Genomic DNA, 140,674 nt, shown 5'->3' on the forward strand with positions numbered 1-140,674 from the left:
ATGGCTTATAATGTAGAATGTAGGGGAACTAGCAATAGAGAGCAATTAAGGAAGGGGGAACAATAATCCAAGAAGAACAGATAAGCTATTTAACGTTCTGGGGATGCCCAGGAATGACTATGGTCTGTTAATTTCTGATGGATATAGTAGGAGCAAGTTCACAGAAATGTTGCTATATTAGGTAACTTTCTTGGGGTAAAGTAGGAACATATTGGAAGTTAAGCAGTTATCTTAGGTTAGTTGTCTTTTTCTTACTCCCTTGTTATGGTCTCTTTAAAATGTTCTTTTATTGTATGTTTGTTTTCTTTTTAACTTTTTTTTCATACAGTTGATTTAAAAAAGAAGGGAAAGTTAAAAAAAAAAAACAAAAAAAAAAAAACAAGGAAAAAAAAAGATGCAGTGCCCCCTTGAGGAGCCTATGGAGAATGCAGGGGTATTCGCCTACCCCACCTCCGTGGTTGCTAACATGACCACAGACATAGGGGACTGGTGGTTTGATGGGTTGAGCCCTCTACCACAGGTTTTACCCTTGGGAAGACGGTTGCTGCAAAGGAGAGGCTAGGCCTCCCTATGGTTGTGCCTAAGAGCCTCCTCCCGAATGCCTCTTTGTTGCTCAGATGTGGCCCTGTCTCTCTAGCTAAGCCAACTTGAAAGGTGAAATCACTGCCCTCCCCCCTATGTGGGATCAGACACCCAGGGGAGTGAATCTCCCTGGCAACGTGGAATATGACTCCCGGGGAGGAATGTAGACCTGGCATCGTGGGACGGAGAACATCTTCTTGACCAAAAGGGGGATGTGAAAGGAAATGAAATAAGCTTCAGTGGCAGAGAGAATCCAAAAGGAGCCGAGAGGTCACTCTGGTGGGCACTCTTACGCACACTTTAGACAACCCTTTTTAGGTTCTAAAGAACTGGGGTAGCTGGTGGTGGATACCTGAAACTATCAAACTACAACCCAGAACCCATGAATCTCGAAGACAGTTGTATAAAAATGTAGCTTATGAGGGGTGACAAGGGGATTGGGAAAGCCATAAGGACCACACTCCACTTTGTCTAGTTTATGGATGGATGAGTAGAAAAATAGGGGAAGGAAACAAACAGACAAAGGTACCCAGTGTTCTTTTTTACTTCAATTGCTCTTTTTCACTCTAATTATTATTCTTGTTATTTGTGTGTGTGTGCTAATGAAGGTGTCAGGGATTGATTTGGGTGATGAATGTACAACTATGTAATGGTACTGTGAACAATCGAAAGTACGATTTGTTTTGTATGACTGCGTGGTATATGAATATATCTCAATAAAATGAAGATTAAAAAAAAAAAAAAAGACATAATGCTGAGCAAAATAAGCCAGGCACAAAAAGAGAGATATTGTATGTTACCACTAATGTGAATTCTGTGAAAAATGTACAATGTTTTATACTGTAGAATGTAGGGGACCTAGAGATACCAATTAGTGGAGGGGGAATGATAATCTAATAAGAACAGATAAACTATGGAGGGTAATCTCAATGTTATGGGAATGCTCAGGAATGATTATGGTTTGTAAACTTTCTTGGATATAGTAAGATCATGTTGGAAGCAATAGAGTTATTTTAGGTTTTTTTTTTCTCTTATTCCTTTGTTTTCTTAGGGGTTGTTAATTTTCTTGGGGTATGGTAGGAACATGTTGGAAGCAATGTAGTTATTTTAGATTATTTGTTTTTCTTACTCCTCTGTTTGGACATGGTTTATTAATTTTCTTGGGGTATGGTAGGAACATATTGGAAGCAAAGTAGTTATTTTAGGTTATTTGTTTTCCTTAATCCATTGCTTTGTTTGAAATGTTGCGGGGTTTTTTTGGTTGTTGTTTGCCTGTTTGTTTTTAATTTTTTGATAAACAAAGTTAAAAAATTGAAAAAAAAATCAGTAGAAAAATGGGAGTAAAAACTAAATGACAAATAGGGTGGGATGGGGGGATGGTTTGGGTATTCTCTTTTCACTTTTATTTTTTATTCTTATTCTGATTCTTTCTGATGTAAGGAAAATGTTCAGAAATAGATTGTGGTGATGAACGCATAACTATATGATCATACTGTGAACAGTTGATTGTATGCCATGGATGACTGTATGGTTTGTGAATATATTTCAGTAAAACTGAATTTAAAAAAAAAAAAAAAAAGAAAAAAGAAAAAGGAGTCAACTCTGTGAGAAAAGATGTATGCCCATAAAAAATAGAGCTGAAAAATATGTGAAGCAAAAACTGATATAAATAAAAGGAGAAATAGATAAATCCAACTATAGCTGGAAATGTCAGCACTTCCTCTTTCAGTCATCAGTAGAACAAGTAGAGAGAAAATCGATAAGGATTAGAACACTCTAAAAGCACTACAAATCAACTTGATTGACACAGCTAGTGCACTCTGTCCAACAACAATTGAACACTCATCCTTTACAAGTGCACATCCACAAAAATAGACCATATTCTGGTCATAAAACAAAACTCAACACATTTTAAAAAGTCAAAATCATACAAAGTATGTTGGCCAAAATGGAATTAAATGAAAAAATCAATAACAGAGAGATGGCTGGGGAATTCACACATAATTGGAAATTAAGCAACATACTTCCAAACAACCCACAGATCAAACAAAAAGCCCCAAGAAAAATTAGGAAATATTTTACATGGAATGAAAATGAAAACAAAATATTAAAAAATTTTTGGAATTTAGTAAAGCATTCCTTAGGTAAACATTTATAGCATTTGATTCTATTAGGAAAAAAAAAAGACCTCAAATCAATGATCTGAGCTTAAGTTATAAGAATCTACTTGAAAAAGGGAGCAAATTAAACCCAAAGTGAACAAAATGAAGCAAATAGAAAAGATGAGAGCATAAATAAATAAAATTCAAAGGAAAACAAGCAAGCAAAAAACAACAAAACAATAGATATAAAAGGTAACAAAACTGAAAGCTGACTCTGAGGAGATAAAAATGATAAACCTTTAGCAAGGATGACCATAAAAAAAGAGAGAAGACATTCAATATCAGCATCAAGATAAAAAACGGACATAACCACAAATTCAACAGTCATTAAAAGGATGATAAGGAAGTACTATGAATAGTTGAACAGTTTTAGGCCAAAAATTGTGATAACTTAGATGAAGTGCACAAATTTCTTGAAAGAAACAAATTAATAAAACTAACCCAAGAAGAAGTATTATTCCTGAGTGCTAACTGTTATCTCTAAATTCTGAGCTGCTGAGCTCTTTGTGTATAACCTGGTAGTTTCCTGGAACTTTGGGTATCTGTGTGACACCTGAGACTCAGAGTTAGAGTTCTGCAGCTCTGGAAATCAGCATTACAGGACCTGCTAAAGAAGCTGAAAAAGAGATCAGACTTCAATCAGAGACATGAATGAAGATTATCTGGTTAGGACTAAGGTAAATCAGAATACAGGGTAAAGGATGATATTGTCTATATTTTAAAACTTCACCTCCTGTGTGAGACAAAAGGAAGAGATGTTTATTTTGTACAAAATTTAAGTTCTCTGTAGCACATAATTTAACTTAACCTGTCTGGCCAGTTCATTTAAGCAATCTAAACACATGGAGCCCGGAATAGAGAATGAGATATTGGAATTCTGTATAGATTAGTGTAGTACCCAGATACATTCCAGAGTATGTTTGTTGGGCACCTAATTGAAAAGCATTTGCAAAGTTCCTTGAGGGACTGAAGAAAAAATATGGAACTATTAAACTTCCCCACCTGGGAAATTCCTGATACTTTCTCAAACATTGGGGACCCCCAATTTAATGAGCTAAGCCCTCTATCTTGAGTTTTGCTCTTATGAAACTTATTTCTCTAAGGGGAAGCTAAGCACACCTATATGCCTAATAGGCACCTCCAGAGAACCTCTTTTGTTGCTCAGATGTGGCCTCTCTTGCTAAACCAAACTCTGAAAATAAATTCATTACCTTCCCTCCTATGTGGGACATGACTCCCAGTGATGAGCTTGGCCCTGGTATTGTGGGATTGACAATGCCTTCTTAACCAAAAGGGGGAAAAGAAAGGTAACAAAGTATGGTTGCAGTGGCTAAGAGATTACAAATAGACTGAAGAAGCTATTCTGGAGGTTACCCTTATGCAAGCTCCATCTAGATATTGCAAATCGCCATGGTATGTCAAGCCCCAACCAACAGTATTCCTGGAAACCCGAAAGAATACCCAGGGCTCTATCTGAGACTCTATAAAAGTTTCACTCACCAAGTTTATCTTTCAGAAACTTAAAATCTCCAGATTGTCCCTATACCAGATAAGCCCAGAAACTCAGGGTACAAGTCTCCCCAAGAACATCAACCAGTTGCATTCCCTTACCCCATAATGTCGACACCCCTTTTCAACACGAAGAAGTTGGAATGGTCACTGGCCAAGTTTCCCTGAAATTTGAGAGAATGATCAAATGAGAGGGAGGAGTTGTAGCAGAGAAGACAGGGTTTAACAATTGATTATGCCTCCTGAATCAAATAGATATTTCTCTTTAGTCTCTAATGTATTGGAACACCTAGAAGGAAACACCTGAAATCATGGATCTGTAACCCACCCATAACACACTTTGAAATTTCCTTTATAGCTATTTGTTAAACTGTACCTTGAGATTTATCTCTTTTCTGCATATATGTTAAATGTCACAATAAAAAAATGTTTAAACTAAAAGCCATTGGCGGTGAGGAGGGTGTGCGTTTTTCTCTGCTCCTGATGTTTCTTTCCATGAGAAGCTCTTTGCATGAGCTTCTGGCCCCTTCTACCTCGTACTCACTCAGGGAGTGCGGGAGGACTTAAATGATTAGTCCAACCCAAAAAGAGAGATAGGGCGCGTGTTTCAGCTCGTTTCTTTCCCTTTCTCTGGGGACAGAGGCAACCTTCCAGAGCACCTGCTCCGCTCTGCCAGCCCCCACCCCGCGGCCGGGATGTGCAATACTGCCAGGGAACAGAAGGGGGAGCCAGAGGTCCTTGGCGAGACCCCGCAGGGCCTGAAGGAGAAAAACCTCACATTTTAGTGGATGCGGAGACAGCAGCTGATAAAAGCAAACCCTTGTCTTGATTTTCAAAGCAAATTAAGACCAGAAGGAAACTTCCTTAACGTGCTAAGCGGTGTCTGTCAAAAACGCAGCACACTTCCGACTCGGGGGGGATTTTCGAATCATTCCCATTAAAATTGGGAAATCTGAGAAAATCTGTGATTACTGCTTTCATTCTACAGGGTTATGGTGGCTTTTGCCAAAGCAATAAAACATGAAAAAGAGCCAATAAATATTGGGATTAAAAAGAAATGAAACCATCCTTATTTAAAGACAGCATGATTTCAAGGTGGAAAATCCAAGCAAATATGTGGCTGTTATTGGAACTCAGCAACTAACTTCAGAGACACTGTTGGGTACAAGGTCAATGGGGAAAAGCTACAATCACACTTACTAACACCAGTGAAAGCCGAGTTGGAAACATAACAGAAACATATCTCATTAACAGCAGCCACAAAAGCTGTACAGATACCTAAGAATAAATCTATCAAAACGTGCCCAATATCTTTACAGAGAAAATTACTCTACAGCGTTAAAGGGCATTAAAAAACAGCCAATTAAATGGAGAGACTGCACGTGCTCAAGAATGATGGTAAGGAACAATTTTGAAAAAGAATTCCCTGCTAACAGTTCTGTACGTCCAAACAAAATGCCTTCACAATCCCAAGGTTTTTCATGGGATGTTACGGGGCCATCGAACCGGGAAAAGCCAAGGAAGTCCAAAGTAGACGAGGCGGGGGGCTTGTCAGCCTCACAGTATGGAGCGCAGCGGGACAGCGAGTGGGGGGCCGGGGGTCCAGTGGGGAGGGCCTCTCTGTGCAACAAGTGGAGCTGGGACCGAGGTTCTCTAAGAGGAAACATCAAAATTCGCCCCCTACTCCACAAAACAAAGACCAAAGACTTTACAAAATAAAAGATCAAGTGGATTAAGTGCCTAGATGCAAGAAGCAAACATTTCAAACTCTTTGCAGAAAATAAAGGCACAAATTCCTGACTGAAAGGCAAGGAAGGATTTTGTAACCAAAGCACTAAAATCACAAACCGTAATGTTAAAGACCAACACATCTCACTACATTGAAATTAAAACATTCTGCTTGATACGAGACTATGACAAAGTAAAAACACAAGTGGGAGAAGATAATTTCTGTGCATATAACAGAAAATGACTAGCATCCAGAAAATAAAAAGACTGTGCACACTTGGACAAGCAGCCCGACGGCAGGAGGGGAGAGGGGTCTGCGAGGCGCGTGGCGGGGGGTGGGGGGCAGATGAGCGGAGAACCAGGAGGAGCCAGGGAAGTGCGAGTCACCCCGACCGAGACACCAAGTCCCCCCTTCAGCTCTGCAACACTCCCCAGCTCCGGGAAGGACACGGAGCGGAGGGCTCCCTACCCCGCCAGGGAGAGAAGGAGTGGGATGTCCAGCTGAGAGCTGCTGGCCACCAGCTGTGCTGAGGACACAGACCCTGTTCCTGGGGCCCCGACGAGCAGCACGTGTGGTCACAGCGGTCAGGGGTGTCCACTGCAGCCTGATGACCAGAGTGAGACATGGGGCAGCCTCGATGCCCATCAGCCAGAAAATGGGCAGCCAATGGCCATGAAAATAAGCCAGAATCACAAGTACCCACGTGGCTGGGTCCGTCCACCCAGGACCCCAGGACGGAACTGTATGTGCCGAGAGCACCGTTGCAGGTGGAATTAATTAAAACGAGGCCAGATGGGGTAGCCCCAAGTCCAATGCCTGGGCTCTAAAGGAGAAAGGAGAGGGCGATTTGGACAGAGACGCAGAGACTGGGCCTGGGAAGGTGGGGGCAAGGCAGCCCCGAGACTGCCAGGAGGGAGGGTGGGGGACGGCCGTGGGGTTTCCCCGGAACCGCTCTCGGCCTCCCCGCCCGGCCAGCAGACCCCACATTGCCCGCTCTCCGAAAGGCCAGGGACAAGCAGCCCTCAGTCTGATTCCCGCTGAGGGGGGCAACATTTTAGTCCCCCGACAGCCTTGGGAAACGTCGACGGCTGCCTTCCGTGGACAGCCAGCAAGACCGTGGCTTAGGGGGTCAGTGACCTGGGGGCCAAGCAGTGGGGCGCACTGCCCCCCGCACCTCTCTGACTCTGCAGCTGCCCGCACCCCGTTCACGTTGCTGCCCCCAGCTGGGTGGTGGGGGGCTCGGGGAAGGGCCAGGGGCTGCCGCCTCCCTGCCCCGGTTCCCCGGGTGGGTCTCGACGGCAACCCCAGGCCCGAAGGTGGGTTCCTGGGGCCTTCCCAGGGCCTCTCCCACGGCCCACCCCCCCTGCTGTTTTGGAGCCGACGAGACACCACACGGCTCCCCACAACCCACGTTTTCTCCTCTCTGCACAGGTAGCCGACGGTTTGGGCATTTTTCTCCGGTCTCTTGTGGGTCAGGGGCCTTTGTGGGGTCCGCCTGGCTGAGGGGCTTCAGTGGACGTTGCTCCAGCACCCCGATTCCTCATTATTGGCTTATTTTACTGTGGACGTACCTCTGGTCGCTCCGGCTCTTGGTTATTAGGGTGCAGTTGCCGTAAATACTTGTGCTCGTGGTTTCTGGTCCCTCCCCCAGCCGGGACGCCCCCCAGTGCTCAGGCTGCCTGCCGGACCCCCATTTGGGGGCAATAGAAGCCAAGCTCTTGGGGGTACCTTCTCAGGTGCTGGGACGGGGGACGGACACTACTGCTGCCCAAGGAGCAAGAGCCCGAGGCCACCTGGGTCAGGCACGTGGGGCCCTGGCCAGGGCGGGGAGCAAGCTGTCTGCGCACATGGGGGGGGGGTGGTTAGGGCTAGTCCCCTTGGCTGAGGTGACACTCTGAGGCCTGAGGGTGACGGGGACACCCTGGGCCCGACCCCTCCCGCTGTCCCGTCCCCGCATTCACGTCCAAGCTCGGGCCCTGTCGGAGGCCTCCGGCCGGCATTGATCTCAGCTTCCTCCTCCAGAACTGCACGCTTGTGGGCTCCGAACCTGCCGGGGCCTGTCTCCGCCGGGGAAGACGGGCTGTGGAAGACGTGAGGATCCGGCAGGAGACGTGGGGGCGCAGGGGTCTGGGGGAGGCCCGAGGAGACACTTGGGCTGCGTTTCTGGCCTCGTGTTTGAATCCAGGGGCACGTCGGGAGCGGCCGCCTCAGGTCCCCGGGGCCGGCTCTGGAACCCCCACCCGCACTGGCTGCTTCAGGTGGGGGTGAGCCCGTGTGGCCGCGCCCCGCCAGCCCCGCCAACGGCGACTGCGTCACTGGATAGGCTTAATTAAAACCCCGTAAATCTCAAAACCAAACAAAGCGGCCAGGCCAGCCCTGTAGGCAAACACGGTGTATCCGTGAGCCTCCGGCTTTTTATTCAGGACAAACGTGACCGGCTGCAGGCGGCGGGAATCCCTCCTCGGGCTTCCGGCGCATTCCCCGCTGCCCGCGGGCCGAGTGTCCGTCCGGAGCGGGCAGCGGTGGGGAGAAGGCCCAGGGCCCGGGGCAGTGTCCAGCCTCCACGTACAACCACGTTTTCCTTTTTAATTAATACTCTATTTTTTATTAAGCACTTTGAGGTTTACAGAAAATTGCTCAGAAAGCACAGAGTCCCCGCACTCCACCCCTTCCCCGCAGGGTGACCCCTGGCTTCCTCTTGATGACCAGCCGGGTCTCTGGCTCCATTTGGGTCCCCCTGTGCTGGGCAGGTCTGTGGATCTGACAAACGCGGGATGTCACGTCACCAGCGTTGCGGTATCACTCAGAACCGACCCGCTGCCCTGAAGACCCTGTGCTGGCCCACTCACGCCCCCTCCCTGGATCCCTGGCCATCTCTGACCTTTTACCATCCCTGTTACACTGTTTTTACCCGTCTATCAAGCCCCCTTGCCAGCCGAGGTCCTGACCCCACCTCCTGAAACAAACCCGTCCCTGGAGCCTGAGCCCATGGCACCCGGGACAGGGCGGCCGGTGGTGGGAGCCTGTCCACTGCTCCGGCCACCCCACACCTCCCTGTGGAGACCCTGATGGCCACATTAGCCCCACACATCCCTCCACCCAGACTCTGCCTGGCCCCCTCCCCTGGGACCACCCAGCACTCTCTCCTTTCCCTCCCAACCCCCACTGCCACCCACCTGGTCACGCCCCCACTTGGCCGTCCCTCTCCGGGGCCACCCTGACCCCCAGGTTGGACTCCTGGTTTCTCGCAGCCCCACCCTCCCTGGCCATGTGCTGGTCACTGTGTGGCTGTCAGTGTTTGCTGCCCCCTCGGGCAAGCTGAGAGGTCCAGGAGGGCAGTGCCCGCCCTGCGCTCCCCACATGTCAGCCCTGGTCAGGCCGTAGTGCAGGGCGACGTATTGCCAGCATCTGTGGGATGTGAGGTCCCGGGGCCCTCAGAGCTGGGAGGGTCACATTGCCCAGTGCTTGTGGCCTCTTCCATCATGGGCCCTTTAGCACCCGCTCGGCCTGGTGCCCCAGCAGCCCCACACCCAGGCACTGCATAAGAAGCAGCCCCACTGTTCTGGAGGCTGCAGGCCAAGGGGGCCCGTATCCCCAGAGGAACGAGAGCCTGGGCCAAGTTGGGCTCTCTTCCAGAGTACCTTGGGAGTGGGGTGTTTGGGGCCCCCAGCTCGGGCTGTCAGCTGCCCTGTGCCCCTCCGGCCTCCTCCCTCACTCTGGGCAGCAGCCGCCCGGTCAGCACAGATGTCCCAGGGCCCAGTGCTCGGCCAGCTGTGAGTCAGAGCTTTCCGCCTTCCTCCGAGGGCTCGACCTCTGAGCTAGAGCATTTTCTCATGGCCAGAAGTAAAGATAAGCCAGGCATTTGTTTTCCCAGGGAGGAAGGGACGCTTTCTCTGCCAGCTGTGCCAAGGTACACGGCTTACGGGTCGATGGACCCTGCTGGGCCGCAGCCCCGATGACTCAGGGCTCCCCAGGGAACCCGGAACCACCAGGGCTGGATTAACCCCAGGTAGGGCACACAGTGGCCCCTGCCCTCTGCGGGGCACTGAGCTCCAGTTACCCCTTTGGGGAAGTGGCCTGCCCAGCAAATCCACACGCAACACGGGCAGTGCCTCCGCGTGGCAGACAAAGGCCTCCCCGTGCCTGGCCGGTCCCGTCTGCCCAGCCGGCAGGCCGCTCCCTGATCCCTGAGCAGGCCCTCGGTCGGCCGGGGAGCGGGGGCTGCACACTTCCCTCAGGCGAGTGGGGCGACACACTCAGCGCTCCGTGGGGTTTGTTGAACGACACAGTGAAGAATGGTCCCGACTCAGCCAATTGGCCGCGTGGCCGCTGGCGCCCACAGAAAGTCCCCGTCCTCTTGGTCTCTCTTGTGGTCAAGTCCTTCCACGCTGGGCGATGTCCTGGGCTGGGCACAGCTTCTGTGTTGGGGAGGACTGGTGGGGTCTCCTCCTCCGTCTATCACCCGCTCCCTCCCCTCCATCCCCCTCCCTCGGACCCCCTCATCCCTCCCCCCTCCCTTTCCCCCTCCACCTACCTCCTTCCTTCCACTCTCCCTTCGCCCTCCGTCCCTCCCTCTCTTCCTCTCTTCTCTCTTCCTTCCTTCCTTCTTCCTTCCTTCCTTCTCTCCCTCCCCCCTTTCTCCCTTCCTTCTTCCTCCCTCCTTCCAGTAGATGGACCCCCGCTGCCCTGTCACCGGGTGCTACATTATGTATGTCACTATGGCTGCCTGGAGGGCACATGGGTGATTTTAGACTCCCTCTTCTTGCTCAGTCCTCCAGCACATTCAGGCTGTAGCATTGTGGTCCACACATGGACCATGAATGTTTAGCATCACCTGTAGCCAAAACCCAGCCTCATTCTCCATTTTGACATGTGGAGGGACAGGGAACCCAAGGCCAGCCAAGCCTAGAGGCCACCCTGCCCTGTGGGCTCAGGTGGGCACGTGACCACAGTTGGCCGGAAGGGGCCCCTCGCCGTCCAGCACAGACCCGGCATGGAGAGGAAGCTGGGGTGGGTGCCAGGTCTCTCCTGTTGAGTGTGGGCATGGGAGCCAAGCTAGAAGCTTTGGGTCAGAGAATGGTGGGGGTGGTGGGTTAGGGGATAATCTGCCAATTCTGAAAATGCCTCATATTATCATCTCGGGCAGCCAGGGGATCCCTGCTAGTCTCAATACCGCAGAGGTCACTGCCTCCTTAAACTACGATGCTAAAGCCCTCTCAGGTGTGCAAGGCTGGGGGTGTGGTGAGGGGCAGCGTCTAGCACCCTTGATGGAAGTAAACAGTGAAGCAGCACAGACCTCATCAACATGGCTAGACATAGGACAGACAGAATTCTGTCAAAAATAAAGCATGGTGTCCCAAAAACTAAAATATGTGTTATTAACTAAAAACCACAAGGGAGGAAAACAGTCTATGGCAAGGAGAATGCACCCAGGTGCCAGAGAACACACAGAAAACCTACCTGGGGGTAGAAAACACACCTGAGGGCACAGAGAACATATGAGGGCCAAGGAAAGCACCTGAGGGGACAGAGAACATACCTGAGTATCAGAGAGCACACACGAGGGCCAAAGAACACACCTGAAGGCCAGAGAACACACCTGACCCAGGGCACAGTGAATGCACCCGAGGGCACAGAACTAGTTGGTGACAGAGCAAGTGGGGTGGCTTGGAGCCTTGTATCCCAGAAAAACATGTTTTTAGTCTTAATCCATTCCTGTAGGTGTGAACCCACTGTAAGCAGGACATTTTCATGAGGCTACTTCAGTTAAGGTATGACCCAGCTCGACTAGGGTGGATCTTAATCCACTTACTGGAGTCCTTTATAAGCAGAATGAAATTCAGAGAAGGGGTGGGTGGAGAGAGGGAGAGAGAGAGAGAGAGAGAGAGAGAGAGAGAGAGAGAGAGAGGGAGAGAGAGAGACTGCCACAGGAAGCAAGAAGCTGAAGGTCAAAGGAACCTGGAAGAGAATGGAGAGGCCAGGAGAGAATGTCATGTGCCTGGCCATGTGACAGAGGAGCCCAGGGCCAAGGACCAGCAGCCCCAGGCCCAGAACTCCCCATCTTCTGGGAGAAAGCATCACCTTGATGATGCCTTGATCTGGACTTTTCCTCAAATCATGAGCAAATAAAATTCCCATTATTTAAGCCAACCCATTGTATGGTTTTGCTTTAGCAACAAAGAAACTAAAACAGATTTTGGTACCAGGAGTGGGGTGCTGCGATTGCAAATACCAAAAATGTGGAAACGGCTTTGGAATTAGGTAGTGAGTAGAAGCTGGAGGAATTGGGAGGTGCTTTTTGGGGAAGGCCTGACAGAAGAGACTGTCAGAAACGTGGATGCTAAAAGTACTTCCGACGAGGACTGAGACGAAAATGATGAATGTGTTATTGGAAGCTGGAGGAAAGGTGAGCCTTGTTTTAAAGTGGCAGAAAATTGGGGAAATTGAGTCTGATGTTGATGCAAGGCAGAACTAGAGAGTGAGTAACTTGGATATTTAGCCGAGGAGATTTCCCAGCCAAGTGCAGAAGCTGCAGCCTGGTTTCTCCTTGCAGCTTCTAGGGAAATGTGAGAGGAAAGAGAGGTGCTGACAACTGAACTCTTAAGCACAAAGGAACAAGGAATTGACTGGAAAATTCTGAGCCTACCAGACAGTGTGTGCTCTGAGACTGGAGATCTCCTGGAGCTGCCCCTGGAAAGTGAATCCCCTTGGAATAGGGCTGCACGTGAGGGTTTAACTGAACATGGAAACAGTCCATCGTTTTCAATGCAAGTCAGGATTGAAAAGGCAGTTCTCCAAGAAGGATCTGTAGGAAGTTCTATTGTCTGATGGCTTGGACCCCTGTGAACTGCATGCAAAGCCTAGAAGGGTTTGTGAATGTGTATGAGCAGAACCACTGCCAGACTCGACTGAAAAGGACAGAAGAGGGACAAATTGAAGGAAGAATGGCTTCCAGAGCAGAACCATGGAAACCGAGGTCTGCACCGAAGACATCTCCTTGGGCCTAGAGAGCGAGCCCACCCGTGTGTGAAAGGGCAGGTGCACCCCTGTGCTTGGAGGGGGTGGGCCTTGCACCCCATTGTTCAGGACGAGTGTTACCACCCATTTTTCCAGATGCCTGGGGGGTTACAGGGAGTCTGGCCATCATCCTGATGCTTGGAGAAGCCGGAGCCCTCATCCCAGTGTTTGGGGAGAGCAGGGCCACTGCACAAGCACTTGAAGAGCAGGGGGCACTGCTCCATCAGGCCCGGAGGACAAAACACCAAGCCACGGATGGCTCTCAGAACTCGGACTCGAGCAGAGTACGCCCTGCTGGGTTTCAGAATTGTGTGGGACGTGTGACCCCGATTCCCTGCCAAGTTCTCCCTTCTGAAATGCGAATGTCTATGCCATGCTTGTCCCTCTCTTGTACATTGGAAGCAGGCAACTTGTTCTCTAGGTCTCCCAGGTCCACAGACTGAGGGGATTTGTGCCAAGGACAGGCCACACCCAGAACCGATTTTGATGAGAGTTTGTACTAAACATTGCTACTGAAATGACTTAAGGCTTTCAGGTTGTTGTGATGGAATGAATGTATTTTGCATGTAGAAGAAACATGCTTTTTGGGGTCCAGAGGGTGGACTGTGGTGGTTTGGAGCTATTGCCTTGCCACGAGACAGAGGAGCCCAGGGCCAGGGATCGCCAGCAGCCGGCCCCCGAACGCCAGTCTTCGGGAAGAAAGCGTTGCCTTCAAGATGACTTGATTTGGGCTTCTCCCAGCCTCAAAACCCCAAGACAGTAAATCCCCACTGTTTAAGCCAACCTGTTCCATGGTATTTGCTTTAGCAAGGAGGAAACTGAAACAGCAGGGGTGTGACCCCCGTTTCCCGCTACCTGAGGCCCAGCTGAATTGGGGAGGGGGCTTTAATTCCAGGGAGGGCCCGCCCTGCCCCTGGGGCTGACCCCATCACTGCCCATTCTTCATTGCTACATAATCACCTGTGAATTGGGGTGAACCTGTGAGTAAAAGGACTGGTTCCGGCACCACAGGGGCCCCCATAAGAATTGTGGAATGACTGAGATGAATTAAGAGTGAAGGAATGAACATGAATGAACGAATGGACACAAAGGCATAGATGATGGAGTGGGCAAATGAGAATAGAGTCGGTGGAGTGAACGACGACAATGAATGAATGAATGAATGATGGTGGAGATGAGTGAATGGACTAAGGCAGGCACACAGCACATAGCTCCTGTAGCATCTTCCAGCTGGAATCCTGCTCCCAGGAAGGCAGAGTGGGCTGCGGAGCCACCCAGGTGCACCCGGCTCTGCCTGCCAGGATTTGTCCTCCTTTGCTGACTCACAGATGGACGCAGGTGGCTCGGCCATGAGGGGCGGCAGGCGTGACGGAGGGTGGCGGCTGCAGAGCTGGGACCCCTGCAAGACCAGATGTCCAGGCCTCCCACCAGCTCTGCCAGGAACCCTCTGCAGGAGGCTGCTCATCCACCCTTCCTGCCCTTCCACCCACCGGTGACACACCAGGCCACTGTCAGGCCAGCCCCTGGAAGAGCCACCTGCCTGTGAGCACCACGTGCTCGTGTGCTCGACGCAGTCTGGGCACAGAACTGCCAGCCCCAGGAGCCCCCCTGCTGCCCTGACCCCACCTGGCTTTTACACGATTGATTGGCTGGGCCTGTTCCTGCATCTTTGATTTGTGGGGTCACACGGTTTGCATGGGGCTTCTTGGCTTGTGATATCTGTGGTGGTGTGTGGTGCGGTTTGTTTCTGTGGCTGTGGAGTCGTCCCCTGTAAGGCACATTTGTCTTGGCCGGGGAGATTCTGCAGTTTTTGGGAAGTGTGGCAGAGAGCCTGCCCACATCTGTCCTCTTGGTGGACACCAGAGCCTCTGTCCAGCTCCTGGGGCCCCAGGTGTCCCCTCGGAGCCCAGCCAGTGGCTGCGTCCCTTGCCTTGCCCCATGTCCTCAGGCCCCTCCTCCTCTGTCCCAACTCCCTGTCCTTTCTCCTAGAGGACATTGTCGTGGCTGTAGGGTCCACCTGGACAACTCCAAGTCAAGCTCCTCATCTCAACATCTTTAACATAATTACATCGCAAAGACCCTTGTTCCAAATAAGGACACAATTGCAGGTTCCAAAGGCCCCGGGAGCCCACAGGACTTGCAGCTCTGAGAGGGCCGACCCCAGGGCAGAGGGACAGCCATCCATCCAGCCTTTGGGCAGGCGGGCAGGGGCTCTGCACGGTGTGGGCCAGCCGAGACCCTTGCAGTGCTCGTGCGTGGACGGGGACAATGAAACAGCCATGAGGGAAGGTCACTCTCACTCCCTGCGAGCCGGCAGGTCCAGTGTCTCACCTGTGCCGGGGCCTGCATCAGTGGATGCTCCCGAGCCAGGGGCTGGGGGCTGCATCCGACTCGCCCAGGCTGGGGGACCTGGGACCCACAAGGCCACCATATGAAGGCACAAAGGCTGTCACGAGCTGGACCCCGAGCAGAGCTTGTCCAAGGAAACCCTCAACATGGGGGTATTCCGGCCCACCCCCCCCAGGAGTGCAGCATCTGGGCATGGCAGGGTGAGGACTGGGTGCTTTGGGTGGAGGGGGAGGTTTGGGGTTGATGGGGAGGTTTGGTGGCTTTGGGGTGGACAGGAAGGTTTGGTGAGATTTGGGGTGGACGGGGAAGTTTGGCAGGCGGATGTGGCAGTGGTGGGAAATGTTCAGAGCCCACTGGGGGCTCATCCTTCAGGTCCACACAGACAGAGGTCCGTCCTCTTCCCCGGCTCATGCTGATCCCCTCCGACCCCAGGGTGCCCAGCGTGCCCCCTCCTGGTCCCGCCCTCTGCCGGGATTCAAGCTTTCCTGGTGGTCCAGCCTCCCACTAGGTTAGAAAGACTTGGGGACTCCCACCCCAGCACTGGCAGTGTGCACAGGGCCCCAGCTGCCAGGCTCCCCGCTTCGGCGCCCCCGAGCGGAGGGTCAGTCCCCAAGGCTCTTCTGGGCCCAGAATAAAAGTAAGAGATGGGGAAGAGCCCGGGGTGGTGCGGCAGTCAGGGAGAGGGACGGGGAGGGGTGTGCTGGCTCCCCGGGAAAGGCTCGGCCAGGGTGGGGAGGGGCAGGGAGCAGACCTGGGTCAAGTGGGGTCCACGGGGAGTGCTGGGGCCGGGAGGGTCTCCCCGAGCTGGGCCTTGAGAGGGGTCACGGAGCCAGGAGCCCCACCCCCCAGGGCTGCTCATGGCAGGGTGTGGACCCCCAGCAGGCAGGGCCCCGGGACAGGCATGCAGAGGGTGGGCCTGCCTCATGCCCGTCCAGTGGACAGCCCACCAGGCCCCAGGGGCCACTGACTCGCGGTCGCGTCCCCCAGGTATCGCTGGGCCCACCTTCTCTGACACTCGGGCCCCCGGGGCTGCAAGCCCTCCGCTCCCTGTTTCTGGGGTCAGCGGTGGGCACCGGGGATGTGGCTTGAGCTGCCTGGGCGGGGCCGTGTGCAGGGCCTGCAGCCCCCCCGCTGCCCCAACTGGGTCAGAGCCGTTAGGAAATGGGCCACTTGTGGCGTGTCTGCTCTATGGCAACTCTAGGGACAAATAAACCTTCCACCTGGGTTGGTAAACAGAGAGCTGCCAAGTTTTGCCCATTATCTCTCACGTCTGCTTCCAGCTCCCTGAGAGGCAAAGCTGGACAGAAAGACACTCTGCAGACAGTGGCCACCACCCTGTGCCTCCTGGGGCCACTCGGGAGTGGGGTGCTAAGCCTCGACCCAGGCTTTGTCCCCCGCACCACCCTGGATCCCCAGGTTCTCCAGCCCCCGTGCTTGTCCCCTGCAGACTCACGCTCTTGGCACGTCCCAGGCCTGTCCCACGTCAGAGGACACGCTCTGCAGCTGGGCAGCGGGGCACCCCCAGACCCTGCGGCCAGACGGCTCAGTGCCCGGACAAGGGGCCTACACGGCCAGACCCCAGCCCAGCTGCACCCTTCAGGGGACCCCTTGTCGGCTGGGCTGGACATGGCGACCCCCCAGGCTGGCCCCTGCGTCCACGACACTTTCAGTGGGCCCAGCACCCCACCTCTGAGTGGCCGTACCCCCACACCCCCTTCTCCACTCCAGCCATGCCCCCTCTCTGGCTGCTGCCCAGCACCCGTCCCCAGCTGTCCCTGTGCGTCGGCTCACGTTCTGTCCGACACCGTGATGCGGGGCAAACTGTGTCCCCCAAAATATACATTGGGTCCTGACCCCAAGGCCTCCAAAAGTGACCGTGTGTGGAAACAGGCTCCTTTGGGGGGCATGTTTGGGAGGTTAGTCCAGTTAAAATGAAGCGTTGTCTGGTGGGGAGGGGGGTGTTTAATCCAGTATGATGGGGATCCTGTAAGAAGAGGGAACTTGGACCCAGACAGACAGACAGACAGACAGATGACAGGCAGGCAGGCAGGCACAGGGAGACGGCCATGAGACTATTGCCGGCCACCGCCGAGAGCCACCCTCGGGCCCCCAGAACCGGGACAGAGTGAGCGTCCCCCGCTCAAGCTGCCCCGGCTGTGTGCTGGTTGCGGCAGCCCCGGGCCCCCCTGCCCTGGTGCCCCTGATGAAGGCGGTGAGCATGGGGTCCTGGGCACCCCTGAGGGGGAATAGCTGGTGGTGTGGCGGCCGGGGGGCTCCATTCAGCCCTGACCACACAGGAGCAGCTCCAGCATCTGGGTACACGCTCACCGAGCTCCCGCCCGGCCACCCAGGGCAGCGCTGCCCCGCTGTCCCCGAGGGACGCCTCTCTGTCCCCACCCTCCGTGGGTGGACCAGCCGGGACCTGGCCCCTGACCCCTGACCCCAGCCTCTGTGCCTGCCAAGATCTCGGGAGACAGCAGAGGCAGCTGGGGCGATCCAGCTCAGATGAAACTCAGGGGGCCGCGAGGACTCCTGGTCTGGGGGTGACCTGAGCCAGCTGCTTGACCTTCCCCCCTCCTGGAGCGGAGGGTTCAGTGGGTCTCCTGGGCTGTCTCTGCGTCCTGCAGCCCACAAAGCTCCAGGGACGCCTGCAGGCACTGCCAACCGGTGCCATCACCACTGGAGCACCCCATCTTGCAGGCAGCAGTAGGGGGACAGACTGTCCGTCCCTCCCTGAATCTGGGGTGCCCCCGATCATAAGGGGAGACCTATTCCCACTGGCCATCGAGGAGGGAGCCTCGGCCCCTGCCCTGGGGGGCCTGCTGGGAGGGGCCGACCCGAGGGAGGACGGGAGGGGCGGAGGCATGCGTGGGGCCTTGGGGGGCCGAGCAGGGGCAGGGCCGCGTCCTGACCTGAATTCAGGGGAGCCTCCGAGAAAGTGGGGCCGTTCTCCCCAGGCCCCGCCTGTTACCGGGCCTCAAGGCTCTTCCACTCTACTCTGTCCTTGTCTCCTCGGGTTGAGTCATGCTCCCCAAAAGAGACAATTCAAGGCCAACCCCTGGCCCCGAGACTGGGACCTTATTTGGCAACGGTCATTGCGGGTGTGATGGGCTAAGACGAGGCCCTGGTCCCACGTGACGTTGTCCTGTACAAACAGGGACAAGTGGACGCAGACGTGGGAAGAGAACAGCCACGTGGGACAGAGGCAGGAGGTGCCACCCCAGAAGCCAGGAGAAGCGTGGAGCAGGGTCTGTCTCCTAGGTATCGGAGGGAGTGTGGCCCCAGCAACACCTCGATGCCAGGATTCTGGCCTCCAGAAACGTGAGGCAAAAATTTCTGTTCTGAGCTCCCTCCCTCCCCCTCCCTCCCCTCCCTCCCTTCTTCAGTATTTAATTAGGTATTTTACAGACACTCTCTACCCACCAAACAAAACCTCCCATCCCCTCCTCCCCACCCCATTGGCTTTCTATCTCTGCAGATTTGCTATTTCCAGGCATCTCCTATAAGTGTCATCACACAGTATTTGTCATCTGATCCTTGCTTCTTTCACTTGACGTGTCTTCTTCATGCTGCAGCGTGTCTCAGAACTTCCCTCCTTATGGCTGAATAACTTTTCATTGTGTGCATTTACCACAGTTTATTGATCCCCTCATTTGTTGATGGAAACTTGGGCTGTTTCCACCTTTTGGCTACAGTGATAATGCTGCCGTGAACACCGACGTACAAGGATCTGTTCTAGATCCTGTTTTCTCTTTCTTTGGGTATAAACCAAAGAGTGGGATTGCTGGGTTTATGGTCGTTCTCTATTTAACTTTTAGAGGAACCACCTAATTTTAGTTACTTGGGTCTTCCTTCTCTTTTTCTTTGTCAGAGTGGAACCACCATATTGCTTTTCACATTGGCTGCATTTTACTTTTCCATCCACAATGAGCTAGAGTTCTAATTCCTCTGCATCCTCTCTCAAAATTGTTATTTTCCATTTTTAAAGTAATGTTCATCCTTGTGAGTGTGAACTGGTATCTCATTGTGGTTTTGATTTGCATTTCCCCAATGGCTAATGATATAAAGCATTTTCCATATGCTTATTGGCCATTTGTATATCCTCTTTGGAAAAAATGGCCATTCAAGTCCTTCGCTCATTTTAAAATTATATTGTTTATCTTTTTGTTGTTGTGCTGTATAAGTTCTTTACATATACTGGATATTAAGTTCTTATCTGATATATGGTTTCCAATTATTTTCTTCCATTCTGTATGTTCTACTTTCACTTTCTTGATAATGTCCTTTGATGCACAGATATTTTAATTCTGATAAAGTTAAATGTATCTATCATTTCTTTTGTTGCTTGTGCTTTTGGTGTCATATCAAAGAAACAATTGCCTAACACAAGGTCCTGAAGATATTCCCCTATGTTATTGTCTAAAAGTTAAATGAAAAAAAAAAGTTAAATGGTTTTTGCTCTTATATTTAGGCCTTTGATCCATTTTGAGTCATTTTTGTTCATGGTATGAGGTTGGGGTCCAATATCATTCTTTTGCTGGTGGATATCCAGTTGAAGAGACTATTCTTTCTGCATGGAGTGGACTGGCACCCTTGTTGAAAATCAGCTGGTCATGGATGTGTGGCTCTATTTCTGGGATCTTATTCCATTGGTCTATTTGTCTATCCTTATGCCAATACCACATTGTTTTGATAACTGCAGATTTATAGTATATTCTGAAATCGGAAATTGTGAATCTTCCTGCTTTGTTCTTTTTCCAATTGTTTTGGCTATTTGGGTCCCCTTGCAGTCCCATATGAATCTGAGGATTGGTTTTTCCATTACTGTCAAAAAAAAAAAAAAAAAAAGCTTCTGGAATTTTGATAGGGATCACATTGAATTTTTAGAACACTTTGGAAAATATTGACATCTTAACAATATTAAGTCTTCTAATCCATGAATGTGGGATGACTTTCCATTTATTTAGGTGTTCTTTAGTTTCTTTCAGCAGTGCTTTGTAGTTTTCACTGTACGAGTTTTTCATCTCCTTAGTTTAATTTATTCCTAGGTATTTTATCCTTTTAGGTGCTATTGTAAATGGAATTGTCTTCTTAATTTCCTGTACAGATTATTCAATATTGGTGTATAGGAACACAACAGATGTATGCATGTTTTTCTTGCATCCTGAAACTTTTCTGAATTCATTTATTAGTTCCATTAGCTCTCTCGAGTATTCTTTGGGATTTTCTATATGTAGGATTATGTCAGCTGCAAATAGGGATAATTTGACTTCTTCCTTTCCAATTCATATGCCTTTTATTTCTTTCTCTTGCCTGATTACTCTGGTGAGAACTTCCAACTCAATGTTGAATAACAGTGGTGACAGTGGGCAGCCTTGTCTCGTTCCTGAGCTCAGGGGGAAGGCTTTTGGTCTTTCACCATTAAGAATGATATGGCTGTAGGTTTTTCATAAATGCCCTTTACCTTGCTGATAAAGTTTCCTTCTATTGCTAGTTTACTGAGTATTTTTATCATGAAAGGATGTTGGTTTTGTTTTCTAATTTGTTGGCATATAATTGTTCATAGTACTCTCTTATAATCCTTTTTATTTCTATAAGACTAGTACTAATGTCCCCCCTTCCATTCCTAATTTTAGTTATTTGTGTCTTCTCTCTCTTTTTCTTTGTCAGTGTGGGTAAAAGTTTGTTAATTTTATTGATCTTTTCCAAAAAACAACTTTTAGTTTTGTTGATTCTATTATTTTTCTATTCCCATTTTCATTTATCTTATTTCCTTCCTTGTGCTAAATCTGTTTACTTTGGTCTTCTTTTTCAAGTTTTTCAAGATGTGAAGTCAGGTTACTGATTTGAGATCATTCTCTTTTTTTAACACAGGCATTCATAGTTATAAGTTTCCTTCTGAGCACTGCCTTTGCTGTATCTGATAAGTTTTGGTATGTTGTGTTTTTGTTTTCATTCATCTCTAAGTAGTTTCCAATTTCCCTTGTGCTTTCTTCTTAACCTTTTGTTTGTTTAAGTGTGTGCTGTTTAATTAAAACAAAGTTCTGATTCATGTAACAACATGGATGAATCTTGAAGACGTCATGCTGATTGAAATAAGCCAGACACAAAAGGACAAATATTGTATGATCTCACTGATATGAGATAATTAGGAAAAGCAAACTCATAGTCAGAATCTAGAATATAGGTTACCGTGGGCTGGGTTGGGGATAGGGAATGAGGAGTTGATGCTTAAATTTTACAGAGTTTCTATCTGAGCCGATTGTAAAGTGGCAATGGATGCTGCGATGGTAGCACAACATTGTAAATGTAATTAACAGCACCGAATTATATGTGTGAATGTGGTTAAAAGGGGAACTTTCAGGTTGTATATATGTTACTAGAATAAAATTTAAAAAAGACCACAGGACTGTACAACACAATGAACCCTATTATAAATGATGAACTATAGTTAAATTGCACTATTATAAAAATGTTTTCATGAATTATAACAAATGTACCACAACAATGCAAAGAGTTAATAGGGTGGTATATGGGAACTGCATATTTTATGTATTTTGTGCATGATATTTCTGTAAACCTACAACTTCTCTAACAGAAAAACTAATTAAAAAAAGAATGTGCTGTTTAATTTCCACATATTTGTAGATTTTCCATCTGCTACTGATTTCTAACTTCATTTCATTATTTGGAGAAGTTATTTTGTATGACTTCAATATTTTTAAATTTATTGAGACACGTGGTCTAACCTAGAAACTGATCCATGTGAACTTGAGAAGAATACGTGTTCTTCCATTGTTGGGTGAAGTGTTGTATATATGCCTGTCAGGTCTAATGGTTTTAGCATTATTCAAGACCTCTATTTCCGTGTTGATCTATTGTCTAGAAGTTCTATCCAATATTGAAAGTGGTGTATTGAATTTCCAACTGTTACTGTAGATCTGTCTGGTTCCTTCATCCAATTCTGTCAACATTTGCTTCATATGTTTTGGGTTCTGCTATTAGGTGCATACATGTTTTTATTTGTTACATCTTCTTGTTGAACTGACCCTTTTATAGTACATAATGTCCTTGTGTCTTATAACAGTTTTTGACTTAAATTCTATTTTGCTTGACATTAGCATAAACATCCCAGTTCTCTTTTGGTTACTAATTGCATGGAATATTTTTTTCCCATCCTTTCACGTTGTGCCTGTTCGTGTCCTTGGATCTAAGACGAGGTTCTTGTAAACAGCATATAGTCAGGTCTCGCTTCTTTAACCAATCTCCGTCTTTGACTGGAGAGTTTAATGCATTTACATTTAAGGTAATTGCTGATCAGGCAAGACTCACTGTGGCCATTTTGCTGTTTTTTGTACGCTGTATCTTTTTTCTGTCTCTCCTTTCCTCCATTGCTGCCTTCCTTTTTGTTTAGATGATTTTTGTAACGAGCCACTTTGAATCACTGCTCTTGTCCTTTGTATAAATTTTTTAGATATTTTCTTTGTGGTCACTGAGGGGGTTGCTTTTAACACCCCAAAGTCTGATAACACTTAGTTTGCATGGATGTCAACTTGCCTTGTGTCACCTACTCATGCTCGGCTCCCGTACCCTCCACGCTTCCCCTGTATGTTGTTCTTGTCACATATTACATCTTTATACACTTTGTGCCCAGTAACAAGTATTTGTGCTTTTGAATTTCAAGCTATATAAGAAGAAAATGACAGCATTACAAATTGGAAATGCAATTGCACCAGCATTTATGTGTACCCGCCTAGTTGTGTATAACAGGGGTCTTTGTTTCAGGGGCCCTTGTGGGCAGGGAGGGCTTCTCCCTGCCAGTGCCTGGCCCCAAGGAGGGGCTCAGGGGACACACTGCACCTGCCCCAACTCTCTCGTTTTTGGCCAGGGAAACTGAGGCCCACAATCACCCAGTAAGTCACAACAGAAGGTCTCAAACCTGCAGCCCGGCTACTGGGCCCACAGCTGTCACTGAGGAGCCACTGGCCGACCCTCCAGAGAGCTCTGCCAGGGAGCTTTCCAGCAGGAGAGGGAGGGAGCCGGCCTAGCTGGGAACTGGGCACCCTCCAGCTGCTCCGTGAGGGTGGGTTGGACACCGGGCACCTCCGCCCCTACAGATGGGCCTTCCGGCCTGGGCATGGCCACTGCTGTGGATGGCGATCCCTCCTGCTGCAGCCAGCGATGGCTGTCAGATGGCCTCGCAGGTGGGGGCTCTGGGGGTGGCTGCCCCCTGTCTGGGGTTGGGACCCTTGGTGTCAGCCCTGCCCTCGATGCACAGCCCGAGCTGGGGTGGCAGCAGTGAGCCCGTCACCTGTCCTACTGCCTCTGCCCCGTGTGGGCTCCCCTCGGGCGGGCCTGCTGACAGGCGGGGAAGCAATTGGTGCCAGTGTCCCCCGTATGCGTTAACAGGTGTTATCAGAGCCAGGGTGTTGTTTCAGGTGGAGCTGGGCAGGCCCAGGTGAGGAGGGTGTTCCAGGCCACCAAGAGACAGCACAGCTCTGCCCCCACCCCACGGCTTGGCCTCCACCTCACGGCTAGGCCCCCATCCCAGCTCCCACCTGAAGGCTCAGCCCCCATCCACACTGGTTGGAAGCTGAGGAGGGTGAGTGTGGAGCTGAGCCAAGGGTTGGCAGCTTCCTGCCCCTGCCGTGCCCTGTGAGGGTCCCCGCCCCCCCCCACACTGTGCCTCACTGCCCCACTCACACGTGGGCCTCTCCTGAGCTTCTGCCTGGGTGCTACGGAGAAGGAACGAGCCTGAGGGGGCAACTGGGCCTGCTCACGCCGTCCCCGGGATGGTAAGGCCGTGCTCCCCCAGAGGCGTCACCAGGCCAGGTCCCCGCGAGGGGCCCGTTCACAGCCCCAGTGCTGCAGGAGGGAGCTGCGTCCCTGGGGAGTCCACGCCCTTCCCCAGAGCCCACCTCAAGCCAAGCCAGGCCCTCCGGAGTGGCACCCGGGACCAAAACAAAATGAAATGCACAAGGAAGTGGGTGAGAGAGAAATGGACGATGGTGAATCAGGTAATATGGGGTCCGGGGTGGGGGACACGGTCTGTGCCTGCTCAGAGCAGTGTCACAGGCATGGGGAGGGGTGGGAGCACCGAGGGGGCAGGGACGGGGCAGGGGCTCAGGGATTCTGACTGGCTGGGCCCAACGGTGAGGGCAGGGGAGCAGGGCTGGCTCCTTGGGGTTGGGCTTGACAGCCAGGGAGGTGGGCCGAGCACTGGGGGACGAGGGGAAGTGCAGACGGCCAGCTGGCCCCCGTTCCGCCAGGCTGTGGGCACCCACGGCCCCTTTGCCTCCACCCCCCTTGTGACCTGTCACTCCCACCCACTGCCCCCTCCCCTGGCACGCCCTGTCCTGAGCTCCGCTCAAGCCGCCCCCTGCCCTGCCATGCCCTCCCACCCCCGGCTAGACGTGAAGCCCCTGGTCTGCCCATGCCCCCTCCCACCTGGGCCATCCGCAGCCCTCCAGGCTCCTGAGCCGAGCCCCGAGAGATTGCTCCTTTGTGCCCCTAGGGGGGCCATGGGTGGGTGGGCCTGGCCCGAAGCCAGAGCCCTAGCAGGGAGCTGGGGCAAAGGAAGGCAAACACCCCTTTGTCTGAAGCCTCTTCTGCTTGAGGGGCTCTGGGAACAAAAGCTGGGTTGGCTGAGGGGCGCCAGCAGTCTAGACAGCCCCTGCCCCAGCCGGTGGGTGGTGGGGGGGGCACCCTGGGCAAGGAAACAGAAGATGTCTATGTCTAAGCACACGCCAGGAGTCCCCGATTCCGCTGTACCTGGGGCCAAGGTGGGAAGGACCGTGGGGTCCCGAAGTGGCACCTGGCTGCCCAGCTGAGCTCCACCCCTCCCTCGGCAGCCCTGGCCAGGGGTCCAGTCTCTCCGGACCCCGGAGGTCCTGGGGAAGCTGCTGATGGGCCAGGGGAGGGACAGCCGAGGCCGTGGCCCTGTGTCCAATGTTGGGAGCCCAGCACTGCTGCCCCAGGTGCCCAGGAGGCCTCTAGAGCCCGTGCCTCGGTGGGGCCAGGCCAGCCCCTGCTGCCTCCACGAAGCCAGCCTTACGTGACCCCCTCTCACCCCCTCTCTGCCTTTGCCAATTCTTCTCCACCATCAGCCTCAGAGCTCCTCCAGTCGGGGGACCCCAGGCCGGGACCCATCTGCAGCCTTGGTTAAGCAGGTAAGGGGGCGTGGGGTAATATGGCAGTTCCCAAGATGAGGACAGAGTCGGGGGTAGGATGCAGAGCTCACTTCCAGCCAGGTGGCCCCACCAGGTCCCTCTGTCATGTTTGGTTGTTGCCAAGTGTCTGCCAGGTGCCGGTCCGTGGCCCCACAGGAGCCACCATCCACATCACACATGTTCTGGGCCTTGCTTCCCTCCTCCTTCAGCTTTATTCACTTTTCCTCTGCATCCCAGCTTTGGCTTGTCACCATCTCCCGCCATTGCCCAAGGGTGCCCTTCCAGCCCTTTCCACCCAACCAAGATGTGCACACACCTGGTGAGAATTCCGCCAGCCCCCAGGCCAGGCCCACCCTCTCTCTCTGAGATGTTCTGTCCTCGTCCACCGTCTCATCCCTCTTCTGTCTCTACCCTGTTGCCTGCATGTCTCAAAGACTTTTCTGTCCTGTGTCACGGTCACCCACATTTTCACTCCATCCACCCCTCCTTGATCCTGTCCTGGGCCCAGCACCCTGGCATTCCAGCGTTACCCCCACGCACCCAGCTCTCAATGTATTTAGGGACTTTTGGGGAATAAAGAGAGGGGAAAATGAACATCTTTGGCAATATGCTTGCACTGCTCTCAGAATCACATTTGCATTTGCCCTCTGCCACAGCACCTGGGAGAGCTCCTGCTGGGCGCTGCTCCACCTGCACAGGTGATGCTGAAAGCCCCAGACAGCCTCCCGCACACTCCACACGCCTGGAGGAAACTGCTGCTAATCTGAGCTGCAGACTTCGAAGACACACTGACCAATATACAACCAGCTGGTACACCAGGGAAACGTAGAACCCACTGCTCCCATCTACCGGAAAGTACCGAGGCTTGGAGAGACCACTGCGAAGCAAGTGAACAACAAGCAAGCAAAAGGAACTGAGGCTGGGCCTGTGAAAAGGTTCATTGGGAGTTAAAAAGAAACAGTTCCCCTGAGTAACAAAAGGAGCATGTAGTTTTGTAAAAATAAATTTACTATGGGGATGTGAAATGTATTTAGAAAGTATCATTTTATATCATCTATTAATTCAAGAAAACACTGACTCAGTGAGACAAGAAATGAAAGATGAGATGAAAATGCAACCAAATGGGATGAAAAAGGGTGGACCAACACCAGGCAGAGATGAGAAGGGAACTAGACAGATAAGGAAGTTTCTATAAGACAGTTAATATCTGCATTAAAAGTAGGAAAGAGTTGAAATAGAATAAATAATATGGAAGACATCAAATGTTCTTGGGGAATAAGGAGGAAAAGGCCAAGCAGCTTGAACAGGTGTGAGGCTCCTTCAGTGTTTGTGGGATGGCTCGTATCGGATTAATGAGCCATTCACAGATATAAACTTTTGTCAAAGTAAAAAAAGACTGGAGAGCAATGAAAGTAGACATCAGAGAGAATGGAGGGAGGATGGTGGAGCAGGAAGCTCCAGGAACCGGTCCCTCCACCCAAACAACTCCTGAACCGGGATGGTATGGACCAGCTGTTCTGGAACCCTGAGTCTAGGGGATCACTGCGCAGCCTCCCGGGGGGAGTGGGAGGAAGAAGCTGGTGAGCCATGGTAAATACCAGTGAATTTCACCCTCTGTGCAGTGGCCACCCCCCCCACCCCCTACCCCCATGGCCAGGCAGTGGGGGCTGCAGCCTGGCTCCTTGTGCAGCTTGCTGGGGCCAGGGTGGGATGCAAGGACCTGGGCCCCCAAAATCCAGGGGAATGTTGTCTGACTGCTGATCACAGCTTTGGAGCAGCCACTTCAGATCACTGGAGGCACAATTCCTCCAAGCCCCCCTCAGGCAAAGGCAGCAAAGGAGACTTAAAGACACACAGCCTGTTTTTTTCTCTCATTTTTTCTTTCCATTCCTCATTTGGGAGCAAAAATAGTTTGCAAAAGTCACAAATTGACAGCTCCAGCCCTCAACAACAACAAACCAGCAACCCCAGAGGAGTAGAGAACTAGATTTCTGGAGTTATACCAACAGTGCACTCAGAATCTCCTGTTTTCAACAAAAAATAACAAAACACACCAAGAAACAGGAATGTATGGCTCATTCACAGGAACAAAAGAAAAATTTGCCAGAAATCATCCCTGAGGAAGCTCATACATAGAAACTATTTGTCTAAGATTTAAAATCAACTGTCTTAAATATGTTTAATGAGCCAAAGGAAACAGTATACAAAGAACAAAAGGTTATTAGGAAAATGTTGTCAGAACAAAATAGAGAGATAGATATAAAAAAGAACCAGACAGAAATTTTGGAGCTACAAAGAACAGTCATTGAAATGAAAAAACTCATGAGATGGACTCAGGAGCAGATTCAAGCAGGCAGGAGAAAGGATCAATGAAGTTGAAGACACGACAATTAAAATTATTCCATGTGAGGCATAGAAAGAAAAAATAATGAAGAAAAATGAGCAGAGCCTGAGGGATGTGGGAGACCCCATCATGGGCACCAACATCGGCATCACTGGGGTCCTGGAAGGACAGAGAGAGGGTAAAGGGCAGAGAAAGTGTTTGAAGAAATAATGGCCAGAAGCTTCCCCAGTCTGATGGAAGTCAGGAATGTGCACACCCAGGAAGCTCAGAGAGCTCCAGGCAGGACAGACTCTGATGGCTCCACACCAATACACACCATAGCGAAACTGACAAAATCCAGACAAGAGAGGACAGTGAAAGCAGCAAGAGAGAAGCAACTTGTCACATACGAGGGGTCCCGATGAGATTCACAGTGGGTTTCTCACAGATCGTGGAGGCAGAGGACAGTGGGCCGGCATCTTTAAAGCCCTTAGAGAAAAAACTGTCAACCAAGAATTCTCTATCCAGCAAAATTGTCTTTCAAAAATTAAGGAGAATTTAAGACTTTTACAGATAAATGAAGCTGAAAAAGTGCATTGCCAAAAGACCTGCCCTACAAGAATCCCTAAAGGGAGTCCTTTGGGCTAGAATAAAAGGGCACCAGACAGAAACTCAAAGCCATAAGAAGAAATAAAGAGCACTGGAAAAGAAACCTACATGGGAAAATATAAAATCCTGTACTATTGTCCTTTTGGCTTGTAACTGCTTCCCCCCATACAACTTAGAAGGCAAATGTATAAAATGACATTTTCAATCTGTGTTAATGGGCAGGCAACATATGAAGATGTATCTGTGACAATAACAATATAATGGGGGAGGATGGAGATGTGTAGGAGTAAAGAGTGTGTATGCTACTGAAACTCGGTTTGTTTCAGTAATTAGTAACAATCTAACAACTAGGTTGTTACTAGTTTAAGATGTTCATTGTTTTTACAAAGGTAACCACTGACAAAATAACTAAAAAATGCAGAGAAAAAGAAAGAAGGGAATAAAAATAGTACACTGCAAAAAAGCAACTAAATACAAAAAAGCAATGTGGTAATAGAAAAACAAAAACATACAAGACATGAAGAAAAAGAAATAACTAAATGGCAGAAGTAAATCCTTTTCAGTTATTACCTTAAATATCGGTGGGTTAAACTCTCCTCTTAGAATGGCAGGTTTGTTGGAAAGCGTGATCCATCTCTACGCCATCTACAAGGGACTCACTTTAGGTGCAAAAATACAGAGAGGTTGAAAATAACAAGGTGAAAAAAGATATTCCCTGCAAACTGTAATCAAAAGAGAGCCAGAGTGGTTATATTATTGTCAGACAAAATAGACATTAAGTCAAAAAAGATTACAAGAGACAAAGAAGGATACTGTATATTGATAAAAGTTTCAACCTGGCAATAATATATAATGATCATCAACATATATGCACCTCACAACAGAGGCCCAAACTATATGATGGAAAAACTGACAGAATTGAAGGGAGAATTAGACAGCTATACAATAATAGTTGGAGACTTCAACACACCACTTTCGATAACTGTTAGAACATCTGAACAGAAGATTAAGAAGGAAATAGAGGACTTGGATATTCAGAATATGTAAATAACTCCTACAAATCAACAACAAAAAGACAAAAACCCAATTAAGAAATGGGCTGTGGATTTGAATAGACATTTCTCCAAAAAGGTATTCAAATGGCCAAGAAGTATATGAAAATATGCTTAACATTATTATCCATTAGAGAAATGCAAATTAAAACCATAATGAGATACCACCTCGCAATGGCAATTATTAAAGAAAGTTAAAATAACAAGTGTTGGCAAGGATGCAGAGAAATAGGAACCCTCATACGTTGCTGGTGGGAATGTAAAATGGTGCAACCACTGTGGAAAACAGTTTGGAGGTTTCTCAGAAAGTTAAACAGGATTACCATATGACCTGGCAATTCCAATCCTAATCATATATCCAAAAGGACAGAAAACAGGGACTCAGACAGATGCTTGTAAACCAATGTTCATTGTGGCATTTTTCACAAGCACCAAAACGTGGAAGCAACCCAAGGGTCCATCAAGTGACGAATGGATAAACAAATGTGGTCCATCCACGCAGTGGAATATGATTTAGCTGTAAGAAGTAGTGAAGTGCTGGCACATGCTACACCGTGGATGAACCTTGAAGACATAATGTTGAGCAAACTAAGCCAGACAAAAAAGGACACATAGTTCATGATTTATTTTATATGAAATACTTAGAAGAAGCAAATTCATAAAGCAGAATAGTGATCACCAGGGGTGGAGGATGGGAGGGATGGGGAGTTATTGCTAAATGAAGATGAGTTGTGGTTTGGGATGATGAAAATAGTCTGGAAGTAGACAGTGATTCAAGTTACATAACATTGTCAATGTACTCAATATTAGATAATTTTCCACTTAAAATGGCTAAAATTATTTTAATGTTATGATATTTAGCACAAAGATAAATTATTTTAAAAAGAAATTATATTGGCCATGGCATCTGACAAAAATATGCCTAAATATTTATAACAACACATCAACCAAACTGAAATGCAGACGTGTCTAGAGGTCTACCCTGGTTTTTCCTGTGATTTGCCCCCAGCCTCCCCCGCTTCCCGTCCCCCAGCCTGGGTCTGTGAAACAGGACAATGGGGACTTCTCAGTGAACACCAATTTGCAGCAACAGTGTTTTAGGGTTCAATATCCCTTAAAAGATAATGCTTTGCACAAGGTGCCTGGCACTTAGACTTTCTCTAAGGGATGCTAAATGTTTACATGGCATCTTAGGACTTCTCATAGGCAACTGTGCTCATCTCAATGAGATGCAGAAAAAATCACGTAATGAAATCTAATACCTACTAATGACAAAAATTCACAGCAAACTAGGACTAGATGGGAACTAGCTCCATCCAATAAACAACACTTAGAAAAAAATCCTATGGTGTACACCATACTTAACGGTGGAGCTTTGAATGCTGCTTCCTAAGGTTGAAAACAAGAAAAGGATATCCGCACTCCCCACTGCTATTCAACATTGTACTGGAAGATTTATCCCAAGCAATAGGACAATAAAAGTCATAACCACTGAAAAAGAAAAACTAAACTATATTCATTTGCTGAGGTTGTGGCTGTATTCATAGAAAAGCAAAATCAATCTACAAACAAATTATTAGAAATAGTAATTAAATTTAGCAGAGTTGGTAGATACAAAGTCAATGTATTAATTTCCTATTGGTGCTGTAAAAAGTTACCACAAACTTAGTGGCTTTAGACAGAAATTTATTCTCTTACATTTCTGGAGGTCAGACGTCCTAAATCAGAGCTAAAATCAAGGTGTCAAAATGGCTGAGTCCTTCTGGGGTTTCTAGGGGGTTCTTGTCCTTTCCAGCATCTAGAGGACACCTGTGTTCCTTGGCTTGTGGCCCCTTCCCCCAGCTTCAGACCCAGCGTGGAGCACCCTCAAGTCTCTCGGCTGACCCGAACTCCTAGCCCCTCTTAAATGGCCCTTGTGCTTACAGGGTACTCTTCCCCACCCCAAAATCCTGAACTTAATCACATCTGCAAAGCCCCTTTTGCCCCAGGAGGTAACACATCAGAAGTCCTGGGGATTACATGTGGACATGATGCAGCCCCACAGTCAGCATGAAAAGTGCATTTCCATATTCATCAAGAAACAACTGGAAAATAGCATTAAAAACTTTCAAGCACGTATGAACAAATTCGACAAAAAAAGATGTGCTTGACCTCTCTACAGAAAATGGCAAGGAAGTGCTGAGAAAAATTAGAGATCAAAATAAGTGGAGACATCTGTGCTCTATCAGATTCGTAGATGAACAGACTCAATACTGTTACGGCGTCACTTTTCCTCCAAAGGTCTGTAGACCCAATGCAGTCCCCACCAAAAGCCCTGGGATTTTCTTTTTCAGACACTGACAAGCTCATTCTGAAATATGTACAGCCATGCGGGAGACCCAGAATGGCCAAGGTGAAGGGCTTCACCCCATTTTCATGACTTGGTAGCGAGCCTCGTCGACCCAGGCAGCGTGGCACTGGTTGAAACAAAGATGGAGGTCAGTGGAGCAGACCAGGGAGCTCAGAAATAGGCCCACACACCTAGGACACTTGATTCATGACAAACACGCCAACGAAAACCAGTGGTGCTAGGAGGACTGGATATCAGAATGGAAACAAGATGAAGCTCACCCCCTACTTTACAACCTACACAAAAACTCATACTAGTTGGACCATGGTCTTCAAGTGAAATGTGAAACAATAAACCTTCTAGAAGAAAATAGGGGAGCATGGCTTCATGAGCTTGAGGTAGGAAACGACTACTTAGACGGGACTAACCATAAAAGAAAAAAGTGATAAATTGGGCTCTTCTATTGAAATTAAAAGAGTCATTAAATACCCTGTTAAAAAAGATATTCACAGTGCAAACATCTGACAACAAACTTTTAAGGAGTACATATAAAGAACTCTCAAAAGTCAATACGAGAAAGAAAGGCAACCCGATTCTTAAGACGTGGGCTAACGGCTTGAGCAATCACTGCTTCACTCCCACTGGCGAAAAAGCCGCCTTGGGTCATTGAGGAAGGGCACATTGGGGTCACACTCCCACGCGATGGCCCAGAGGAAAAGGACGGGCGACAACAGAACCCCCACCCCCTTTGTCTGCAGCAGGATGCCTTCCTGCCTGACACGGGTGAGGAGCCCCACTTCTGTCAGCTCCACAGGATCCCAGCAGCCAAGCTGGTGGCCCCAGGAGTCCTGGGGGTGCTGGGGTCTGACCCGGAGTGGGCCCCAGCCACCTGCCGATGGGGAGCACCCTGACACTGAGGTGGGGCAGGGACCCTGGAGAACCCCAGGAGAGAGCCTCCTTCCCAGGAGAGACCTGCCCTGGGGGCCCCTCCAGCCCTGGAGCCAAGGTCCCTCATCATCCCACCGGATCTACTGCTTAGGAAGTTGGGGATGGGGGGCAGTGGGTGGAGAAGGGGTCCTCGGGGACCCTGGTGTCTGGGAGCCCCAGCCCAGGCTGAGCATCAGGTGTGGGGCGAGGTGCGCCCGCGCCAGCGGAGCCCCTGTTTGCAGAGGGATTTCAGCGGCACGAGCCAGAGGCGCCAGGGCCATCCAAGTGGCCCCTTTGTGCTTTCTCGCTGACCCTCCCTGCTCCCAGCACACGGTCCTGCCTGCCTGCACAGCCCGTGCACCCAGTCACCGGCCGGCGCCCCACCCTGGGGTCTCTGCCGTCCCTCACTGGCGGGCTGAGGCTGTGGAGAGCCACAGGAGAGGGTCACGGGCTGTGCACGGCTGAGGTCCCCACTCTTGGGTTCTGTGGACCCAGTACCCAGCCCCCCATGCTCCGCCGACCCAGGACCCTGGATCCTGCCTCTGGTTCAGCCCAGGGGTGCAGAGGGCAGAGCCCGTGGCCTGTGGCCCGTGCTTTCCTTTGTGCTCCCAAGTGGGGGGTGCATGTGCACACTTGGGTGCGCTTGTGCGGTTCCCTGGCTCCTCTGGTGCTCTGGCCCATCGCTCTTAGAGACGCCCCTCCCCAACCCCAGTCCTGGGAGCTCTCGGCCACCCAGAGAGTTCCCACCCCAGCGGCCTTCAGAGGAGGAGTTGGGTGGCTGATCAGCTCCAGGGCCTGTGAACCACACCCCACAAATCATTTGTGGGGTGCAGGGTGCTCGGCCTGGGCCTGTGGCCTCCCTCAGATTCTGCAAAGGCGCCTGGGGCCCCGGGGCTGGGGGTGAGCTGGAGGTGGAAGGGGCGGCCTGCGGGGGGGTGGGAGGGTGGCAAGGAGGCCTGTGGGGGGAGACGCGGGGTCTCCCGGGAGCCGAGAAGGGGCCCTGCCCCCTCCCCGCGAGCCCCGCGGCCTCCCCCGCAGCCCCAGGCCGGCGGGGTGACAGAAGGGGTGCTGAGAGGGGCTCGGCTGTGGGGGAGCCCATGGGGCACCTCGGCCCCCGTCAGCCGTGGGCGGTGCCTGGCGAGGGGGGACGCCGGCTCTCGGGGTTCAGGGCTCCCGCAGCCAGATCACGGCAGGAATTCTGTTTGCCCAGTGATTCAGAGAAAGGAAATCTGCGCAGGAAGGCGTTTCAAATCAGTGCAGCCCCGCCGTAAAATCAAATTTACTCTCCCCTCCCGGCTTCCCGCGCTCAGGAGGACGCTCCCCGCCCGCGAGTCCAGGGGTCCCCCTCGGCCCCGCCCCCTGCAGGGAGCCGCGCCCACCCAGGGCACGGCCCCGGACGGCAACCCGGGAGAACCTGAAGACGCCCCCCTTGTCAAGGAAGTCCCCGCGGTGAGATCCCGCAGCCTGCCCCTTCTGTCAACAGCGCCGATCACTCCGGGAAGGCATCGGTTCCGCCGCGCCCGCCGCGCCCCGTCCTCCGGCCCCGCTGAGCGACTCCCTCGGCCTTGTGCCTTCGCTCCTCCTCTGTTCTCCACAGAAGGTGGGCGCTGGGGACGCCCCGACTCGGTCCCTTCCATGAGGCCCCTGCTGTGTACATCGGGGCAGGGGGCCCTGTGGTCCCCAGCCCCGACGCCCCCTTTGAGCACAGCCCCTGCTGTCCAGGATGTGGGAGCCTGTCCCGCCAGAGGGTCTGTGCCCAGGGCAGGGCTGGGGGCCCGGGGAGCCCCGCCACTCAATTCACCCTGAACCCCAAAAGGGAGGCAGAGTCTCCAAGACAGAGCAGCTTGTCTCCACGGGCCAGGGGTGGGGGTTCGGTCAGGGGCTCCCCACCCACTTTGCAGTGCTGGGGAGGGGCTTCAGAACCGAGTAGACCCCCGGCCTTGGACCCTCCTTCTTACCCTGGAGAAAGGGGGGACAGCCGGTCTGTGGGGACTGCCACCTGTTCCGAGTCAGATGTCCACTCCTCGGCCGCCCGTAGATTTTGTTTTTTCCTTCCCTGTCCCCAGGGGCTTTGTGGGGGCGTCTGTGTCTATTTACACACAATGTGGAGGCCTCACGGGCAGACACCACCACAGCGAGCACGGCAGCCCCCGGCCCGTCTCTGTTCATCCCTAAATCAGGGACAGACAGAACAGCTCCTGCCACTCGGAGATGGGTTTTTATTTCAGAACTAAGTGAGGGAAGACGCTGAGGACGGTGCCCAGCCCCCCCCCCCCCGCACCCACCCCCATGTGCCCATCCCCCATCCTGAATGCCTTGGACCCTGACTCCAGGTCCCCTTCCGCAAACCCAGGCACGTTGGTTTCTGCCTCAGGGTGGGCTGGGCCGGTGGCCCCCCACCCGGGGAAGCAGCAGAGGGGTTTGTGTGCGAAGTGGGGACTGGGAGGGGGGATGTGAGTAGAGAGCTAATGGCTGGAGCCCTGCGGGGGGGTCCTTGGGAGCCGAGGAGGCTGGGTGAGCTGGGCTCTGACCCCCAGGGTGGCTCGGCCAGGCTGCTTCTGCACCCCTGGCTCCAGGACCCCTTCTGCACTCCGAGTCCCCCCCTGAGAGGCCCGGGGGCTGCCTGTGCCCCTGGAGAACTTCGGTGACCCCTGAGGCACACGGAGCCACCTGAGGGCTCAGAAACGAGGCGGGCCATGTCGGGCCAGGGGGAGAGTCGGGGGCAGCCAGCCCTGCTGCAGCAGCAGGCCCTGTTTCTCCTCTGGGGCTTCTCTGACCTGCCTGGCTCATGGCTGCTTCTGGGGGCCCTGGAGAGCCTGAAAACCGCGGATGCCAACGGTGCCAGGCCTGGGGCCTCCACGGCATCCGGCCTGGGTTGGATTTTGGCGGGACCAGGTAGTCGGCCCAGTGGGCTGTGCACAGTGGTTCAGGTGCCCACAGTGGGGGCCCCCTGGAGGAAGCCCTGCCCACATGGGAGATCGCTCATGCACCCGGACCCAGCAGCAGCCCTGGCAGCATCTTACAGGGGGGGGCGACATCATTGGGATTTGGCCCTGGTGACAAGCCAGGGACCCGATGGAACCTCGTTAAGGCCGGGGGTTCAGAGGGGTCGGGGTCATGGGGGTATCAGCTGATGACCCAGGCTGTGTCCTCGGGCCCCAGGAGCATGGAAACTGGCTGACACGCAGCCGTCACCTCCCTGCCCTGGCCCGGCTGCCCCTGCATGGCCTCGGGCTCCTGATGGGTCCCACTATCCAAACCACAAACCCTGCATGGCCCTCCCAGGCCAGACTCGTCCACTGGCCTGCCCCAGAGGCTGCCCCTGGCCGGGCACTGGGTGCCCTGGGGTCCAGCCAAGCTGGCAGGGTGGTCCCCAGCGCTGCCCAGAGGAGGTCAGGGCGTCTGAGGCCCCAGACTGCTCGGGGTCTCCCTACTTACCACCCCTTGTGAGCATTTACTCTGCCATAGGATCGCTCATGTATCACTCATTCACTCACTCATTCACTCATTGATTCGCTCATTCACCACTCATTCATCCATTCACTCATTCACTCACTCATCGATTCACTCATTCAACACTCATTCATCCATTCACTCACTCACTCACTCATTTACTCATTCACTCATTGATTTACCCATTCAACACTCATTCATTCACTCATTTACTCATTCATTCATTGATTCACTCAGTTACCACTCATTCATTCATGCATTCATTCACTCACTCATTTACTCATTCACTCATTGATTCACTCATTCAACACTCATTCATCCATTCACTTATTCACTCACTCATTTACTCACTCATTCATTCTCTCATTCCCCTCCCCTCTCTCCACCGGTTCAACACGTGGGACCTGAGCAGTTATAATGGCTGAGGCACCCTCGCTGCCAGGCGCTGGGGCCAAGATGGGGCACAAAGTGGGGACAGAGCAAGAGACAGGCAGCTCTGATTGACCACGAGGGCTTGGAATGCCCCAGAGAGCCCAAGGCCAATGCCCAGAAAATCCATGAGGCCATTCCAGACCCGCCCTGCCCCCGGCCCACCCTTGGCTGTGGCGTGGGGTCCCCAGCAGGTGAGCCTGACCCACCCTGGACTCCCCAGCCCAGCCCCATGCTGTCCTCTGGGGCTAGCTGTCCTTGCTCTGTGTCACCTTCCCAGAACAAGTCCCTGAGGGCAAAGGCTCCCGGGCTTGTTCCTGTGGGCGGCCTGGGAGGTGACACCGGCCACTCGGGCTGCACCCAGGGCATGTGGGTGCTGAACCCCCAGAGGGACCCTGGCTCCCAGCAGCCGCAGGGCTCGTGTGGACCAAGCCGGGCCCACCACCTGCCCGGGGCTGGGGGCTGGGCTGAGGGGGAGGGGCCCCGGCCCTGGGGACTGCTGCCCCCCACCCCTCTCTGGCCGAGGGAGGGGCTGCCAGGCTGAACCGGCCGGAACCACCCAGAGGCAGCGTCTCGTGGGCAGCAAGGATGCTGAGAGGGTCTCCGGGCACCAGGGCTCAGATCTGGCTGCCAGCAGGAAGGGGGCCAGGGCAGGTGGGGGCCCGGGACAAGGATGCCTCCGGCCAGGACTTTGGGGAGCCCTTGGAACACTGGGCCCCACCCCAGCAGGCACACCCATCTGCTGCCTGCCCAAAGCGAGTGCCGGCTGTTTACCTGGGCGAGGGGGAGCACAGGCCCCGCCCCGCCCCACCTGGTGTCACCTGGGGCCCCGCCAGCTCTGCAGCTACAAAAGGCCCCTGCCGCCTCAGGTCCCTCCTCAGAGGCCGGCCTTGGGGACCGCTGCACGATGGGTGCCCGCCGCAGGGAGCTGGTCCTGCTCTGGGCCTTGGCTCTCACCCTGGCCTGTGCCCAGCATGTAGGTAAGAGGCCCAGTACCCAGACCAGCTGGGACATGAACAGTGGGCCCGGGTTCCAGCAACCTGAGGGTGCCCCCGAGCGGCAACTGGCAGCTCGGCCCCGGCCCAGGGCTCCGGCCAGTCCTCGGCCAGCTCACGGGGGTGGGGTGGGGGCTCCCGGGCCGCGGGTGTCTGGAGCGGTGGCAGGGGCCTCGGAGCCTCCAGGGCCAGTAGCTCCCTGTCCCCATCAGCAGCCCCTGTGCCCGGCAGGGTCTCGTCTGTGTGGGTCTCATGGCTCGCTGCCCCCTCCCAGGCCTGGTCTGAGCCGGCTCTCAGCCACCTGGGCCCCCTGCCTCTCGGACCACCCCTCACTCACCTCCATGGGGCCTCCTGGAGGGGTCTCAGCCTCAGGGGTGGGTGTGAGGGGCGGCCCACAGGAAGACTGCGAGGGTGATGGAGGGAGGCCACAGGGCCCCACGGGGGCTTTACTCTGGGCCTGGGGCACCCCGCACGCCAGGCTTCACCCCCATGCACCCTGAAAGCAGGTTCCCTGCAGGGCCTGCTCTGGGGAGCCCCATCTTCAGGCAGCCCCCTGCCCTACTCCTGACCCCGGGCCCAGCTTCCTGGGCATCCCTGAGAGCCTGGTCACCTCTGACAAGCCGCTCCTGGCTTGAGCCGTAACGTCTGGCCCCTCTGCGGTCACTGACAGGGCAGGCGGCTGCCAGTCTGGTGCCTGCATTTCCCAAACACACAGCAAACATCCGGTGGGCGCAAATGAACAAATGAATGAACAAACGAATAGCAAACGAATGAATCAATGAACAAATGAATGACTGAATGAACAAACAGATGAGTGAACAAATGAATGAATGAACGAACAAATGAATAAAGGAGTGGCTGCCCCTTGAGCCGTGGCCCCTGGAGACACGTGGTCAGGCTGGAGGGGACCCCGGATGCCAAGCTGCGGGCACTGGCGAGGGTCTCTGCCGGTGCTCAGCCCTGGGGACAGGCCCCTCGGGGCACGTGGACGGCCAGCAGCACTGCAGCCCTGGCCAGGACCCTCACTGCAGCCACCGCACGGGTTCTGGGCCTTTCTGTCCCCCTCTGCCCTCCCCCAGCTGGCCTGGCTCAGACACGTGTCCTCTCCCAGGCCAGGCCCACGACGCCTCTCCAAAGCACGGCTATGAGGACCACCCGGACGTGCCCCCTGGCCAGCAGCAAGCAGGTGGGTCTCGTGTCCTACCCACACGCCTGTCCTGTCTGTGCAGCCCCACCCGGCACCACGTGTGGTCCCCCGGTCATGTATCTTGAGGCACCCCACCTTGCCATCCCTGGGGAGACAAGCCAGGGGGCTCTGTCATCAGCAGGCTCCGTCCACACAGCAGGTCTCTGTCCACACGGCCGTCAGTCCCTGGTCTTCACCTCGGCACACAGCCTGCTTCGCTCAGCAGCACGGTTGTCTGCTCGGCTGTGGCCTGAGGGGCTGGCGGGCGGCCTCTCTGGCCGGGTCTGTGCCCGCTGCTGCCCAGCCTGGATGGCGAGGGCCTGGGCCCTGCAGACGCCATCTGGGTTCGCTCGGTCTCAGCACCCCGGGGGCCACCCTGAGCTGCTGCTCTGATCTGGGCGTTTGAGGGATTCCAGGTGCAGGGAAAGCCCCGCGTGCACCCAGCTTTCCGGGGCTGTGGGCTGGGAGCTGGAGGGACTGGAGAGGCCCGGGTGTGGTGCAGGGAGAGGGGGCCACGGCCTCAGGACGGCCTCTGCGTCCTCTGCCCCGGGCAGCAGAGGTGTCTGTGCGTCACTGCACCCCTCTTTCCGCAGGTGGCCCCCTCTTGGGGGTGACCACTGTCCCGCCCCTGAGGACAATCCCCGTGGTTCGAGGTGAGTGAAACTGCACAGTCCCGGGCCCCTCCGTCCTGGGGGGCCTGGCTTTCGGGGTGGGCATTGTAAACACACTGGAAAGGGCCCCCCAGTGCTCTGCGAGCACGTTGCCACGACCGCTCAGCACTCGCCCCGGGGGCCTGAGGAGCCGCGGTGCTGAGGGGCTCGGGGCAGGCGGCCGGTGAGGGTGTCTCCGCCCTCAGGAAGGCGCCCCTTGAACCCCACAGCCCTGAACCCCGCGCACAACGGCCGGGTCTGCAGCACGTGGGGCGACTTCCACTACAAGACCTTCGATGGCGCCATGTTCCGCTTCCCCGGGCTCTGCAACTACGTGTTCTCCTCGCACTGCCGCGCCGCCTACGAGGACTTCAACGTGCAGATCCGCCGCAGCCCGGAGCCTGGTGCCCACACGCTCACCCACGTCACCATGAAGCTCGACGGCCTCGTGGTGGAGCTGACCAACGGCTCCGTCCTGGTCAACAGCCACCGGTGAGCGTGGGCCCTGGCATGGGGCGGGGCACGGCCGGGGGGACGCACACACTGGCGTGCATGCACACGAGCATGCACACACAAGTATGCACACGCAGGGCTTATGGGCCGGCCCCCTGGGGAGCCAGCATGGGCCCTCCCTGGGCCTCCGCCAGCCCCCCCACCCCTCCAGGGCCCAGGGCTCCCCAGTCTGCCCCGGAAGGGCCCCTTGGTCCTTCCCTGGTGACGTCAGAACCCTGGGTGGTGCCCGCGCCCCACCACTCAGCCGCACGCCCTCCACAGGGTCCGGCTGCCCTTCAGCCAGGCCGGGGTCCTCATCGAGCGGAGCAGTGTTCACCTGAAGGTAGTGGCCAAGCTGGGCTTGCTGCTCATGTGGAACCAGGACGGCAGCCTCCTGGTGAGCCGGGTGCCGGTGGGGGCCGGGTGGGGGCCGGGTGGCACCAAAAGCCACTCTTGGCGTGGAGGGCAGCCACCCCCCTCCCCAACCATGGGCTAGGATGGGCCCCGGGGTCTGCAGCAGCCCAGATGGGGGCCCTGCCCTGTGTGGCGACTCCTTCAGCATGGTGTGGCGCGTGCCCTGGCCCATCCGGCCTGTGGGAGCCGGGGAGAGGGTCCCCCTCAGCTCCCCCAGCACCCCCGTCAGGGATCTCGGACTCCCAGACCCCCTCTGGGTGACCCTGGAGGGACCGGCGACTCATATCTCCCTCCGTTCCAGCTGGAGCTGGATGACAAGTTCACCAATCAGACCTGCGGGCTCTGCGGGGACTTCAACAGCCTCCCGGATGTGGACGAGCTCCTCACCCACGGTACAGCCCACGCCGCCCACGGGGCCCGGCTGGGCTCAGCCTTCCACAGCCGGGCCCCAGGCTGTGTGCACACCTGCACACTCACACACAGCCCAGCACACACACCTGCACACTGACGCACAGCCCCAGCACACACACGTGCACACTCACGCACCCCCCAGCACAACAGTGCACACTCATGCACGGCCCAGCACACACACCTGCACACTCACACACAGCCCAGCACACACACCTGCACACTGACACACAGCCCCAGCACACACACGTGCACACTGACGCACAGCCCAGCACACACAAGTGCACAATCACGCACCCCCCCAGCACAACAGTGCACATTCATGCACGGCCCAGCACACACACCTGCACACTCACACACAGCCCAGCACACACACCTGCACACTCACACACAGCCCCAGCACACACGTGGAAACTCACGCATGGCCCCAGCACACACACACCTGCACACACCTGCCCACACACCCTGGCACACAGGCGTGCCCTTGGGGTGCAGGTGGAGCCGCATCGCCCCTTGCTGCCCTAGTTCTCTTTGTGGGAGCCTGGACGGGGACCCCAGCAGGCTGTGAACCCACACCTGGGTTAGGGCCCACCTCTAACACCCATCCCCGATGGGTGGCCCTGTGAGAGCACCCCCGGCAGCAGGGGCTCCGACCCCCCTCCCCTCCACCAGGCAGGTTAAACCACACTGGAAGCCCACGAGGGGCTTTTGGAAGGGGAAAGTGTCCTGGCCGCGCTCCACAAATACCTGACGTAGACATTGCTTACAGGGGGGTGGGGGACAGGCCGGTGCCATGCAGGACAGAGCATAAACGACCCCTCGAGTCCCCCTGGGCTTCACTGGGAGGAGGGGGCACCCAAGCCCGCGTGGCAGAGCCTGGCCATTCCCTGCAGATGTCAAGCTGACCCCCACGGAGTTCGGGAACCTGCAGAAGCTGGACGGGCCCACGGAGCAGTGCCCGGACGCCAAACCGGTGCCCTTGAGCAACTGCTTGACTCCCTCCGTAAGCCCCACACGAACCCCAGGGGTCCAGGCTGAGCCGGTGGGGGGGGAGGGTCTCTGTTCCCTGGGCCCAGGCTCATCGCCACCTCCCGGCCTCGCCTGCAGACCCTGTGCGAGGAGGCCTTCGGTGGCGCGCTCTTCTCGGGCTGCAGAGCCCTGCTGGACGCCGGCCGCTACCTGGAGGCCTGTAGGCAGGACCTGTGCCTGTGCCAGCACACGGACCCCGCCCGCTGCCTCTGCCACACCCTGGCTGAGTACTCCCGGCAGTGTGCCCACGCCGGGGGGCTGCCACCAGACTGGAGGACCCCCGACCTGTGCCGTGAGTGCTGCCCGCCAGGCTCCCGCCGCAGCTCTGGGGTGGGGGGGGTGCCCCAAGACGGGGGCAGCGCATGATGCACCCCATCTCCCGGCCCCTGCAGCCCAGACGTGCCCGCTCAACATGCAGTTCCGGGAGTGCGGCTCGCCCTGCACTGACACCTGCTCCAACCTGGAGCACTCCCAGCTCTGCGAGGAGCACTGCGTCGCCGGCTGCTTCTGCCCTGAGGGTGAGGCGGCCCACCCCCCCGCTCACTGGCAGGCCCGAGACCCCCGCCCCGGCTGCCCCGGGCCCTGGAAGTTTGGGGACCCTGCTCTCATGGCTGCCTGCACCCCGCAGGGACGGTGCTGGACGATGTTGGCCTGGGAGGCTGTGTCCCCGTGTCCCAGTGTCCGTGCGTCTATAAAGGGGCCACCTACGCACCCGGGGACGCCTACACCACAGACTGCGCCAACTGGTGGGTCCCGGCCTCCGGGGGCTGTGGGTGCGGGCAGGGGTCTCCTCTCCCACTTGGGCCTCACCGGGGTGGGTGCCGGCGGCTCTTCCGGGTGCTTCCAGGGCCCGAGCCCACACACAGCCCCTCCCGCCCTCAGCACCTGCTCCGGCGGCCGCTGGAGCTGCCAGGAGGCCCCGTGTCCCGGCACCTGCTCGGTGCTGGGCGGCTCCCACGTCTCCACCTTCGACGAGAAGCAGTACACGGTGCACGGCGACTGCAGCTACGTGCTGGCCAAGGTGGGGGCGCCCAGGGCGCGGTGCGGGGGGTCCGGCCCTCGGGGTGGGGGGCCGCCGGGCGGGGCCTGAGGACCTGTGTCTCCAGCCCTGCGACAGCGGCTCCTTCACCGTGCTGGGCGAGCTGCGCAGGTGTGGGCTCACGGACAGCGAGACGTGCCTCAAGAGCGTGACGCTCAGCCTCGGCGGGGGGCAGACCGTGAGTGCCCGGGGCCCTGGTGGGGGGGACAGGCTGGGGCAGGCCTGGTGGGGGACAGACTGTGACCGCCCAGGGGTGGGTGGGAGCCGGATTGGGGGGTGTTTGTGATTGGGCCCCTCTCTCTGGCAACCCCTTTGATCCTGCATGATCTGCGGCATCCCGGCCTTCCCACCCCATTCGCCACGTCCCTCCTGGGCCTTCTGAGGGACCCTCCACAATCTGAGCAGCTCGGTGGGTGGGGGGCTCCAGGCACTGCACTCCTGCCCCAGCCGGCCCCAGAAGGAAGGACTCGGGGCGTCTCCTGGTGGTACTGCTTCTCCACCCAAGCCGATGGCTCCAGCCTATGAAACAACTTTGGCTTTTACACTCCTAAGGAAGGAAATCCGTGCAGGGAATTTAGCAAAGCAGGATGAGCAGGGGGAGGAGGGCATGGGCTTCTCCCCCTGCAGGAAGCCTGGCCCCCCCACCCCCCAGCACCAGGTCACAGCCCCTTTGGGCCCTGCTCACCCCCCACCCCGGCCCCTGTGCCTGCAGGTCATCGTGATCAAGGCCAGTGGAGAAGCGTTCGTGAACCAGATCTACACCCAGCTGCCCATCTCGGCAGGTGGGGAACCCCTGACCCCCAAGATGCCCCAGAACCCCTCAGGACCCCCTCCCATGCTGCCTGTGGTTCCCACCCCTTGCATCGTGGTGAGGCCTTGTCCTCTGCTCTGCAGCCAACGTGACCATCTTCAGACCCTCGACCTTCTTTGTCATCGCCCACACTAACCTGGGCCTGCAGCTGGAGGTGCAGCTCGTGCCCACGATGCAGGCCTTCGTGCGGCTGGAGCCCGAGCTCCGGGGGCTCACGTGCGGTAAGAGGTGCTGCCGGCCCTGCACGCCCACCCCCTCCGGCCGCGCACGGGGCCTTCACCCTGGCCCTGCCCTCCCCAGGCCTCTGCGGGAACTTCAACCAGAACCAGGCCGACGACTTCCGGACCATCAGCGGGCTGGTGGAGGGCACGGGCACCGCCTTCGCCAACACCTGGAAGACCCAGGCCGCCTGCCCCAACGTCAAGAACAGCTTCGAGGACCCCTGCTCCCTCAGCGTGGAGAACGGTACAGCCCCTCCGCGGGCCCTCCCGGGGCCGAGCGTGCACCTGCCCCCCGCCCCCACGCATCGGGTCACGTGTCTCTGCCTAGTCCACCCCCTGGACTCAGGGTGCAGCCCGTCCTGGGCTTCTGCCCCTCCCTCCATGGCCAGGAAGCAGGGCCCCATGTGGCAGAAGGGACCCCGCTCCTGGGCCGGAGTGGTGGGCTCAATGGGAGCACTGCAGAGCTGCTCTGGGGGAGGCAGGAAAACTGGAGGCACAAAGCCCCCAGACCTGGTGAGACCTCGTATTGCAGTGCGTGGGTGTTTTCTTGAGGGGGACGTGCTGGTGCCATTTGTCCAGGGTTGGAGTCTGAGGCTGCAAACCCAGACAGGGGAGCAAGCGTGTGGGGTGGGGTGAGGGTGCAGGCTGCGTGCCCAGCCTCGGGCAGCCCCCAATGCCTGTCCGTCTCCGTCCACAGAGAAGTACGCTCAGCACTGGTGCTCCCGGCTGGCAGACCCGAAGGGCCCCTTTGCCCAGTGCCATGATGCTGTGAACCCTGACACTTACTACTCGGTAACGTCCGCTGCCAGCCTTGGGCTGTCGGGCCACGCGGCCACCCCCAGGGAGCAGGGAGGGCAGGGCAGGCTGCTGGGGAGCCCACCCCTCACCCTCCCCTCCCACCCCTCACCTGCCTTCTGCGAACTGGGACAGTGGGGTCTGGGGCCAGGCCTGCCCCTCTGCTCCTCGCCCCTTGCCCCATTCATTCATTCACTGCCTGTTGATGGCCTTGTGCCCCCGGCCCTCCCAGGCACAGGGTTGGACCCCACGGTCCACAGGCAGCCGGGCCCTGGGGGCCAAGTGAGAACTCACAATGGCCGACACGCATGGTGGAGCATGTCCAAGGCCGAGCAGGGGGTGCTGGGCCTCTTGGGTGCCCCCAGGCTCCCAGCCCCACACAGGGCTCCGAGCGTGGGCAGGGGCTCTGGCGGGATCCGGGAGGGCTCCTGGAAGGGAATGTGCGGGGATGGAGGGGCCCCGGTGGAGGGCAGGGGTGGGTGGGCAGCATGGGATGGGGTCGTCCACCGGGCCGGGGTCCCTGACGGCCCCCTGCGCCCCCAGAACTGCCTGTTCGACACCTGCAACTGCGAGAGGAGCGAGGACTGCCTGTGCGCCACGCTCTCCGCTTACGTGCGCGCCTGCGCCGCCAGGGGCGTCCTGCTCAGCGGCTGGAGGGACGGCGTCTGCAGTGAGTGCCCGCAGGCGGGGTCCCGGTGACCCCTGGTGGCTCCAGCAGACGCTGCCTGAGCCCCCACGCTGGGCTCCTGGAGGCGGTGGCTGGGGGTGGACCCTGGAGGGGAGGGGAGGGAAGCCAGATGGGTTCTGGTGTCTCCCAAGCTGCCAGCTCCCCACTGGTGATGGAGCTGCAGGGCCCCCCTTGCCTCCAGCCCCTCCCCCTCCTAGCAATAAGAGGTTTGGGGTCCCTCAGGCCTCCAGCTGTGGGGCGAGCCTCGTGGGCCCCTGGTACTGCCCACTGGGCTCCTGCCCACGAGTCCTGAGCCTCACGTCCTCTTCCTGGTCTTGGCTGCAGCGAATTCCACGCTCAGCTGCCCCAAGACGCTGACCTACCAGGAGCACATCGACACCTGCCAGCCCACCTGCCGCTCGCTGAGCGAGGAGGACGTCACCTGCAGCATCGGCTTCATCCCCGTGGACGGCTGCACCTGCGCCAAGGGCACCTACCTGGACGAGTCGGGCAAGTGTGTGCCGGCCTCCAGCTGCCCCTGCTACTATCATGGCTCGGTGGTCCTCAATGGAGAGACCCTGCACAACAGTGGGGCCATCTGGTAAGGGACCCTGCCGGGCCGGGAGCACGTTGCTCCCAGTGCTGGGCAGCCCCTGACCCCGCTCTCCACTCCCGGTGCCAGGGTGACCCCTGACCCCGCTCTCCTCTCCCGGTGCCGGGGTGACCCCTGACCCCACACTCTGCCCCGCAGCACCTGCACCCGTGGTGAGCTGACCTGCATCGGAGGTGAAGAGACCGACCCAGGTGAGCTGGCATGAGGCTGCGTGGGAAGGCGGCCATGTGGGCCTCGTGTTTCCACACAAAATTGGCTGGGAGCTGAGAGAACCCCGAAGCCGTCCTGGCCCAGGGCTGGGGGTCGGCCCCGGTGGGTCTGTGCCCTCTGGGGCTCGGCGAGGGGGAGGGGAGAGCATGTGTGGCACACACGTGTGCATGTAGGCTCTAACGGAGCGCACTGCGGGCCCCAGAGGAGCCCCAGGATGGGTGGGCATCTTGGGGTGCGAGGTGAGCTCTGGGGGTGAAGGCCTCACCAGCTTTAGCCTGCTCATCTGCCCGGGGCCGCTTGCCCTAGGTCACTCACGGGTTAGAGGTCAGGCCTGATGCAGTGGACGGGGAGGCCAGGGCTCGGCTGGGAGGGGACAGGTGGGCGAGGGGGTGGCTCGGGGTCCCCTGAATGGGCCGCTTCCCCCCAGTTTGTGCTGACCCCATGGTCTACTTCGACTGCCGGAACGCCACGGCTGGGGCCACTGGGGCCGGCTGCCAGAAGAGCTGCCACACCCTGGACATGGCCTGCGTGAGTGCCCTTCCGCCCAGGACACCCCCTGCTGAGGGCCCCCCAGCCCCCAGGAGCTCCCTGCCCACCCTCCCAGGCCTGCTTGGCCCTCTGGGCGCCTGTGGAGATAGCCTCCAGGAGCAGAGGCAGGGCTGGCCAATGGTGTTGGCCCACAGGGACCCCCCTCGTGGCCTCCTGGGGGCCAGGTGAGCTCAACAACATGCAGGAGCCTTGGGGTGAGCGTCCTGGGGGGCCCACGGGGCTTGTGTGCTGGGGCCACTGCTCCCACAGCCCAGAACGACCCCCGGGCCAGGTCCCAAGGGGACCCACAGGCTCCTGTGGCTGGTCAATCTCAGCGCTCGGGAGGACACGGTGCGTTCTCTCCTGCCCCCGCCGCCGCTCAGCCCCGCGCCCGCCTGGCTCTTACAGTACAGCCCCCAGTGTGTCCCTGGCTGCGTGTGTCCTGATGAGCTGGTGTCGGATGGCAAGGGTGGCTGCATCGCTGCGGCCGACTGTCCCTGCGTGCACAACGAGGCCAGCTACGAGGCTGGACAGACCATCCAGGTCGACTGTAACACCTGGTAGGTGTGGTCAGGAGCCGGCAAGCCCCTGGCACAGGGGCCCCTGCAGCCTGCACTCGGCGCAGGTTTTCAGGGCTGGACGCTGGCGACACCTGTTCGGCGGCTCCCTCGGGGTCTGAGGGCTGCACCTAGTCCAGCAGAAGCAACGTCCCCACGGGAGGACGAGCCCAGCCCCCGCCACATCTGCCTGACCTGTGGCCTGTCCCTTCACCCCCACCCAGCACCTGTAAGAACAGGATGTGGCACTGCACGGACGAGCCCTGCCTGGCCACGTGCACTGTGTACGGGGACGGCCACTACCTCACCTTCGATGGGCAGCGCTACAGCTTCAGCGGGGACTGCGAGTACACCTTGGTGCAGGTACACCAGCCCTTCCCTGGCCCTCGCACCGGCCACCTTGCTCCCCCACCCCCATCTCGCTGGTCACATCTGCTGCCCCAGCTGCATGCTGGCCAGTCCCCCTGCCCTTGGGAGGGTGGGTGGGTCGGGCCTCACCCTGACGACAACCTCCTGCATCCCCAGGACCACTGTGGTGGCAGCGGCAGCCCCCAGGACTCCTTCCATGTCGTCACAGAGAACGTTCCTTGTGGTACCACAGGGACCACCTGCTCCAAGGCCATCAAGATCTTCCTGGGGGTGAGTGGGGGCGGGGGGCTAGGACAGGGCTGGGGGCAATGGAGGGGACCTGCCTGGGGGCTGGCCCAGGTGGCCCTCCCAGAGGCTGAGTCACCGGCTCCTCCTTGCCAAGCAGAGCTACGAGCTGAAGCTGAGCGACGGGCAGGTCGAGGTGGTCGAGAAGGGGGCTGGGCAGCAGGCGCCCTACAGCCTCCGCCAGATGGGCATCTACCTGGTGGTGGACACTGACGCTGGCCTGGTGCTCCTGTGGGACAAGAAGACCAGCATCTTCATCAAGCTCAGCCCCGCGTTCAAGGTGAGTCCCAAGGATGGCGTCTCCGTGTCCTCGCCCCTCCAGGAGGCGTCTGCCCTGTGCAGAGGGCTGGGCTGGGGAGACCCAGGCAGTGTGGGGGTCAGGGAGCAGAGGGGAGAGGAGATGGGGCGAAGAGTCAAGGGGAGGGAGAGGGAGGGAGCCCCAGGAGGACGGCCAGTTGGGAGACCGTGTGCCACGTCCTGGTGACACTGTTCCCTCCAGGAGAGACCCTCTCCAGACACACTCTGCAGGGTCACCACGGTCTCTGGTCCAGGTCTCGTCAGAGGAAAGGAAAGGAGCGGGCAGCCTTAACCCAGCTTGGGGAAAGAGGGAGAGGAAAAGCCAAAATTTGTTCTTAGCCTGGGAGCTTGTGATTTTCTCAGGGAAGGAGGTGCCAGCAGGGCTTGGCCTGGGGACCCGGGGCCTCCCGTCCCTCTGAGTGAGGGCAGCGCTGGGCCACTGATGCCCTGGGTTTCTGCACCAGGGGCCGCCTCCAAACCCCAGACTCCTCAGCGCTCCCTGGGGACCCCTTGGTGCCGCTTTGTGCATTAGGGAGCCTGGTTCCACAGGGGGCACTGGGGTGGGGGAAGCCCGGGAGAGAAGGGTCTTGGTCCCAGGCCCACGGCCTTCTGCGTGTCTGCAGGGCAAGGTCTGCGGGCTGTGCGGGAACTTCGACGACAACGCCGCCAATGACTTCACCACGCGGAGCCGGTCCGTGGTGGGGGACGTGCTGGAGTTCGGCAACAGCTGGAAGTTCTCCCCGACCTGCCCCGACGCGCTTGCCCCCAGAGACCCCTGCAGTGCCAATCCCTACCGCAAGTCCTGGGCCCAGAAGCAGTGCAGCATCATCAACAGCAGCCCCTTCGCCGCCTGCCGGGCCCAGGTGGGGTGCCGGGCAGGGTGGGGGCTCATCCTTCTGGGCCTGGGTGAGGGTGGGGGGTTCCCTCTGGGCCTGAGGCTTGTTTGGGGCTCCAGGAGGTGCCAGCCGGGTGGGAACATGAGATGGGGTTCTGGGGCTCACCATGGGACACCTCACAGACTAAGGCCCCTGGGGCCAGGGACATGGACGTCTGCACCCTCAGATCTGGGCTGCAGGTGGGACTGTTGGTTCTGCCCACAGGCTGCATCCTGGAGTGAGCCCCAGGAAGCCGGGGGTCCTGCTGGATCGTATCACAGGGCTGGGGTGGGGGTGGGCACACTGCTCAGCACCATCTGTCTGTCTGTCTGACAGCACCCATTAGGCCTGGTGTGCACAGGTTGGCCATCCCTGGGGATCATTTGGGGTCCCGTGTTGCCCCCCTGAGCTCCTTGGGGATTGTTTGGGGTCCCATGCTTCTTCCCACTGAGCTCCACAGGGAACCCACCAGGCCAACATGCAAGTCAAGTCGTGGGCCTAACCCCAGGAGCGCTGGGAGAAGTGGGGGCCCCTGGCTTGCACCCCACACAGAGTACCGGACCCTGGGATCGCTCTCATGCAGGTGGAGCCCACCAAGTACTACGAGGCCTGCGTGAGCGACGCGTGTGCGTGCGACTCCGGGGGCGACTGCGAGTGCTTCTGCACGGCCGTGGCCGCCTACGCCCAGGCCTGTCGCGACGTGGGCGTGTGCGTCACCTGGAGGACCCCGGACATCTGCCGTGAGTCGGGCTCTGTCCGTGGTGCTGAAGGCCGCGGGCTCAGGGGGCGGGGAAGGGGCGGGGCCGCGGAAAGGGGCGGGGCCGCGGCGTGGGCGTGGGCGTCTCCTGGAGGACCGCCCCCGACGTCCGCCGCGAGTCGGGCTCTGTCCGTGGTGCTGAAGGCCGCGGGATCAGGGGGCGGGGAAGGGGCGGGGCCGCAAGGCGGGGAAGGGGGCTGCGATGTGGGCGTGGGCGTCTCCTGGAGGACCCCCGACCCGACATCTGCCGTGAGAGCCCAAACACGTCCTTTGGGGCCGAGGAAGCCGGGGGGCGAGGCGGAAGCTGGCACCGTGCACTGCGCAGCAAACATCTGCCACTGAGGGTGGAAATGACTGAGGAAAGTGACGGAGAGAGAAGGGGTCATGCAACCGAAGGGGCGACCACCGGCTGGCAGAACATTCTGGAGCTGGGTGTCTCAGCAGAGACACCACCCCTGCCAAGGGAACCGTACCTGAAGCCAGCTCCAAGGAAGCCTTATTCAGAGTGGGGTGTAGCTGGGAGGGGCTTGGATGGGCCCCCCCCCCACCCTGATGGTGGCCCCTGAGGAGCCAGGGAGAAGACCCTAGCCCTCATTTCATGGATGGGCACCTGAGACCTATGCTTCCAGGGCCTCGTCTGGGGCACTAGGGAGGGAAGCAGCTTTAGAATGGCCCCCGGAACTTCCTCAGAGACATGGTGCAGGAGGGACCCCCAGGAGCCAGCTGCAGCTCCCAAACTCCATGCATAGATGCCCCATGGGCATCCTTCCCAGGGTCCCCCAGGGCACACACAGACCCTCTCCCTGGAGAGAGGGAGCCCTGAGAGCTGGCAGCCCTGCTGAGTGCCCTCCCCCCACCCCGCCCGCAGCCCTGTTCTGTGACTTCTACAATCCCAAAGGAATTTGTGAGTGGCACTACCAGCCCTGCGGGACGCCCTGCCTGAAAACCTGCCGGAACCCCAGCGGGAAGTGTCTCCATGAGGTCCACAGCCTGGAAGGTCTGTCTTGGGTTCCCACAGGGCCTGGGAGGCTCTGCCTTGTGCTTCTTGTCCTCTGGGCTGGGGTCTGTCCTGGAGTCCCTGGGTCCTCAGCTGCACTGGGCCACTCCTAACCCTGGGGGGAACCTTCACGGGGGGCAGGTTCTCTCTGCCCATAGCATCTGCCATGCAGCCCCAGGCCGGGTAGGACAAGACAGGGACCCTGTGGGGTGAAGCCGGCTGGCAACCCAAATGTGGGACTCAGGCCTCTCGTCCTGCAGGGTGCTACCCCAAGTGCCCACCTGAGGCTCCCATCTTTGATGAGGACACAATGCAATGTGTGGCTGAATGCCCAACCGTGCCTCCACACTGCCTCGTCCACGGAAAAGAATACCAGCCAGGTGCCCCTGTGCCCTCTGCTGAGAACTGCCAGTCCTGGTGAGTTGCTTGGGCTCAGCAGCAGGCAGGTGCCTGGGGTGCATAGAGAGGGTGGGGCCCCTCTCGGTGGGACGGACTCCCAGCCTGCCCACCACCCTGGCCTTCCACTGGGCCTTATGCCCGGGAGGGACTGTGCTTGGTACCCCCGCCTTGATCTGGCATTCGTTAGAAGCAGGTGTCCAGAGGTTCTCTGAGCTGGAAGCCATCTCTGAGAGCGCCTCCAACTGGCAGCGGGGTTTGGGTGGTTGCCCCTGCCCACTAATCAGGTCCAGACACCCTCAGGGCCTCCATGCACCCTCACAGCCCCACTTCCTGTTCACAGCGTCTGCACTGAGAACGGAGTGCGGTGCGTCCATGACACCAAGGGTAAGCAGTGGGGTGTCTGGCCTCTGGATTTGGGGCCTGGGTCCCCACCACATGCCCTGGCTTCCTAATACCTGTCCTGTCCACTCTCCCTGGCAGCCTGCAACTGCACCTACGACGGGCAGCAGTTCCATCCCGGGGACGTCATCTATGACACCACAGACGGCATGGGGGGCTGCATCTCTGCCCGCTGTGGGACCAACGGCACCATCGAGAGGAGGGTCTCGGCCTGTGACCTCACCACACCTGCACCCCCAACCACCTTTGTCTTCTCCACAACTCCAGTTGGTAAGGCAGATCGCATGGCCTGATGCAAGTGGATAGCTCTGCTGGGAGAGCAGCCCTGGACAACTGGGGCTGGGGTCTGCCCTGGGGTCCCTGAGATCCAGGCTGGGGTCTGTCCTGGTGCTCCCCAAGGCTTTAGCAGAGCCTCCTCCATGAAGCTCTGGTTTCTGGGGCACAAACATGCAGACTCTGCAGCTAGCGTCACCTTGGAAGGGCCTCCTGGCAGCGAGAACAGCTCACTTGCTTGTTCAGACTGCACATGCTTCACACCCGCCCTCCCCAAGCTGCAGTGCTGGTGGAGTCCAGAGTGCATGTGGGCCCAGGGCGCAGGCTGCAACGGGGGTGGTAGAGCAGGTAACAGGGCTTCTGATGGGGATGGCGGGGACAGGACCCTGACACTCAGCCCCCCTCTCTTCGCCCACAGTTCTGAGTTCGACGAGCCCACCTGCCACAGGCCCCAGCCTCCCAGAGAGCACACTACATACACGCCTTCCCAGCACGACTCCCTCGGTACCTCCGGGCACACCCCCGACAGCCTCATCCCCACCTACCACAACTAGCCCGGGCTGTGGGCAGGTGTGCCGATGGTCCCCATGGCTGGATGTTAGCCATCCAGGACAGGGACCTGACAGTGGGGATTTTGACACACTGGAGAACCTACGAGCCCACGGGTACCGAGTGTGCAAAGCCCCCAGGGCGGTAGAGTGTCGAGCTGAGGACACCCCTGACATGCCACTTCGAGCCTTGAAGCAGCGAGTCAAGTGCAGCACAGCCGTGGGGCTCATCTGCTACAACAGGGACCAGATGTCTGGGCTCTGTGACAACTACCAAATCCGGATTCAGTGTTGCACCCCAGAGTCCTGCTCCACTTCCAGTGGTCCATCCCAGACCACCCCTTCCACAACCTCTGGGACAATCAAAACTGGGGCCACACCAGGGACCAAAAGCACCACACCTGGGCTGACAGGGAGCACAGCCTCACGGGGACCATTCACAGCACCCCCTATCACAACTGGTCTGACTAGTCTTTCTACAGGTAGCTCAACATCTGTGTCTAGACCTGTCCCAGGTACCTTGATACCTCTCCCAAGTACCCCAACACCTATTCCAGGCACCTTGACACCTGTCCCAGGTACCTCAACACCTGTCCCAGGTACGCAGACACCTGTCCCAGGTACCTCAACATCAGTTTCAGGAACCATGACACCTGTCCCAGGTACCTTGACACCTATCTCAGGTACCCAGACACCTGTCCCAGGTACCCCAACACCTGTCAAAACAACTCTCTCAACCCCCAGTCCATCGCCAGTGCTGACAACACTTATGCCATCTTCTTCTGGGTCCACCACAGCACGAGGAACCTGGACACACACAGGTGAGCTGTCCACATCTGAACCCACCACAATGCCTTGCTTCCAAGAAATATGCACGTGGACAAAGTGGATTGATGGCAGCTACCCTGAACCTGGGATAGACAATGGGGATTTTGACACTTTCCATAATTTGAGATCCAAAGGATACAAATTCTGTGACAGCCCTAAAAATGTGGAGTGCAGAGCAGTGCGCTTCCCAGACACACCACTGGCAGAGCTGGAGCAACATGTCATCTGCAGCAAAACAGAGGGACTGCTCTGCTTGAACAAAGACCAGCTACCCCCCATCTGCTACAACTATGAAATCCGTATTCTCTGCTGTGAGATGGTGGACACGTGTAGGGTGCCGAACATGACAACTGCTTCACCCAAGACAAAGCACTCAACCAAACACACACCTAAGCCTGCAACACAGACCACCAGGACCACAGGAATCTCCTCAGTGACAACAAAACGTACCAGCCCCAACATACCACCTAGGCAAACCGCAACAACATCCACACCCAGCACACATGTGACCAGGCCATCTGGGCATACAACCACGACAACCCATGTCCCAACAATTACTGACATTCCTGTGACCACAACCCCAATTTCTGCTTCCACAAACAAAACCCCTGTCCCCATGACCACCACCACCACCCATCTTCTAACAAGCACAACCTTGACTCCTTCAACAACTTCTCCAACAACCACAACCTCAGGTCCCGCAACCACCACCACTGTTCCTTCAACCATTACCACCAGTCCTTCAACCACTACCACTGGTTCTTCAACCATTACCACTAGTCCTTCAACCACCACTGCTGGTCCTTCAACCATTACCACCAGTCCTTCAACCATCACCACTGGTCCTTCAGCCACCACCACTGGTCCTTCAACCATTACCACCAGTCCTTCAACCACCACCACTGGTCCTTCAACCACCACCACTGGTCCTTCAACCATTACCACCAGTCCTTCAACCACCACCACTGGTCCTTCAACCATTATCACCAGTCCTTCAACCACCACCACTGGTCCTTCAGCCACCACCACTGGTCCTTCAACCATTACCACCAGTCCTTCAACCGCCACCACTGGTCCTTCAACCACCACCACTGGTCCTTCAACCATTACCACCAGTCCTTCAGCCACCACCACCGGTCCTTCAACCATTACCACCAGTCCTTCAACCACCACCACTGGTCCTTCAACCACCACCACCGGTCCTTCAACCATTACCACCGGTACTTCAACCACCACCACCGGTCCTTCAACCATTACCACCGGTCCTTCAACCACCACCACCGGTCCTTCAACCACCACCCTTGGCCCTTCTAGCACCCCAACCCCTGTTCCTCTAACTACGACCACCTCTGTGTCTCTATCCACACGTTCTCCACCTGAAACCACAGTCAGTGTCCCAGGACCCAGCATCTCTGTTCCTGCACCTGGGACAACACCCTGCCAGCCACGGTGTTCATGGACCAAGTGGTTCGATGTGGACTTCCCATCCCCCGGGCCGCATGGTGGAGACCTGGAAACCTACAGCAACATCATCAGGAGAGGGGAGAAGATATGCCGCCAACCCGAGGTGATCACGCGGCTGGAATGCCGGGCTGAGAACCACCCCGAGGTCAGCATCCGTCAGCTGGGGCAGGTGGTGGAGTGCAACCGGGACGTGGGTCTGGTGTGCCGGAACCAAGACCAGGTGGGCAAATTCAAGATGTGCCTCAACTACAAGGTCCGGGTGCTGTGCTGCGAGCCCCAGGAAGGCTGTCCGGTGACCGGTGTGACAATCCTGCCCATCTCAACTGAGACTGTCACCAGCCAGACTACATCTACCAAGTCTGAGACCACAACCTCCAACTCTGGTCCTTCAACCACCACCACTGGTCCTTCAGCCATTACCACCAGTCCTTCAACCACCACCACTGGTCCTTCAACCACCACCACTGGTCCTTCAACCATTACCACCAGTCCTTCAACCACCACCACTGGTCCTTCAGCCATTACCACCAGTCCTTCAACCACCACCACTGGTCCTTCAACCACCACCCTTGGCCCTTCTAGCACCCCAACCCCTGTTCCTCTAACTACGACCACCTCTGTGTCTCTATCCACACGTTCTCCACCTGAAACCACAGTCAGTGTCCCAGGACCCAGCATCTCTGTTCCTGCACCTGGGACAACACCCTGCCAGCCACGGTGTTCATGGACCAGGTGGTTCGATGTGGACTTCCCATCCCCTGGGCCGCATGGTGGAGACCTGGAAACCTACAGCAACATCATCAGGAGAGGGGAGAAGATATGCCGCCAACCCGAGGTGATCACGCAGCTGGAATGCCAGGCTGAGAACCACCCCGAGGTCAGCATCCGTCAGCTTGGGCAGGTGGTGGAGTGCAACCGGGACGTGGGTCTGGTGTGCCGGAACCAAGACCAGGTGGGCAAATTCAAGATGTGCCTCAACTACAAGGTCCGGGTGCTGTGCTGCGAGCCCCAGGAAGGCTGTCCGGTGACCGGTGTGACAATCCTGCCCATCTCAACTGAGACTGTTACCAGCCAGACTACATCTACCAAGTCTGAGACCACAACCTCCACCTCTGGTCCTTCAACCACCACCACTGGTCCTTCAGCCATTACCACCAGTCCTTCAACCACCACCACTGGTCCTTCAACCACCACCACTGGTCCTTCAACCATTACCACCAGTCCTTCAACCACCACCACTGGTCCTTCAGCCATTACCACCAGTCCTTCAACCACCACCACTGGTCCTTCAACCACCACCCTTGGCCCTTCTAGCACCCCAACCCCTGTTCCTCTAACTACGACCACCTCTGTGTCTCTATCCACACGTTCTCCACCTGAAACCACAGTCAGTGTCCCAGGACCCAGCATCTCTGTTCCTGCACCTGGGACAACACCCTGCCAGCCACGGTGTTCATGGACCAAGTGGTTCGATGTGGACTTCCCATCCCCTGGGCCGCACGGTGGAGACCTGGAAACCTACAGCAACATCATCAGGAGAGGTGAGAAGATATGCCGCCAACCCGAGGTGATCACGCAGCTGGAATGCCAGGCTGAGAACCACCCCGAGGTCAGCATCCGTCAGCTTGGGCAGGTGGTGGAGTGCAACCGGGACGTGGGTCTGGTGTGCCGGAACCAAGACCAGGTGGGCAAATTCAAGATGTGCCTCAACTACAAGGTCCGGGTGCTGTGCTGCGAGCCCCAGGAAGGCTGTCCGGTGACCGGTGTGACAATCCCGCCCATCTCAACTGAGACTGTCACCAGCCAGACTACATCTACCAAGTCTGAGACCACAACCTCCACCTCTGGTCCTTCAACCACCACCACTGGTCCTTCAGCCATTACCACCACCACTGGTCCTTCAACCACCACCACTGGTCCTTCAACCACCACCACTGGTCCTTCAACCATTACCACCAGTCCTTCAACCACCACCACTGGTCCTTCAACCACCACCCTTGGCCCTTCTAGCACCCCAACCCCTGTTCCTCTAACTACGACCACCTCTGTGTCTCTATCCACACGTTCTCCACCTGAAACCACAGCCAGTGTCCCAGGACCCAGCATCTCTGTTCCTGCACCTGGGACAACACCCTGCCAGCCACGGTGTTCATGGACCAAGTGGTTCGATGTGGACTTCCCATCCCCCGGGCCGCATGGTGGAGACCTGGAAACCTACAGCAACATTATCAGGAGAGGGGAGAAGATATGCCACCAACCCGAGGTGATCACGCGGCTGGAATGCCGGGCTGAGAACCACCCCGAGGTCAGCATCCGTCAGCTGGGGCAGGTGGTGGAGTGCAACCGGGACGTGGGTCTGGTGTGCCGGAACCAAGACCAGGTGGGCAAATTCAAGATGTGCCTCAACTACAAGGTCCGGGTGCTGTGCTGCGAGCCCCAGGAAGGCTGTCCGGTGACCGGTGTGACAATCCTGCCCATCTCAACTGAGACTGTCACCAGCCAGACTACATCTACCAAGTCTGAGACCACAACCTCCACCTCTGGTCCTTCAACCACCACCACTGGTCCTTCAGCCATTACCACCACCACTGGTCCTTCAACCACCACCACTGGTCCTTCAACCATTACCACCAGTCCTTCAACCACCACCACTGGTCCTTCAACCACCACCCTTGGCCCTTCTAGCACCCCAACCCCTGTTCCTCTAACTACGACCACCTCTGTGTCTCTATCCACACGTTCTCCACCTGAAACCACAGCCAGTGTCCCAGGACCCAGCATCTCTGTTCCTGCACCTGGGACAACACCCTGCCAGCCACGGTGTTCATGGACCAAGTGGTTCGATGTGGACTTCCCATCCCCCGGGCCGCATGGTGGAGACCTGGAAACCTACAGCAACATCATCAGGAGAGGGGAGAAGATATGCCGCCAACCCGAGGTGATCACGCGGCTGGAATGCCGGGCTGAGAACCACCCCGAGGTCAGCATCCGTCAGCTGGGGCAGGTGGTGGAGTGCAACCGGGACGTGGGTCTGGTGTGCCGGAACCAAGACCAGGTGGGCAAATTCAAGATGTGCCTCAACTACAAGGTCCGGGTGCTGTGCTGCGAGCCCCAGGAAGGCTGTCCGGTGACCGGTGTGACAATCCTGCCCATCTCAACTGAGACTGTCACCAGCCAGACTACATCTACCAAGTCTGAGACCACAACCTCCACCTCTGGTCCTTCAACCACCACCACTGGTCCTTCAGCCATTACCACCAGTCCTTCAACCACCACCACTGGTCCTTCAACCACCACCACTGGTCCTTCAACCATTACCACCAGTCCTTCAACCACCACCACTGGTCCTTCAGCCATTACCACCAGTCCTTCAACCACCACCACTGGTCCTTCAACCACCACCCTTGGCCCTTCTAGCACCCCAACCCCTGTTCCTCTAACTACGACCACCTCTGTGTCTCTATCCACACGTTCTCCACCTGAAACCACGGTCAGTGTCCCAGGACCCAGCATCTCTGTTCCTGCACCTGGGACAACACCCTGCCAGCCACGGTGTTCATGGACCAAGTGGTTCGATGTGGACTTCCCATCCCCTGGGCCGCACGGTGGAGACCTGGAAACCTACAGCAACATCATCAGGAGAGGTGAGAAGATATGCCGCCAACCCGAGGTGATCACGCAGCTGGAATGCCAGGCTGAGAACCACCCCGAGGTCAGCATCCGTCAGCTTGGGCAGGTGGTGGAGTGCAACCGGGACGTGGGTCTGGTGTGCCGGAACCAAGACCAGGTGGGCAAATTCAAGATGTGCCTCAACTACAAGGTCCGGGTGCTGTGCTGCGAGCCCCAGGAAGGCTGTCCGGTGACCGGTGTGACAATCCCGCCCATCTCAACTGAGACTGTCACCAGCCAGACTACATCTACCAAGTCTGAGACCACAACCTCCACCTCTGGTCCTTCAACCACCACCACTGGTCCTTCAGCCATTACCACCACCACTGGTCCTTCAACCACCACCACTGGTCCTTCAACCACCACCACTGGTCCTTCAACCATTACCACCAGTCCTTCAACCACCACCACTGGTCCTTCAACCACCACCCTTGGCCCTTCTAGCACCCCAACCCCTGTTCCTCTAACTACGACCACCTCTGTGTCTCTATCCACACGTTCTCCACCTGAAACCACAGCCAGTGTCCCAGGACCCAGCATCTCTGTTCCTGCACCTGGGACAACACCCTGCCAGCCACGGTGTTCATGGACCAAGTGGTTCAATGTGGACTTCCCATCCCCCGGGCCGCATGGTGGAGACTTGGAAACCTACAGCAACATCATCAGGAGAGGGGAGAAGATATGCCGCCAACCCGAGGTGATCACGCGGCTGGAATGCCGGGCTGAGAACCACCCCGAGGTCAGCATCCGTCAGCTGGGGCAGGTGGTGGAGTGCAACCGGGACGTGGGTCTGGTGTGCCGGAACCAAGACCAGGTGGGCAAATTCAAGATGTGCCTCAACTACAAGGTCCGGGTGCTGTGCTGCGAGCCCCAGGAAGGCTGTCCGGTGACCGGTGTGACAATCCTGCCCATCTCAACTGAGACTGTCACCAGCCAGACTACATCTACCAAGTCTGAGACCACAACCTCCACCTCTGGTCCTTCAACCACCACCACTGGTCCTTCAGCCATTACCACCACCACTGGTCCTTCAACCACCACCACTGGTCCTTCAACCACCACCACTGGTCCTTCAACCATTACCACCAGTCCTTCAACCACCACCACTGGTCCTTCAACCACCACCCTTGGCCCTTCTAGCACCCCAACCCCTGTTCCTCTAACTACGACCACCTCTGTGTCTCTATCCACACGTTCTCCACCTGAAACCACAGCCAGTGTCCCAGGACCCAGCATCTCTGTTCCTGCACCTGGGACAACACCCTGCCAGCCACGGTGTTCATGGACCAAGTGGTTCGATGTGGACTTCCCATCCCCCGGGCCGCATGGTGGAGACCTGGAAACCTACAGCAACATCATCAGGAGAGGGGAGAGGATATGCCGCCAAAGCGAGGTGATCACGCGGCTGGAATGCCGGGCTGAGAACCACCCCGAGGTCAACATCCGTCAGCTGGGGCAGGTGGTGGAGTGCAACCGGGACGTGGGTCTGGTGTGCCGGAACCAAGACCAGGTGGGCAAATTCAAGATGTGCCTCAACTACGAGGTCCGCGTGCTGTGCTGCGAGCCCCAGGAAGGCTGTCCGGTGACCGGTGTGACAATCCTGCCCATCTCAACTGAGACTGTCACCAGCCAGACTACATCTATCAAGTCTGAGACCACAATCTCTACCACCGGTCCTTCAACCATTACCACCAGTTCTTCAACCACCACCATTGGTCCTTCAGCCACCACCCTTGGCCCTTCTAGCACCCCAACCCCTGCTCCTGTAACTACGACCTCCTCTTTGTCTCTATCCACAAGTTCTCCACCTGAAACCACAGTCAGTGTCCCAGGAACCAGCACCTCTGTTCCTGCACCTGGGACGACCCACTCCCCACCTGTGACTCCTGACTGCCAGCTACAGTGTTCATGGACCAAGTGGTTCGATGTGGACTTCCCATCTCCTGGGCCCCATGGTGGAGATGTGGAAACCTATAGCAACATCGTCAGGAGAGGGGAGAAGGTATGCCGCCAACCCGAGGCGATCACGCGGCTGGAATGCCGGGCTGAGAACCATCCTGAGGTCAGCATCGATCAGCTGGGGCAGGTGGTGGAATGCAACCCGGACATGGGTCTGGTGTGCCGGAACCAAGACCAAGTGGACAGATTCAAGATGTGCCTCAACTATGAGGTCCGGGTGCTGTGCTGCGAGCCCCGGGAAGGCTGTCCGCCGCCTTCTTTGACCCCTGTGACTCTTCCCTCATTCGTATCCCCTCAAGAACCCACCCCCGTTTCTACTATCAAATCCACCTCGGTCTGCTACTGCCTCGTGTCTGACCATCTCTACCCTGCCGGTATGTTCCAAGTCCTCCTGTGGTGTTGGGTGTGTTCTGAGTGAGCTTGGGTGTCCGTTCCCAATCCACAAAATGTCCCAGTCTTAAGGTGAGGATGGGAGTCCCTTGCTCTGTTGATGGCTGCGCCTTAATTTTATTCAAGAGTAGCAGCAATGAACTGTCATTGGCCTGCTTCCCTCTTTTGGGTATTCTGTCCCATCATCTTCAGAAGGAAGGCAAAGACCATCCATCAGGTTGATTCTCCTTGGTGGGGGGTGGATTCTGCTACTTTGAGGTCTGTGGATGTGTCCCTCCTTTGCACTGGGCTCTGAGCGTGGCTCTGCTAACCATCACCTGCCGCCTGGCCTTGCAGGAGCCATCATATACAGCCAGATGGACCGCAGCAGCCACTGCTATTATGCCATATGCAGTCACAACTGTCAAGTGATCAGGCACGCTGACAAGGACTGCCCCCTCACCAGTCCACCGCCCACCTCAGTCACAACCCCTCCAGCCACGTCTGTGTCCTACTCTCACACCTCAGTGCCCCGTGGATGCCCAGACGCGGCTCCCCCCAGAACGGTAATCTCCTCCTCCCCTCTCTTCTCCTCAGGGAGCAGCAGCCCATGGAGCCCCAAGGGGCTAGTGCAGAACCCCTAGAATCTTTCCTCTTATGCTGAGGCCTCCACTTGGCATGAAAGCTAGTGCATGAGGCCATGCCAACTGGTTATGAGAAGACGGTCCTGTTGTAGGCATGGCGGGGTCTGGTTCCTTGGGGAGTTCTGGGCGGAAGATCCCGTTGGGCAGTGGAGAATGTGTGGCTAGAAGTTAAGTCTTTGCTGGGAATCGGAGGACAGGGCGCCCAGGGGAGGTCCTTGAGGCTCTGGCTGTAGGGAGTTGGGGCAGAGGCACAAGATCAAAGACCAAGGAAGCCCATGTTTGGGAGACAGTCATGGGAATGGGAGATGGAGGGGCTGGCAACTGTCTACACACCCGGGCACCCTCCGGACAAGCACGGTGCCTGAACAGAGTGCCTGGGAGCTTTGCCCGGGGCCACAAGGAGCTGAGTGGCAAGGGTCGGGTGTGTGGGGGTGGAGATGGAGTTGAATGGTGGGACAGAGGCTCAGTCACCATCCATTTTCCCTGCTCCCGTCTCTCCCAGAGAAGCCTGTGGGGATTGGTAAGCCCCAAGATCTGAGATCTCAACCACCATAGCAGCCTCACTCCACACCCTGGGGAGGCCCCTCTGAGGCCCGGAGAGTCTTCCTGCCTCGGTAGGGCTGAGACCCTGTCTTTGCTTCCACAGAAGGGTGAAACGTGGACCATGCACAACTGCACACAGGCCACCTGTCAGGGTGACAACGTCATCACCCTGAGCCCGCAGAAGTGCCCACAAGTGGAGAAGCCGACCTGTGCCAATGGCTACCCAGCTGTGCAGGTGGATGATGAGGATGGCTGCTGCACCCAGTACAAGTGCCAATGTGAGCCAGTGAGGCAGGACAGTGGGCAGTGTGGGGAGGAGCCTCTCTCTGCAGACAGGAGGGTGGGGTGGGTACGGGAGCTACCCTGCCCATGGAACGAGAGCTCAAGTCGGCCGTGAGCAGGCACTGGTCTCTCTGCTGGGGAAAACAGGGGGCCCAGCACAGGGAGATCCACTGAGGCAGGAAAGAATTGGTTTGAGTACCAGGATTGAACTCCAAACAGCCAAAGCAGGGCTGGGTAGAGCCCCCACAGGCTGGTGTGGAGCCTCCACTCAGTAGTGGCACCTGGAATCCTGCCCAAGCCCCCAGATCCCTGACCCTTGCCAGGTGTGGGAAGGGGCCAAGACCTGCTGGGTGGAAAGGGCGGAGGGCAGTCTGTCCAGCTCCTCTGGGGCCTTATCAAGCCTTATGGACAGAGTTCTGTGCAGGTACCTGGTGTGTGTGCTCCAATGAAGCAATGGGTCAGACCCCTCTGGCCACACCTGCTGCGCACCTGGTGAGGTGGATGGGAGGGAGGGGGACCAGGCTGTCTCCCAACATGACCTGCCAGGCTGCAGAGTGGGCAGAGGGAGCTGAAGCCCCTCGGACCAGCCCTACCCCTTTGTAAGGCCACCCCTCCCACCTGGCAGGTGTCTGCAGCGGTTGGGGCGACCCTCACTACATCACTTTTGACGGCACGTACTACACCTTCCTGGACAACTGCACCTACGTGCTGGTGCAGCAGATTGTCCCAGTGTACGGACATTTTCGCGTGCTTATTGACAATTACTTCTGTGACTCTGAAGATGGGCTATCTTGCCCGCAGTCCATCATCATCGAGTACCAGCAGGATCGGGTCGTGCTGACCCGCAGGCCAGTCGATGGGGTGATGACCAATGAGGTAGGAAGGCTCCTCGGGCCTGGGCACCCCTGTGTGCTGAGGCAGGTTGGGGAGTGCAGCCCGGCCTTCCCGGGAGGGGAGCTGGGTGTGCCGAGTGTGTGGCTGATCTCCTGCCTCCCCATTTCCCACTGGCCATGCCGCTGTGTCCAGATCATCTTCGACAACAAGGTGGTCAGTCCTGGCTTCACTAAAAACGGCATCATCACCTCCAAGCTTGGCATCAACATGTATGTGACCATTCCCAAGATCGGCGTCCAGGTCATGTTCAGTGGCCTCATCTTCTCGGTGAAGGTGCCTTTCAGCAAATTCAATAACAACACCGAGGGGCAGTGCGGTAAGCCCACCCCCAGCCCCGTCCCCAGCCCCAGCCCCAGCCTCTGTCCTGGCCTTCAGGAGAGCAGGCCCTTTCCCTGGGCATTAAAATAGTGTCAAAGTTGTCCTAGCATTAGAAAAGGGCCTTGCCTCAGAATGGGGTCAGCATTCTCAGCTGGGGAGAGGCCATCCCTGTGGCCCAAAGGACATGCCCAGCTGACACGGGCACCAGCTTTACCGCCATGTGCCTTGCCTGCGAGGCACACAGAGCACACACCTATTCGCAGCATCTCTATGGCAAGAACTGCCCCGGGGTCCTGCTCCTTAGGGGAAAGGAAGCCCAGAGAGGTTTAGGACCCGGGCAGCCCCATCAGGAGCTGCATCAGGGCTCAGAATCCCAACTGGGGGGCCCTGTGCCTCACGGGGAGGGCAGGGGGCAGCTCTGCAGTGCCCTGACTCTCACCATGCCCACCTCCAGGCACCTGCAGCAATGACCAGAAGGATGATTGTCGCCTGCCCGGGGGCAAGGTGGCTGCCTCCTGCTCCGACATGTCTGGCCACTGGAAGGTGCACATCCCCGGCCAGCCGTTCTGCTATGGGCCGCCTCCACCCCCTAGCACAGTTGGGCCTACAAGCCCACCCACCCAATGCCCACCTTCGCCAATCTGCCAGCTGATTCTGAGCAAGTAAGATGCCAAGTGGGAGGAGAAGGGGGTGGGCGCTGGGCCTTCAGGCAGCTTCTGAGGGAGAAGGGGACTAGCGGGCAGGACTGAAGATCTTGGAGGGCACCGGGGGAGGTGGGCATGAGTGACCGTTGGCCTGCCCGCAGCTCCAGGCGGAGCAGGTGGCGAGAGCTACTGGGCTGTCACATGCAGGGCTTGGGCCAGGGCTGCCCAGGCGGCTCTCTGCCTGCTCACAAGCTGTCACCCTCGGCACAGGCCCCAAAGCACAGCCAGGCAGGTTTGCGGGGTCGTGGAGAAGTTTGCAGAAGGAAACGGACTGTGGCCACAGCCAGGTGCCTTCCCTGGCGCTTGCTGAATCTGTAGACGTTTCCTTGTCTCAGGAAGACAGGCTGACTTGGCCCACGGGTTTGGCCAAGGGCCCTTCTGCTTGGGGCTCTGCGGCCCTCACAAAAAGAGGCATCCCCCGGAGTTAGCACCCCCCACTGCAGAGCTGGCTGGAGGTGAGCGGCCGCGCCCACCCGCCCTGTGTCTGCAGGGTCTTCGAGGCGTGCCACGACGTGATCCCCCCGCGGCCCTACTATGAGGGCTGCCTCTTCGACCAGTGCCACATGATGGACCCACAGGTGGTGTGCTCTGCTCTGGAGCTGTACGCGTCCCTCTGCCTGTCCGAGGGTGTCTGCATCGACTGGAGGGGCCGGACCAACAACACCTGCCGTGAGTGTCCCCAGCCCGGCCACCAGCTCGTCCTTGGCCCTGCCCTGTCCAGGTGGGCCGTGGACACCTCCGGGGAAGGGGCGGCGCCCACGGTGTGTGTAGGAGGACAAGTGGCCTGGGCAGTCAGTCCTGGGAGGGCAGGTGGTCAGGGCAGCCTTCCTGGAGGAGGAGGATGGCTGACACCAGGGCCCAGTGTACCTGCTTCCGTGGAGAGAACTCGAGGGGCAGGGAGGTGGTCATGGGCAGGCCGCCCCTGCACCCCCTGAGCAGGTTCAGGAAGCCCACGTGCGGCTGGGCCCAAAGGAACCCTCCGGGCAACCCGGCCCCGGCCGAGGCTCAGAGACACCATCTCTGGTTTCTTGACCGGGGCCTCTCAAGGTGTGGCCTTCCCCCCTCACAGCCTTCACCTGCCCTGCCGGCAAGGAGTACCTGCCCTGCGGCCCGGTGGACCCCCCCCTACTGCTACGGGAGCGACAACACCAGCCTCCTGTATGTACACCCTCCCTGAGCTTCCTGGACGTACCCCCCAGCCTCGTGGGTTCCCCCACACCACATTCTTCTTGGGACCCAGCGGTGGCCCCTACACACAGCAGATCACCCCTTAGGCTGGCGTTGCTCAGAGGGTGGGGGCCCCTGCTCTAGAAGTGGGGACCCGCCAACCCCTCGCCCCCCATACCCCAGGGTCCTCCAGAAGGCCGGCACCACCACAGAAGGCTGCTTCTGCCCAGATGGCATGATGCTGTTCAGCTCCAGCGTGGAAGTCTGTGTACCTGCCAGCTGCCCGAGTGCGTGGGGCTGGGCCTGGGGGCCAGGGGGCTGGGGGGCCCGGGTAGGCTGGGGATTGCTGGCGGGGGTCAGCAGCCTCATGCTTTGGCCAAGGGCACGTCTCTGACCCGCACCTCCTCACTCGGGGCCTGCTGTTGCCAGTCCCCTGGGTTTTCTGCTGGAACCTGGGCAGGGGGCTGCAGCCACCTGGCCAAGACCCTCACTCCCCTGTCTCCCTCCAGACTGCCTGGGCCCCAATGGAGAGCTGGTGGAGGTAAGGGGGCCTGAGCAAGCAGCCTGGGGGGGCAGGTCCCAGAAACAGCCACCGCGGGGTCGGGGGCTCAGGGGAGGCATGGGGGGGACAAGGCTTCCCCCAAAAGGCTCAGAGCGGCTTCCCCCACGATGCCCACCCTGCTAGCCTCTGGGACTGCACGGTGATCCAGGGTTTTCCCGGAGAGTCCTCTGTCCCTGGGGGGCGAAGGGGCATTGATCCCACCTCTTGCCACGGCCTGTCCTTCAAGCCAGGGACCTCCATCTGCTCTGCTCAGCCACTGTGCAGGTGTCACCCCTGCCCTCCCCTGCCAGGTGCCTGGGGAGCCCCCATACTCGTGAGGGCTGCTCCCCAGCATCTTCCACGGGCCCCTCTGCTCTGGGCTTCCAGGCCCCCCAGGCCGGCCTTTCCCAGCGGTCAGGGTGGCCTGGCTCCTGCGGCTCCCGTGGCTCCCCCGGCTCCTGGACGGGCCCGGGGCCCACGCATGCCTCCTTTGCAGCCGGGCCACACCGTCAGCTCCCAGTGTCAGAAGTGCACCTGCGACAGGGACACACGGACGATGACCTGCTGGACGCCAGCCTGCCCGCTGCCCCCCGCCTGCTCTGGGCAGGGCCTTATACTCCAGTTCACACCCCTACAGCCGGGCGAGTGCTGTCCCCAGCACAGCTGCGGTGAGCCTCTGGGCGAGCCTGGGGTGGGGGGGGGTGGAGGTCTGCAGACACCCCCTCCCCAGCCTGCATGTGCCCTGGGCTGAGTGCTCTGGGCCCCACCTGGGAGGGTCCCACATGCTCCACTCCCGGAAACCTGGCAACCACAACGGGTGCTCCCAGTGCTCTGGGTATACGAGGGCAGCAGCACTCCTGGAGACCCTGGGGAGGGGTCCACCGGCCAGGGCAGGGTGCAGACCCCTGAGCACCTCCTTCCTACCCCCACAGTCTGCAACACCAGCTACTGCCCCCAGCTCAAGGATGCCTGCCCCAAAGGCTCCCACCTGGTCGTCACCCACAAGGAGGGCAGCTGCTGCCCCAGCTACACATGCAGTGAGTGTCCCCTGGGTGCTGCAGCTCAGCCCAGGGCTGGTGGGAGGCTCAGGCCTGTACCCAGACCCTACGGCTTGTCCTCCATGGGCCTGGTCCTGGCCCTGATAAGGCCTGAGGAGCTCCAGGAATGAGCATCAGAACTTGCTGGGGAGTTCTGAAGGCTGGAGGTGGCAGGAGTAGAGGGGTGCAGGGCAGTGCAAGGGGTGAGGGGCAGGGGGTTAGCTCAAGGGTGACGGGGGCAGCTGAGGGGACCCCATGAGGCCAGGTCTGGACACCTGCTCCTCCCCCTTGAACAGGCCCTGGCTGCAGCATCAACAGCACTTTCTACCAGGTAAGAAGCAGCTGAGCCTCAGGCCGCCCACCCACACCCCAGTAGCCCAGCAGGAAATCCTCACTTTCCTGCAGCTCCCTTGGGACTCTGAGCTCTCCAGCAGTGCTGAGGTTGCTGGACTCAGGGGGACTCATCCTGTAACCCCTGAGGTGTCTCTGAGCAGCTGGGGGGCTCTGAGCCCCACAGACCCCCCGTGCTGGCCTCCCACCAGGGCCAGGGAGCTGAGCCTCTGGTGTGGTGTGGCCGAGGCTGGGGAAGCTGGGGCAGGGACTCCCCACCTCAGTCCTCAGGGTGATGAGGCCCCCAGCCTCAAATTCTCCGAGGCCCAGGCCCTCAAGGGCGCATCCTCCCTGGGCCCCCCACACCTTGGTGTGTTCTTGGTGGGGTTGGGGTCTGGCTGAAGATGCCTGGAAGGCAGAGCTCAGGTCAGGCCAGCTTCGAAGGCAGGGCTGACCCCAACCCCAGGCTCCGCTGAGCTCATGAGGCCACTTCCTGGTCCCTCCCCAGCCTGGTGCTGTGGTCTCCTCGGATCCGTGCAGAACATGCTGGTGTGAGGCAGACGGCAGCCCTCTGTCAGACATCTACATGGTGAAGTGTGAGGAGCAGATCTGTGACCACCAATGCCCTGCCGTGAGTGCCCCTGACCCCTGGCTCCCAACCCCTGGCCCTGGGTGGCCCCTGGCAGAGGCTCAAGCAGCATGTGGGTTGCATCTGCAGGGCTCTGAGTACCAGGTGCAGAGTGGGCAGTGCTGCGGCAGGTGTGTGCAGGTGGCCTGCATCCTCAAGACTGGCAACAGCTCCATCCAGCTCCTCTACGTGAGTCACCAGCTACCACAGGCCAGGGCAGGGCTGGGTGGGGGCGAAGGAGACACATGCATCCCCATGTTTGCAGGGCTGGGGTGGGTGCCATTCCCAGGGATGAGGCCCAGCTCCTGCCTGCCCTGCCCAGCTGAAGGTCTCACCTCTGTGGGCCTCCTTGCAGCCCGGTGAGTCCTGGTCAGGGGACCGCTGTGTGACCCATGAGTGTGAGAAGTACGGGGACAGACTCTCAGTGGTGACTATCAAGAAAGCGTGTCCCACCCTCCGCTGCCCTCAGGTGAGTCCCAGGGCCAACATCAGCTTGCCAAGAGTGGGCCCGTGGCCCGGGAATCCCTGTTCCCCCATTTCTGGGTGGGCTGCCGAGCGGCTCCCCAACATTGATGTCACCTACCCCATTGTCGGCACAGGACCAGGCCAAGCTGAGCAAGGATGGCTGCTGCCTGTTCTGTCCCCATCAAAACCGTAAGTGGGGCTCGTCTGCCGGGTGGGTCCTGACCCCTGCCCAGGGCGGTCACATGGTAGCCCAGCTGGGCCTCACCTCTCTCCCCTGGGTCCCCCCAGAATCAACCTGTGCCGTACACCACAAGCATGAGGTTATCCGGCAGCATGACTGCAGCTCCCTGGAGCCTGTGCGCCTCACCTACTGTGGGGGCAACTGCGGAGACACAGCCTCCAAGTGAGACCCGCCCCGGCCGGGGATTCTGGGCAGCCGGGGGGCCCCCGAGAGGGGAGTGGGGGTGCTGGGGCCCCAGAGGGGTCAGGCAGGGCTCAGGGGCTGGGGGCTGGTGGTTAAGAGGCTCAGGGCCCCCAGCCCGATGTGGGATCTTGCCCTCTGTGTATGATGCACACGGGCTCTGACCGCATGTCCCCTAACCCTGAGATCGGCCCCATGGAAATCTACACGGTGGCAGTGGGCAAATGCCACGAGTCGAGGGCACATCTGTGGGTTCTGTTTCCCTGGAGAGCCTGGGCTTCCATGTCTACCACATGCCTACCCCAACTGCTGGCTGTGCCTTTGCTGGCAGGAGACTGTGCCAGTGCCTGGTGTTTGCCAGGCATCCCCAGGCAGGCTCAGGCAGTGCCCGGTGCTGAGTGGCCTCTGCCTGCAGGTTCTCCTTTGAGGCCAACACGATGAAGCACCAGTGCCGGTGCTGCCAGGAGCTGCGGACATCAGAGAGGAACGTGACCCTGCACTGCCCAGACGGCTCTAGCCGGGCCCTCAGCTACCCCCTGGTGGAGGAGTGCAGCTGCGTGGACCTGCGGTGCAGCCCCGAGGCCCCGCCTCCCCAGCAACTGACCGGCTCCGGGCCCCAGGACTCTCGGCAGCCTCACTCCGGGACACATGGACCAGAACGTCTGTCCACTTTCTCCCAGCCCCGGCACTAGACCAGCGGATGTGGGGCCTGTCCTCCCCACCCATGCTGCCCTCTCGGGGCGGGGGGCTGCCCTGTGCTGGCCGGAGCCCTGCCCGGCCCCTCGGCAAGGGCTCCCATAGGGGACCCTGGAGGTGCCTGGCTGCTCGCCAGCTGCCAGGAGGCAGCGGCTCACCCCACCATGGCCCCGTCGAGCCCCGATCACCTGGTTTCATAAATACACCTGGAGCATTTTGCAACCCCTGGACTCTGTGTGTTTTTGGGCTCGTCCGTGAAACCCAGGAATGCGGAGGGCGGGGCAGATCTGGGCCTGTGTGTCCCACCCCAGCTTGGCCATGGGACTACGGGGGCTTTGGAGACGGCCCAGGACTGTGCTTCCCTCCACAAGGCTTTCAGCTCTGCCTGTTACCCCGAGCCAGCAAAGGGGTCTCGGGGAGGGGAGGCTGAGCCTGGGGCTGGGCCCTCACGGCCTGTACACAGGCAGGGCAGGGAGCCAGGGGTGGCCAAGCCTGCGGTCAGCCCGGGCCAGCCCCGTGTCCGCGGAGACGCCCAGGGAGGGGCCCAGACCGCAGCAGGGCGGGCAGGGAAGGCGCCGCCAGCTGGACCCTGGCCAGGGGCTTTGGCCAGACCAGGCTGGGGCAGTGCCAGCAACCGGGAACATCCCGGGCTCAGGGGTCCTGCCTGGGCCTCCCGCAGGGGTGGCTACCCAGTCCTGATGCCAAGCCCCTCACCTACAAGGGGAAACCGAGGCCCAGAGAGGTCAGCAGGGTGGGCACGGGCAGCCTGCCTCCTGTTCCCTGGGTCGGGTGGACAGTTTCCCCACCCAGGCCCTGGGAGGGAGGTGCCCACTGCCTAAACCCCACACTGCCTCAGTTACAAGGACCTGGAGCTGGGCTGGGTCTGGGGGCCAGGGCAGCGGGGCGAGGGTGGGGGACCCCCACTCTCCTTCCAGGACCACACTGCGCTCCCTGTGGCTGCCACCAGGTGGCACCGGTGGCTCCTTGGTCCATTCGCAGAGTCCCCAGGTCCCCGAGGCCCATCCACCCACCAGCCCAGGAGGGCTGAGGCTGCAGAGGGGAAGGGGCCGCCCAGGGTCTCGGGGACATGGTGCCCCCAAGAGGAGGGTGAGGCCCCCCTTGTCAGTTACAAAGCGCAGCTGCCTGGACGCACCGTTCACTGTCAGGGGCGGGGGCAGCCCTGGACCCCAGCCCCTCCCCTGCCTGCCTCCGTCCTCCCCAAGTGCCACCTACGGCCCTCCCTGCCCAATGGGCACACAGTGCTCCTCGCCCCACGTCCCCTGCTCCCACTGGGGCCCCTGGTTCAGAGGGACCAGCCCAATGGCAGCTTCACGGATTTGTGACCCCCAAAGTCCAAGGTTGGGGGTGCACGCTGGCCAGTGGAGCTCTGGGGCTGTGGGGCCTTCCTGGGGTCTGACACATGTCAGTGGAAACTGGGGGGGCCTGACCCTGGGACCCCTGGGACCACTCATGGCTGGGCAGAGGCAGGGCTCGGAGCTCCCGGGCCAGATGGGAAGGACCCCCGGGTGTGGGGTGGACAGGGGGACCCGCTGCCCCCCGGAGAGCAGGAAGTGCCGGCCGGCGGGCAGGCCCCGTCCCGCCCCTCCTGGGCCGCGCTCTCCCGACGCTGCTGACCCGGCCAGCGGGCGGACTCTGAGCAGCCCCCCCAGCGGATCGGGTGTCCGGCGGCTGCCTCTTCCTCTGGTGACTAATCCGCACCCCCCGGGGAGAGGGTCAACGTCCACGTCTCTGCCTGGAATCGGGGTGGGGAGCAGGAAGTAACCGGATCGGGGTCCCCAGGGGGGCCACCCGCCCCCCAGCAGCCCTGGCCAGGTTATGCAAGCCGCAGTTTCCGGAAAGAGCCAGAAAGCTGGGTGTGGCCCTCCAGCCTCTTGGCACCCGTCGGGCCACTGGGCCCACAGGGAGGTGCGCTGGGGTCCCCTGCTCCCCACTCCCGGACCCCAGGAGGGTGTCCTGGGGGGCCTGGCAGCCGGCACCCCTCTTCCCCACCTCCGTGGGGTCCCCCCAGAGCCTGGCCTGGGCGAAGGTCCCACTTCTGAGGCCCTGCATGGGGGAGCCACAAACTTGCCCTGGTCTGATGGGGAGGGGGTGCCCAGCCTCATGCTTGGGGGCCCCAAGTCTGAGGACAGCTTCTCCCCAGACAGGGAGCACAGAGACTCCAGGAAGGGGAGCGAGATGGACGGAGATGAGGCGTCTGGGGAGTGCAACTCAGTAGGCAGCGAGGGGTCCCAGCCCCTCCTGAACTCTCCAGGCCTGGCCCCCCACCCCGGCTCCAGCCCGGGGAGAAGGCTCCGTGTGTGCGCTCAGAGCCAGGGACCGGGGTCCAGGCTGGTCTTGGAGCACACAGGGGCCTCAGCTCTGAGCCCACGGGCGCAGGGAGCTCTGCAGGCAGAGGGCTGGACACAGCGTCCTCGGGGCCTCCGGCCAGGAGTGGAGCCCGGAGCAGGTGACCAAGGAGGCTGCGTGTCCAGCCAGGCCTCGGGGATGGCTCAGGACACTGGGCTTGGGTCGGGGCAGCGGGAAAGCAGTGGGATTGGATGCCAGAGACGCGGCCCCTGCCCTGGGGGATGCCTGGTGGCCAGGGTGGCTTGTGGGGCAGGCGAGAGAATAGCGGGCACAGCTTGGCCGGGGCCACCGGACATGGAAACCCCAACAGAACCAGTGGACACCTCAACAGGGGCTTCTCCAGCCCCTCCCATGGCACCAGAGACTGTGGCTCGGGGTTACCCATCTGGGGGAGCATGCATGCCCTTGATGGGGTCCTCGGGGCACCGCGTTCGAGAGGCAAACCACAATGGGCAGGCCCTGCCCGTGCCGCAGCTGGCCAGCCCTGGCAGTGAGGGGTTTCCGGGGACAGGGCAGGGCCCCCAGGCCTCGGGTCAGGGGCAAAGGGCAGAGGGCCTGCAGCTGGGGCTGGGGGCTTCCCACCCACTCGCACAAGAGGACAACGAGCAAGACTCAGCAAGGAGACGACTTGCTCGTGCTGGGGGGCAGAGGACAGAGAGGGGCCCGTTGAACATTCGGTGGGGGTGGGGTTCGGGGCCCAGGGCCTGAGTGGCAGGACGGGTCCCTGGAGCCCAGGCAGAGGCCCAGCTGGGCGAGGGTCTCAGGGCCGAGCAGGTGGGCCTGAGGGAGGGTGGGAGGGTAGAGCCAGGCCTTTGCTCTGAGGGGGTCCAAGCAGCAGTGGGTCAAGGCTGATCCCGTCCCTCAGCAGGTGGCTCTGGAAGGAGAGGACAGAGGGGGTGGCGGGGGGGGGGTGCAGGGCAGAGAAGAGGGGACACTGCAGGGGCCCCAGACAGCCAAGGACGGAGCTGCCCTCCTCGAGACGTGGAGGCTGGGGAGGAGCTGGGTGGGCAGCATGTGTGACCATTAGACGTCCCAGGGAGCTGCGGGGGGGGATCAGGAGGTGGCGCCTAGGACCCCGCAAGGGCGGGGGTGGGGGTTGGGGGGCGGGAGAGCTGCTGAGTCGGGGCCCAGGGCGAGGACCTGAGGGTCCTGTCCAGGACACCCTCCCAGCTACCTGGACGTCGCTGCAGGTGAGGGGTCCAAGGTGGGGGCAGCAGGGGCTTGGCAGACTGCTGGGAGGGGGTCCGAGAGGGCTCCTGGCACAGGACACCCCCTTGCCTTCAACCAGGGGCCTCAGTGTGTGTCCCCCTCCCACCACCTCTGTCTCACACACGCTGTCCTCTCGTCATCTATCACCAGGAATGATTCGGTTTACCTCGCAAAACAGCCCCTGGCCCAGGGGTCCCCCAGCCTCAGCTCGAGCATGAGTGGGGGTCCCGCCCGGCCCACAGACACTTGGCTGAGCCCGTCCTCCCCTGATGAGGGCCAGGCCTGGACCCTGCCACCTCCCTGGCACCCCCTACTCACCAGCCCCCCGTCCCCAGTGCCTCCCTCAGTCTCAGACCCAATGAAGTCAGAGACTGTCAAGCAAGATGGGGATGAGCAGAAGGCACCGCATCCCCAAACATGAGCAGCCGCCTGGGGGCCGGCCGCTGCTTCCCCTGGGGCCCGTGGCCACTGCCCAGTCTTCACATTGATCCCACCTGCCAGCACCCCACCCGGCCCCCACCAGGCCTCGGGGAGCCGTGGAAGCCCAGGACGGGGCGCCCCTTCTGGGGTGGGGTCCACGTTCCAGCCACTGACACCCGCCTGTCCTCAGCCAGCAGCTCCACGGAAAGGCCGTCCGGTGTTTGGTGCAAAACCGACACCGCGTCCTGCCGAGAGCTCAGGTCATCTGGCGTGGTGGGCCCGCGTCCTCGCTGCAGCGTCCAGTCCCCAACTCTGGGCCTGGGGACACCAAGTCCGGCCCGGCAGTGGCTGAGCTGGTTTCTCACACGCCATTGCTGGAGAGACCGGGTCGCTGGTCATGTGTCCGTGTGTCTGCATGTCTGTGTGTCTGTGTGTCTGTCCATCTGTGTGTCTGTGCGTCTGTCCGTCTGCACATCTGCATGTCTGTGTGTCTGCATGTCTGTGCGTCTGCCTGTCTGCATGTCCATGTGTCTGCACATCTGTACATCTGCACGTCTGTGCATCTGCCTGCCTGCACATCTGCATGTCTGCGTGTCTGCACGTCTGCCAGTCTGCACGTCTGCGTGTCTGTACGTCTGCCTGCCTGCACATCTGCATGTCTGCGTGTCTGCGCGTCTGGCCGTCTGCACGTCTGCGTGTCTGTGCATCTGCCCACCTGCACGTCTGTGTGTCTGCGTGTCTGTGCGTCTGCCTGCCTGCACATCTGCATGTCTGTGTGTCTGCGCGTCTGCCCGTCTGCACGTCTGCGTGTCTGTGCATCTGCCCACCTGCACGTCTGTGTGTCTGCGTGTCTGTACGTCTGCCCGCCTGCACGTCTGTGTGTCTGCGTGTCTGTACGTCTGCCCACCTGCACATCTGTGTGTCTGCGTGTCTATACGTCTTCCCGCCTGCGTGTCTGTGTGTCTGTGCGTCTGCCCGCCTGCACGTCTGTGTGTCTGCGTGTCTGTACGTCTGCCCGCCTGCACGTCTGTGTGTCTGTGTGTGCACGGCAGCCGTGCCGCCTCTGGCCTGACGGCAGTTGTGGACATGGGGCCCTGCTGCTCCCGGCCGGTGCCTTGTCCCCGACTCTTCCCACAGTAGCTGCCACACCCCAGACGGGCCCCATCGGCCGGGGCTCCCCCGCTGCCCCCGCCTGCGTCCCGGCCCCGGTCCTCCTGGGTGGCTCCCCCTTCCCCGCCCCAGCGGCCCCTGGCCTCGCCCCTCCCGCTGGAGCTCCCAGCTGGGGGGTCAGACGACCCCACACGTCCCGCCCGCTGTGCCCCGTCACCGGCCTGTCCCGACCGGAGGAGGCAGGGGGCCCGCGGGGCCGCAGGAGAGGGCGGGGGGCGAGTCGAGTCACGCAGGCCTGGGGACGGGCCTCTCGGGCCGGCGGCCCCCGAGCCCCTGGGCGGTTCCTGGAGCGAAGGGGGGGCCTGTTTGCCGGGGTCACCGGTGACCCCGGTGGTGACCCGGCCCCACCGCGCCTGTTTGCTCGCAGCCGGGACCGCTCGGCACGGCCGCCTCTAATCCTGAGCAAACGCGGCCGGGGGCTGCCGGCCCACGCCCTGCCCACATCCTCCTCCCGCCCCACCGCCCGCCCTGCTCCCCCTCGCCCCGGGGGGCCCGTCTAGCACCCCGAGACCCTACACTGTAGGTGCCCCGGGCCCCTCAGCTGCCTCTCCAGATCCCTCAGGGACCGGGGGTGGGGGACAGGCCCGGGACCCCAACACCTGCCCGAGGACGCTGCTCAGAAGACAGAGTCCCCTTCCCCCCGCTTCTCAGGCCCTTCCGGGTCCAGCTGGGGCGCTGGGGGCCCCTGCCCGGCCTCCTCCCAGCCCATTCTCTGAATCACGGCCGGCACCAGAGCTCTCCGGGGAACGTGTGTTTCGACACAATTTCAAATTTACAGACAAGTTGAGAAAACAGTACAAGGAGCGCCTGTGTCCCCTTCACCCCGATTCGTCAGGGCTGACGTCTGGCCGGTTTCTTCATCACCGTCCCCCCCGTCTCGGCTTCGCTGCCCTGTTCTGGATCACCCGAGTCTAAGCTGCAGGCGGCCTCCCCTCCCCTCCCCTGTGGGCCCGGGGCCCTGACGCAGGGCAGCCCCTCGTGTCACCGCAGGACGGTGTCGCAGACGACAGAGCAGGGCCCTCGTCACCCGCGCCCGCAGCCCAGGCCTCCGATGTCCCCACAGTCCTGTCCCAGCCCAGGAGCCAGTCGGGGCCACCTGCTGCCCTTGGCCCGTCCCCCGGGTCCATCCTCAGGCCCCCGTGGGGCAGCCCGGCCTTTCTGAGGGCACCGGCCGGCCGGGGGCTGCCTGCCCCTCCTCGTGCCCCCAGGGAGGCCCTGCCGATCGGGCCGGCGCTGGGGCGTGGACTCTCGCCGCCTGGCCGAGGGGGTGGCCCATCCGGTGAGGTGACCGCGGCCCCCGAGTCTGTGTGCGTGGGGCTGTGGGCGTCCTGTGCGTCCATCACTGCAGGAGGAGCGCTCACGTCTCTGTGCCTTGCCGCATCCCTGGTTTATGTCCGTCAGCGTGGGCTCAGGGACCCCTATTCTCCTGGTGGATTTTTGTTAAAATCAAGTCACGGCCCACCCTTTTCCTACTTTAAATGCTCTGATACGCGACCCCCAGCTCAAGGTAGAGCCAGACCCCTCCCATCCCCTGGGCCTGCCCGGCCGGCCCGGCCCCGTCCACTCCCCCAGGGGCCACCCCAGGCCTGTGACCGGCTGCTCCGCCCGCCTGGTTTGCAGAAGCCCCTCCCTCTCCAGCCCCCCCCAGATGAGCCCAGAGCCCCCTCTCTCTTGGATCTTTCAAGGCTCTCACTGCCCCCCAACAAGGTCACGTACTATCAGCTTCGAAGGGGTGGAACGTCCCTCACCTTGTCCCCACCAAATCCTCCGGCAGCAGCACCAGGCCCCTGGTGCTCAGGGTTTGCAGGAATGAAGGAGGGAGGGGGAAGCAGGTGAAGACGTGGGGGTCACGGACTTCCCGGGGCACAGGGTGTCCTGGGGGTCGGTGCCCCCCGCTTGGTGGCTGGGGTGCTCAGGCGGAGACTGACCCACCACCCCAGGACACATCCGGCCCTGCCTTGGCGGCCCGACCCTACCCACAGCCAGGCTGTGGTGGTCCCAACTGCCCACCTGTGCGTCTCGGCACAGACCACAGGCCGGGGGTCTGGGGGCTCCACCACCTGTTCCCCCTGGACAGCAGCCCGGCCCCCCGAGTGTGGGTGAGGAGGGGCCCAGCACCCCCGAGCACAGGAAGAACCCGCTCGGCACCCAGGCTTGGGCCGGAGTCTCCCCGGCTGCTCAGTCCTCCTGCTCTGGCTCGCAGACCCCTGGTACACCCACCGGTCATGGCGGGCACAGGGCATCTCCTAAAACAGCTCACAGCCCCTCTGAGGGTCATGAGGGGCAGGCATGGGGGGCACAGACCAGGGCTGGGTGGGAGCAGGGTACCCAGCACTGCCTATGGCCAGGACCCTCCATGGAGCCAGAAGGGACACCGGGCAAACAGCCAGTGCTCAATAAATGCCTGCGAGCTGGTGACCCAAGGCCCATGTCCCTCGGGTCTGCTAGCCCGGGAGGGGGTCAGCAGGGAGGGGCTGGGGGCTGAGTGGGGGGCTGCACCCGGAGGAAGAGCCCACCCTGGGCCTCCACGGGGCTGGGGGTCCAGGCTAGGAGACCCCCAGGGGCAGGGCCTGAGTGCTCGCCTGGGGGCAGGTTTCCGTGAGGACGTGGGTGGGGGTCCTCACTCGTGGTGGCAGCCCCCTCCCTTCCCTCTGGGCCCGGCCACCCCCTGCTCTCTGTCGGCCGAGCGAGGGCTGGTTCCTGGCAGCAGCCCTGGGCCCTCCCACCGCCCCCCTTCCCAGCAGGAACAGCCCCCCTCTTCCCTTCCTTTCTCTTCTGTTCTCGGCTCCTTCAACTGTGAAGAGGTAAACTTGGTTGAGCAAACAGGCTGCGCTCCCGCGGCCGCATCCGGGATGTCCCAACAGCCCTGATGTCGGGGGATGCCCGGTGGCCACCCCTGCCCCGGACCCCGGCCTGGAGCCGCCCCTCATCCGCTCGAGCCATGCCCGCTGGGGGCCCTGCCCGGGTGGGGAGGGGGCAGCCGTGAGTCCCGAGACATGGTGACAACATAGTTGACACGTCGGTGACCACGTCCACGGGGAAGGAGCCGAGCGGGCAGAGGCCCTGGGTGGGCACTGGGGAGAGGCTGCCGGGGGCTCTCCAGGACCCCTGAAGGCCGCGAGGTGCCCACTGTGTTTGGGGGGAGAAGGACGGGCAGGCAGGGAGGACGCCAGGGCTGCACGAGGGGTGAGGCTCACCGAGGCTGGGACGGGCTCTTGGCCCAGTCTGTGCCTGGAGCAGGGGCAGGAAGGCAGACGAAGCTCGTGGGTGGGGGTCCCTCCAGGCCGGGCCCACGGGGCCACTGGCGAGCCCTGGGGAGCCTTCGACCCCGGAAACGGCCAAGCGGCAGCAGACGTGGTGCCCAAGTCTGTGCCACCAACACCAGCAGGACACGGGGACCAGCTCCCGGTGGGGTTCACCCGGGGCCCCGCCTGGCCTCCAGCTCCCAGGCAGCCTGGGATCCCCTCGGGTCACAGCGCAGGGACGAGTGGGGGGACGGTGCTGGGGGAGAGGGGCCTGGCCTGAGACCTGGGCCTCTGGAGGGAGCTGGCCCGGGGACCCCCTAGGCGGGCCCTGGGGGTCAGGAGATGCCACTGGAGGCTCCGGGTGGGGCAGCAGCCACCCCAGCCCATCGGCCTGCGTGTGTCGGGCAGCGCACGTCCAGGGACAGCACACCCGGCCCACGGAGCCCCAGGGTGCAGGAGAGCACTGGACGTGTGCCGACGGACTAGGTGTGGGCGGCCGGGCACCTACCTCCGCCTCAGTTTCCCTGTGTCCTTGAACTTGAGGACAGAGCATGTGGGGCCCTGGTCAGCACGCCTGGGGTCTCTGCGCCCCACAAGCCACACGGACCAGTCTCTCTGCCCACCCCCACAGCCAGCGTGCACCTCCTGAGCTGAGCGGGCAGGGACTGGCGAGGAGGAGGCTCCAGCCTCTCAGCCCCTCCCCCTCCCCTCCTGCCCTCAATCCCCCTCCTCCAGGCCAGGCTCCCAGGAGGGGCTCGAGCCCGGGGCTGTGGGGGCTGCAGGAGGTGGACCCGGTGGTCCACGGACCCTGCCTTCCGGAGCCATCTACAGAGGGGCCGCCCCCTTCCCCCCAGGCCCCGGCAAGATGACCCCTCTCCCCTCGGACTCTCAGAAGCTGCTGGGCGGGTGGGGGTCCCCTCCGGCCAAAGCCTTCCTCCTCCGGCTCTTTCCTGCCCGCGGCTCCTCCCCGAGAGCAAACACACGTGGCAGGGGGGCGAGGATGGCGCCGTGTAGCAGGGAGCGGGCGCGGGGCCAAGGCCACCTGCTACATAAGCCCGAGGCCCCCAGGGGAGCTAGCACCCTCCGCCCGCCGTGCCAGCCCCAGGATGGGTGCCAGGAGCGGGAGCCGGGCCCTGGCGGGGGTCCTCGTGGCGCTGCTCGTGGCGCGGGCGGGTAAGGCCGACGACCTTCCCCAGCCTCTCGATTTCGTCTTTACAGACCCCTCCTGAGGCCCCGAAGCAGCCCCAGGCACCCTGGGCCGGGCTCCACCCTGGCCCGGGAATGCTGTCGGTGAAGCCAGGGGCTGGTGGAAACGCCACCGTGGGTGCAGGGAGAAGTAAGACCCCAGCCTCAGGGTGAGGGACACGGCTGGGGTCCTCTCTGAACCTCCATGAAGCCCCACATCAGAGCAGGTAGGGACGGCCCCCCACGGGTCCCCAGGCCTGGAGCCACACTCCTGTGCTGTGCCCCTCGTGGCCCCCCTGGGGTGCCTGCAATCACGGGGCGGCCGAGGCCATCAGTGGAGGTGGGTGCCACGAAACCCCAATTGGGCTGGAGCCTGTGGGAGCCAACATGCCTGCGGGCTGCTGTGCAGTGCTGCCCGTCTGTGTCCTGGGGGCTGTGACACCCACAGCCCAGGGCCGAGCCACAGCTCTGAGGCTGTCAACAGAGCCACGACCCAGGGCGCCCGGCCCACACCCTGAGGACGTCCTGACCGAGGCCTTGGCTGCATGGGGGGCCCCTGTGGACCCAGCCCTGGGCCCCTGCTCCCGCCAGAGCCTCCTCCCTGGACTCGGCAAAGCGCTCCCCACGGGAGAGCCGAGTCCCCTTCTTGGGCGTGAGCAGGCTGGGAGAAGGTGGGGTGTTTCCTCCAGCACTCCCACTCGGGGGCCCAGGGAAGCCAAGGGGCCACAGGGACCCCAGCCGGCTGTGCAGTTCAGGACCCTCCCACGCTGGGTCGGCCTGCCCACGGACCACCGCCCCCTCCATGTCAGCTCACGTCCCTCTTGGTGCCCAGTGGACAGAGCCCTCTATGAGGGGTGGCTTGGGTCCCAATGGGATGGGGGCACCATGGTGGGGGCTCCTGGGAGGACCCTGCTGGGGGAGCACTGGGCCAGGGTCTTCCATTGCTGCCAGCACGTTGGGGGTCAGGCCATGGCAGGGGGGCACGAGTGGGGGGGCGGGTAGTGGGCTTCTCTCGGCTGGGGGCGAAGGCCCAGAGCTCACAGATCTGAGCAGGAAGGGCCAGTGGCCTGGGGCAGGGCGGGGGCTCCCCACTCCCTCGGCATGCCCACCCCTTCCACTGCCAGCGCCCAGCTGAGGCCAGTAAACACAGAAGAGGCCACCATGGGGCTCCCAGAGGTCAGAGCTCACGGGAGAAGGTCAAGTGGAGACCAAACCTAGGGGTGTGTGCGTGAACCGAGCACAGGGCCCGCGGAGCAGCGGGCTCGGGTCGGGGTAGCGGCCACTGCCCACCACTGCAGCCACTCACCGGGTGCCTGGCACGAGACCCAGGTCAGAGGCTTCGAGGAAATTCTGGGGCAGAGTATGCCCACTGAGCCCAGCAGGGAGGGACCTTGGGGGCTTCAGCATGTGGACCCCCAGCCCACAGAGCAGGAAGAGGTTGTGGGGAATGTCCCTGGCTGCTGGAGACCGCACGGGGACGGCCTTGCCTGGAGGTGCGGACGGAACGGGGACCTGGGGGCTCGTGCCAGCTCTGCTCCTGGTCCAGCTGGGTCGCGGCTGGAGGCCGCCCCGACTGCCTCCTGCTCCCCGACAAAGCCGCTCTTTGTCCTTCTCCAACACGCGGGACGGGGCGGGACAGGAGGTGGGGCGCCGCCCCTCAGCACAAGTTCACGGGGCCAGCACCGGTCCCCGGTTCCCTCGTCCTGCCCTGGCCAGCTGCGGCATCTGCCCCTGCACGCTGGAGATGACCTCCCCATCTGCAGAAGGGGCGGGCCGGGCAGTGCCAATGGGGTGCAGGGGCAGCGGGGCTCCGGCCACCCTGCAGTGCTCTCTGCCGCCCTGGAACTTCCCGCCCGGGCAGGGCCTTGTGCTGTTGCACTGAGTGACGGGGAGGTGGCCGCCGTGGATGGGGCTGGGCTGTTCAGTCAAATCCTGTTCAGGCCCCCGGAGCGGCCCCAGGGGTCTGCAGAGGTGTAGACGCTGCGTGTGGGCCCCCCACGAGGCCAGGTGGGGGCACAGGTGGGGGCGGGCAGGGGTCTGTCACCCACACCTGCCCCTTTCCCCACAGAGACCCAGCGCAGCCTGGAGCCGAGCTGGGAGAGCACAGCAGCCACCATCGACAGTCAGAGGGTGAAGGGCGGTACGTGGCCAGGACCCCGGGGGGTGCTCCCCAACCGGCAGAAGGAGGGGCATCGAGCAAGCTGGGGGGCCAGGCAGGCCGGGGTCTGGGGGGGGTTGGGGTGTGAGTTGGAGGCCTTGCGTGGCCCTTCCCAGAGCTGCCTGTCACACAGAGACCCTTTGAGGCCATCAGCTGGGCTCGGTGCTCACACGGGAGGGGCAGGCAAGGCCCCCGAGTTGGGCCCGGGACAGTCCCTGGTGCACACACGCCAGTGGGAGGGGAGGTCCAGGAGGGTCCGGCGGTGCCAAGGAGCGGCCAAGGGGCCGGCGCTCGGTTCTGGAGCCTTGTGGCTGGGTCAGGGCCCTCCGCAGCCCTTGCTGCCCCAGACCAGTGGCTTCCAGGGTGACCCGGCCCTCGCCCACAGCGCGCCAGATACCCTTGCCCAGTGGACGCCTGACCTTCATCCCACCGGTCACCGTCTCCCCCAGCGTGAGCCGTAAGTGGACAGGGCGGGGGAGGGGGTGTCACAGCCTGGGTGGGGGGGGGTCAGCGGGCAGCGGGGGGCCGGGGTGGTGGTGGGAACCCCAGCGTGCCCGCTCCCCGCAGCCCTGAACCCCGCGCACAACGGCCGGGTCTGCAGCACGTGGGGCGACTTCCACTACAAGACCTTCGACGGCGCCGTGTTCCGCTTCCCCGGGCTCTGCAACTACGTCTTCTCCGCGCACTGCCGCGCCGCCTACGAGGACTTCAACGTGCAGATCCGCCGCGGCCTGGCGGGGCCCAGGCCCACCATCAGCCGCGTGCTGCTCAGGGCCGACGGGCTGGTGCTAGAGCTCGCCCGGGGCGCGGTGCAAGTCAATGGGCAGCGGTGAGGGGCGCGCTGCCGGGGGCGGGGCCTGAGGGCCGGGGGCGGGGGCCACGCTGGGGCCGGGGCGGGGCCTGAGGGCCAGGGGCGGGGCCACGCTGGGGCCGGGGCGGGGCCTGAGGGCCGGGGGCGGGGCCACGCTGGGGCCGGGGCGGGGCCTGAGGGCCGGGGGCGGGGCCACGCTTGGGCCGGTGGCCGGGCTGCGGCCATGCCGGGCCTCGTGGGGGCAGGCGCGGGGCAGAAGGAAGCCCCTGGGGCTTCTCTCAGCGCAGGCCCCGCCTGTGCCGTCCACCGGGGACTCCGGGGCCGCGCGGGCTGGGGGAGGGTCGGGGTCAGGGTCAGAGCGTGGGCGGGGCAGCGGGTCCCGCCCGCCGCCCGAGCCCTGTGCCAACCCGAGGCTTCCCCAGGGAGGAGCTGCCCTACAGCCGCGCAGGGGTCCTGGTGGAGCGCAGCGGCTCCTACCTCAAGGTCACCATCCGGCTGGTCCTGACCTTCACCTGGAATGGGGAGGACAGCGCCCTGGTGAGGCCGCCCCGCCCCCAGTCCCCCCGACCTCCCTGACCCCCCCTACCCGCCCCACAGTCCACTGACCCCCCCACAGACCAGGCTGCAGCCCCCCAGGCCCATGGGTGGAAACGGGGCACCAAGCCCTGGGGTGCTGGGGGAGAGTGGTCCCCGGACTCCAGGGGTGCTGGGGCCGTGGAACCAGGTGGGCAACGGCTAGAGCTGCCTCTGCACGCCGACCCCCTCAGCTGGAGCTGGACCCCAAGTACGCCAACCAGACGTGCGGCCTGTGCGGGGACTTCAATGGGCTCCCGGCCAACGAGCTCTACGTCAACAGTGAGGGCTGCGGGGCAGGGCCAGGGCGGGCAGGGCCGGGAGGTGGGAGGGGCACTCCGGCAGGAGTTTTGGGTCCTGGGCATGGGTAGCAGGCCCCCTGGCAGTCAGCTGCAGGGAGCAGGAGCCCCTCCAAGCCCCCCCCCCAAGGCCCCCAGAGGCCCCTTGCGGCCAGGGGCTCCCGAGCTCCTCTCCCCGCAGGCATCAGGCTGACTCCGCTGCAGTTCGGGAACCTGCAGAAGCTGGACGGGCCCACGGAGCAGTGCCAGGACCCGCTGCCCGCCCCAGCCAGCAACTGCACGGACGAGGTGAGCTCAGGGTGAGGGCCTGAGGCCGGGGAGGGCTGTGCCGAGGCTGAGGGCTGGGCTAGGGTTTCCCAGCCCAGGGGCAGTGAGGACACGGCCTCCACCCCCTAGAGCAGGGGGCCTGAGGGGCCAGGACAGGGGCAGGGTGGGTGGGAGTGGCCTGGAAGCTCCAGGACCCCCCAAACCGGCCAAATCCCTGTCCCTTACATCATGGTGGGAATGAGAACGTCAGCAAAGCCCCAGGAGCCATGGCCCCTCGTCCGGTGGGTGTGGGAGGGCAGGATGGGGAGCCATGCATCTACCGGTCCTCACCAAGCACCTGCTGGGGCCACCTGAGGGTCAACCAATGCCCCCACCTGCCCCCCACCTGTCCCCTACCCTTGAAGCTCTGAGCCACCTTCTGGGGGCAGGATCCACACCTCACCCAGGGCTCACACCACACTTTGCTCACACCATGGGCAGGTGTGTTCTGGAGCCCTGGATGCCAGGGTGAGGCTCACTGCCCAGAGCCAAACAGAGCGCTGCACCCATGGTGGCAGGTTCACAACTGGTTGGGTAGAAGGAAAGGAGGAAGGAAGGAAAGATCGGTGGAGGGACGGAGGGATGGAGGGGCAGATGGAAGTAGCTTGGGGGAAGAAACCCAGTCTATGTGCCCTGGCGAGCTCTCAGGGTGGACGGAGGGGACCGTGAGCTGCTCTGTGGGTGCCCGGGCACCCAGCCTTGCTGTACTCCCCAGGAGGACGTCTGCCGCCGCACCCTGCTCGGCCCGGCCTTCGCCCAGTGCAACGAGCTGGTGGACGCCGGCGCCTACGTAGCCGCCTGCACCCAGGAACTTTGCCGCTGCCCCACTTGCCCATGCGCCACATTTGCCGAGTACTCGCGCCAGTGCGCCCACGCTGGGGGCCAGCCGCAGAACTGGAGGAGTCCCGACCTCTGCCGTGAGTGTCCTGGAGCCCCAGGGGCCACAGGAGACCCCTGTGCAGTGGTGCCTGGGTGGGGATCCAGGGCAGGGGCTGCAGGCAGGAGGGCAGGCAGGGGTGGGAGGAGGGTGCTGGGAGGGCGGGAGGGGCGCAGGGGCCTGCTGGTGGCACATGGAAGGACGGTGGGCAGCAGACGCAGGCTCTGACTGGCTGGGACGGCAGCTCAGCCCAGGAAGCCCCCCAACCCCTGGGCCCTGGGAGCAGCTCCCCGCGGCTGAGCGCTCCCCCCACCCTACAGCCCAGACGTGCCCCCCGAGCATGCAGCACCAGGAGTGCGGCTCGCCCTGCACCGACACCTGCTCCAACCCCGAGCGCTCCCAGCTCTGCGAGGACCACTGCGAGGACGGCTGCTTCTGCCCCCCAGGCAGGTCTCCCGGGGTCCCTGCGTCCCCTGGAGCGGCTGCCCCAGGTCACAGTGGTTTCAACACGGACCCCGGGAGGGCGGCCCGACCCGAGGGGCGGGCACGAGGCGGGGGTGGGCAGGCCCTGGGCCCCGGGGGCAGGCGGGGGCAGAGGCCAGAGGCTCCCTGCTTGTCCCAGGGGGTGTGGCTCGTTGTGGGGGGGGCTCCTCCCAGGGGCAGGGCAGCAGGGGCCACAGGCGGGGAGAACCAAGCTCTGCCTCGCTGCTTGACGGCCACAGCCAGGTGCCCCCACCGCCGGCTCCTCCCGTCCCCTCCCTCCCCCACGGGCCACTGTCGGGACTATGGGGGGCGGCTTCACCCTCAGAACCCCAGCAAGTGCTGGCAGGAGCCCCCCACGCTGCTCCCCCAGCTCTCTGCCTGCCGCTGCACTCACCCCGCCCCGCCCCGCCCAGGCACTGTGCTGGACGACCTCACGCACTCGGGCTGTGTGCCCCAGGAGCGCTGCCCCTGCACCCACGGCGGCCGCACCTACGCCCCGGGGGCCTCTTTCACCACCAGCTGCAGCTCCTGGTAGGCGCCCCCCCACCCGGCCTCTTCTCTGGGGGGGCAGGGGCGCCTCGGACCCCTCCAATCATGGCCCCTCCCCCAGCACCTGCTCCGGGGGCCTGTGGCGGTGCCAGGACCTCCCGTGCCCGGGCACGTGCTCGCTCAGCGGCGGCTCCCACGTCTCCACCTACGACCAGAGGCTGTACGACGTGCACGGGGACTGCGGCTACGTGCTGACCAAGGTGCGCCACGCTGTCTGCCCCGGGGGAGGGTCCCGGGTGGCCTGTGACGGGTCCCGAGAGGGGAGCCCTGGGGGGCCCTCACCTGAGCCCCGGGGGCACCCCCAGCCTGGGGCGAGCTCCCTCAGGTGCTGCAGGTGCTGGGGGCCCCTGGCCAGCAGCACACGGCTGTCAGCTCCCAGCCTGGGGGCCAGGGGACCCCACACCCTCCTCCGGGGCCTGCCACCCCCTGATGCGTCTGTGGGGTTTTCCTGCCAGAAATGTGCTGACAACGCCCTCACGGTGCTCGTGGAGCTGCGGAAGTGCGGCCTGACGGACAACGAGAACTGCCTCAAATCGGTGACGCTCAGCCTCAACGGGGACACGGTGAGGGCCCACCGCGCCGGGGAGTGGCAGACGGGGAGCCCCCGGGAGTGACAGAGACAGAGGTGGGGAGAGGTGGGGAGAGGACCAAGGCGTTCCCCGTCCACCTCAGCCCCCGGCCCCCGGGCCCGCGCGGCAGCTCCACGGGGCAGCCCAGGGCACTCACCCGGGCGACGAGGAGGGTGTCCTCCTGGCTCTTGATGGCTGCCCTGCTCCTCTCCAGGCCATCCGCGTCCAGGCTGGTGGGCAGGTGTTCATGAACTCCATCTACACCCAGCTGCCCCTGTCGGCAGGTATGTGGCTCCACAGCACGGGCCCCGCCGGCTCCCTGCGGCCTCGGGCACTCCCAGGTGTCCAGTCTCTCCTCTGTAAAGAGGGGACTCGGTGTCCAGAGTGCAGGGGTGGCTGTGAGCGTCCCCTGCCCGGGTCACCCCTTGGGGAGGGACGGCGTGGGGGGCTGGGACACGGCCGGCTCCGTGCCACCTCTGACCACTCCTGCCCCTGCCCCAGCCAACGTCACCGTCTTCCAGCCCTCGTCCCACTTTGTCCTGGTGCACACGGCCATCGGCGCACAGGTGCAGGTGCAGCTGGTGCCGCAGATGCAGGTGTGGGTGAGGCTGGACCCCTCCTACCACGGCCAGATGTGCGGTGAGCCCCCGGCCACAGGGGGGTTCTGCAAGGCGGGGGCTGCTGGGCAGAGGTGGGCGGGGAGGGTGGGGAGGGGGCCCTGCCAGATGGCCCAGGCCAGGTTGGGGAGGGGCCTGACCTCTGTCAGCCCGCTGATGCCCACCCCGCCCGGCCCCCAGGCCTCTGCGGGAACTTCAACCAGAACCAGGCCGACGACTTCGCGGCCCTCAGTGGGCTGGTGGAGGGCACGGGCGCCGCCTTCGCCAACACCTGGAAGACCCAGGCCGCCTGCCCCAATGCCAAGAACAGCTTCGAGGACCCCTGCTCCCTCAGCGTGGAGAACGGTACAGCCCCCACCCCCGGCTGCCCTCCCTCGGGGGCCCTGGTGAGCAGGGGTGCTGGGGCTGAGCTGGGGGCCCCCATTCGGAAGGGACTGCAGGCATGGGGCACGATGAGGGGCTCCTGTGGGCAGAGGGGTGGAGGGTGCCGGGCGGGGTGGGGGCAGTGAGTCCCTGGTCCCCAAGCCGCACCAGGGGCCAAGGGCCGCACCCCCACTTGCCCCCAATCCCCCCACCCAGAGAACTACGCCCAGCACTGGTGCTCGCGGCTGACTGACCCCATGGGTGCCTTTTCGCCCTGCCATTCCGTGGTCAACCCTGCGCCCTTCCACACGGTGAGCAGCCGTGGGTCCCCAACACCTGGGGTGCAGGGCCCAGCATGGGCCAGGGAGGGGCTGCCCGCCCCGTGCGTCTGCCTCCCTGGAAGCCTGAGGCCCCCGGGCACGTGCCCCCTGGTGAAGCCCCTGGTGAAACTCACCAGTGCCCTCCCGTGTTTACCACCTCGTCCGTCCCCCACACTGAGTCTGGCTCCTGCCACAAGTTGCCCCCATCCCACCATCCCTGCCTCGTGCACGCCGAGCCCCCTCCACACCTACCTGCTGTGCCCGGCCCCTGCCCAGGCCCCCACAGGTCCTCGTGTGTCACCCCCTCCGGTCCAGGCTCCTGGTCCAGGGCTGGGTCGGTGGACACCTGTCGGGAGATGGAGGGAGGGCTGCCCACCAGGCCGGGGTCCCTGACGGCCCCCTGCGCCCCCAGAACTGCCTGTTCGACACCTGCAACTGCGAGAGGAGCGAGGACTGCCTGTGCGCCACGCTCTCCGCTTACGTGCGCGCCTGCGCCGCCAGGGGCGTCCTGCTCAGCGGCTGGAGGGACGGCGTCTGCAGTGAGTGCCCGGCGGGCGGGTGGCCCCGGCCTGCGTCCCTCGCTCTGTCGGAGCCCCTGTGTCCTGGCCCTGCCTGACACAGACGGGGACACGGAGGCTGGGGGAACGTCGGTAGCCGCCGGAAAGTGGTAAGGCCAGGGCCGCCCCCGCTCCTGAGCTCTCTGTTCCTGCCCCTCCCCAGCCAAGTACATGCACAACTGCCCCAAGTCCCAGAGCTACGCGTACGTGGTGGACACCTGCCCGGCCACCTGCCGCGCCCTGAGTGAGGCCAACGTGATCTGCAGCATCTCCTTCGTGCCCGTGGACGGCTGCACCTGCCCCGTGGGGACCTTCTTGGATGACACCGGCACCTGCGTGCCCGCTGAGGAGTGTCCCTGCTACCTGCGCGGCTCCGTGGTGGCCCCCGGGGAGGCCGTGCATGACAACGGCGTGGTGTGGTGAGGGGCAGCGGCCGCAGCTGGTGGGGGCGGGGCAGGTGTCCCGCAGGGGCCTGGGGGGAGAAGAGGGGGGTGTCCTGCAGGGAGCTGAGGGGTGCAGGTGTCCCCCAGGGGACTGGGGAGCAGGCATTTCGTGCAGAGCAGTGGGTGCCCCACAGGGCTCTCGGTCTCCTGCCTCCCCAAACCCAAGCAGATCTTGCAGGCTGCCTGAGGCCCCCGGCGGCCCCTCCCTGAGGGTGGGGGTGGGAACAGCGTCACCAGCGCTCGGACGGGCTGCTCCCTCGCCAACGATCCCCTCCCCTGCACCTAGACCAGGGGTCAAACGTTTCTGGAGGGTCAAAGCCACGAGGTTTTCCTGCCCAGTGATCCTAAAAGAACAGCCGGCGTCCAGGGCAGGGGCCCCCAATGCCACCCTGTACTTCCTTTCACATCGGGGACCACGGGCTGTGGAGGGGCTGCCCGCCTAGGGCCTCCGGCACTGCAGGGAGAGGAGGGGGCTGGCGTGGAACTCTGCCCCCACGCGGTGCACCCCACATCACCCGCTGGGCTCCACCTGCCAGTCTGGGGGTCCCCGCCACGGCCCCTCCCACACAGGGCAGCTCGCCTGTCCCGCCCCCAAGGTTTCTAAACATAAAGGGTCTCCCTGGAGGTGCCAGGAGCAGGGGGTGTGGCCAGCAGCATCGGCCCCCACCCCCATCAGACTGTCTGTAGTGAGGTCCCCCTTCCCTGGCTCCTGGGTCCTCCGGAGGGTCCCGACCACAGAGGGACGGGGGTGTGTGGGGGGGCGGCCACCTCATGTGCAGCAGGGCCCCCCCCCTCACCCCTGAGTTTAACTAGAACTGCAGCTGCCGGCCCTGGGGGACCCTGCCCCACACCCCTGAGTCCCCCACCTGCGGCCCCAGCCCATGGGGGCCTCCGAAGGCCTCGTTCTCCTGCTCCCCTCGAGCCAGCTCCGCCTTCCCGGGGTCTCGGATCCTCCCAGCCCTCAGAGGCGGGAACCATCCGCACGACACGCGCACAGCACAGCCAGCCTCGCCATCCAGGGCAGCGGGGATGGGGTGTGGGGGCCCCGGGGGAGTGGGTCCAGACCGAGGCCGTCCGTCTCTTGCAGCTCGTGTGCGAGCGGGAAGCTGAGCTGCCTGGGGGCCGTGGAGCAGAAGGACCGAGGTAAAGCCCACCCCCCGCCGGAGCCTCTGTCAGGGACCCCCAGACCCACTGCCCACACGGAGACCGGTCGGGAACGAGGGCGAGGCGCTGCTGGCCGCGGAGCCCCCGGGTGGGGGGTGCGGGGTCAGACCTCGGTCAGTCTAGGGGTGCCCCAGGGCCCTCGCAGCGTGCCCTTCCCCCGCAGGGTGTGTGCCCCCCATGGAGTACCTGGACTGTGGGGACAGCCCGGCGGGCGTCCCCGGGGCCGAGTGCCTGCGGAGCTGCCACACGCTGGACGTGGACTGCGTGAGTGGGGGGCTCCTGAGGGCACAGCCACGAGCCCCCAGTCCCTGTGCCGTGGGGGCCGGGCCAGGAGCAGGCACCTGGGGGGAGTCTGCTCTAGCTCCCAGGTCTCCGGGGTCCACAGGACAATCCCTGGTACTCCGGAACCCCACCTGTCCCTGCCCCCCAGGCCTGCAGCCCACCTGGAGGCCCTTGAGGGTGGGGGGCTCTTCTCTAAGCCTGGTGCAGCCCCAGGATTTGACAGCTCCCCTACTCACCTGTGTCCCCAGCCCAGGGGGATGAGCTGGCCGGGGCGAGGAGCTGCCTCCCCTCGGCCCCCTGACCGGTGCCCACTGCCCCCACAGTACAGTACCCAGTGTGTCTCCGGCTGCGTCTGCCCCCCGGGGCTGGTGGCCGATGGCAGTGGGGGCTGCATCTCCCAGGAGGACTGTCCCTGCGTGCACAACGAGGCCACGTACAGGCCCGGGGACACCATCCAGGTCGACTGCAACACCTGGTGGGTCGGGGCTCAGGGGGGCCTGCAGGGAGGGGCGGAGGCTGCCCCGAGCACGCTTCCTGGTGGGCCCTGAGCAGAGGCCGCCCGCCCGTGCTCCCCGGGGGGTGGGCAGAGTTCTCAACGGTTCTCCGGATGAGCGGGCCGAGTCTCCGGGCGGTGGGGTGGCAGCCTGAAGGTCTGGGGGGCCCCGTGCAGCCTTCAATGAGCAGATGCCCCCCACCCCAGCACGTGCAGGAACCGCCACTGGGAATGCACCCGACAGCCCTGCATGGGCACGTGTGTGGCCTACGGGGACGGGCACTTCATCACCTTCGACGGCGAGCGCTACAACTTCGAGGGCAGCTGCGAGTACACCCTGGCACAGGTAGGCCTGCCCCACACCCCCTCCTGCAGGCTGCCCCCACCCCTGGGCCCTGCCACTCAGCACCCCCTCCTGTCCCAGGACTACTGCGGGGCCAGTGCCAGCGCCAACAGCACCTTCCGCATCATCACCGAGAACATCCCCTGCGGGACCACTGGCGTCACCTGCTCCAAGGCCATCAAAGTCTTCCTAGGGGTGAGGGCGTGGGGGCCCCTGGAGGCCCTCCTCCCTGCTCTGCGGCCAGCGGGGCCCCCACTCTGCTGGAGCCCCCAGCCCCCGGGCTCCAGGCCTGCAAAGGAGGCTTCTGAAGCTGTCGTCAACAGCTCCCCTCAGCTGGCAGGGGACCCCCAAACCCACCCAGCAAAGGGGCTCAGGAGTCACAGGGCAGCGAGCGGGTGGCTGGGAGAGAGGTTTCCACTGCAGGGGCTGGAGGTGGTGAGAGTGGGGGCCAGGGCCCCTCTCGGGCCCGAGTGAGGGTAGGATGGGGGAAGGTGTGGAAGGAGGAGGTGGGGGGCCCCGCCATGGCCATGCAGACCCCATCCTGCTCTGCAGCCATGCTTCAACCACAGCCCCGTGTCCACCTGACTTCTTCCCTCAGCTTCTGTGCTGGGGGCCCCAAGTCCACCTCAGGCTCAGTGATTTGCTAGGACCCCTAGGACTCAGGAAAGCTGTTATGCTCAGGGTTACAGTTTATTACAGTGAAAGGAAACAGGTTAAAACGTGAGAAGTGTAAGAGCACATGGGACAGGGTCCAGTTAAGATGGGCACTTGCATCCAGCTGTCCTCTCCCAGGGAGCCGTGTGGACAGTGCTCAGTTCTGCCAGCAGTGACGGGCAGCTGCAGCCCACGGCATCGCCACCAGGGGACCCCTGAGCCCTGGTGTCCCGGGGTCTTGCTGAGGCTCGGCACGTGGGCCCGGCTGGCCCGGCTGACTGTCCGCATGGCTGACCTGGCTCCAGCCTCTCCCAAGCTCAAGCTGCTCTTGCGTGGCCCCTGCCCCCACGAGTCTTGTAGTTTGCAGAACAAAGAGAGCGAGGTGAGGAGACACTCGTCAGGCAGGACGTTCCAAGCTCAGAGGCGGACGCCAGCAGCCAGTTGGGCTGGGCCTTTCTTGGGAATGTGCAGGGTTGGGACAGCCCCGGCCTGCTTGGCTCCCAGCAGCCCCTGCCAAGCCTCTCGCCTCATGCTCTGGAGCCCTTGGGAGCTCAGCCCCTCCTTACGGCCAGCCCCGTGCCGAGAGCCCTCACCCCCCGTGGAGTCCCTGCCCCAGGTAGGGGGAGCCCTTGGCTCTCCAGGGGCCACGGGGTCAGCACCTGGCCACAAAGCTCACCCCTCAGCTCCCTGCAGCTTCCTCCTCCCCTGTATCCCCCTTGCCAGGATTATGAGCTGATCCTCAGCGAGGGGCGTGTCAAGGTGGTGGCGAGGGGGTCTGGTGGAGACCTGCCCTACAGGATCCGCTACATGGGCATCTACCTGGCCATCGAAGCCCGCAGTGGGCTGGTCCTCCTGTGGGACCACAAGACCAGCCTGCTCATCAGGCTGCCCCAGCATTACAAGGTAAGTGCTGGTGGCAGCCATGGGACCCCATGCAGGCAGGGACAGGCCCCGACTCTGACACACACCAGGGGCCAGTGAGCTGCCATCAGAGGTGTCAAGGGCTGGTCCCACTTGGAGACCCCGGGGGCTGGGATGAGGCACACATGAAGTCAGGGTTCCAAGGGGGGCACAGTGGAGACCAACCCAAACTGGTGCCTCAGGGGACAGCCAGGAGGGGACGCTGGCCCTGGGTTCCCTGGTCTCCCCGTGTGGCGATGCCGCAGCTGCTGGACTGAGGGAGTCCCAGGCTGGTGCCTGGCTGCCCCCCACAGGGTTCATGCACCCCGTCTCCCCGCCCGTCCACGCTGCCCAAAGGAACTGGGGCCCTGCAGTTCCCCACGGGCGGGGGTCCCGGCACTTCCTGCTTCATCGGCCTCCCTGTGTCCGCAGGGCAAGGTCTGCGGGCTGTGCGGGAACTTCGACGACAACGCCGCCAACGACTTCACCACGCGGAGCCGGTCCGTGGTGGAGGACGTGCTGGAGTTCGGCAACAGCTGGAAGTTCTCCCCGACCTGCCCCGACGCGCTCGCCCCCAGAGACCCCTGCAGCGCCAACCCCTACCGCAAGTCCTGGGCCCAGAAGCAGTGCAGCATCATCAACAGCAGCCCCTTCGCTGCCTGCCGGGCCCAGGTGGGGTGCCGGGCGGGGTGGGCCTCTGGGGATGGGCTGGACCCAGACCCCTGACTCCTTTACGATTCATAGGTCCCTGACCCTAACACCCAGCCGGGGTCAAGTGCTTTCCAGCTGTGTCCTTGGCGGGTCTCTGTCTCACAGCCTGGGAGGTGGGGACACCTCCTGCTCACGGGCTTGTGCAAAGCAAGCTGAGAGTGCAGACCTTGCTGTCACCACCCACGACCTGCCCTGTCCCTGCCACCGATGAGGAAGGCTGGAGGCTGGGAGGGCTCTTCCAGCTGGGTGGGAGGAGTTGGGGACCAGCCTTAAGCAAAAACCCTAAGGACAAGTTCTATTTTCCACTTACAAACACGGCATCATAATTCAGGACTTTTAATGCCAACAAGATGGGGGGAGGCTTACGAAAGGTGACTTGTAACCTGCTGCAGCTCGTCTTTGCTTGTGACGTGCGCCCCTCAGTTACTTGACAGCTTGACCCCTCGAGTAGGTAACTAACACCCCCTGGGGTTCCACTGTTAATCTGTTCAGAAAGTCCTTTTCTAGTGGGTCCAGGCCAGTTTCAGCCTGCAGGGGCATGAGCACAGACCTCGGCCGAGACACAGCCGGGTGCCTGGGTGGGCAGCTCGCCTCCCCTCCCACGGCAGCTTCCCCCCCAGAAGGGCTGGCCCACCTGGGCTCTGAGACTGCAAATGCTGGGCCCTTGAAGCCACTCACGCTTTCTTTCAGCACAGATCTGCGGGGTTCCCTGGGGCAGTGGCCTGTCCCCGGTGCCAGCTCGCAGCTCACAACAGTGAACAGAGACACAAGCCCCCCACCCCTGGCCCCGCAGAGCTTCCACTCGGGTGGGGGCAGTGCAGGGAATGTGTGAGCCTCTGGCAGTGGGCGGGAGGTGTGGGGGTCAGGGAAGTCCTCTCCCGGCAGAGCCCCGGTGTCGCAGGGAGCAGCACGTGGGTCCAGGGACGCATCCCCCCAGGGAAGGGGCCGCCACGGAAAAGGCTGGAGCTGGGCGTGTGCTGGCGTGCTCTGGAGCAGAGCAAGGCTGTGCAGAGGGCGGGGGTGGGGTCAGGGAGGGGCCACGGCCAGATCCCCCGATACAAGTGCTGGAGGCTGGGAATCTTCGGGTGGTCTGGTGGAGCTGAGAGAAGCACCGGTTTGGGACATCACGCAGGTGCTCACGCCCAGGAGTGGGGTTCTGACGGCTGCAGGGACTTGTTCAGGGGCAGTGAGCCCTGACCTGGGGGCGGGAGGCTGGCTGTTCTCTGCTGAAACCGCCCCCCACTCGGCGCTCACAGGTCGACTCCACCAAGTACTACGAGGCCTGCGTGAGCGACGCGTGTGCGTGCGACTCCGGGGGCGACTGCGAGTGCTTCTGCACGGCCGTGGCCGCCTACGCCCAGGCCTGTCGCGACGTGGGCGTGTGCGTCACCTGGAGGACCCCGGACATCTGCCGTGAGTCGGGCTCTGTCCGTGGTGCTGAAGGCCGCGGGCTCAGGGGGCGGGGAAGGGGCGGGGCCGCGGAAAGGGGCGGGGCCGCGGCGTGGGCGTCTCCTGGAGGACCCCGGACATCTGCCGTGAGTCGGGCTCTGTCCGTGGTGCTGAAGGCCGCGGGCGCAGGGGGCGGGGAAGGGGCGGGCAGGGCGGGGGAGGGGCCGCTGGGGGCGGGGTCGCAGCCTCTGCTCACCCTAGAGCTGTCCCGCAGCTGCCCCCAGGCCGTGAGGCCTGACTGCACACGTGTTCGCACATGGACACCCAACACTCAGGTACACTTACATGCGTTTGTGCACATCCATGTGCACAGATGTAGGCAGGTGGCATAAAAACATGACAGGTAGCTCCAAAACGAGGACGGCTCTGCCTGGTCAGGAATGCCCAGGGCAGGGCTCAGAGACCTGCCCAGCCTGAGACCCCACTGCACCCCACTGCACCCCACTGCTCACAAGTGTGTGATCAGCCGTGGGATAGGGCCCCCAGTGCCAGCTGCCCTCACGCGTCAAGGGGCTGAGACATCCTGCTGGTGCCCACCCTCCAAACCTCTGCTTTCTGTGCCCAGCCCTGTTCTGCGACTACTACAACCCGGATGGGGGGTGCGAGTGGCACTACCAGCCCTGCGGGGCGCCCTGCCTGAGGACCTGCCGGAACCCGAGTGGGCATTGCCTCGTTGACCTGCCCGGCCTGGAAGGTGAAGGGGAAACTGTGGTGGGATTCTCAGGGGCCTGCGGGGAGGTGGGGGAGAGATGGACAGTCCACCAGTGACTGAGGCTCCTGGGGCAACCCCAAGGCCAGGCTGCCTGAAGGTCTCACCCAGCTGGCCGGAGCCTCAGAGCACCCTGCACGCACACACACCCCTAGCTGCTCGGGGCAGTGTCGGGGTGCCCTCTGCCCCTGGGCCAGCCCCCAGCATACGGAAGGGGGAGATGGGGCTGTGCAGGGAGATGCAAGGGCTGAAGGGGCCTGAGTGAGCCTCCGCCCCTTCCTCCCCCCCCCAGGCTGCTACCCCAAGTGTCCACCCAACAAGCCCTTCTTCAGTGAAGACGAGATGAAGTGCGTGGCCCAGTGCGGTTGCTATGACCAGGACGGAAACTACTATGACGTCGGCAGGAGGGTCCCTACTGAAGAAAACTGCCAGAGCTGGTGGGTGGGGGTGGGGGAGCCAGGAGGGGATGCCGGGACTGGGGGTGGGGGTCCTGCTGGCCACAGCTCCTCTCTCTGCCCCCCGCAGTAACTGCACCGCCGACGGCATCCAGTGCGGGCATAGCCGCGTGGGTAAGGAGGCTGGGGGTGGGGGTGGGGGCGGGGGCTGACCGTCAGCGGGGCCGCCGTGTGAGCCCTGCACCCCCCCAGCCTGCAGGTGCTCCTATGAGGGCAGGACCTTCAGCTACGGGGAGGTCATCTACAACACCCCTGACGGGCTGGGCGCCTGCCTGCAGGCCATCTGCGAGGACGGCGGGGTCATCGCCCGGAGCACGGTGAAATGTGGGACATCCACCCCGCCCTTCACCTTCACCTCCACCGCAGCCCCACCCTCCACGGCAGGTAAGCCCCGGGCAGAGTAGCGTGGGGTCTTCTCGCATCCTCAGGCCCCTGTGCCCCCGCCCTCTGTGGGTCTCTGCAGTGGCCTTGGCCCCCATGTGGGTGACAAGGTGGAACCCGGCGGGGAGCCCCTGCCCCTCCCGCTCAGTGCCCCTGGGGCCAAGACACCACCCCCCCGGGCAGCTGTACCTCCCCACACGGGCTCCCTGACCTCATGCTGCACCTCTCCAGGGGTGCCCCTAAAACCTCGCAGACTGCAGCCTGTGGCTCCCTCCGAGTGCTAGGCCAGGTCCCTCATCTAGGAAAGGCCCTGAGCGAGCCGCCGGGTGGGTCCGTGGCCCCTCTGGAAGCCTGCAGGAGAGGGAGGGGCCAGTGCTGGGGCGAGAGGGCAGCCAGGGCAGAGAGGGGGCTCCCCACGCCGCTCACGCCCGCCCTCCCGTGCAGGCTCCACCCCCACCCTCTCACCGGCCTCCCCCACGTGCGTGCGGGAAGTCTGCGGGTGGTCCGACTGGCTGGACGGTGACCAGCCGGCACCGGGGCTCGAGGACGGGGACTTTGAGACGCTTGAGAACCTCAGCCTGCAGTTTGGGACCTGCCGGGCCCCAGCAGACATCCAGTGCCGAGCGCAGCAGTTCCCCAACACGCCCCTGGAGAAGCTGGGCCAGAAAGTGGCCTGTAGCCGGACACGGGGGCTGGTGTGTGCCAACCGCGAGCAGAGCCCCACACTCTGCCTCAACTATGAGCTGCGGGTGCTGTGCTGTGCCTACGTGCCCTGCGGCCCCTCCCCAGAACCCGGCACCAGCCCTGGGCCTTCCCCCAGCGTCACCACCCAGCGCAGGACCACCACAGAGACCTCCGCAGCCCCCAAATCCCTGCCCACCCCCACCCGGACCATATCCACAGGGAAAACAACCCTACACCCAACTGCAAGCTCCAAGGCTATCACAGCCGAGACCCCGCAAACGCGCTCGACCCCCACCATGGTGCCCACCACATGGTCGAGCAGCACTGTCCCCTGCCAGCCCGTGTGCCGGTGGACACAGTGGTTTGATGAGGATTACCCCAAGTCGGAAGAGGCTGGGGGGGACATCGAGTCTTACGACAAGATCAGGAGTGCGGGAGGGGACATTTGTGAGCAGCCCTGGGCTATCGAGTGCCAGGCCGAGCTGTACCCCAACAGGACCCTCGAGCAGATGGGCCAGAAAGTGCACTGTGATGTCTCCTTCGGCCTGGTGTGCAGGAACGAGGAGCAGGAGGGCACGTTCAGGATGTGCTACAACTACAGAATTCGCCTTCTGTGCTGCAGCTACAGCCACTGCCAGACCAGCACCCTGACACCAGCAACTCCGAGCAGCTCATCCACATCCTTCACACCTGGGAGCACCTCAAAATCAGCCCAGACTCCCCCGGTCAGCACAACGGCGGCATCCCTCCGCTCGACGCAGTCGACACTCCGACCCACGCCTCCCAGTCCCAGCACCACGGGCCAGGGGACAACTGGCTGCCAGCCCAGGTGCGAGTGGACAGAGTGGTTTGACGTGGACTTCCCCACCTCTGGCGTCAGGGGCGGGGACATGGAGACCTACGAGAACATCCGGGTTGCGGGCGGGAGACTGTGCCAGGAGCCACAGCAGATCGAGTGCAGGGCGGAGAACTACCCTGAGGTGAGCATCGACCAGATCGGGCAGGTGGTGAGCTGCAGCCTGCGGGACGGGCTGGTCTGCAGGAACGAGGACCAGAGGGGCCACTTCAACATGTGCTTCAACTACAACGTGCGTGTGCTCTGCTGTGACGACTACAGGCACTGTAGGGCCGTGACGTCCGCTGCTCCATCCACAGTGGCCACCACGCCCTCCACGGCCTCCAGTGCTGCATCCACAGCCACCACTGCTCCATCCACGGCCACCACTGCTCCAACCATGGCTACCACATCATCCACGGCCACCACATCATCCACGGCATCCACTGCTCCATCCACGGCCACCACATCATCCACGGCCGCTACTGCTCCACCCACAGCCACCACTGCTCTAACCACAGCCACCACTGCTCCATCCACGGCATCTACTGCTCCATCCACAGTGGCCACCACGCCCTCCACGGCCACCACTGCTCCAACCACGGCCATCAGTGCTCCAACCACGGCCATCACTGCTCCAACCATGGCCACCACATCATCCACGGCATCCACTGCTCCATCCACGGGCACCACATCATCCACAGCCACCACATCATCCACGGCCGCTACTGCTCCATCCACAGTCACCACTGCTCTAACCACAGCCACCACTGCTCCATCCACTGCCACCACTGCTCCAACCACAGCCGCCACATCATCCACGGCATCCACTGCTCCATCCATGGCCACCACATCATCCACAGCTTCTACTGCTCCACTCACAGCCACCACTGCTCTAACCACAACCACCACTGTTCCATCCACGGCATCTACTGCTGCATCCACGGTGGCCACCAGGCCTTCCGCGGCCACCACTGTCCTGTACACAACCACCACGTCATCCACGGCATCCACTGCTCCATCCACGGGCACAACATCATCCACAGCCACCACATCATCCACGGCCACTACTGCTCCATCCACAGCCACCACTGCTCTAACCACAGCCACCACTGCTCCAACCATGACCACCACATCATCCACAGCCGCTACTGCTCTAACCACAGCCACCATTGCTCAATCCACAGCCACCACTGCTCCATCCATGGCCACCACTGCTCCAACCATGGCCACCACTGCTCCAACCACAGCCACCACATCATCCATGGCTACCACTGCTCCATCCATGGCCACCACATCATTCACAGCCACCACGGCCCCATCCACAGCCACCACATCATCCACAGCCACCACTGCTCCATCCACAGCCACCATTGCTCTAACCACAGCCACCACTGCTCCATCCACGGCCACCACTGCTCCAACCACGGCCACCACTGCTCCATCCACGGCCACCACTGCTCCACCCATGGCCACCACATCATCCACAGCCACCACATCATCCATGGCCACCACTGCTCCATCCATGGCCACCACATTGTCCACAGGCCCCACATCATCCACGGCTGCTGCTGCTCCATCCACAGCCACCACTGCTGTAACCACAGCCACCACTGCTCCAACCACGGTCACCACTGCTCCAACCATGGCCACCACATCATCCATGGCATCCACTGCTCCATCTATGGCCACCACATCATCCACGGCATCCACTGCTTCATCCACGGTGGCCACCAGACCTTCCACGGCCACCACTGTTCTGTACACAACCACCACGTCATCCACGGCCACCACTGCTCCATCCACAGCCACCACATCATCCACGGCTGCTACTGCTCCATCCACAGCCACCACTGCTCTAACCACGGCCATCACTGCTCCAACCACGGCCACCACTGCTCCAACCATGGCCACCACATCATCCACGGCATCCACTGCTCCATCTACGGCCACCACATCATCCACAGCATCCACTGCTCCATCCACAGCCACCACATCATCCACAGCTTCTACTGCTCCACCCACAGCCACCGCTGCTCTAACCACAGCCACCACTGCTCCATCCACGGCATCCACTGCTGCATCCACGGTGGCCACCAGGCCTTCCACGGCCACCACTGTCCTGTACACAACCACCACGTCATCCACGGCCACCACTGCTCCATCCACAGCCACCACATCATCCACGGCTGCTACTGCTCCATCCACAGCCACCACTGCTCTAACCACGGCCATCACTGCTCCAACCACGGCCACCACTGCTCCAACCATGGCCACCACATCATCCACGGCATCCACTGCTCCATCTACGGCCACCACATCATCCACAGCATCCACTGCTCCATCCACAGCCACCACTGCTCCAACCATGGCCACCACTGCTCCAACCACAGCCACCACATCATCCGTGGCATCCACTGCTCCATCTATGGCCACCACATCATCCATGGCATCCACTGCTCCATCCACGGCCACCACATCATCCACAGCTTCTACTGCTCCACCCACAGCCACCGCTGCTCTAACCACAGCCACCACTGCTCCATCCACGGCATCCACTGCTGCATCCACGGTGGCCACCAGGCCTTCCACGGCCACCACTGTCCTGTACACAACCACCACGTCATCCACGGCCGCCACTGCTCCATCCATGGCCACCACATTGTCCACGGCCACCACATCATCCACGGCTGCTACTGCTCCACCCACAGCCACCACTGCTCCAACCACGGCCACCACTGCTCCATCCACGACATCCACTGCTCCAACCACGGCCACCGCTGCTCCATCCATGGCCACCACATCATCCACAGCCACCACATCATCCACGGCTGCCACTGCTCCATCCACAGCCACCACTGCTCCAACCATGGCCACCACTGCTCCAACCACAGCCACCACATCATCCGTGGCATCCACTGCTCCATCTATGGCCACCACATCATCCATGGCATCCACTGCTCCATCCACGGCCACCACATCATCCACAGCTTCTACTGCTCCACCCACAGCCACCGCTGCTCTAACCACAGCCACCACTGCTCCATCCACGGTGGCCACCAGGCCTTCCACGGCCACCACTGTCCTGTACACAACCACCACATCATCCACAGCCAACAGTGCTCCATCTACAGCTGCCACCAGGCCATCTATGGCATCCACTGTCCCATCCACGGCCACCACCAGGGCATCCACAGCCAGCACACCACCCATAGCAGGATCCACAGCAACCACCCCACCCTCCAGGGCACCTACCACTCCATCCTGGGTGGCCACAGTGCCTCCCAAAGCTACCACTGTCCCATCCACAATGGCCACCAGGTCAACCACTGCAGCCACTAATAGACTTCATTCATCCAGCCTCCCAGGGACCTCAACTTTGGCCACCACACAGATTTACCCCCTATCACCTAGTACTACCAAGAAAGTCTCCACCCCCAATACAGAGACCAGCCCATTTTCACCCAGGACCACTGAGGTCTCGGTCTCCAGTCCCTCTGGCCCCCCAACCTCCCACACCCTTCACACATCTCCTCAGCCCACCCCTGGGACCCCAACAACCACTGCCCAGTTGGCCTCATCCGCCATGTCCCCTACGCCCTCCCTGGCCAGCTCACCCATAACTACGACTCCAATGTCTTGGGGCATGAGGCCCACCTTTGGGACCACTCTCTCCTCCAGCCCCCCGACCACCAAGGGCTGTAAACCACGGTGCGTGTGGACAGACTGGTTTGATGAAGACTACCCTCTCCCCACGCCCAGTGGTGGAGACTTTGAGACCTACTCAGTCCTGCGCTCGGCCGGCCACGTCTTCTGTGCGAGCCCCGTGGACATCCAGTGCCGCTCCGAGAGGGAGCCGGACAAACCCCTGGCCGACATCGGGCAGGTGGTGCACTGCAACGTGAGCTTCGGGCTGGTGTGCCGGAACCAGGAGCAGCCCAGGTTCTCTAGGTACTGCCACAACTACCAAGTGCGCGTGCTCTGCTGTGACGACTACAGCCACTGTGGGACCACAACGGCCTCCCCCTCCTCCGCCACTGCCCCCCAGGGGACGACTCTGACGACAACCCTCACACCCCCCGCGGTGACCTCCGGGGCCACTGCACTCACCCGCTCCCCATCCCCAGGCTCCACCATTACACACACGGCGGTGTCCACCGCGTGCCAGCCCCGCTGTGCCTGGACCGACTGGATGGACAGTGACCGGCCCCAGCCCGGCCGCTTTGGGGGAGATGTCGAGACCTACTACAGCATCGTGCAGGCGGGTGGACAGCTGTGTGCAGCTCCTGTGTCCATCGAGTGCGCAGCCACCCTGTTCCCGGGCGTGCCCCTGGCGCAGCTGGGGCAGGTGGTGCAGTGCAACGTGGACTACGGGCTCATCTGCAGGAACCGCTGGCAACAGCGGGGCCAGACCTGCCACAACTACCAAGTGCGCGTGCTCTGCTGTGACGACTACAGCCAGTGCAGGACACCGGCCACCTCCACGCCCACACCCACCAGCACCCAGACCCAGTCCCCAACGGTCCAGGGAACCTCGACCACAGCCACCCCACAGACCCTCACCACATCACCTGTGACTACAGAAGGGAGCTCCATCCCCACCACGCAGACTCAAGTCTCATCCTTGGGAACCACAGAAGGGGTCTCCACCCCCACCAAGACCCTTGCCACATCACCCGGTACCACAGAGAGGAGCTCAGTTCCCACCACTAAGACCCTCACCATGTCTACAGGGAGCACTGGGGGGTTCTCACTCCCCAGCACACAGCCAGGGCCCTCATCACCTGGGACCACTGAGGTCTCAGTCTCCAGTCCCTCTGGCCCCCCAACCTCCCACACCCTTCACACATCTCCTCAGCCCACCCCTGGGACCCCAACAACCACTTCCCAGTTGGCCTCGTCCACCATGTTCCCTACGCCCTCCCTGGCCAGCTCACCCGTAACCACAACTCCAACGTCTGGGGGCACGAGGCCCACCTTTGGGACCACCCTCTCCTCCAGCCCCCCGACCACCACGGGCTGTGAACCACAGTGCGTGTGGACACGCTGGTTCGATGAAAACTACCCCCTCCCCACGCCCAGTGGTGGAGACTTTGAGACCTACTCAGTCCTGCGCTCGGCCGGCCACGTCTTCTGTGCGAGCCCCGTGGACATCCAGTGCCGCTCCGAGAGGGAGCCGGACAAACCCCTGGCCAACATCGGGCAGGTGGTGCACTGCAACGTGAGCTTCGGGCTGGTGTGCCGGAACCAGGAGCAGCCCAGGTTCTCCAGGTACTGCCGCAACTACCAAGTGCGCGTGCTCTGCTGTGACGACTACAGCCACTGTGGGACCACGACGGCCTCCCCCTCCTCCACCACTGCCCTCCAGGGGACAACTCTGACGACAACCCTCACACCCCCTGAGGTGACCTCCGGGGCCACTGCACTCACCCGCTCCCCGTCCCCAGGCTCCACCATTACACACACGGCGGTGTCCACCGCGTGCCAGCCCCGCTGTGCCTGGACCGACTGGTTTGACGAGAGCTACCCAATGCCGGGGTCCACCGGAGGAGACTTTGAGACCTATGCCAACATCCGGGCAGCCGGGGGGGCCCTCTGCAAGGAGCCCTTGGACCTGGAGTGCCGGGCCGAGCTCTGGCCCAATACCCCCCTCGAGGAGCTGGGGCAGGTGGTGCGGTGCAGCCGGGATGAGGGCCTGGTGTGCAGGAACAGGGACCAGGTGGGGCCCTTCAGAGTCTGCTACAACTACCACATCCGGGTGCTCTGCTGCAGCTCCGGCCACTGCCCGCCGACCACGGCCACCACCACAGTGGCCCCCACAGGGATGAGCCCCGAGCAGAGCACCATGCTGGCCACCAGCACCACGGCCCTCCCCCCATCCACCCCCAGACCCACGGCCACCAGCACAGCACCGACCGTGACCCCCACTGGGTGCCAGCCCACCTGCTACTGGACCGACTGGATGGACAGTGACCGGCCCCAGCCTGGCCGCTTTGGGGGAGACATCGAGACCTACTACAGCATCGTGCAGGCGGGTGGACGGCTGTGTGCAGCTCCTGTGTCCATCGAGTGCGCAGCCACCCTCTTCCCGGGCGTGCCCCTGGCGCAGCTGGGGCAGGTGGTGCAGTGCAACGTGGACTACGGGCTCATCTGCAGGAACCACTGGCAACAGTGGGGCCGGACCTGCCACAACTACCAAGTGCGCGTGCTCTGCTGTGACGACTACAGCCAGTGCGGGACACCGGCCACCTCCACGCCCACACCCACCAGCACCCAGACCCAGTCCCCAACAGTCCCGGGAACCTCGACCACAGCCACCCCACAGACCCTCACTGCGTCACCTGGGACTACAGAAGGGAGCTCCATCCCCACCACGCAGACTCAAGTCTCATCATTGGGGACCACAGAAGGGGTCTCCACCCCCACCAAGACCCTCGCCACATCACCCGGTACCACAGAGAGGAGCTCAATTCCCACCACTAAGACCCGCAGCACGTCACCTGGGACTACAGAAGGGAGCTCCATCCCCGCCACGCAGACACAGGTCTCATCATTGGGGACCACAGAAGGGGGCTCCACCACCACAACACAGACACAACGTACATCACCCAGGACTGCCAGGGTGGTTTCCACCCCCACCAAGACCCTCGCCACATCACCCGGTACCACAGAGAGGAGCTCAATCCCCACCACTAAGACCCTCACCACGTCACCTGGGACCACAAAAAGGGGCTCCACCCCCACCACACAGACCCTCATCACGTCACCTGTGACTATAGAAGGGAGCTCCATCCCCACCACGCAGACACAAGTCTTATCATTGGGGACCACAGAAGGGAGCTTCACCACCACAACACAGACACAAGGGACATCACCCAGGACTGCCAGGGTGGTCTCCACCCCCACCAAGACCCTCGCCACATCACCTGGTACCACAGAGAGGAGCTCAATCCCCACCACTAAGACCCTCACCATGTCACCTGTGACTACCGAAGGGAGCTCCATCCCCACCACGCAGACATATGCCACATCACCCAGGACCACCAAGGTGGGCTCCATCCCCACCACGCAGACACAAGTCTCATCATTGGGGACCACAGAAGGGGGCTCCATCCCCACCAAGACCCTCGCCACATCACCCGGTACCACAGAGAGGCGCTCAATCCCCACCACTAAGACCCTCACCACGTCACCTGTGACTACAGAAGGGCGCTCCATCCCCACCACACAGACACAAGGGACATCACCCAGGACCACCAAGGTGGGCTCCATCCCCACCATACAGACACAAACCACGTCTTTCAGGACCACTGAAGGGAGCTCCACCGCCACAACGCAGACACAAGGGACATCACCCAGGACTGCCAGGGTGGTCTCCACCCCTACCAAGACCCTCGCCACATCATCCAGTACCACAGAGAGGAGCTCAATTCCCACCACTAAGACCCTCACCACGTCACCTGGGACTACAAAAGGGAGCTCCATCCCCACCACGCAGACTCAAGCCACGGAAGAGGCCTCCACCGCCACCTCACAGACCCATGCCACATCACCCAGTACCACAGAGAGGGTCTCTGTCCCCACCAAGCAGGCCCATACCACGTCTACAGGGAGCACTGGGGGGTTCTCACTCCCCAGCACACAGCCAGGACCCGGGACCACTGAGGTCTCGGTCTCTAGTCCCTCTGGCCCCCCAACCTCCCACACCCTTCACACATCTCCTCAGCCCACCCCTGGGACCCCAACAACCACTGCCCAGTTGGCCTCATCCACCATGTCCCCTACGCCCTCCCTGGCCAGCTCACCCGTAACCACAACTCCAACGTCTGGGGGCATGAGGCCCACTTTTGGGACCACCCTGTCCTCCAGCCCCCCACAGTCTGGCACCACCCCGACCACCTCAGCCATGTTGCCCACCACAGGCTGTAAACCACGGTGCGTGTGGACAGACTGGTTTGATGAAGACTACCCCATCCCTGTGTCCAGTGGTGGAGACTTTGAGACCTACTCAGTCCTGCGCTCGGCCGGCCACGTCTTCTGTGCGAGCCCCGTGGACATCCAGTGCCGCTCCGAGAGGGAGCCGGACAAACCCCTGGCCGACATCGGGCAGGTGGTGCACTGCAACGTGAGCTTCGGGCTGGTGTGCCGGAACCAGGAGCAGCCCGGGCCCATCAAGTACTGCCACAACTACCATGTGCGCGTGCTCTGCTGTGACAACTACAGCCAGTGCCCCAGGTCCACCCTCTTGCCTACTTCCCTTCCTACCACTCAGCACCCACACACAACTGCAGCGCCTCCCATCAGCCAGTCAACCTCCAGCGTGTCCACCGTGTCCACGTCTCCCCTCACTACTCTCCAGTCCACCTCAGTCCCCAGCTCAACCTTCTTCATTACACCCTGTTTTTGCCAGGCATTTGGAGAACTGTTCTCTCCAGGTGAGTAAATGGAGCCCCAATTTCACTCTTTCCCACATACCAAGTTCCCCCGGTTATCTGTCAATGTGGGAAAGTCTTCAAGTTGTGGAACACAAGGCTTTCCCACACTGAGTTTCCGTGACCTGTGCATCTTGTGGCCCTTCATGGCCCCTGCTCCCTCCTGGCCTCTTGCCCCGTGGCAGGTGTCTCCTCCTGTCCCGGGTTTCCTCTGCACCCTCCGTGGTGCTCTAACTGCTTCGTCAACCCAGGTGTAGCCTCCCCGTCTTCACATGTCTTTTTTCCCTCATAGGGGACATTGTGTACAATAAAACTGATGGAGCCGGCTGCCACTTCTACGCTGTTTGCAATAAGCACTGTGAGATTGACCGCTTCCCGGGCACCTGCTCCACTGCCTCCCCACCCGCCTCCTCTGCGGCCCCATCCGTCCCCACGCCTCCCCCAGGATGTTCTAACGTCATCCCTCCGCGACAGGTGCGTCTCCCCCACATCCTCCCTCCACCACCTTCTCCCTCTTTTGTGCCTTGCATCTGTCACCAGCATGCTTGTCCAGGACACAACCCTGCCTGGGGCTTGCTGACGGCTCCTTCTATGGCAGGTTGTGGCAAATAACCAGCACCTTGCCCAGTATCCCTGGCCCGACTTGTCACCTGTCTGTTGGTGGCTGTGGCTCAAGGGGAGGGCACACAGGGTGTGGAACCCTGGGTCAGTATATCTGGTCCTTCTGGAGTTTCAGCACAGTGTGGGCGGCCAGCAACCCCACAAGGCTGGGCTCTCGGGGCTCAGGCTCGTTGGGAACCTGGGGCTTCAAACAGGAGTGAAGGGGGTGCGAGCAGATGGGCAGACGGAGATGGGGATGGGTGGCCATGAGCCTGCCCTATGCTGCCAGGTGAACGAGTCCTGGACCCTGGAGAACTGCATGGTGGCCAGGTGTGAAGGTGACAACCACGTCGTCCTGCTGGAGCCGAAGCCTGTGGCCAACGTCACCTGTGTGAACGAGCATCTTCCCATCAAAGTGTGGAACACAAGCAATCCCTGTGACTACCACTATGAGTGTGAATGTGAGAGAACCCGCTTCACGGCCCCCGGGCTGGGCTTGCACCCCGGTGCCAGCACTCTTGCCTTCCGAAAGGTTGGAGCTGAAGAGCGGCTGATGCCTGGGGAGGGTCCACGTGCTCGGTGATCAGTGGCATGGCACGGCGTGGCACTTCGGGAAGCAGAACCCCCAAGACGTCCAGGGCCTGCAGGTGGCCCGGGTGTGTGAATTCTGTTACTACAGAAGGAACCAAACCCACAGTCCCTAACCTCTTCTAGAAATGCTGAGGCTCCTTGAGAGACGGTCCCACAAAGACCCGGAGTTGCCAAAAAGTCTGCCCAGTAGACTCACTGAATAGAAAACCAGGGATTTTGAGGCTGTAAGGATGGAAATGGGAGCTCGGATGTGCAGGTTACCTGGGGGTTGCATGTGACTGTCACTGCAGGAATGATTTTGCTCAGCCCGTTGTGCTGCTTGATAATTACTAATAACAAGCAGCTTCCCTTTTCTTGCCTCTATGCCAGGAGGTGGTGGGTGTTACCACAATTATCTCCAATAGATCAGTTTCTTGAGGCTGCTGTAACAGATTACCAAACTCGATGGCTTAAAACAACAGAAATTTATTCTCTCACAGTTCTAGAAGCCAGAAGTCTAGAATCCAAATGTTGGCAGGACCAAACTCCCTCTGGATTGTCCGGGGAGGGTCCTTTGGACCTCTTCCAGCCTCTGTGGCCCCGGGTGTTTCTCAGATCGTGGCAGTGTGGCTCCAGGGTCCACCACCACTTTCCAAATAAGCTCAGAGTCCTGGGTAGACATAACTTTTGGGCCCACCATTCAACTCTCTACCCCCAGCCCCTGACATTTTATGAAGGAGGGCACTGGGGCCTGTCAGGGGCTGAGCTGAGCTGGGGGTGTAACCAGTTATCAAAAGTAGCTGATTAAGACAACACACTGAAGTGAAAGTGGGAGTCAAGCCTTCAGTCACCAGCCGCAATGGTGTAGGCAAGAGGCCGAACCAAGGAGCGTGCTGGCCCCCGCACTGTGCCACTTTCCCCTGGAACAGCATGGCTGGGCAAGGGTAGGATGAGTCAGCCCAGAGGTGGGGTCGTGTCACGCCGAGGCAGCCACGAGCCAAAGGGCCTGCAGTTTAACGGGCTCAGAGTCGGGGTGGGGAGGCCCCGGGAGAGGAAGGCACTGGGAGCTGCGCTGGGGCCAGCAGGGCACCCGGGAGGCCTCGGGGGGACGTGCCTGGGCTGGAGATGCGGGTTTGTGCAAAGCAAAGCCGGCAGGGCCTGGCTTCGTAAGCGCCTCGGGTGGGGACTGAAGAGTCCCAGTTAGGTGCTCAGCTAGTGCCGGCCCCCCAGGCCCGCAGAGGCTGAATGAGGAGGGCGGGGGGCACCAGCCCTCACCCCGGGGAGGCCGCCCGTCGGGCCGGGGCAGGCGGAACCCGCAGCCGCCCTTCCGTCCCCGCAGGCTCCTGCAGCGTCTGGGGAGAGTCTCATTACTCCACGTTCGACGGCACCTCCTACTCCTTCCGGGACGAATGCACCCACGTGCTGGTGAGGGAGATCCACCCGCGCCGCGGGAACCTGAGCATCCTCCTGGACAGCCACTACTGCGGGGCCACCACTGCCCCCCACTGCCCCCGCGCCGTGCTCATCTCCCACGAGTCCGCGGAGATCACCCTCACCACCTCCAACAGCAGCGGGACGCTGGAGGGCCTGGTGGGTCCCGGCAGCGGGTCGGGGGAGAGGGGGCCCGCGGGAGGCTGGACGGCAGGCAGCAGAGGTCAAGGGGCAAAGGACACTGGACAAGAGAGGCTGGACAGGTGGGGAGATGGGGGATGGGGCCCGGGAGCTACAGGAGGGTGGGTTCCCAGAACAGGGCCTCCAGCTGCAGGGAGACCCCCACCCAAATGCCGATCGGGAAGCTCACAAACCAGCCGAGGAAGCAGCTGTTTCTGGAGGACACCCAGTGGTGCCCTCCTTTTGGGCAGCTGTGCTGGCTGGCACCAGCCCCTGTCTGTGCCCACAGGGGACACTGTGTGGGGGCTTGTGCCAGCTCTGGCCCGGCACACTCACAATGAGGAGCTGGGACCCCAGGACCAGGCCCCCAGGGGAGGAGGGGGAAGGGAGGGGAGCGCCCCACACCACGGCCCTGCGTCCCCTGCCCCACCACACCCCAGCTTGGCAGGCTCAGGGCTGTGCACCCAGAATGTCCTGGGCGAGGCTGTCACCCCCCAACAGGCCCTGGAGCCCCTCAGCACAGGCTGCCCCAGATGCCAGGCCACACGGTGCACCCCAACTGCAGCCACGGGTGTAGCAGGGACAGTGGGCCAGCCCCAGAGCATGACAGGCTGCCGGGGGCTTCCCGCAGCAGAGACCCCCCAGAGGGCCCCCAGGGCAGCCCTCACACAAGGCGAGATGGGGAGGGCCCCTGCACCCCACCGGTAACAGGTGTTCCCCTGACAACACCCCCAGGTCCTGTTCAACCAAGAGCCGGTGGGCCAGGGCTTCAGCAAGGACGGCGTGACCGTGTCCGTGTCGGCGGGTGCGGCCATGGCCGTGGACATCCCCGCCATCGGCGCTCACGTGTCCTTCAACGGGCACGTCTTCCAGGCCCGGCTGGCCTACAGCCAGTTCAGCCACAACACCGAGGGCCAGTGCGGTGAGCGGGACGCGCCTCGGCCACGGGAGCCGGGAGGGCGCCGGGCAGTGGGTGGAGGCTGGCGAACGGGCGCCGTCCCAGGGCCCACACATGGCCCGGCCTGCCCGCAGCCGCCGAGGGGCTGGTGTGGTCCCAGCCCCAGCCCTGAGCCCCCGCGCCCCTGCTCCGCGGCCCCCGACCCACATCAGAGCTCAGGGCCCACGGGGCTCCCCTGGGGCCCCCACTGCCCTCCCAGGCCAGGGCTGTCCTTGGCCTCAGGAGCTGGTGCCCTAAGACCCGGTGGCCGCAGCAGACACCTGGGGGGTGTGGGGAGGGGAGCCTCCTAGGATGGCCTGGCCGGGCCCGGCAGTGACCCCCATGCTCCCGCCCCAGGCACCTGCACCAACAGCCGGACAGACGACTGTCGCCGGCCAGACGGCAGCGTGGCCCCCACCTGCCAGATCATGGCTGCGTCCTGGCTGGTCCCTGATGGCAGCAGGGAGGGCTGCACGGCCCCGACCCGCCCGCCCCCGACGGCCAGCCCCCTGCCGCCAGCAGCCACCACGCCCACCCCCAGCGCCTGCCCGCCCGCGCCCCTCTGCCAGCTGATTCTGAGCCCGTAAGTCCCTGGCCCGTGGGCTTGGTGGGCCCGGGTGCACCCCCGGCCGCCCGGCACCCCCTCTGACAGCCTCACGCCGCAGGGTCTTCGCGGAGTGCCACGGCCTAGTCCCGCCCGCTCCGTACTTCAGCGCCTGTGTCAGCGACAGCTGCCGGGACGGCCACCCCAGGGTGCCCTGCCAGAGCCTGGAGGCCTACGCCGCGCTGTGCCGCACCCGGGGCGCCTGCAGTGCCTGGAGGAACGCCACGGGGGGGCTCTGTGGTGAGTGGGGGGCTCGGGGAGGCTGTGTGGTGTGTGGGGACATGGGAGCCGCCGTGGCTGGTCTAAGCCCCGACCCCTGTGCGCCAGACCTCCCCTGCCCGCCGGACAAGGTGTACAAGCCGTGCGGCCCCCTGCAGCCCAGGACGTGTGACTTCAGGTGAGCGCCGGTCGGGACAGCAAGTGGGGACAGCAGGTGCGGCAGGTGCTCTCGGGCACCCCAGTGCTGCCTAAAGGGCCCCAGAGGAAGGTCTGTCTCCCAGAGCCAGGAGGCTGGGGCCCCTGAGATCTCTGGGGTGCCCTCTCCCACCCCCAGCAACCCCCAGGGGTCTCTGAGCCAAGGGACTCTCTGATGTGTCCTGGTCTAGCAGCAGCTCTTAGAAAACAGCCCCCCAGGGGCTCCTGGTCTCCCCAACCTTCCTGATCCCTGGCCGCGGGAGCAGATGCCCCCCCAATCACACACGCTCTTTGCCCCTAGGAAGGACCCCCGGTGACTGGGGGGCCCTCCATCCCTGCCCTCCTTCCTCCCCACTGGAACCCCAGGGGCCCTGAGGCTGGCACTGGCAGCCTGCTGGGGGCTTTCGGGGTCCACGGGGCTCCCAGGACCACCCTTCTGGCCTTGTAGGAGCCAAAGCCCGCGGGCCGAGGGGCTGGCGGAGGGCTGCTTCTGCCCCGACAACATGGTCCTGTTCAACGACTATACGGGCGTCTGCCTGCCCCAGTGTGGTGAGCACCGCCGCCCGGCGCCCCCCGACCCCCGAACCCTGCCCCCTGCCACCCCCCCGCCCACGCAGCCCGGCTCGCCCTGCCCGAGCCCCGCGTCCCTTACGCGTTCGTGCTTCTGGTCGTGGTGTGCTGCGCACCTCCGCCCCCTCCTCGATGGCCCCATGGGTTCCCGAACCGCAGCATCCGGGGTGACCCCTTTTCTCCTTCCCTTGCAGGCTGCGTGGGACCAGACGGGTTTCCCAAACACGTGAGTGCCTCCGCCTTCCACGTGCTCGGAAGGGCTGCGGGAGGGGGCTCAAGGCTGGCGCCCCGGGATCTCCGGAGGGAAGGGGGGTCCTCCCATCTCCAGCAGCCGCCTCTGCCCGGGCCCCCTACCTGGTGGGAGCTGGCAGGGAGGTCCCAGGCCCGAGCCCCCGGAGCGTCCGTCCTGCCGCCCCCGCCTCGTGCGGCCCCGCGGTGGCAGCCGGGCCCGCGGGGACCTGACCCGGTGGTTGCAGGCGGGAGAGCGTTGGCGCAGCAGCTGCCTGGAGTGCGTCTGCGACGAGCGCACCGTGTCGGTGCAGTGCCAGCCCGTGCGGTGCCCAGGCCAGCACACGCCGCCCACGTGCGGGCCGGGGCAGGAGCTGAGCCGCACCCAGGAGCAGGGCGTCTGCTGCCCCACCTTCGTCTGCCGTGAGTGGGGCCGGGGGTACCCCAGGGCTGGGGAGTGGCTGGAGTAAGGGGCCGGGCTGGGGGGCGTCCAGGCCTGTGCTCAGCCCCCCCTGTCCTTTCAGGACCTAAGCTGTGTACCTACAACGGGACCGTCTACGGGGTAAGGGCTCGGCGCGCCCCCGACTCCCCACAAAGCAGCCTAGGGCGCCTCCTACCCCGGGGCCCAGGAGCGAAGTCCCAGGGTGGTCGCCGGGTGTGGGCGTCTGCAGGCTGCCGGCTGGGCGGGTGGCAACAGGGTCAGGCCTGAGGTGGGCGGGACACACCCCCAGGACCCGGGCCTCCTGCTGCCCTCTGAGCCTCCACCCCCACCTCGACACTGGTGCAGCCCTGGACGCCCCTCCCTGCCCCCAGCCCTGGACACCCCTCCCTGCGCCCCTGGGGTCAGCAGAGGGACCCCCAGCCCTTGGAGTCCTCCAGGCCCTCAACTCCACTCAGGGAAACGTGGAGAGGGCACTGGGGTGGGACATGGGGTAGGACACAGGTGTGGGAGCCGGGGGTGGGACAGGTGGACATGGGTGCTGCTTTCAGTCGGGAGCTGTGCAGGGCTGTGGCTGCTGTCATTGTGAGGTTCGGCATCCGGCTCTCCCCAGCAGCGTCCCCCAGCAGGAGCAGGGGTCAGGGCGCACTCACATGGCCCCTCCTGACTGCCCCCTAGGGACCCAGGCTATGGCGGGGGACTGTGGTCGACTGGAAGAGGGGAGCTGCCCCCTGTGGGCTCCCCTCTTGGCCCTGCCCCCCCAGCCCCTCCATGCACTCCCCCTTAGGTGGGCGCCACCTTCCCGTCCACCACACCCTGCCACACCTGCACCTGCCTGCCCGGGCTCAGCCCCAACACCCAGGATCCAACCGTGCAGTGTGAGGAGGACACCTGCAACACTGTCTGCCCCCAGGTGGGTCCCTGTGCACCTGTCCAGTGGCAGCCCCGGCCCCTGGGGCGCCCAGGGACTCGGGCTCAGCCTGGGTGGAGGCCTGTTTGCCCAAGGAGACGGGGGCCCCCAAAGCAGGAAACGTGGAGGGGTGATCAGACTGCACATGGTGAGGGGCCGGCAAGGCCCGGCCCAGGATTTGTGTCACAGGCCTGCCGTGCACCCTGTCCTGAGCTGGCAAAGAGCTTGGTGGGCCGGGGTGGGACAGGGAGCAAGTGGGACCCCAAAAGGCAGGCACAGCCACCTGGGGCACCAGCGGCATCCAGACTGGGTGGCCCGGAACATCCAGAGCCCGCAGCAAGGCTGAGAGCACCCTGGGCTCCGCGGCCAAGGAGCCAGTGGGAGCGGGCCTGGGAGGGAGGAGAGGCCGGGAGGAAGCGCTGGAAGGGGTCGCGGTGAGGCGGGGCGGGAGGCTGCAGGTGACAGCGGGGGTGGCGGCCGGCACCCCACGGCCTCTCCCGCCTGTCCCGGCAGGGCTCCGAGTACGCGAGGGCGCCGGGCCGGTGCTGCGGGGAGTGCGTGCCCACCTCCTGCCTGGCGCCCGACGGCCAGCACGTCCAGGTGAGCGGGCGGGGAGACCCCACCCCGGCCCCCCTCGGTTTGTCCCACCGCGGCCTCGACTTCCCGCTTGCCTTTCAGCCCAACGCCACCTGGGTGGACGGCCGCGGGGACAACTGCACCGAGTACCGCTGCGAGGCCGCCGACGGGCTGCACGTGCTGGTCCCGCGCCCGGCGTCCTGCCCCGACGCGACCGGCTGCCGGGTGGGTGCCCCGCGCTGGGACCCCCTGCCGGCCCCCGGACCCCCCAGACCCCCCTTGCACCCCAGCCCGGGAGGCCCAGACCTCTGGCCAGCCCCGCCCCCAGCCCGCCCCCGGCCCGCCCCCGGCCCCGCCCCGCACCCCCCTGGCCCCACCCCGCAGGCCCCTCCCCAGCCCGCCCTGGCCCGACCCGCAGGCCCCGCCCCGCCCCGCCTGACCCCCGCCTCTCTCTGTCCGGACCCTGCAGGGCATCCTCAGGAAAACCGGCTGTTGCTACTCCTGTGAGGAAGTGGGTAAGTCGAGGCCCGCCAAGGCCGTCGCCCCCAGCACTTCCCCACGATGGGTGCGGGCCGGGCGGCAGGGAGACCCCAGGCACCACAGAAGCCCCTCTGGGCGCGCGGCAGGGTCCTGCGTGGGGAGGGGGCAGTGGGGGGGTGGCCTCCTCATCCACGTCTCCCCACCCTAGACGACTGCCAAGTCCGCGTCAACAGAACGGTCCTGCAGAGCCGCGGCTGCGCCACCGAGGCCGCAATCAATGTCACCTTCTGTGAAGGCTCCTGCCCGGGAGAGTCCAGGTGGGTGGGTCGGGGGCCCCGAGCCTCTGCCCTGAGAGCCCGTCTGCCACCGTTCTCGGGTCCCCCTCTGGGCAGAGCGGCCGGCCACCCCAGGTGACAGGTCAGTGGCCGGGGGTCTGCCCAGCCCTGCCCACCTGGGCTGCCCGCAGGGGTCTCGCAGTCTTGCAGGAGACGGGAGGAGTGCCCCAGCGGGGGTCGGCTTTCCCAGGTGTGCATGGGGTGGGGGGCTCCCCATCCTCAGGCAGCCCTCCCTGCTGGCCAGAGCTGGCCTGGGGCACGGCGGCCGAGAACCAGTGTCCAGAGCCCCGAGGGGGCAGTGTCCACTGTGCGGAGGGCAGGCAGGCTCCTAGGGGGCAGGCTCTGGCCCAAGCCACCGGCGCACAGACAGCCGTGAGCAGGAGCTGCCAGAGACCAAGAGCCGGCAGAGGGTCCCACAGGGAGGGGGTGGCCAAGGATGGAGAGGGCGGGTGGGGGACAGAGAGGTGTCCTAGCCCGGGAAGGGAAGGCCCACCTGCTCCTCAGGCTTGGAAGTCCAAGCACCGCCATGGGCCCACCTGGGATAGATGGGGCTGGGGGTCGCCAATGGCCGCTGCGGTTGGAGGAGACGCCCCTGGTCAGCGGGCAGAGGCCCGGCTGGACCGCCCCTGAGGCCGCTGACTCTGGGCCGGCAGGTACTCCATGGCCGCCCAGGCCATGCAGCATCGCTGCACCTGCTGTCAGGAGACACGGTCCCATGTGGAGGCGGTGACGATGCGGTGTCCAGATGGCACTGAGATCCAGCACACCTACACCCACGTGGACGAGTGTGCCTGCACAGCCTCCTGTATCCCCGCCTCAGCCCCCGCCGCTCCCCAGGAGACCCTGCAGTTCCCCGTCTAGCGGGCATCGCTGTCTGAAGCCCTCTGCCCGCCCCCTTCCCACGCTCCCTCCCAACCTGGAGCCAGAACCTGCCTTCCCAACATGGGCCTGCTCCACTGAGAGCACCTTAACCTACTGTGGCTCCCACTGTCCCGCCTGCCCTCTGCTGGCTGCGGCCGTGAAGCTGGTGTCTGGGAGGTTCGGCTTGAGGAGGGGTTGGGTGGGACCTCACCCCTCCCCTGAGATGCCGGCGACCCTCCTGCCCTGGCCTCGCCCCTTCCAGCTGCCAGAGGGGCGCCTCTGGGCAAACTTGAACGTGCAGCCCCTGCCTGGCTGCACCCACTGCAGGCCTGGGTGTCCCCAGCCAACTGCCAAGCCCCGTGGAGCCCGGCGTCCCCTGTGGCTGCCTCCACACGGGAGGGCAGACTGAGGCCGTCCATGCCAGGTGCTGTCACCGAGGAGCGGTGTCTCTGCGACGGGGCTGCCCTAATCCCCTCTGGGCTGCTGCTTGCTGCAGGGGAGCCCGGGGCCAGGAAGGCCGAGGGGCCAGGCCAGAGGGAGGCTGCTCCCCTAGCACCCCTCTCTCCACCAGCCCCGATTTTGTAAATAAAGCCTCAGCATCTCAGACACTTCTGGCTCTGGTGTGTTTTCTGCCAATTGTGTCCCCCAGGGCTTCCCTCCCTCCCTGGTGGGCTGCCTGCCCCCTCCCAGGCAGTCTGACATCCCTGGGGGCTTGTGCTGGACCCAGCAGGGACGGAGGTTCTGAGGAGCCCCAGGAGACAGAGCTGGGGCCGGGGGAGGCCGCTCACATGGGCCAAGCCCCTGGGGGTGCCCTAGGGTGGGCTCGGGCCCTGGGCAGACTGCCAGGGGCTGGGGCCGGGTGAGAACGAGAAGCCGCCCTCGGTGTTATTTTCTAAGGAAACTGGTTCCCAGAGGAAACGCGACTGGACAAACAAATGGGTCCCAGGTGTTGGTGCCGGGAGCAGCTGCCGCCGTAGGGTCTGGGGGGCCATCAGGTAGAAAGGGGTGTCCTGGTGTTGCGGACCCCCGAGGGCATGGCCGGCTGGTGCTGGGACCCCCGAGGGGCTAGTTTTACCCCCACCCGTCCTTCCTGCCCCTTCCCCACGTTACACCTTCTTCTGGGCGCTTCTCGCGTGTTCGGTCTTCCCTGCCCAGCCAGGAGCCAGGACCTTTTTCCCACCCTTTACCCAAAGAGCAGAGAACATTCCTGCCATCGGGAAGGGGACCCGGGCGCTGGCAGGAGGTGGGGTGCTCGGCTGCAGGTACAGGTCCAGCGTGACCATGTTCACTGGCTCTTGAGGCAGGGGTACCCCTGGCCTCGGGTGACTGCATGGGAAGGAGGAGAAATGGTCTCCAAAGGGCAGGGGCCAGTGACGGACTGAGCTACAGCCTTTGGGGGGCTCTGTCCTTGGGGCCAGGTCTGTCCTGCCCAGAAAACGGCAGCAATAATCCCAGGGCCCCTCCCAGCTACCCTGCGCCTGCTGCTCCCCACCAGCCCGTGCTCACCCCAGGGCCACTTCCAGGGCTCCGGTTAGGGCAGGCAGCCCGGGGCTGGCCCCAGATGGCCTGGGTGGGCTGATGGGGTGGCAGGTGAGGTAGGAGGCCTGGGGCTCGGCCTCTGTAAGCTGAGTCCACATCTCAGGGTCTCGTTTCCTGCAGCCCAAAGCCAGGCTGTGCCCCAAAATGGGGCTTCAATAACTCACATGGGAAACAGCAGTTTCTGTAACCCCGGGCACCCTCTCAGCACGTCTATTCCCTTCATCCATTTGCCACTTGCAATATTTCTGTGGATTTCCACCTTATATGGGATATGAGTATCCCCTGACCCAATGCAATATGTACTCTTATTTTCCCAAATTTACAGATGGGGAAACTGAGGCATGGAGCAATGAAGGGTTTCCTGGGATCGCACAGTAAGTGCAAGTTGGGACATGACTCCAGAGTCCACACTCCAAACCAAATGCTCCACCATTGCAACTACAAAATAACTACAATAACTACAAAATAAACACAACTGAGGAAATAAAACCATGTTACTGAAACATTTAATGTTTTTTAAAAAGCATGTCTGGTTTCCAGATTGAAAACTGGGCATATCTTTCCCCACAGACATAAAAACCATGACAATACAGAAAGAAAATTTGACATAGCAGCAATTGAAAACAGGAAAGAGAGTTATCTATAAACCTGACAGGCATCCTGAAAAGGAGATATTTCGAAGGCCAGTCGTGAGAGGGGCCCATGGCTCCCAGACAGCCCCACTAGGAGGCCCCTGGAGCTTTCCCTACACTCAGTGACCATGCAGTGACAAATCACCAAACATCATGAACAACAGCAAAAGCCCAATAAAGCAAAGAACATGCATCCAAGTTAACAGGAAAAATACAATTATTTTTTTTAAAAAAAGATTTAAGGGTATGGAGGACAGAGTCAGAAGTTTCACCATTTTTCTAATGCAAGTTCCAAAAGGAAAGAATAGAGAGAGTGGGAAAGAGGTAATCTTCGAATACATAATAACACTAACTTTTCAGAACTGAAGACTTAGACTGAAAGTACCCACTGCAAACCAAGAAAGAGAAAGAAAAAACAAATCCATTTCTAATATTTGGTAGTGAAATTTTGGAATATCAAGGAAAATGAGAAAACATCAAAGCTACCAGAAAGAAAAGAAAGTTAACTTTAAAATAAATAATAGTGACATTGATAACAGGCTTCTCATCAATAATATTGGATGTAAAAAGATTATGGTATGATATCTGCAAAGTGCTGACAGAAAATAACTTTGAACGTAGAATTCTATACCCAACTAAACTATCATTAAAAGTGACAATGAAAAAAGGACATTTTCAGCACACAAGGACAAAAAAGTTCACCTCCCATGGATCCTCTTTGAAAGAGCTAAAGAAGTATGAAGTCCAACAAGAAGAAAAATAAACTCTCTAGTAGAATTTAGTAGAATGTAAACAACAATGGTAAACAAAGAAATGGGTAGGCAGAGCGTTACAGCCAAATAAGAAACACACCTCTCAGAAATTAACAGAGCAAGTACAGAGGTTCGTAACTTGAACAAGTTAAGTTTATCGGTATTTTCTTTCATGGTCAATGCTTTCCGATCTTGTTTATGAGACCTTCCCTGCCCTGGGATCAAAGAGAGTGTCTTCCGGGTTATTTTCTAAATGCTCTGCAGTTTTGCCTTCCACGTTTAAATTTTGAGTCCATCTGGAATTGTTGTTTGAGTGTGGCATGAGGCAGGGGTCTGACTCCAATTTGTTTCATGTGTGGGGTCAATCTTCCCAGCATCCTTTACTAAGAAGCCCACCCCTTCCCCTCACTGCAGTGTGACCCTCTCACAGACCACTGCTCTCATCCAAGTTTCTGATCTGGTTTCTATTTTTTTCCACCAAACTCATTTTGTCCACTGTCTTAATATAGACAATAGTTTTTACCATTTTGGCATCTGTTTGGACAAATCTTCACACTTTGTGCTTCTTTTACCAGAATATCTTGACTCCCCTTAACCTTCTGGACTTCTATATAACATTGAGAAAGAACCTATAGAGTTTTACAAACCACCCCCACAACAAAAACAGGATTTGTTGGGATTTTTATTGGGATTGCATTGACTCTGTAAATTATTTTGAGAGGAATCAACATGCTTTCATAGTAAATACTTCAGACCATGAACACTGTACACCTCTCCATTTATTTTGACATCCTCCATCCCCATCACCCCACAAGCCTATTAGAACTGAAGCTCAATTTGCCAGAGCCACCTCTCTTGGTTCCCCTTTCTCTTGCCTTTCTAAAAGTTTCAGGAGCAAATTTTTTTAACCCATGTTAAAAACAAAACAAAACATGTTTTAACAGAAGTTAATTTTTTAATCCAGCATTTTCGGTCGTTTCCAGAGGGAGGGTCTCAATAAACTGAACTCGCCATATTCCTGGAAACAGATGCTCCCTCTCATGAGGGCCAATGGCCTCAGCGGTGCCGGTTGTCGGATGGCTCCCAGTGTCCCTGACAGGAGTGTGTGGCCCTGGTCTGGCCAGGCCGAGGGGCTTGGGCCTCCTCTGAGAGGCCTGCCGGGAGCCCCTTGGAGCTGTGGTCTGTCCTGGCCAGGGCCTCTGTGCCCACCTCCTCACGGCTGTCAGGAGAGGCACCAGGTCGTTACCAGTGCCCGTGGGCGGGTCCAGATGCCCGGGCTGACAGCTCCACGAGGGCACAGGGTGACGCTTCTCGAGCTCACTCGGGGGCCAAGCTCAGAGGCCCTCTCCACAAGCTTGTTCTCTCGGCCGCACACCCTCTCTTTCCACTGCTCTCTACAATGTGGAGGCCTCTTGACCTCGTGTGCTAGTGACCACAGAATCGCTGCAGAGCTCAAAGACAGAAGTGCCGCCCGGATTCCACAGCCCACCCGAGGCCCACTGCAACAGTCCGGACAGTTCCGCCCTCCCCTGCAGCCCTGAATGTGGGCACTGACTGGGCTCCAAGGTCCTTCCCTCCTGGGACCTGTCCATCCGTGTGGACCCCTGGCCCCACTGCCACCTGCCTGGCCGCAGGGCCTGGATGCCCCCCCAGGTCCACGGCCCTGTCCGAAGGTCTTGCCCAGTGGTTGAACCCATCTCTAGGGCCAGACCGTCCAGGAAGGCGCCGTATCAGGGGCGAAGAGCTGGGCAGGGGCAAACCTTACCATGTGGCCTAAAGCAGCCGCGCCGCTGGCCTCGGCCTGAGCACTGTCTTGGCTCAACCATTCGCCCAAACTTCGTGCTCCGAGGGGCGAGCTGCACGCATCGTCTTGTCGCCGTCACTGTGTGCGGGACACTGTTATCGAGTTCTGACTTGGCGGGCCTGGGCCAGGGGAACTGATCAGCCCCTAGGAAAGGTAGTGGGGCACGGGTGGTTGCGCCCTCCACGGCCCCCCGGGCCTGAGAAAGTGGAGCCGAATGCAGGCCCCATTTCCTCACCCCAAAGTAAAAACCATTGGGGAGGGCTTGCCGGAGAAAACCGCCCCCTTTACCTTGCCCACCCACTCCCCGTTACCGGAGCAACTCCCGCCCCCTTTTCAATCAACCTCCGCGCCCTCTCAGAACCAATCCAAGCCTTTAACCCTTACAGCTACCCCGCCCTCTAAATGCCCGATATAAGCTTGTACTCTCCCCTAATAAATTCTCTTGGTTTCATCACCCTAAAAGAACCGTGTCCCGCCTGTTCCTTTCTCGCCGCCCTCCATACTTGCACGCCTCCCGCCGGGGACCTGGCCAAGTCCCCCGCCTCGCCCTCGCCTCCGGGAAAGAGCCCCCGCCGCCGGTACCCTCGGAGCAATCCTGGGAGCCTAGGATTTAGCAACCGGCCGCCACCCTCCCCCAGACGAATCAACTGCGACCGCAACTGTGCTCAGAATTCTGAGTGACCCCGGGTGTTGTGTTCTCCTTCCCTCCCTGATCTGAAGCAATTTCGGTTCCATGAACTCTTGCAGTGGACGGTCCTGGGATCCGAAATCAGGAACCAGGGCAGCGCTGGGGGTCGGCGGGGAGGTGCCGGGGCCTCCCGGGGGATTGCCGCGGTGCAGCAAGGGAAGGCAGCGCGCCCACCGCCCACCGTGGTCAGAAAGCGCCCCAGCCCGGGACAGGGGGTCCCTGCAGGGGACAGGTCAGTCCGGGCTCCAGAGAGCCACGCCCACCCGCCCCGCCCTCGCCCCCATCCCGGCCCCGCCCCCTGCCCGGCTCACTTTCCTGGCCCCGCCCCCTAGCCGGCTCACTTTCCTGGCCCCGCCCCTACCCGGCTCACTTTCCTGGCCCCGCCCCTTCTCCAGGCCCCGCCCACCTCCGCAGGTGCAAACGGTCACGCTCTCCGGTGTCAGCCTGTGGCGGCCGCTCAACCTACCATTAGCCCAAATGTGCACAGGCGCGCTCGCAAGCCAGCTTCATACCGCAAGGGAAAGCAGAACGGGCGGTATTGCCACGCTGAGTTAATGACTTTCACATGATAATTTCTGTAATTTTTCACTTTTCCATTTTCTCCTAAATGAGGTTTATTGCTTTCATTTTGGCAGCATCTTACAGTTAATGGGCATTGAAGGTAATCGTTTTCTTAATGATAATATTATAAATTAGTTTAAAAAAAAAAGAGGATGTTTTGTATGTTTCGTATTCTGTTAAATTTAGTGCTTTCCACAAAATGCCTGCTAGCCAGGAGCTGATTTGAAGCAAGCGTGAGGCACTAATGAACTGGTTGTGTTTTTCATGTTATCAGCTTAAGAAAACTTTAAGGGGAAAAATTCTAATCAATACACTTATCACAAGTAAAGCAAACAAAATTTATTTTTACTGGCTTATTTTCAAGTCGTGTAATAACCACACACACACTTCCTCCCTTTGAAATGTGGGACGGCATTTTCTCGTTAGTGCTAAATGTTAAAGTAAACTAGGAACTCTGCCAAGTACTGGGGAAAGTTACACTCCTAGATGTATTACTTTCTTGTTTCCATACCTGAGTGCTTTAAATTTTGAATATAAATTTGATTGTGGTTTTCTTCCACAAAAACAACAAATTGTCACAGAAATCAACAAAGAAATGCTTTGAAAACGATTTTCAAAAGTAAAAACTGAGAAGCTGCGATCATTTTTCAGAGATAATAAGTTGGCCCCCGTCCTCTGCCCGGTGGGGCGCACCCGAGGGTCCCCAGCTCACACCCCCTGGCTTGCGAGAGGGGCCCCGCGGGAAACAGACCCCCAGGCCCGCTGGGCGGGGCGGGGTCTGCACCCAGCTGCCGGGAGGACGCGCCTGGAACGGCGTCCTGGAGCCCCCCGGCATTTCCCCGGGGCGATCCAGCGCGCGCTCCGCGTGCCCCCGGCCACCAAGGACCCCGCCACCCATTACTGATCACCCGCTTGTCCGCTCGGCTAATATTTATCGAGCCTCTGTCATGCTCTGGGCCTGAGGGGGTTGGGGTCCCCGGGAGACCGCGATCGCGGCTCTCGGGAGCCTGGGTTCCGGCAGGGTCTGCGCGCCGACAGCACGCGCGAGCCCGGTGGAGCGGTGGGCGGACGCGGCCGGGACCAAGGGGAAAGGGCAGGCAGGCCGCGGGCAGGGCAGCCGCAGGGTGGCCACGAGGGCTGCCCCGAGAGGGGGCGAAGGCTGGAGGCGGGTGTCAGGGTCGAGCCCCCGGGGCGCCCCTTCGCGCAGGAGCGTCCGCGGTGGCCTCGGCCCCTGCCCTCCGCTCCTGGGGAGCCCTTCCACGCCCGGGGCTGGGGGCCTCGGAGGCGAGGGCTTAGGGAAGAGAACGGAAAGGGATCTGTTTTCAGGGTACAGGAAACCCACAAGAATCCATGGGAAACCACCACAAATGAGGAGAACTGAGGAGGGAGGCAGCAGGGGCAGGTGTGAAACAACCCACAGAAGTCAGTAGCCTTCATCTACCCGGGCAGTAGGAGTGAGAAGACATAAGGGGCTAAAAAAGCCCCCCAAAATAGCAAACAACAATAACAAAGCCTGGGCATACATTTCGCAATGCAAGTCTAAGCCTCCGTGAGGAATCATTCTAAAGACCCAGAGACAGAACTGACTAAGGGGAAAGACGGATCTCCAGAAGGGACAGCTCGACCTTGCAAAGACATCAGTTTCCCCTAAGTTAATTCATAAATTAATTCCAATCAAACCACCATCAGCTTTTTCCAGAGCTAAACAAATGTATTGTAAACTTCGTTTACAAGTTCACACAAGCAAGCGTAGCTAGAATAACGCCAAAAAGGAAAGCAAGGGCGTGGGCCAGCCTGCCGGGCATTAAACACAAAGCCCCTCTGGTTAAACAGGGTGATGAAGGCACACGACACGAGGCTGACCAACAGAAGCGGACAGACGGACAACCGTGTGCAGAAAGTCAGTGTACGGTGAAGGAGGTATGTCCGGAAACGAAGGACTTTGGGGTAACTGGATACCTATTTGGAAACTGCAACAACAATTGTCTATTTCTCCTCGTTTTGGCCTCACATACTTTGACTCTCTATTGTTAGGGAACACACATTCATAATTGTTCTGTTGTACTGGAAAACTGACCTCATGATCATTGTGCAATACCTGATAATCTTCCATGTTCTAAAGTGTGCTTTGCCTGAAATTAATATCACAAATCCAACTTTCTTTTGATTAGTGTTAGCATAGTATCACTATCTCTATACTCTAAAAAACCACAAAATTTTATTTATAAACACTCTATACCCACCAAGAAAAAACTCCCCTTTCCCCCACCCCCTATCTCTGGTAACCTCTAATCTACTTCCTGTACCTGTAAATTTGCTATTTCTAGATATTTCATGTAAGTTACAACAGACAGTGTTTGTCCTCACATGCCTGGCTTATTTCACTCAGCATCATGTTCTCAAGATTCACCGGGGTCTCAGAATTTCATTCCTTCTCATGGCCAAATAATATTCCACATCTTCTTTATTCATTCATTTGTTGAGATACTCTTTGGTTGTTTCCCCCTTTTGACCTTGGTGAATCCATATTAAACTTTCTGAGGAGCCACCATATTGCTCTCCACCGTGGCTGCACCATTTTACATTCTCAGCAACAACTTTCTGGAGTTCCAATTTCTATCTTCGTCAACATCACTATTCTTGAGGATGTGAAGTAGAATTTTGTTGGGGTTTAATTTGTATTTCCTTAATAGTTAATGATGGTACATTTTCATATACTTATTGGCTATTTGTATTCTATTTCTTCAGAAAAATGTCTATTCAAGTCTTGTGCCCAGTTTTTAGTAGGGCTCTTTGTCATTTTATTGTTGCATTGTGAAAGTTCTTTATATATTCCGGATATTAAGCTCTTCTCAGATATCTATCCCTTTACTTTTGACCTATCCCTGTCTTTATATTTAAAGTGGGTTTCTTGTAGACAACATTAGTTGAGCCTTTTTTTTTTTTAATCCGTTCTGACAGCCTTTAAATTGGTGCATCTAGACCCCGTTTAAAGTGATTATTGATATAGCTGGATTAATAAACTATTAGCTTACAAATAAGCTACCATATTTGTAACTATTTTCTCTTTGTTGCACTTCATCTTTGAAAGCGAGTATTTTACATGGTTCCATTTTCTCCTCTTGATACATAAATTTTACTTTTTAAAATTTATTAAAATTTTAAATATTTAAATTTTGCCAAATACATTTGCAAAATTCATTTATTTCCGACTACTCTAAGTCTACTTTCCAATAACCCCCCACACCTCCGCAGCTCAGGGCAGTGCAGCTGCCGTGTAGCAGGGCCCAGCCCCCCTCCTGAGCCCGGCCCCCTGTCCTTGCACTTGCTTCCCCGTGTGCTGGTCACCCAGTGCACTGTCGCTGTTACTTCTGTGATCAATCAAGAACAGAAAGAATAAAAGATTCCAGTTCACCTCCCCTCATTCATTTGAAGTTTCTGGACCACATCTGCTTCCTTCCCTCTGGAGAACATCTCTTCCAAAGCTGATCTACTGGCGGCAAATCCCTCAGTTTTTCTCTGAAAAAGTCTTTATTTTTCCTTCAATTTTGAGTGATAATTTTCGGATACAGAATTCTAGGTCGGTAAGGGTTTGTTGTTGTTGTTGTCGGCTTTGTTTTGTTTACTTCCAACACTTTAAATATTCTACTCCACTCTCTTCCTGCTGGCAGGGTTCCCAACAAAAAGTCCGGGATAATTCTTATGTGTGTTTATCTACAGGTGTTTTTTTTTTTTCTCGTCTTCTTTCCTGTTTTTGTCTTTGTCTTTGGTTTTCTGTGTTTGGAATATGATGTACTAGGTGTAGTTTTTTGTGTTTATTCTCCTTGGTGTTCTGTGAGCTTCCTGGATCTGTAGTTTGGTGTCTGCCAGTGCTTTTGGAAAATTCTCAGCCATTACTACTTCAAAATTTCTTCTGCTGCTTCTCTACTCCCATTAAATAAATGTTACACCTTTTATAACTGTCCTGTAGTTCTTGAATTTTTTTTTTCCATTTCTCTTGGCATTTCAGTTTGGAAAATTTCTATTGACCTAGTTTCAAGCCCATGGGTCCTTCCCTTGGCCATGTCCAGCCTGCAGCCCGGTGAAGGTAGTCGTTTCTCTTACGTCTTTCATTTCTAGCACTTCCTTTTGATTCTTTCTTAGAGTTTCCATCTCTCTTTTCTTGCCTGTTGCCCACTTTTTCCATTAGAACCCTGAAACATTAGTCTTAGTTATTGTAAGTTCCCTATCTGATAATTCTAAAATCTCTGCCGTATCCAAGTATGGTTCTGATGCCTGTTTTGTTTCATCAGACTGTTTTTCTTTTTCTTAGCATGCCTTGAAATTTTTTTGTTGAAAACTGGACACGGTGCATCAGGCGATGGGAACTGAACAGGCCTTTAGGCGAGGTTGTATTTTAATCCGGCTAGGCGCTGGGCTGTGTTTAAATGTGCTGTAGCTGCAGGTGCGCGAGGTTTCGGTATCCTCTCATTTCCATGTTTGTTTATTTTTCTCTTCTGTTGCCTCTGGGTTTCTCGAAGAACCCCCCTGTAAATAGATTCTGGGCCTTGCAGCTCTCAGGTGTACCCCACCGTTCTCACGCTGGAGCCCTGATGTGGTGGTGGGTGTGGGGAGAAGCACGGGTGCTTGAATTCACGATGACATTTCAGTTCTCGGTGCGCCACTCCTCGACCTTCTTTGGTTCTGCCTTTCTGTGAGACACGGAGGCTGGGCTGGCCCGGTTGGACAAGGCTCTGGAGAGGAGCTGCCCTTGGAGGACAGGCCTTCGTCATGGACATAGTTCAAAATGGTTACATTTTTCCCCTGCCCATGCTTCAAAATGGTCACTTCTGTCCGCCCCCTGGTGATTTTTCTCGGACCATCGTGAGAACCTGATGGGACTCCTGGAGATAAAACCAGTGAGAGCGTGGGAGTTCGAGACTGGGGACCCAAGAGTTTTTAACACTCAAGCTGGCCCACACTCAGCTCCAACACTTCATTGGTTCCTGCTGAGTGTTCCCACCGGTGACAGCTCCAGCGCACCAGCCCCAGGCCGGCTGATCTCAGCTGGGCTCTTCCCAATGTCAGGCTGACGGTTTGCACCGAGGCCCAATGCTCTGATGGCTCCAAGTCACTGATTTTCAGTTTGTTCAGCTAGTTTTTGTTGTGAGGACAGGAGCTATGACAAGAGATTCACATGTCAGAGCTGAAACTGGAAATCAAATCAAGCTTTTAAAGTCTTCATAAACTGATTTGAGAGGTGTTTCTCTTTTAAATACTCCAAGAGAATTTGTATAATAGTGGAACATGTATTTTTGAATGTTCAGTAGAATTTGCCAATAAAATCACTTGCCTACTGTTTCATTGTGTGTGTGTGTGGGGGGGGGGTTGTACAGTAACGAATATTCGTTTAGGATGAGAAAAGAAATCACCCCAAGTTACAGATTTTTAAAAGATGACAAACAGTGCAAGTATCACAAAATACAAGGAAACAACCTCATGATGTTCTTTCTTTTTTGGCTAAGCAATCTTTGTTTTTCTGAAAAAATAATTATTTATTTTTAGTTCTGGTAAGATATACATAACATGAACGTCTTTTAAAGCATTTTAAGTGGACAAGTCTTTGACATTAAGTACATTGGCAAAACTATAACTTTCACCACTATTTATTTCCAGGATCGTCACCATCCAAAATCAAATCCATCCTCATCTAGCAATGACTCCCTGTTCTACCCTCTTCCCGCCTCTGCTGACCACTAATCTGCTTTGTCTATGAATTTGCTTATTCTAAGTATTTCACATAAGAGAACTCATATTCATCCTTTTGTGTGTGGTTTACTTACTCCATTCAACAGTGTGTCTTCAAGATTCATCTGTGTTGTAACACGTACCAGAACTTCTTTTTACAGCTGAATAATAAGCCACTGTACGGATATACCCCATTTGCTTTTAGCCATTCTTTTTTTTTTTTTTTTTTTAATCATCATTTTATTGAGATATATTCACATACCACGCAGTCATACAAAACAAATTGTACTTTCGATTGTTTACAGTACCATTACATAGTTGTACATTCATCACCTAAATCAATCCCTGACACCTTCATTAGCACACACACAAAGATAACAAGAATAATAATTAGAGTGAAAAAGAGCAATTGAACTAAAAAAGAACACTAGGTACCTTTGTCTGTTTGTTTCCTTCCCCTACTTTTCTACACATCCATCCATAAACTAGACAAAGTGGAGTTTGGTCCTTATGGCATTCCCAATCCCATTGTCACCCCTCATAAGCTACATTTTTATACAACTGTCTTCGAGATTCATGGGTTCTGGGTTGTAGTTTAATAGTTTCAGGTATCCACCACCAGCTACCCCAATTCTTTAGAACCTAAAAAGGGTTGTCTATATTGTGCGTAAGAGTGCCCACCAGAGTGATCTCTCGGCTCGTTTTGGAATCTCTCTGCCACTGAAGCTTATTTCATTTCCTTTCACATCTCCCTTTTGGTCAAGAAGATGTTCTCCATCCCACAATGCCGGGTCTACATTCCTCTCCGGGAGTCATATTCCACGTTGCCAGGGAGATTCACTCCCCTGGGTGTCTGGTCCCACGTAGGGGGGAGGGCAGTGATTTCACCTTTCAAGTTGGCTTAGCCAGAGAGAGAGGGCCACATCTGAGCAACAAAGAGGCATTCGGGAGGAGGCTCTTAGGCACAACCATAGGGAGGCCTAGCCTCTCCTTTGCAGCAACCGTCTTCCCAAGGGTAAAACTTATGGTAGAGGGCTCAACCCATCAAACCACCAGTCCCCTATGTCTGTGGTCATGTTAGCAACCATGGAGGTGGGGTAGGCGAATACCCCGGCATTCTCCACAGGCTCCTCAAGGGGGCACTACATCTTTTTTTTTTTTTTCCTTGTTTGTCTTTTTTCTTTTTTTTTTTTTTTAACTTTCCCTTCTTTTTTAAATCAACTGTATGAAAAAAAAAGTTAAAAAGAAAACAAACATACAATAAAAGAACATTTCAAAGAGACCATAACAAGGGAGTAAGAAAAAGACAACTAACCTAAGATAACTGCTTAACTTCCAACATGTTCCTACTTTACCCCAAGAAAGTTACATAATATAGCAACATTTCAGTGAACTTGTTCCTACCAAATCCATCAGAAATTAACAGACCATAGTCATTTCTGGGCATCCCCAGAACGTTAAATAGCTTATCTGTTCTTCTTGGATTATTGTTCCCCCTTCCTTAATTGCTCTCTACTGCTAGTTCCCCTACATTCTACATTATAAACCATTTGTTTTACATTTTTCAAAGTTCACATTAGTGGTAGCATATAATATTTCTCTTTTTGTGCCTGGCTTATTTCGCTCAGCATTATGTCTTCAAGGTTCATCCATGTTGTCATATGTTTCACGAGGTTGTTCCTTCTTACTGCCGCGTAGTATTCCATCGTGTGTATATACCACATTTTATTTATCCACTCATCTGTTGAAGGACATTTGGGTTGTTTCCATCTCTTGGCAATTGTGAATAATGCTGCTATGAACATTGGCGTGCAGATATCTGTTCGTGTCACTGCTTTCCGATCTTCCGGGTATATACCGAGAAGTGCAATCGCTGGATCGAATGGTAGCTCTATATCTAGTTTTCTAAGGAACTGCCAGACTGACTTCCAGAGTGGCTGAACCATTATACAGTCCCACCAACAATGAATAAGAGTTCCAATTTCTCCACATCCCCTCCAGCATTTGTAGTTTCCTGTTTGTTTAATGGCAGCCATTCTAACCGGTGTTAGATGGTATCTCATTGTGGTCTTAATTTGCATCTCTCTAATAGCTAGTGAAGCTGAACATTTTTTCATGTGTTTCTTGGCCATTTGTATTTCCTCTTCAGAGAACTGTCTTTTCATATCTTTTGCCCATTTTATAATTGGGCTGTCTGTACTATTGTCATTGAGTTGTAGGATTTCTTTGTATATGCAAGATATCAGTCTTTTGTCAGATACATGGTTTCCAAAAATTTTTTCCCATTGAGTTGGCTGCCTCTTTACCTTTTTGAGAAATTCCTTTGAGGTGCAGAAACTTCTAAGCTTGAGGAGTTCCCATTTATCTATTTTCTCTTTTGTTGCTTGTGCTTTGGGTGTAAAGTCTAGGAAGTGGCCTCCTAATACAAGGTCTTGAAGACGTTTTCCTACATTATCTTCTAGGAGTTTTATGGTACTTTCTTTTATATTGAGATCTTTGGTCCATTTTGAGTTAATTTTTGTGTAGGGGGTGAGGTAGGGGTCCTCTTTCATTCTTTTGGATATGGATATCCAACTCTCCCAGCCCCATTTGTTGAAAAGACCATTATGGCTCAGTTCGGTGACTTTGGGGGCCTTATCAAAGATCAGTCGGCCATAGATCTGAGGGTCTATCTCTGAATTCTCAATTCGATTCCATTGATCTATATGTCTATCTTTGTGCCAGTACCATGCTGTTTTGGCAACTGTGGCTTTATAATAAGCTTCAAAGTCAGGGAGTGTAAGTCCTCCCACTTCGTTTTTCTTTTTTAGAGTGTCTTTAGCAATTCGAGGCATCTTCCCTTTCCAAATAAATTTGATAACTAGCTTTTCCAAGTCTGCAAAGTAGGTTGTTGGAATTTTGATTGGGATTGCATTGAATCTGTAGATGAGTTTGGGTAGAATTGACATCTTAATGACATTTAGCCTTCCTATCCATGAACATGGAATATTTTTCCATCTTTTAAGGTCCCCTTCTATTTCTTTTAGTAGAGTTATGTAGTTTTCTTTGTATAGGTCTTTTACATCTTTGGTTAAGTTTATTCCTAGGTACTTGATTTTTTTAGTTGCTATTGAAAATGGTATCTTTTTCTTGAGTGTCACTTCCGTTTGTTCATTTCTAGCATATAGAAACATTACTGACTTATGTGCATTAATCTTGTATCCCGCTACTTTGCTAAATTTGTTTATTAGCTCTAGTAGGTGTATCGTTGATTTCTCAGGGTTTTCTAGATATAAGATCATATCATCTGCAAACAATGACAGTTTTACTTCTTCTTTTCCAATTTGGATGCCTTTTATTTCTTTGTCTTGCCGTATTGCCCTGGCTAGCACTTCCAGCACAATGTTGAATAACAGTGGTGACAGCGGGCATCCTTGTCTTGTTCCTGATCTTAGAGGGAAGGCTTTCAGTCTCTCACCATTGAGTACTATGCTGGCTGTGGGTTTTTCATATATGCTCTTTATCATGTTGAGGAAGTTTCCTTCAATTCCTACCTTTTGAAGTGTTTTTATCAAAAAGGGATGTTGGATTTTGTCAAATGCTTTTTCAGCATCTATTGAGATGATCAATTGATTTTTCCCTTTCGAGTTTTTAATGTGTTGTAATACATTGATTGTTTTTCTTATGTTGAACCATCCTTGCATGCCTGGAATGAACCCCACTTGGTCATGGTGTATGACTTTTTTAATGTGTCTTTGGATTCGATTTGCAAGTATTTTGTTGAGGATTTTTGCATCTATATTCATTAGGGAGATTGGCCGGTAGTTTTCCTTTTCTGTAGCATCTTTGCCTGGTTTTGGTATTAGATTGATGTTAGCTTCATAAAATGAGTTAGGTAGTGTTCCATTTTTTTTCAATGTTTTGAAAGAGTTTGAGTAAGATTGGTGTCAGTTCTTTCTGGAAAGTTTGGTAGAATTCCCCTGTGAAGCCATCTGGCCCTGGGCATTTATTTGTGGGAAGATTTTTGATGACTGATTGGATCTCTTTGCTTGTGATGGGTTGGTTGAGGTCTTCTATTTCTTCTCTGGTCAGTCTAGGTTGTTCATATGTTTCCAGGAAATTGTCCATTTCTTCTACATTATCCAGTTTGTTGCCATACAGTTGTTCATAATATCCTCTTATAATTTTTTTAATTTCTTCAGGATCTGCAGTTATGTCACCTTTTTCATTCATTATTTTGTTTATATGGGTCTTCTCTCTTTTTGATTTTGTCAGTCTAGCTAGGGGCTTGTCAATCTTGTTGATCTTCTCAAAGAACCAACTTTTGGTGATATTTAGCCTCTCTATTGTTTTTTTGTTCTCTATGTCATTTATTTCTGCTTTAATCCTTGTTATTTCTTTTCTTGTACTTGGTTTGGGATTGGTTTGCTGTTCATTTTCTAGCTTCTTCAGTTGATCCATTAGTTCTTTGATTTTGGCTCTTTCTTCCTTTTTAATATATGCGTTTAGTGCTATAAATTTCCCCCTTAGCACTGCTTTTGCTGCATCCCATAGGTTTTGGTATGTTGTGTTCTCATTTTCATTCGTCTCTATATATTTAGCAATTTCTCTTGCTATTTCTTCTTTAACCCACTGATTGTTTAGGAGTGTGTTGTTTAACCTCCAGGTATTTGTGAATTTTCTAAGTCTCCGATGGTTATTGACTTCTAATTGTATTCCATTGTGGTCAGAGAATGTGCTTTGAATAATTTCAATCTTTTTAAATTTATTGAGGCTTGTTTTATGTCCCAGCATATGATCTATTCTGGAGAAAGTTCCGTGAGCACTAGAAAAGTATGTGTATCCTGGTGATTTGGGATGTAATGTCCTGTAGATGTCTGTTAAATCTAATTCATTTCTCAGATTGTTTAGGTTTTCAATTTCCTTATTGGTCTTCTGTCTGGTTGATCTATCTATAGGAGAGAGTGATGTGTTGAAGTCTCCCACAATTATTGTGGAAACATCAATTGCTTCCTTTAGTTTTGCCAGTGTTTCTCTCATGTATTTTGTGGCACCTTGATTGGGTGCATAGACATTTACGATTGTTATTTCTTCTTGCTGAATTGCCCCTTTTATTAGTATGTAGTGGCCTTCTTTGTCTCTCAAAACATCCCTGCATTTGAAGTCTATTTTATCTGAGATTAATATTGCTACACCTGCTTTCTTTTGGCTGTAGCTTGCATGAAATATTTTTTTCCATCCTTTCACTTTCAGTTTCTTTGTGTCCCTGTGTCTAAGATGAGTCTCTTGTATGCAACATATTGATGGTTCATTTTTTTTGATCCATTCTGCGAATCTATATCTTTTAATTGGGGAGTTTAATCCATTTACATTCAACGTTAAAACCGTGAAGGCATTTCTTGAATCGGCCATCTTATCCTTTGGTTTATGTTTGCCATTTTTCCCTCTCTCTATTAATATCCTTTATTGTACCGATACCGAATCTCTTTAGTACTGAACCTTTCTCCAAGTCTCTCTGTCCTGTCTTTGTTTCTCTGTCTGTAGGGCTCCCTTTAGTATCTCCAGTAGGGCAGGTCTCTTGTTAGCAAATTCTCTCAGCATTTCTTTGTCTGTGAAAAATTTAAGCTCTCCCTCAAATTTGAAGGAGAGCTTTGCTGGATAAAGTATTCTTGGCTGGAAATTCCTCTCACTCAGAATTTTAAATATATCATGCCACTGCCTTCTTGCCTCCATGGTGGCTGCTGAGTAGTCACTACTTAGTCTTATGCTGTTTCCTTTGTATGTGGTGAATTGCTTTTCTCTTGCTGCTTTCAGAACTTGCTCCTTCTCTTCTGTGTTTGACAGTGTGATCAGTATATGTCTCGGAGTGGGTTTTTTTGGATTTATTCTATTTGGAGTTCGCTGAGCATTTATGATTTGTGTATTTATGTTGTTTAGAAGATTTGGGAAGTTTTCCCCAACAATTTCTTTGAATACTCTTCCTAGACCTTTACCCTTTTCTTCCCCTTCTGGGACACCAATGAGTCTTATATTTGGACGTTTCATATTATCTATCATATCCCTGAGGTCCATTTCGAGTTTTTCAATTTTTTTTCCCCATTCTTTCTTTTATGCTTTCATTTTCCATTCTGTCATCTTCCAGGTCACTGATTCGTTGTTCAACTTCCTCTAGTCTTGTACTATGAGTGTCCAGAATCTTTTTAATTTGGTCAACAGTTTCTTTAATTTCCATACGATCATCCATTTTTTTATTTAGTCTTGCAATGTCTTCTTTATGCTCTTCTAGGGTCTTCTTGATTTCCTTCATATCCCGTACTAAGGTCTCATTGTTCATCTTTAGTTCTTTGAGTAGCTGCTCTAGGTGGTGTGTGTCTTCTGGTCTTTTGATTTGGGTGCTTGGGCTTGGGTTATCCATATCGTCTGGTTTTTTCATATGCTTTATAATTTTCTGTTGTTTTTGGCCTCGTGGCATTTGCTGAACTTGATAGGGTTCTTTTAGGGTTTGTAGACCTATTGAAGTCCTTATCTCTAATTTATCAGATCTACAGCTTCGTGGAGTACACTTTCTCTAACTAACCAGCAGGTGGCGTCCACGAGCCACCTGTTCTCCACAAGCCAGATCTCCCCTGCTTAGCCTTTTTGGTGAGTGGGGGAGTGAGTCTTGTGGGGCCCAATTGGTGTACCAAGCTTGCGTGTGTAGTTGGTGTTGCCTGCCCTGTATGTGGGGCGTGTTTCTGGGCAGTCGGGGAGGAGGGGTGGCCCTAACAATCAAATCTCCCTGATGATCCTAGAGTTTTAAAGCTGCTGCAATAGTCTAATCCTTCAGTTCAGTCCTGCCACAGTTTGTCTCTGCCACTGACCCACAAGTCTTTGGTATTGGCGTATGGCTCCTGAGACTTGCAAGTGGGCCCCTCTTCCAGGCTGTGCACCCCGGGTCCTCTGTTGAGGGATGACTGTGCTATGTCACAGGTGAGTGCCGTCCCCCCAGGGCAGTTCTGGGCTGCTGGGCTGTGTAGGGAGGCTCCCAGTCTGCTCAAATGATGGCTGAATGGGGCTTTGTTAATTCACACTGCTCCACCTTCCCAGCTCTGGGACATTCAGCTGAGGTTGCAGGGAAGGCTAATGTCCACGCCCAGTTCTGTGGTGTGTGCCTGTTATTTGAAGCCCTTCCGTCACACTGGGTTGTCTGGGGCAGCTCTGGGGTATGGGGCTGGCGATGGGCAGGAGTGTTTCCTGTCCACCAGGATGGTGGCTGTGAGTGGACACCCCCCTTTTCTTGGGAAGTTGTGTTGTTTATTGAATTTTCTCAGCCACTGGATTATTGCCTTTTGTCTCAGAGCTCTCTTAGTTCTGCTCTTGACTTGACGTGCCCAAATTGCAATTCTTTGAAGCTTTCTGTATTGGGCTTCTTAGAGTAATTGTTTTAGAAAAAGAAAAAAGGATTAAAAAAAAAAAAAAAAAAAAAACGGCCCTCCTCAGAGATCTAATGGGTTATTGAAATGCTAATAGACAAAGCAACCAGGGTCATTAAGGAAAGGTCCACAGGGCAGAGAGATCAGCTTTTCTTCGGGATTTGCATATGCGCCTCAGGGCCTGAGCTTGGGCTTGAGCTCTGCCCTTCCCCCTTCTATGTTCACCAGAACTCCAAAAATCTTCCGCTTTTATTTTGGAGTTTTTCGTGTTGTTTTTTTTCTATGCCTGTCTCCTCTCTGCTGGGCTGGCTGGTCTCAGAGTCTCTGGTGTCTGGTCTCAGTCTATCTATGGTTGGAGTTTGAATCAGTAGAATGAGTTTCCCATAAGAGCAGCCACTGCAGTTCTCCCTTCTCCTTCCCGGAGCTGACAGCCCCTCCTCCCACGGGACTGAGCCTGGCAGGGAGGGGCGCGGGTCCCCTGGCCGCAAAAACTTACAGATTTCGCTGATCTCAGCAGTTCCACGTTTTCATGAGTGTTGTATGAAGTATGCCCAAAGTCAGATTGCTCTGTGGTGTCCAGTCCACGCAGTTCCTGGCTTTTTACCTACTTTCCTGGAGGAGTAACTAAAACATACAGCTCACCAGTCTGCCATCTTGCCCCGCCTCCGCTTTTAGCCATTCTTATGTTGATGGACACAGGTTGCTTCTATCTTTCGGCTATTGTAAATAATGCTACAGTGAACATCAGTGTACAAAATCTGTCCAAGTCTGTGCTTTCAGTTCTTTTGTGTATATGTGCAAATTCTGCTGTTACTGCATGGAGTGCTTTATATATGTCCATCAAGTCTAACTGATAGTTGTTCAAGCCAGCTATTTCTTTATTGATCTTCTGTTCAGATGTTCTGTCAATTACTGAAGTTGGTGTAATTTCCAACTATTATTGTAGAACTATCTATTTCTCCCTTCAATCTTGTCAATTTTTGCTTTGTATATTTTGGGGCTCTGTTGTGGAGCACATATATGTTGATAATCATTAAATTTTTTCTTGATGGAATGACTCTGTTATTAATATATAATATCCTTATCATGCTTTTTCATCCAATTTGCCAATCTCTGCATTTTAATAGGGGTGTTTAATATGTTGAAATTAAGGTTATGACTGAGAAGGAAGGCTTTACTTCTGTAATTCAGCCATCTGTTTTCTGGATGTCTTTTGTGGTTTTTGTCCCTCAATTAGTCCATTAGTGCCTTTTATTGTATTCAGTTGTCTTTTTGAAGTGCACCATTTTGATTCCCTTTTTCCTTGTTTTTCTCTTATATTTTAGTTATTTTATTAGTGGTTACCTTTGTAATTACAGTGAATATTTTAAGTAATAACAATCTAGTTCAACTAGTACTAACCTAGTTCAATAATGTACAAACTCTCTGCTCCAATATATCCCCATTCGTCCACTTCTATATTGTTATTGTCTCATAATACATCTTTATACACTGTAATCCCATTAACATAGATTTTAAGTGTTATTTTACACATCTTCCTAAGTCATATGGGGAGAAAAGCAGTTACAAACCAAAAGTACAATAATTCAGGATTTTAAATTTACTTACGTAGCTACGTTTTAATGTTCTTTATTTCTACTCATGGCCTCCAGTGACTATCTAGTGCCCTTTTATTCCAGCCTGAAGGACTCCCTTCAGCATTTCTTGTAGGGCAGGTCATCTGGCAATGAGCTTTTTTCAGCTTTGTTTATCTGTAAGTGTCTTCATTTCTCCTTCATTTTTGAAGAAGAATTTTGCCAGACACAGAATCCTGGTTGACAGGTTGTTTTTCTCTATGAGCTGTAAATATGCCATCCCACTGTCTTCTGGTCTCCATGGTTTCGGATGAGAAACCTGCTGTTGATCTTATTGGCGATCCCTTTTATGTGACAAGTTGCTTTCTCTCTTGCTTCTTTCAAAACCCTCTCTTTGTCTTTGGATTTTGACAATTTCTTGATGTACAGCTCTTAAGTCTATCCTGTGTGGAGTCTGCTGAGCTTCCTGGATTTGTATATTCATATCTTTCATCAGATCTGGAAATTTTTTGGCTGTTCTTTCTTCAAGTGCTTTGTCTGCACCTTTCTCTCTCCCTGTCCTTCTGGGGCTCCAGTTATGTGTATCTTGGTGCCCTTGATGGGCCCCAGGTCCCTCAGGCTCTGCTCGTTTTTCTTCACTATTTTCTTTCTGCTCCTCACACTGGATAATTTCAAGTGTCCTGTTGTCTTCAAGTTCACTGATCTTTCCTTCTGCCTGTTCAAATCTGCAGTTGAATCTAATGAGTTGTGGTTGCTTTTTTTTTTTTTTCATTTTAATTACTGAACTTTGCAGCTCCAAACTTTAGTTTTTTAAGTGTTTTCCTAATTTCCTTTATTTCTTTGTATATAGATACTTTTAGCTCACTCAATATATTTAAGGCAGTTGATTTAAAGTCTTTGCCTAATAGTTCCAATGTTTGAGCCCCTCAAGGATAGTTTCTGGCAATTACTTTTTTCATATGAATGGCCCATACCCTCCTGTTTCTTTGTGTGCTTTGTAGTTTTTTTGTTGAGAACTGGATATTCTGAGTATTGTGCTGTTATTACTCTGGAAAACTATTTCTCCCATTCCTCTGGGATTGTCAGATTTTGTTGTTGAGAGTTGGAGCCATCAATTTGTGACTTTTCCAAACCCTTTTTCCTCCCAAAGGGGGACTGCTAAGAGAAAAGAGAAAAAAAAGGCCCTGCCTAGTTCAGTCTCCTCTGCTGTTTTTTCCTGAGGGAGGTTGGAACGGTGGCTGCCCTCAGGGCCGGCCCCTCTGCTCCCCCAGCGATCTGAAGTAGCTGATCAAATGCAGTGACCGGCAATCAGAACACAAAGAGGGCCACCATGGAGGGTGAAGTCCTCCCGGCCCACTCTGACACCAGCGCGCTGCCCCAGGAGCCCAGGCTGCCTGCCACGCGGCTGAGGGTGGAGACGGCAGCCCCTGCATGGTGAAATTCACTGGTATTCACCACAGTTGACCAGCCTTTCCCCCCAGCTCTTCCCTGGGTGCTGCGGTGTTGCACTGGGCTCCAGGATTTCAAAACAGTCAATTCAGACAGTTTCTGCCAGTTCAACAGTTGTTTTGCTGGAGGGACTGATTTCTGGAACTTCCCATCCCACTGTCTTCCCATAATACTCTCTCAAAGGAGTAGATTTTTAACTAATGACTCAACTTCTTTAGTTGTTCCAGCATTGTTTATGTATTTTTTTTAGGAGTCAGTTTTAGTAAATTAAAATCTTCTAGGAAATTGGCCATTTCATCTAATATTTCTGTTCTAGTTTGCTAATGCTGCGGAATGCAAAACACCAGAGATGGATAGGCTTTTATAAAACGGGGGTTTATTTCGCTACACAGTTACAGTCTTAAGGCCACAAAGCGTCCAAGGTAACACATCAGCAATTGGGTACCTTCACTGGAAGATGGCCAATGGTGTCCGGAAAACCTCTGCTAGCTGGGAAGGCAGCTGGCGTCTGCTCCAAAGCTCTGGTTTCAAAACGGCTTTCTCCCAGGATGTTCCTCTCCAGCAAGCTTGCTCCTCCTCAAAACACCACTCACAGCTGCACTCAGTTCCCTCTCTCTGAGTCAGCTCATTTATATGGCTCCACTGATCAAGGCCCACCCTGAATGGGCGGGGCCACACCTCCATGGGAACATCTCATCAGAGTCATCACCCACAGCTGGGTGGGGCACATTCCAAGCAAATCTAACCAGCACCAAAACATCTGCCCCACAAGACTACAAAGATAATGGCATTTGGGGGACACAATACACTCAAACCGGCACAATTTCCTTATGCATTGGCATGTATTTACTGTGCATTGGTTATGACTCCCCTTTCTTTCCTTATTTTCTTATTTGTGCTGTCACTCTTTTTTTCCTTGATTACTTACACCATAGGTGCACCAATGTAATGGATTTTTTCAAAGACTCAATAAAAGATTTTCTTGACTTTCTCTGATATATATGTTTTTTATTTGATCAAAATTTGCCCTTACTTTTAGTATTCTTGGATACTTGATTCATTAATGAGTGGCTATAAAATGTCCTCTAAATATCGCTTTAGCTGTATCACACAAGTTTTGATATGTAACATTTTCATTATCATTTGGGTTTAAGTATGATGAGTTTCCATTAGAATTTGTTCCTTATCTGTGAATTATATTTCATGTGTTTTTAAGTTTCCAACTATAGAGGATTTAAAGTTACTTTGGTTGATTTTTCATGTGACTTGTATGATGCCAGTTCTTTTAAGTTGCTAAAGATATTTTTTATGCCCTGGTACATTATCAGTTTACATAAATGTTCCATGTGTTTAAGAAGACTGTATCCTCTAAAGAGAATCCCACACGTGTCCTTTACTTCATGCTTAACTGTTTTGTAAAAATCTTCATTACTCTTAATGTTTTCCTGCTTGGTCTCTTGGTGTATTAGTTAGGGTTCTCTAGGGAAACAGAACCAACAGGAGATATCTGTAAATATGAGATTTTATAAATATCTCATGCAACTGTGGGGATGCATGAGTCCAAATTCCGTACAGTGGGATGCACGAGTCCAAATTCCATAGGGCAGGCAGTGACCTAGCAACTCCTATGAAGCATTCGGTGAACTCCTCAGGAAATGCTTCGCTGGCTAGCTGAAAAAGAAGTGAAGCTCCTCTTTCTCCCTTAAAAGTCTTCAACTGATTGGATTAAATCCAGCTGACTGAATTCTCTCATTGCAGAAGACACACCCTTTGTTGACGTAATCAGTCACACCTGCAACCATTTGACTGATGATTTAATAAACCAGCCTTCTGGATTATTAACCAGCCAGAAATGTCCTTGCAGTAACAGGCCAGTGCTTGCTTGACCAGACACCTGGGTGCCATCACCTGGCCAAGTTGACACATGAACCTAACCATCACAGTCCACCCCTTGTCAACTTGGCAGTTATACACATCACCTAAAACCATACTTTATCTCTAAGTAGAGAACAATAACAGACAACTGGAAACACACTAAATCTCTCCAGAATAGGGTGCAATACCTTGGGTGACATTAGCTCTTAACCTTGCTTTCTTTTAACTTAAATACCATAACAAAACAAGGAGGAAATATTCATGCTATCATAGTCCTCGTTTCTGTAACTGGTCACATGGCCGTAGTTCATATTTATCACGACCTTCTTCCACTACCCATTCCATGTTCCATTTACCCTCAGCAAGCACTTCAGCTGGCTGTGGTTCTTTGCCTGGTGGGGTGACCAAAACCTTCATTCCTGAAGTTTCTTGGCCAGGAAAACTCTTCTTTACCTCCATTGTGTAGTTGCAGGGCTACTTCCCCTTAATAGTAAGGAACAATCACTCCAGCCAGTAGTAATCCCCTTCCTTGCCTGTTGATTCAAAGGCATAAGAAGCCCAAAGTGGCCAGGTGGCAGTCTTAACTTCCAGTTCAATGGGATTATTGTTGTGTTTCCTGGTGGAAGCCCTTCTCCTTTTGGAACCAAGACTTGTAGACCAGCAGAGCTTAAGGCTGAAGGGACAGGGAGCAAAAATTTTCCTAGTGGATCACTAGGAGTGTTAGTGAGTGGTGCCACTCCTGTTTTCACCCCTTGATTCCTGGACCCATGAATCCTGGCTTTGGGAGAAACGGCACCATAGAGTGGACTCTGATTCAGAGCATACACAGCCTCCTGGAGAACACTGCCCCAGTCCTGCAAGGTATTGCCACCTAGTTGGTGCCATAATTGAGTCTTCAACAGGCCATTCCACCGTTCTATCAACCCAGCTGCCTCTGGATGATGGGGAACATGGTAAGACCACAGAATTCCATGAGCATGTGCCCATCCCCTCACTTCATTTGCTGTGAAGTGGGTTCCTTGGTCTGAAGCAATGCTGTGTGGAATACCATGACGGTGGATAAGGCATTCCCTAAGTCCACAGATGGTAGATTTGGCAGAAGCATTGCATGCAGGGAAGCCAAATCCATATCCAGAGTATATGTCTATTCCAGTAAGAACAAATCGTTTCCCCTTCCATGATGGAAGTGGTCCAATGTAAACAACCTGCCACCAGGTAGCAGGCTGATCACCTCGGGGAATGGTGCCATATCAGGGCCTGAGTGTGGGTCTCCGCCGCTGGCAGATTGGATGCTCAGCAGTGGCTGTGGCCAGGTCAGCCTTGGTGAGTGGAAGTCCATGTTGCTGAGCCCATGCATAACCTCCATCCCTACCACCATGACCACTTTGTTCATGAGCCCATTGGGCAATGACAGGAGTGGCCAGGGAAAGACGCTGACTGGTATCCACCGAATGGGTCATCTTATCCACATGGTTATTAAAATCTTCCTCTGCTGAAGTCACCCTCTGGTGAGCATTCACATGGGACACAAATATCTTCATGTTTTTTGCCCACTTAGAAAGGTATATCCACATACCTCTTCCTCAGACTTCTTTGTCACCAATTTTCTAATCATGTTCCTTCCAAGTCCCTGACCATCCAGCCAAACCATTAGCAACAGCCCAGGAATCAGTATACAGACGCACCTCTGGCCAGTTCTCCTTTAAGCAAAATGAACAACCACATGCAGTGCTCGAAGTTCTGCCCACTGGGGGGATCTCCCCTCACCACTGTCCTTCAGGGACATCCCAGAAAGGGGCTGCAGTGCTGCAGCCGTCCACTTTTGGGTGGTGCCTGCACGTTGTGCAGAACCATCTGTAAACCAGTCCCTAGTTTTCTCTTCCTCAGTCAACTGATTGTAAGGAACTCCCAAGAGGCCATAGCTGTGGGCTGGGAAAGAGAAGGTAAGGTGGAAGGAGTGGGGGCCATGGGCATTTGGGCCACTTCCTCATGTAACTTACTTGTACATTCAGGACCTGCTTGAGCTCTATCTTGTATATACCATTTCCATTTTATGATGGAGTGCTGCTGTGCACGCCCAACTTTATGGCTTGGTGGGTCAGACAACACCCAGCTCATGATA

General features: G+C 58.2%; 1 protein-coding gene across 1 annotated transcript; it reads left to right on the top strand.

The window, feature by feature from the left end:
- The first annotated feature begins 37,546 nt into the window (after positions 1-37,546).
- MUC5AC (mucin 5AC, oligomeric mucus/gel-forming) lies at positions 37,547-115,168 on the top strand. The gene is made up of 114 exons (XM_037838300.1): positions 37,547-37,619; positions 38,746-38,820; positions 39,414-39,473; positions 39,701-39,962; positions 40,245-40,359; positions 40,678-40,768; positions 41,678-41,757; positions 42,730-42,834; positions 42,920-43,030; positions 43,565-43,634; positions 43,747-43,884; positions 43,964-44,128; positions 44,582-44,676; positions 45,223-45,349; positions 45,692-45,947; positions 46,098-46,150; positions 46,597-46,697; positions 47,106-47,257; positions 47,479-47,617; positions 47,780-47,893; positions 48,009-48,188; positions 48,829-49,068; positions 49,664-49,820; positions 50,706-50,834; positions 51,095-51,251; positions 51,574-51,617; positions 51,714-51,880; positions 52,152-52,182; positions 52,435-52,756; positions 53,032-53,274; positions 54,020-60,747; positions 61,100-61,308; positions 62,033-62,207; positions 62,837-63,087; positions 63,238-63,421; positions 63,878-63,966; positions 64,017-64,085; positions 64,229-64,359; positions 64,618-64,888; positions 65,197-65,285; positions 65,478-65,581; positions 65,804-65,835; positions 66,332-66,503; positions 66,768-66,872; positions 67,169-67,203; positions 67,367-67,435; positions 67,711-67,833; positions 67,921-68,019; positions 68,186-68,299; positions 68,430-68,484; positions 68,584-68,698; positions 69,132-69,376; positions 70,380-70,519; positions 70,636-70,751; positions 70,981-71,116; positions 71,233-71,338; positions 71,442-72,456; positions 73,599-73,802; positions 74,019-75,068; positions 75,230-75,326; positions 75,569-75,970; positions 76,448-76,677; positions 77,443-77,560; positions 77,862-77,986; positions 78,145-78,309; positions 78,559-78,729; positions 78,923-78,996; positions 81,077-81,148; positions 81,552-81,623; positions 81,734-81,995; positions 82,400-82,514; positions 82,745-82,832; positions 83,031-83,137; positions 83,871-84,072; positions 84,353-84,478; positions 84,929-85,046; positions 85,126-85,264; positions 85,520-85,627; positions 85,848-85,917; positions 86,135-86,272; positions 86,431-86,595; positions 86,830-86,924; positions 87,346-87,472; positions 87,654-87,909; positions 89,021-89,076; positions 89,261-89,361; positions 89,703-89,854; positions 90,080-90,218; positions 90,297-90,410; positions 91,593-91,772; positions 92,202-92,441; positions 93,737-93,893; positions 94,495-94,623; positions 94,931-95,075; positions 95,164-95,207; positions 95,286-95,477; positions 95,919-105,428; positions 105,718-105,899; positions 106,315-106,486; positions 107,935-108,185; positions 108,942-109,128; positions 109,501-109,726; positions 109,809-109,987; positions 110,075-110,144; positions 110,610-110,710; positions 110,926-110,957; positions 111,208-111,382; positions 111,484-111,521; positions 112,186-112,311; positions 112,822-112,908; positions 112,987-113,109; positions 113,354-113,399; positions 113,573-113,681; positions 114,353-115,168. The coding sequence occupies exons 1-114, from the start codon at positions 37,547-37,549 to the stop codon at positions 114,558-114,560; spliced, it is 33,396 nt and encodes an 11,131-aa protein (XP_037694228.1). The 3' UTR covers positions 114,561-115,168.
- The last annotated feature ends 25,506 nt before the right edge of the window (positions 115,169-140,674 follow it).

The sequence above is a fragment of the Choloepus didactylus genome, chromosome 6 (assembly GCF_015220235.1).
Source record: "Choloepus didactylus isolate mChoDid1 chromosome 6, mChoDid1.pri, whole genome shotgun sequence".
Lineage (NCBI taxonomy): Eukaryota > Metazoa > Chordata > Mammalia > Pilosa > Megalonychidae > Choloepus > Choloepus didactylus.

Coding starts and splice junctions, on each gene's coding strand:
- MUC5AC (XM_037838300.1), top strand. CDS start 37,547: ATGGGTGCCCGCCGCAGGGAGCTGGTCCTGCTCTGGGCCTTGGCTCTC. Junction 77,987..78,144: donor GACACGGGGACCAGCTCCCG/GTGGGGTTCACC, acceptor GGGACCCCCTAG/GCGGGCCCTGGGGGTCAGGA. Junction 112,909..112,986: donor CCGACGGCCAGCACGTCCAG/GTGAGCGGGCGG, acceptor CTTGCCTTTCAG/CCCAACGCCACCTGGGTGGA.